This window comes from Galeopterus variegatus, unplaced genomic scaffold (genome assembly GCF_000696425.1).
Source record: "Galeopterus variegatus unplaced genomic scaffold, G_variegatus-3.0.2 Scaffold746, whole genome shotgun sequence".
Taxonomy (NCBI): domain Eukaryota; kingdom Metazoa; phylum Chordata; class Mammalia; order Dermoptera; family Cynocephalidae; genus Galeopterus; species Galeopterus variegatus.
Window position 1 is genome coordinate 363,951 of NW_007726857.1, and position 128,862 is coordinate 492,812.

General features: G+C 34.9%; 1 protein-coding gene across 1 annotated transcript; it reads left to right on the forward strand.

Annotated features, from left to right (window-relative positions):
- Nucleotides 1-24,394: 24,394 nt before the first annotated feature.
- On the forward strand, nucleotides 24,395-107,633 carry LOC103589933 (latrophilin-3-like). Its single transcript, XM_008572018.1, has 3 exons — nucleotides 24,395-24,551; nucleotides 43,478-43,681; nucleotides 107,356-107,633. The coding sequence occupies exons 1-3, from the start codon at nucleotides 24,497-24,499 to the stop codon at nucleotides 107,631-107,633; spliced, it is 537 nt and encodes a 178-aa protein (XP_008570240.1). The 5' UTR covers nucleotides 24,395-24,496.
- The last annotated feature ends 21,229 nt before the right edge of the window (nucleotides 107,634-128,862 follow it).

The following is a 128,862-nucleotide window of genomic DNA, read 5'->3' on the forward strand; positions in this document are numbered from 1 at the left end:
TATTTTGCTCTACCCTAACAATAAAGGAAGGGAGGTCTTCATAGGGCCTCTGGGTTATTCCAGCAATTGGGGGCTCAGTGGGGCCCTCTGCGAGCTTTGCCCAGGAAGCTAAGGCGGCAGCCCTGACTTGGTCTGGGTAAGGAGGCGGGATTGCCGCCTGTTGTATTCTTGTTCTATATTGATCTGCAGTTCCGGACAACATGCCAAAGGTAACTGGGATGACAGGATTGACTGCTTGATTCCTTACCGCTTGGGCATGACACTCCTCCTTATAAAATGCACAGAACTTAATAAACAAATTGGGGGGGAGGACTGCCTTACATAACATCTTCCAGTCCTGAGTGGTGCAGGGCTGATGGGCTAGTCCCTGAAGGATAGGTTCTGCCCATGGAGAATTAGGGCCATCCTCAGAAACAGCCTTTTTTAGTTCTTTTAAATCCTGGGCTTCCCAAGGATACCAAGGGGCTGGTCTGTTGCCCCCTGAATTAACATTAACAGGGTAGGCTTGAAATGAAGGTTTTAGTTGATCTGTGGGATTTCACCATGTATCTTCAAGTGGTTCGGGTTTACTGAAAAGAGGAGCTGAAACCGGGAAAGCTTGGGGTTGTTTGGAAAAAGGCGGGGGTGGGCTTTCAAATTTAGCCCAATTGGTATTTTGGAGCAGAGTCTTATGACCCTGCTTTTCTTCTACCCTATCACCAAAAGGGGAAAGGTCAGGATAGAGCTTTGCACAAGGGGCCCCATCGGCCATTGGTTCGGGCTGTTGATAACCCTTTTCACTAATTGTATTAGTGCTTGCTCCTCAGCAAAAGCTGTCCAAATGCACGCTGTACGCGGGGAGTCTGAGTCGTCTTTAGTGCTAGGCTTAAAACATAGTTTAAGGGCGGATACAGTGGGATAAAAGCCTAAGGGTGGCTGGACTCCGTGGTAGACTTCCCTCTTCTGAGCCAGGGGCTGAGTACGGTCCCAGGTATCATATGAGAACAAATCAGCTGAGAGCGCCCAAGGTGCTATAGATAGAACAGCCGCCCACGTTGTGGCAGCAGTAGCGTCTGAAAGCTCTAACCCTCGACTTTTTAACAAATACTTTAGAGCCTTAAGGGCTGAATCTCTGGGTTTCTCTTGAGAATTCCCCATGGCAAAAAACTAAAAAGGGGAAGACAGAGAAAGAAACGAAAGTAAAAGGAAAGATACGACCTTGAGGCAGTTGGTACTCACCCCAATAGCAGATTTCTCTTGAATGTTGTCCTTCTTTCTGAAGCTCCACACTGTAGGTCAGGGCCTTTTCGTCATTTGTCCTTCAGGATTGTGTGGTGTTTTTGGCTGTCCCTGTGGAAAAGAAAAGGTGAAAGTTCTATGAGGCGCCATCCTCACACGGGGCACCAGCTGTTGGGCATCTCCAGCAGCTGCACGGGACCCCAACAGGTTTTTCCTTTCCCTAGACTGTTGGGGCCAAAGGGATTGCCCTTTTCTGCCCCCCAGGACGCGGGGCAAAAAGAGATTCCAAGAGATGGGTAAGCATGCCACTGCTCTCCCAGATAGGGAAGAAACACACACACACACACACACACACACGCGCAGCAGGGGTTCTGTCAGGCAGTTCCGTTTATTGTAACACAAAAGATCATATTTATATTCTTAGCAGGCGGAGATTTCCAAGCTTAGGCCAATCCTTGAAAAGGTCAAATGTGCACATGCCTTGCCTCTCTATGCTTAGCCCTCCCCCTTAACTTCCCATGGACACCCACCTTTTATCCATTTAGGCCATCTGTTGTTTTTGCTTAGAAAAAGGGTGCAGTCCCATACTGTCTGTCCAGTAGAGGCTTTTGCTCTCTCAGACATTTCAAGTCTTGTTTTATATTAAGACTTGCTTCTATTCCATCCTAGTAACATTTTATTCCTTCTTATAAAATATTTGGATAGAAAAAGAGATAAGAAGATATGGCGATAGCAATCTTTTAAGTTCTAAATGTTATCCATTTTCAAGGCTGTTGCTTTTTTTTTTTCAGACCGGTAAGGGAACCACAACCCTTGGCACGGTGTTGTCTGCACCATGCTCAGCCAGTGAGCACACTGGCCATCCCTATATTGGATCCAAACCCGCAGCCTCGGCGCTACCAGTGCTGCACTCACCTGAGTGATCCACTGGGCCAGCCCAGGGCTGTTGCTTTGCCTCCCACAGATTTGTCACCCCTTTTCTCCTGGGTGATGGAGCCGCCAAAAATTACTCATGACAGAGCTGCTAAAAATTACTGAAAGCCCATCTCTTCTGAGCAGTGAGAAGCCCAGAACAAGGGTTAATCTCGTGGAACCCTCAAGAGTGAGGCATTCCTTCCATTTGGGAAATTAACCACGAATTGGGGTTCTCTTCCCACATTTATTGTCCAGACCAGGAGGTTACAAGAAGAGAACATAGGTGGTATTTTTCTAAGTACAGTTTAACAATAGAAGCTGGTAACATCCAGTAAGAAAAACAAGGTGACATTCTATAAGGTAATTTTTAAGAAGTTATGTTGATCCACCAACAAAAGCTTGATCTTAGCACACCTTCTTTTCTTACAGCAATTTCCCAGTATCTTTACATATCAATCAGTAACCTGTCTGTCTTTGAGCCAGCAACCTTATTGTGTTACAATTTTTTATCTTACAACAGAGACTGTATAGCCTGGGGAAAATTTCCTGTCCTTTGTGAGGTCAATATTTGAAAGTGCTATGCTTTGGAAAACCAGGCCCTGTGAAGTACATTTGTTTTATGCATACTTCACACAAGGCCATTTATTCTTTACAGCCTGAGAATATTATAGAAAATACAAGTGCTAAGGGAATATGTAATAAGGGAATTCATTTAGGGTATAGTCATGGATGATTTATTTGAGAAGTCAAAGAAAATTCCAAGGTCCCTGACTCTGTATGTCTAGGAAGGCAAAGAAGACAGTGTGTTTGTATCATGATTTTATCTCAAAAAGAATTAATTTCATTGTGTCTAGTTTTAAAAACAAAAACACAAATAACACTCTATATACTAGAAAATATGCTTTCTAGTAGCTGGATGGTTTAATTTTCATTATTGATTTTACACACTGAATCAAGTGGGCTAATTTAAATTCAACTTTTCCCTTCTAACATTTTTTTAGATTAGCCAGGTATTTTAAGTTATACTCCTAATAGAGTAAACATTAACATAATTTGTATTACTACATAAAGATTTTTTTAAGTTGTAATGCCATGCATAAAATTCCAAAACCTTCATAATATGTTGCTCAAGACTAGACTGAGCATTCCCAGAAATCAGTTGGAATACTAGCATCTAGGGAAAGGCATTCATTCTTTTAAGCTCTTCCACCCATTCCAGGTAATATGTATTTAACTGCTGCAGGATCTGGAAGTAACCTAATTGTCTGAAGAAGGTCAACTATTTCCCTCAACATGTGTTTTTCTGTCAGGAATGGATAGACACTGTCATTTTTGTTCTTAGTGATATTGAGTAACATGATTAAATCCTTACATCAATTGAAATAATTCATGCGGTTGATTGAAATCTGGGTTTCTATCATGACCAGCATATTTATTTACTTGTTTATGGACATGCACTCCTTATTCTTAAATATTGGATTATGACCTAGAATATACACATGTGCTGCAGGAAATAATTGAACCTCCTAAATTTAAAGGTACTATTCCTCATTGGAGAACTTACCCAATTAAATAAATATTGGTTTAGCAACTATGAGCGTTATGGTATTGCACAATTAAGAAAATATTCATCAGGGCCGACCCCGTGGCTCACTTGGGAGAGTGCGGCGCTGGGAGCGCAGTGGCTCTCCTGCCGCGGGTTCAGATCCTATATAGGGATGGCCAGTGTGCTCACTGGCTGAGCGCAGTGTGGACGACACCAAGCCAAGGGTTATGATCCACTTACTGATCACACAAAGAAAAAAAAAAAAGAAAATGTTCATCAAACATGTTTTTCATTTTAATGAAGTTAAAATGAAGTTGAGAAGAGAGGATATAAATGACTACAAAATTTTCAAAAAATAAAACAGTAGTTTTGGAAGATTTTTTATATACCACCTGAAAGAATTTTGCAAAACTGTGGGAGGTATCTGAGGTATAGCTTTAATATTTTTAAGTAAACATTTAAACATTTGCATTATTAATCTTTAAGAATATGTTTTTAGAAAATTGAAAACTTTGCTGTTCACTCTTTTAAGTTGATTCAGTGGGACTTAAGTATAATATGTATTTGATATTCATTATTATTCATTTTAAAATATACCTGAACAAGTTATTTTTAACAGGCAAGTATCCTACTTGAATATTGTACTTAATGCCAAACACATTCGGCTTGAATTTATGCTTCTTTTTGACTTCTTTCACAGAACTTTCTCTTAAAAAATAATATGCTTCTATGCTTGCAAGTAATTGCTTGGTAACCCTGTCGGGCTTCTCTAGTGTGAATTCAACAATATATATTTTCCATGAAACAATAAGCCTTTTAGTGTTTTTAAAAAAGTCTTCTCTGTATTATTATAGATACTAGCAGTATCTAATTGATCAAAACTACATAAAGTGTATGTATTTTGATAAGTAATTATTAATCATAAAGTATAAGGTTTTATTGGTAATAAATTTTTCAGTGATATAGATGGAGGTGGTATTTATAGTATCCAGATAAAAGAAATTGTCACTTTGCTTTCCACATTTTTATATAGTATATCATAGTAAGATTCTGGAGAGCTGGAAGGAATGTCTTTCTTTCATAAAATGGAAAAAACTTTGATTTTGAAAGGGACTGTAGAGGATAATTTTGATCCTAAAGTGACTTTTGAGGCAAATTCATTTTGAAAATGAGTATATGATAAATTTTAAAATCTGGAAATTATCTTAAAATTATCTGGGGTTTCATACCCTTAAGAGAACATTTCTACATTCTCAGAATCTGCATACCCGAGTTTAAAGACAACACTGTCTTGCAATGCTTAAGTTATTATCAAAACTAACAGTCGAACTAATAAAACAGGACAGTACTTAACTGATTCACAAAAGTGTTTAGATTGCAGGGATATTTTAGAATTGCAGTAGTGGTCAGTGAAGTTATTATTGAGCAGTTTTGCTAATTCTGATCATTTTTGTATGATTTGGGTAACTGTTCTAAGGTCACCAATTGTTATGATCACATATAGTGGAAGGAAGATGAGTGTATTTGAGAAACAGTAAACCAGTTAGCACAAACTGGAACATCTTGGTTTGCTTTGAGTAGTAGATTCAGTACTTCTTACATATATTTGGTCTGCTATTATGTTTAAAACATTTCTATTGATCACTGATTAATAGAAAAACATGGTTCATGTGATGTAGTGGGAAGATTGAAGGGGTAGAATGGTACAAGTTGTTTTTGGTAGATAAATATTGAACTATTACAGTGTTCTCAGGTTAAGATGTTATATTAGTTATCTACTAATATATGAAAAAATACTTCAATAACTAGCACACTAAACATTATCTCATATATTCTGTGGGTTATGAATCTTGATGTTACTTTGCTGGGTGTCTCTGGCTCATTGTCCCTCATGAGGTTACAGTCTTTCTGTTGGACAAGGCTGCAGTGTCATCTGAAGGCACAACTGGTGGAGAATCCACTATGACATGGCAGCTAGCTTCCCCCAGAGCAAAGCAAACAAAACAGAATGTGCCTAAGATGCAAGCCACAGTCTTTTCATGATCTTATCTTAGAGGTAACATCCCATCACTTCTGCCATGTCGTTTGTTAGAAGCCTGTCAATAAATCCTGCACAATCTCAAGGGGGATGCATTGCACAAGGCTGTGGAAACCTGCAGACAGGAATCAGTGAGGTCCATCTTAAAGTGCCTACCACAGATGTTAAGGCCTGAGATATAGATTTTTGAAGAAGTAAAAAGAAAGATCTATTTCAAAGAAAGTCTTCATAGACTTTGGATAGATAGCCCTGTCTTTTAACTATGACTGTGTGACTAACTCAGGATGTGACCTTGAGATAACTGACTGTTTTTTTTTATTGAAACATAATTATTTGTACATATCTGTGGGGTGCAACATTGAATATGATTACCTCTGAGCAGAATGTGATGTGCAAATCAGGATATTTAATATATTCAACATTAAAAAAAGTAATCATTTTTTGTGGCCCTTTTCCAGTTTCTTGCTAACATTCCTCCCCCTTTCCCACCTCTGGTAACCTCAGTTCCGTTCTCTCCTTTTAAGAGGTCAACATATTATTGTGATTGTTGTATCTTTCCTTCTTTCTTTCTTTCATTTTTTTAGCTCCCCCTTATGGGTGAGAACATATGACAGTTCTTTTTCTGTCCTTGGCTTATTTCACTTAACATAATTTTCTCTACGTTCATCCATGTTGATGCAAGTGGCAGAATTTCACGCTTTTATTTTATGGCAGAGTAGTATTCCATTGTTTACGTATATATCCTGCACTGTGCCTGGAGTGAAGGTCTAGAAAAAATGGTGAAGGTCTAGAAAACTGATGAAAGCAGTTTTTTCTTCTATTATTGGAGGCAGCAGATACATGGTTAAGGAAACAGTCTAGATTGAGACTGCCTGGATAGAATCATGTTGTTAGTTTAGTAATGTGTGTTTGAACAACTTCCTTAAAGTTTTTGTAAACTCAGTGTTTTCATCTGCAAAATGGGTATAATTTCAATCTGTACAAGAAATAAATGAAGAGGAGAAAAACAAACCCATGACTTGTATAGTGTTTGTAACAATATGAAACACCCTAAAAGCTTAGTAAATATTTACCCTAATTGTTACCTGTTTTATCTAGGGGGAAAACAAAAGGTTTTGGCCATTTTTCTTCTTTAAATTAGCAAACTCCTAAATTAAATTAGTCTTATTTGTGTGGAACCTGGAATCTTAATGATTGGTGTGATTTATTACAATTTACTGAAGCAGACATTTGTTGACCATCTATTAGATGCCAAGTCTTGTGCTAGTTGATGATGACAAAAAGATGAATAAAACATGAACTTGTCCTTTTGGGCCTTATTGTACAGAAGGGGATATATACCTGTAAACAAATTAGAGTAATAAAGTATTGTGGACCTTGTGATAGAATTATCAATAGATATTTTGAAAGAATGTCAGGAAAACCTTTGCAGAAAAAAAAATCTATGAATATTACAGAAATAGGAATTATTTCGTGATGAAAAGAAAGGTGATTAGGGAATTCATGCTTGAGTCTCTACCTTTACAATAAAGCAAGCTGACAGAACATTCTAGAAGGGTATGTTTTGGTGTGCAATAAAGAATGTCAGACAATGTGAGCAAAATTCCTCTGAAATGTTCAGAATGTAGTCTTGGCATTTATGTGCAAATGTCTTCTTTATATGAATAACTTCTAAATAAGGAAAAGAAAAGAATGTGAAGATACTATTAACTTCTGTGAATTACAGTGAAAAAATCAATTTCAGTGTTTTCTGCAGCAGGCTTTGTTTTGTAAGGTTCTAAAAGTTAAGTATATTCAACAAACCTGTCTCATTGAATGTTATGATAAATACCACTTTTAGGACACTGAGATAATTGATTTTATTCACAGTATTTGTTGAGTGGCAATATTTTATAGAATATTATTAACTGTTAAGTTTATAGAACTGAAGTGATGTCATCCTTACCCTAAAGGGTTATTTATTTTTTTAAAGAACAACATGTTAAAATATTTCGTTGTCTAATAATAAGGAACAGTGAGAATACATAAAATAGCAGGAAAAAAAAAGCAAAATATGAGAGAGACCATCATTGTGTTATCCACAACGTCCCACAAACCCGAATGAATACGCTGACTTCATCAGCACCATAATAGGTTTGGCTAACAGGAAAAGCAAAATCTAAAAGCGTTTTATCTCTCAAAGCTTTAGCACTAACGGATTACCAGTTCTTAATATCTAAAGTATAAAAACATTTCAGTTGAGTACTATTATATTTCACCTATTTATCCAAATGTAGTGTATATCTCCTCCAAAGATAAATCACTTTTCCCCACAAGATGTTGAAGTTCCTGGTTAAATTAATATAAATTACTGTCCTATTCTCATTAAATCACTACTGCCCAATTGAATTGCACAAAGTTACATTTTTAATTAAAAATGATTAATCTCTTACCAAAGAATGTGTGCACCTCAGAACAGTCAATTAAACTATTTTAATCTAACAGTTTTAGAACATGGAGGGAAAATGTGAAATAAACGTCTTCCACTGTGCTCTAATTGATCTTTATGAGCAAAGTTTTCATATGCCAGGAAATGTTCTAATGCTTCTTTGTTCATCATTGATTTGCTCTTTGGTAGTAGTCACTGCATGTCACATGCCAGAGGGTCTTTAATTCTTTGTGTAAAACATAATGGCATTTGTTTGAATCATGAACTTTTAGGCATATTTTATCAGAACTGGAAGGGGATGAAATAAGTTGGAATAGCCTTAACAAAACTACTATGTTAGCTCAGGCAAGAGAGTAGGAAAATATTTCATTCTGGTTGGATTCAGAGCTCATTTCTGAAAGTCTGACAAAGATATATGATTTCTATGCTGTCAGTCCCACTTAGACCCCATGGTACTGTATCTTTCTTGAAGTACATAAGAAATAGATAATGCTAATGGCAAGATATTTTCTATAAAGTGTGCATTTTAAAGGTGGATTTGGGAAATGTTAGCAAATCCACTCTGATTTTTTGAAGCAATGATGAATTATGACTACCAAGTGTAGGTCTTGATTAATGTCCATAAAATATATCTTACATTTTCTTCATTTTGTTAAAATACCTGCCAAGATCTTATGTTAACTACCACGGCTATACAGATGCCTTAGTAGCCCTGGTAATATTTCAAGGATTTAAACCTCAATCAAGAATATTAAATCAGTGATAAATAGAACTTCTAAATTCTATTACCTCAGTAGATTTATAGACTATGTACATTTAGTATTGAAACCTGTAGACATTATCTTATTCATTGTGAAGCAAATCTGTAGATCATGTACTGATGGAAAAATAATGATAGGCTTTAATTTCAAAAAATCCTCGATCAAGCAAGCATTTTAGTTAGGAATGTAGATTTTACTCTAAAAAGATAAACCAGCTTCTCAGAAAATATGAGTAGATTGGGAGCATTACAGTCTGTCTTAGCTCAGGATACTTTTTTGGGCTGTGCTCAGTTTGAGTCATATGACTTCTCATATTTACCATTCTACTTATGAGTCAGATTCGCTGTTGTTCAATAGCCATAGTACTCAATCTTCTGGCTGACTCCTTTCCTCCTTTCTTTTTTTTTTTTGGCGGCTGGCCAGTATGGGGATCCAAACCTGTGATCTTGGTGTTACAAGGCTGTGCTTGATTCCTTTTTAAATTAAGTATTCTTTCTTTTCCTTCTTATCATAATCAATTACTCAATAAATATTCTTGTGCATTAATAGTCTACAAGGGCAATGATTCTTGTTAGAGCTCTTCTGTCCCATTTTCTCTTTTCTTTCTTTCCTTCCTTCCTTCCTTCCTTCCTTCCTTCCTTCCTTCCTTCCTTCCTACCTACCTTCCTACCTACCTACCTACCTACAAAGGACTTGAACTTGGTTCATGTAAAAACAATGAAGAAATGTACAGAAATAGAGAAAAAGATATTGCATCAAATCTTACTCTTTGTAGTTTAAAGATGCATCATACAGAAATATATCTGATACGTAATTTTTAAGAGGATGTCCATAATTGAAAATGTATCTTACGATGTGTTTTGGGGTTGGAATCAGTACATTGGCCATATTCTTATACTACTTTATCTTTACTATTTTAGAAAGCTTTATTTTGTCACAAAATATATATCTTTATACCACAGAATTCATGAAAAAAACGAGTCAATTTTTAATGTTTAATGTATTACATTTCTTCTCTTAAGAAAAGGCTTGGAGTAGATGATTTTAAGAGTTTTTGTTAGTTCTTACACACCATAATTATCCAAATATGGACTTTGGACTTTTTACATGTATTAAACTATTTTAGCCAATTTCTCCAGAAAATGTCTTAAGAGTCACATGTTTGTTTTATTTTTTTTCTCCTCTATAAATTTGCCTGGAGAATAGAACATAAAATAATAATTACATTCATTTGGAACAGACTCTTCCAGAGACAATAAAAGGTTGATGTATGTCAGAGTCATTTTTATGGGCCTCTAGGATAAACTCTATGCTGAGAAGATTAATGCTACATTTCTTTCTTAATAATTTTGGGTCTTCTGTCTAATTTTAGTATACACAAGCTCACACTGAGATAAGAGTATGTATAAAAGTGTCTCCAGGGATGTCAGGGGATTCTGGTAATAGTGTTAGTGAACCCTTGCTTTCTTGGCTGGACCACTGTGAATCAACAAAGCAAAAGAGAAAGAAAAAAAAAAAAGAAAAAACAGAGGGGTCAGGTCTGAGAATAGCTAATGGATGCTCTTGGTTTAATGATCTCTGAAATGTATTTCTTAATGCTTCTTAGAATTCAAAGAAACTTCTTCATTAGATTAACTGTTTTAATCACTGGCAACACTGATGTTCTACAGACTGCCAATCACATTTCTCTTTGGCCTCTGCTGTGCGTTTTCATACTTGAATCTCTAAAAATCTGGGGGATGTAATGTGGCATTACTTGACTCTTTTAATTTGAGTTGAAGAGGATCATTGCTATATGTGTTTCTTGGATCTAGATAATGAAGATGTTTTGCCAACTGATATTTAACAAGTTTGCCCTTAACTATTGATTTGTAATTATATACACCTTTCTGTCTAAAGTTTTTTTTGTTTTGTTTTGTTTTTTTCCTTTTTTTGTGACCGGTAACGGTATCGATCGCAAACCTTGGCTTGGTGTGGCCCGCACCGCGCTCAGCCAGTGAGCACACCATCCATCCCTATATAGGGTCCAAACCCGTGGCAGGAGCGCCACTGTGCTCCCAGCGCCGCACTCTCCCGAGTGAGCCACGGGGTTGGCCCCTCTCTAAAGTTTTTATGGGTGCATGTCTGTGTACGTGTGTGTTTTATTTATATTCATGTGAAAACTTAAAAAAACGGCAAATTTTATTTCAGGTAATGCTATGTTTCCATGGTGAAGAGAAAAAAATATACATATACCCTAAAAAACTGTTGAGTTTTTTTATTTCTATAGGAAATACTTACCCGATTTTTGTTGTTCTATTGGTAGGCATTTCAAGTTCTACTTAAGATGAACTTACTGGTGAACTGTCAAAAATTTTTTTTTCTCTATTTTACTTTTTTAGGTATTAGTTATTAGAAGATCAGCTGTAGGCAAAATTGTCAAGGAGATGCCTCTTTGACATCTTGATTTCCCATTTAAAAAAAATTTTTTTTGACACTAGGCTTCTACCCAGATTCAAATTTTCATTTAAAATTTACACATTTAAAAAAGGACCTTTTAAGGAGATGTTTAGACATACATAAACTTTGCACATACGTAATACACACACACACACACACACACACACACATCCCTGATGCAAAGATGGGTTCTCAAAAAAAAAAAAAACATATATATTGGTTATATTGCCTACCTACCTTCCTGTGGAGAACCTTGGTGAAAAATAGATTTGGGCCATAAGGCATTTCTTATATCTGTAAAAGTATACAATGTAGGTTCTCTGCCTACTGCTAGGAGTGATTCTTGAAAGGGAGTATTGTTTCAAAGCCTTTTAAAAAATCTTTTATATTATAAGTAGATACAAAAATTTAGGAAACTTGAGACAATTTAAATCAGAAACTATTTACTGAACCCTACACTTGAAAAAACACTATGCTGCATAATTCTTGAGGAGGTTAAGGAAGTTGAGGGGTAAAAATACAGTGTATATTTACCAGAAACATTTAGGTTAGTGGTGAAATAAACATAATAATATTTATACGATACTTTTAATATTTGTTATCTATATTAACATTGTTCCTAATCATACAGTCCTCCATTTTTTTTGTGAGCATGCTTGTTGTATTCCAGGAGTGCATTAATATTACTTTTATTTAGAAGTAGGAATTGCGTATCTTTACTGTGTGCAACTTGATGTTTTGATTCATGTATATGTTGTGAAGTGATTACCACAATTAAGCTAATTGACATACCCATCACCTCACAGAGTTACCATTTTCTTACCTTTTTTTTATTTTGAGAATACTTAAGATCTACCCTGTTAGCAAATTTCAAGTATATAATACACTGTTGTTAATTGTAATCAATATGCTGTACCTTAGATCTCCATGACTCATTTATCTTCTGTAACTAAAACTGTGTGCCCTTTGACCAATATCTCCCCATCTCCTGCCTCCTTGCTGTCCTGGCCAACTACCACTCTACTCTCTACTTCTATGAGCTTGACTAATTTAGGTTCCACATATAAGTGAAGCTGTTGAATATTTGAATATTTGTTTTACTCCGTCTAGCTTATTTCACTTAGCGTAATGGCCTCCAGGTTCATCCATGTTGTTCCAAATGGCAAGATTTTCTTCTTTTTTAAGTCTGAATAATATTCTGTTCCATACACACACACACACACACCACATTTTCTTTATCCATTCACTAATATTTTAAATACATAAAGAACTCATACAACTGAAAAACCAAGATAAAAAAAAAAGAAAAAAAGATTAAAAAATGAGCAAAAGACATGAATAGACATTTCTCAAAAGAAGACATACAAACAGACAACAGGTATATGAAAAGGTGTCCAACAATACCTGTCATCAGGGAAATGCAAATAAAATCCAGAATTCTTAATTTTAAATCACAGTGAATAACTATAAAATACATTGGCTTATTAATCAATACTGATTGATAATTACATCTTACATATCATTATAAAATTAAAACATACTTAACACACCTGTAGTAATATACTGGCCATGGTCATGAACACTCTTTGTTTCAGGCAACTAGGATTTGGAATTATATAATTGTCAATGACCTAATTAGTACAGTGACCTGATTAAAGCTCAATAATAGGATTTAATCAAATTAAAGGATTTCCTACATTTCTTCATTATGACTAAAATTACCTAGTGATCACAAAGTTTTATTCAAACAATGAACATATAATAGAACAAAAAGAAAAAGGCAAAGGAAAGAAAAGACAGGCAGGATAATGCTCTGCAAATAGTGTGTGATGATTAAGGGTACCAGTATGTGGGACTTAGTTTTTTCAGCCTCTTCATGTCTGACATGTGGGAGCTGGAAGAAGATGGACTTCAAAATCATTCAACTCTAAAAGGCTTACAAAAGTCACCACAAATGTGCGTGTCCTTCCTGCACACATTTGACATACAAAAACAAAAACAAAAAACACTAATAAGATGATGAAAATTCATTAAATAAAACTAATCCATGGAAACTTTACGTTAGAAAGGAATTGGGATTTTATATATTAATGAAGTTCCTTTGTCAAGACCATGTGGATGTTTCAGAAAAAGTATATTTATCTGTTTTATTTTAATGCCAAATGTAGTATACACATTTTTTAATAATGGCAAAAAATAAGACATATCAGAGAAAAAAAAAGAAGGAACTTTTCAAAACGCCTCTATTTTATTTAGTCAACTAAATAATCTCACTCTTTCACAGAAAAAAAAAAAAATTATCTCCCCTTTATTTTGAAATTTTTAGGGAAAAAAGTAAAAGATGTAAACTTTCTGATTAGACTATCATGCTTCATGTGTAGCATTTATTTATTTTTTTAATTATTGTTGTTGTCCGGCTACTGTGGTGGCCTGGAATCCTCACAGCGTCAATTGTCTAGCTCTTAATCCTGTTTGTGATGCCAATTGTAAAGCTACTGGACCACGCCAGTTGTGGTGCTCTTTTACCTGCTGGTAATCCTACACCAACTGGTCCGATTATCAAGCTAAGGCTGGGTCTGGAGCCCACAGATCTCTCAAGCCTGTTCACAGACTGGGTCACAAACCCTTCACATGCCAGGCTGGGTCCCCAGACTCTTTAAATGCCAGGCTGGGTCACCAGACTCCTTCATGCTGTTCCATGAGCTAGGTAACTGGCCAAAAGGTTCTTGGAAGCCATAGGATGGAGAAAGCATGGCTGTGCAGGCGGATGCCTGAGGCTGACGCCCACCCATCTGCTTCACTGAAACTCCTCTCTCTCTCTCTATCTCTCTCTGTCTCTCCCTCTACCTCTCTCTAAAGAACACAAGAATAGCAACAAAACTAAAAATATACATTACTGTGCATGTTCACTAACTCCACAAACACACACACAGTTTGCTTACAATGGATGTGCTAAAACCACACCCAAGAGGACCGAGGTGAGGGCCCTGACCAAACTATTCAATTGTTATGGTAAATATTTATAAAAGTGAGAATATGTTTTCTTCCTGAATGAAATTGTCTTGAGATATTTCAAGAAACACCTTATTTTAAAATATGACTGAAAAAATAAATGTCTAAAATGAAAGAAGAAAATAATCTTAGGGTTGTTTTCAAAACTATATCTTAAGTTATTGCAGACATACTAGACAAATCAAAACCAGAAAACAGAAAATAATTGATTCTAAAATGGATAAAAGAATGATTTCTAATTATTCTAACAACATTTTTAACTCTAATGAATTAACACAAATGTAGTTATTGAATTAAAAAATATTTGTTTCAACACTTTTCTTGGTAAGAAATTATCTACCTAGGCTCTTTATCTGCTATCAGTGTGAAATAAATTTTGAGAATATTTAAATAAAATGTTAGCTTAAAAGGATCCAGATATTGTATTTCTCATAATCTGCTATCTTGGTTATTTCTGATGGATTTTCCATCACAGTCAACCTGTGTTCCATTATTTTATTTCTAGCTGAAGCCAAAGTTTGAACAATGACACTATATATCTTTCTGTACAATTTGCCAATTTGGGTTACTTTGGAACCTAGATGCTCCTGAATTGTCCTTGTGAATCACCACTCTGCTGAGAAAAGTCTGAACAAAGAAATGATTTATTTACTGAAAAATCAATGTATTTTTTAAAGCTACATAACTCAAAGATACTTTTACCAAAGAGAAAAAAAAGGCCTTTTGCAGGGATCAAAATAGTGGTCTTTAAATAAATAGGAGCTATTAAACCATTTTAAGAGATATTTTAATTATTAAGAAAATAAAATTTTATGAAAAGACTTTCTTACAGTGTTTTATCTTAGTCTATAGCAAAATAATTTTGGACAGCCACGTTTATATTGCTATTTTTTGAATTTTATTTCTGCATTTTAGTTGTATGTTCTCTGTACTCTATAAAAAATGTGTTGCTATTTGGCCTAAATTGATTCAAATGTAACTTGGAGATATATACTAAGCTATATCTCATAACCTAATGGGAAAGAAAAAATAGTCACCTTATAGAATACTATCTGTCTCAAATTAGTGATATGAATTCATTGAAATTTCCAATTTTTTAATACTTTGAAAAGTATAGGTACCCAGAGTATGCAGTGCAAAGACCCTTAGGTGCGATATGTCTGAGGGTACTTCAAAAAGTTTGTGGAAAAATAGAATTCAAGGATATTACATATCTTTCCGTGAACTTTTTGAGTACCCTCATATGTCCACTTTGTGTTTAGCTCTTCTCACACTTTCATATTTAATGAGGCTGTTCTTTTTCAAGTGCTATTCTTCCCATTAACAAAAACCTTTTTTGGGTTTTGCCTGTTGTCTTAATTAAAAGCTACAATATTTGATTGATTTAATTATCTCTTTACATCAGAAAATTTGCAGTATTATTCATATAGACATCTTTAGTAGTCATTCTGTGTAATTTTTTAAATAAGTGCTTGATATTGTTTAATTTGAAGTGCCGTTTAATTTACTATTATATACCAAAGTAAACAGAAGGTATACATAGCAAATGAATAATGATGACATTGAATTATGAATTTATAGACATTTTCTTGTCATGTTAGGATATTAATGAAATCATAAAAACTTTTGAATTTGACTATGTATTGGAAAATATATGAATGAATGGTATAATAAAGGGATATATGCTGTCGTGTGGTTATACATCCATTTATATAAAATGTATATATTATGTATACATGAATGAATAAACAAGTGTATTAATAACTAAGTATAATGAGTTCTGTTATAAAATTCTTTAAATTATAGGTATCTAAACAGGACTCGACCTATGTTCCTTCTCTAAATACATTCTTCTTATATATTTAAATATATTATCCAAACCAGTGTAGCAATTCCTTTCCCACTCTGTTACTACCACTTGATAATTTCCCTTTTCTTTCTTTCCTTTCTTCTTTCTTTCTTTCCTTTTTTTTTTTTTTTTTGACTTATTGTTTCCTCACAGCCTTTTGCTAACTTATCGTTGGATCATGGTACTCTATATTTTGCCCAAATGCTGTTCCAGGTCAAATTCTACACTGATAGAACTAACTAAAGAAAAATAAATGGAACAAAAGGATAGTTTCATTCTGATTTCTTTTTACCCCTCAATTTTTTATTTTGCCTTGCCTATGATTTAAACCCCTAAAAGCTGTGGTGTTTTTGACAGATAAAGCAGACTTCCTTATCTTGGAACCTGGATTGTCAATATCTCTATCTTAGATCTTCCTTGTATTATTATAAAGTGAAATAAAATAATGCATGGAAAATGCTGTCAGTGGGTAATACCTAATAAGGACCTTCAGATTTTATGATGATTATTATTTCTACTAAGTTGTGTATATTTTGTTAAGTACTCTTATAAACAAATAACTCAATAATTATATATAATATTTCAAGAACCTCAAAGATTAAATTTACTTTTGATATTATTTTCTTCCTCATGAAGACTATACTTTGGGATTCAAGCAGCTATCTTAAAAGTTAACTTTTGTAAAATGACCCATTTCATAATTTGATAGACACCTATAAATTGTAATTATGAAGCCATTGCTATAAAAATGTGTTGATGCACTCATATTTTTAAACTGTGTCTTAGTAAACTTGATTGTGTTAGCTCTTGATTTTAAATGCGTAAATATGTATTTAAATTAATTCCCAGTCAGGCTAAAGTTACAGCAGAATTATTGCATCATATACCACAACCTTAGAAACTCTCCCTTGGCAGTAATGATCCCTGACTCCCTCTGGGTGTTTTTAGGCACTGATACTCTATAATGGACCATTAAGGAAGATGTTTAATTTGAGACCTATCCAGGTGCACCATACTGAGAGGAGATAATTTCAAAACATGTCTTTTCTCTCCTGCCTGGTTGCCACTGATACACTAACTACAGAGAATGAAATGTAGGAAAGCTATATTTTGTGAATCACAGAAGATAATACATTTCTTTCACAATCATAACAACAAAATATTTAAAACATATTACACAGATCTTTTTATGTAAGGAGATTCTAAAGGAATTATCATTGGAATTTACTGTACATTTTATTTCACTGTTTTTTACAGTAATCTCTTTATTAGTAATACTTATTTAAACTGCTTTTGAAAAAAAATGGCTTACTGAATTTTTTAAAAAATGTGAATGAACATCAAGGGTTTGAACTCAAATTGTTGACGTGAAAGAGATGTATGAACTGACGACTCTTGGTAACTAAACCACAGTAATACTATGATTTACTAATCTAACTCGGTATAAGATATATTTTCCCTTGCATTTCATTTCTGTTTATTTTGGAAAGTCTTCAAAGAAGATGTAAGTCGATGAGTATTTTTTCCTTATCTGTCTGAAGGAGTTGGAATGGTATGAATTTGACATCACTACCTAAATTTTTGTAGCTTTTTATTCTAGGCTTTATTTTTAAGGCAGTTACTTAGGAAGTGTTATTATTTTCAGAGAAATAGAATTAAGAAATATGTCACTTCCTAGTTTAGTCCCTAAAACCCATGCTGTAACTTAATATGATTCTGATTATCCAATCTGACATTTAAACTTCCTTGTTCCAGATATGGAAATAACTTTTTATTACTTTTGACTGTAATGCCAGTTGCATTGATAATGATATTATTTAGAATTTCACAGGAGAAAGTATGATTATGTTGGTTTTAAATCAAACCCTGGAATTTAATTTATACCACACATTTACACTAAATATAATATATTGTCACAGTTGTCAGTCATGAACTACTTGGGTGACTTCAGTTATAATATTGCCAAAAAGAAAACTTAACATAAGGAAGTAGTAGTCTATTCTAATCAAAAGGGCTCTATAGATAGTAAAAATCTAATAAGTATTAGAAATATTTGAGGTTAACCTGGCCTGTCACTTACCAATTAAAAAAGGTATGAGAAAGTTACAAATAATTCTATATGCTTATTTTCAGTAACATTAAAAATAATATCAGTTCCCTTTCTAGCAAAATTTCTTTCATAATACAATCAAATACTCATGCTGATTTAAATTATATTGGTAGATTTTGAAATCTTTTCAAAACTTTTATTTGGGAGATATCTTTCTATTTTTTTTTTTTTTTTTTTTTCAAGATTGTTTTCAACTTTTCTGTAACTTAAGAAGCACTTGTGTGGCTCCTCATAACCTGCAAGTTCCTAGGTTACTCTACTACTAAAATCTTTGGCTTTGTCCCTCGCTCACCCAAAACAAGCATGAATAAAATGGGTCACTGGTATTTATTCAGATGTGCCAAAGACATATATGATTCCAGGTAGGAATTATTCAGAAGGGAAGACATTGAGGGCTTCCTGTTTATGACATGATTCTCACAAGCTGAAGTTTGTTTGAGGATTTCAGTGTATAGCTATATTCTAGAACTTCATCTTACTCCATCCAATCTATAAGTTAAATGCTTGCCACACCTAGCTAAAATCTTCTTACTTTTATGTAAGGTGTGCTGCAGAATCAGTAGTCAGTACATGTGGTGAGAGACAGTAGCATCCAGTGATTGGAAGCACACACTGGGTCTAGACTGTTCAGGAGCCAATCTGGACTCATTATTTTCAGCTATGTGACCTCAGCAAGTTTTTTTAACCTCTTCATCTCTCAGTTTCCTCATTTGCCAATTAGGAGTAAAATAGTTTCTTCCTCATGGAGTTATTATAGGATTAACAATAATGTTTTTAATTAGAATCAATTAAATTAGTTAGTACATGGGAATCTTTTAGAACAGTGCCAGACATAGTAAGGGCTCAAATGTTAGCTGAGAAGAACTATTATTTTGCTTGATTCTCTGTAGATTTTGGAATACATTCATGCATTCCTCTTTGAAATGAACTTATTTACTTTGAAGTAGATACCCATTATGTTCTAAATGTTTTAACTATAGCTTGCTTGCCCTTCCTAATTTCTATTTCCTTTGGAAACATGAAAATCAATCCTCGATTAGTATCATAAATGACATATTGTAAAGCAGTTGTTAATTTTTGAATATCCTTGTAATAGCTATGTTCATTCAGACTTATTTTTTACAGCTAATTTTGATAATAATTTGAGATTTTATGAATATTTTTTTATGAATATTTTATAAATATTTTTATAAATAAGCAAAGTGAAGGATCTAGTTTACAAATTGCATATACATATGGATAGGACATGAGATATTTTTAGTTTTGATTATCTGATTTTCAAGCAATTGGATTGTTTTCCAAACTAGTTGCATTTATGTAATTATTTATATTTACCTTTAATTTGAAACTCATAGATTTTATTTCTGGTTGGACATATCAACGTAGGCAAATATTATCTTTTTCAAAGCCTGTTGGAAATGAACTCCAAACACTGTGGGATTTCAGGAAAGAGGTTAATTCAAGGACACTTCACAAAAAAGGGTTCCTATGTAAAATATCAATCTATCTCATGGATAAAGTGTGCTGCCCTAAAGCCAAAAATAGCAACGTTGATTGAATCAAAATTTGTTCCTAAACATTAATAGACAATTTATTAGATTATAACATTATCTGAGACAGTTACATGAGACATTTATTCTAGAAAACTTTATTAAAATTACCTCCTTAGATTACTTATTTTCTAAAAGAATCAAATTATAATTATCTAAAATGTAATAATGAGATGTATATTTTACTTAGGGAATAATTATATTGATTTTTAGTTTTTTGGGTGCTGTGTAGAGATTTAGCATTTCATTGCTCAAAGTGTGTTTTAAGTAATTTTGAAATTAACATTAACCTTAAAATTAATTGAATAGAAATAAAATTAAAATTAACCATAAAATTAAATAGAAATAGGTCTTTCTTGCTCAGAACTCTCTGAAATTTATGTAGGTGATAGTAGGGAAGGAGTGAGGGAAATTTGGAGACATGACTGGAAGTTCTAGTGGTAGTGTCCTTTATTTGTGCACTGCTCTCCCATCTCCCCCAATTTAACTTCGTACAGTATCTTCCGTACCCATCCTCTGTTTTTTCCTTCTGTTTTTCTTCCTGATTCATTTTTCCTTCCACCTTGACAAAACATATTAACAGTGATATTTCTACAACTTTAAAAGTTGTTATCTTGACGTTCTCAAGTGACCTATATTTTAAATCATAATGCTGGACTTGTAAGTCACTGTGAACTCCCTCTATACAAACTGGCAGATATTGTCCCTGACCCGGTTTGCCTAAGGTATTTTTTTTCCTCTCCATTTTCTTCTGTACATTATAATGAATTTAATCTTCTAAAAGCATGGTATTTGCAATATACCTTCTGATTCTATCCCTTTTTCCACTCAACCACTCACAAACTGTTGTCAAATATTCTTCTATCCAACTTACAGCCAAATGTAATCTCATTTACCATTTTTAACCACACTTGTGAATGTAAATTCCATCATTAATCGAGAACAAGATTTTTCTCATTTATTGAATGCCTACTATTGCCAGAGATCTTGATATGTTCTTCATATATATATTACCTTTATGTAAACCTAAACCACCTGGTAAAATAAGTATTAAATTCAGATGTGTACATTAGGGAATAGAAAAATTAAGTAATCTGCATGTGGTCATACAGCTCACAACTCGAAGAGAGAGGACTTAAAACTGGCCTTTTCTTACTCCGAAGCTCATGTTCTATCCTCTATTCATGCTTCTTCTCATGGTTTGGACTTTTTGATGTTTTATACTTGATGACAGTAGCTGAGGTTTTTAAAAAAATCTGTGCAGAAATAAAGGACCAAGAAAACATGGCCATATTCAATTCCAGGTCAAGGCAAGTACACACATTCTTACTATAGATGAAATTTCTTCCAGATTATATTTGACTTGAATGTATTATAAAATACACATCTATCCAGGTTAAGTAGTCACTGCCAAATGCCTAACAGTGATGTTGTATCTAAAATTGTTGTAATTCTCTAAAATCAGTATTTGATATCAAATAGCAAAAATGGCTGTTAAGCAGTGTTATGTAATTTGGAACTTTGACAAAAATGTCATATTATAAAAATGCAAAAGCTGCATTTTTTGTGTGGTGTCATGTTAGGTGCTATCTAAACAGTGGTTTATTAATTTAAAAATTCATTTAATACCTCTATTTCAGTTAGTATGAATACCTCAACTAACTCAGGCTCCTTATTTCAAAACAAAGTCTATTTATACAAATTAAATTCAGGACAAAATGTTTAAATTCTTAGGAGTGATATAGAAGACCATACAAATTTTTGGAACCTGCCCACTTTAAATATTTACCCTTGTTCTTAAAAGATTGTACTTGCAGTGATGCATATGTATTGATGTACTTTTGTGAATTTAAAAGTTTCAAATCATGGTTTGAAACCAATCAAATTGAATTCACGTTGTATAGCCTTCAAAACCCTCCTGTTCTGCCCCAGTGAATCCTCTATAGCACTTTCTGCTGCTCCTCACTTACCCCTGACAAACCAGATGACTTGCAGTTCTGCAGTATGTTGTCTTTTACCAACTCTTTACCTTTGCTATAACAACCCTTAATCCAGAATGTTCTTCAATCAACTGCTGTTTGGAGAATTCTTATCCATTTCAAATTCTAGCAAAATTACCACTCTTCTTTTTTACCGGATTTGGATTTATATTTTATCACCTGCATTTCCTGTGTGAGTTTTCCTCCTTCCCCAGCTCTCCTTATTTTCTGTCCCTCCATCAAGTGTTGTATGGTCTAGTATGTGACAGTCTTGACGTCAGGCATTTAATTTATGTTATTCCTAATTCTTATAATTAACCGGAAAGGTAGATATCGTTATTTCTTTTACAAATGAAGAAACTGAGACTCAGAGAGGTACATGAATTTGCCCAGCACCCAAATATTAGGTCAGCATGATTTTAAATCCCCTGCTGTTTCTACCATACATTACACACAAAAGCAAATCTGATGTTTTTTTACTTTGTGCTTCCATAACATCTTGCATAATACATGTCACAATTTTCACAGTACTATAGTTATTGGTAAGTAGCCTTTTAACATTCATATTTCACTGCAGGTTATTTTAAAAGTGTAATTATATTTTAGACTTGTAGCCACACTGCCTTCCCACTTGACCCATAGTCAAAGGTTTTGTACATACAGAAGGCTAAAGAAATTTTATTGGAGATGGTAATATATTTTGAAATTATCTTGTTAAATGCTATACATCATTAGTGTATCTTCTCTTTTATGAGTAATTTCCTTGTCATCTGTGACTTAATGCATTCCTAATGTCTTTTCTTGGTTTTTCTTTTCTGTGCTTTTGAAGTTATGCTTCACAAATGACTTGAGTGAAAATCCCTTTTACATTAAAATGGGTTGGTTCGGTGAAGTTAATAACACATAAATTGGAATAAAATTATCATACAAAACTTTCCTTTTTTAAGATGTCAGTATTCAAAGACTGGTGATGTATCTTTTTGTAGGTTTGAGCAATCTGTTATTAAAATTTATATAATGCAGTTATTATAATTTTATTATATATGTCCCCAAATTAACACATTTTGGGAGGGCTGTGAGTGAGAGGGAGGCAAGTGGTGATGGTGGAGTGTGGGAACTTGTTACCCTCCTCAGATAATAACTACCATTCTTTTTAATTCCATTCCTCACCTCTGTTTACACAATAATCACGAAAACAAGTTCCTATGCCTAAATCAAACGTAAATGCCTGAGTAGACATGGCTCTATGTCCTGCTGCAATACCTTAAAATAAATCATTGTTAACAATTCATACATACTGTTTTATCCTTTCTGTAAAATAACTTTTCCCCATTGTTTCAACAGTGTAAAAATGTATGTCAAATGACATAAACTATTTTGGTTTTAACCAAAACCAAACTTAATAGAAATCCTCATATTTCACTACAGAAATCATTTACTCTGCTCCTCCAAAAGATGCAATGCTATAATTAGGCCGGTTGTCTTTTTCAGCGTGTCTGTCTTCTCTCTTCTCTGTGTTCCCCATCCTATCTTATGCAACCATGCTGTTTCAGGTTCTCCACCCTTCACAGTCAAATGACAGATTTATGTGAGTTCTGAGTCTTCTTTGGAAACTTCCTACTTTGACCCCTTTGTTTGCACAGTTAATGTTCCTAATTACTCATACATTTTGGGGGGTTCATTTCTACCATAGAGAGGAAAGGGCACTAACATGGAAATCAAACATTTGGTTTGAAATTCTAGTGTAAAATGTCTTATTTTTCTCTTCAGAAAATGTGGTACAATAGTGCCTGCTTTATAAATATATATATGGAGAATTAAATTATATTAAATTAGAAAACTTGTGTGATATCATATACCATACATCGTGCTAGATGAGCACTCAAAAAAAACCAGATTAATTAATCTTTACCTTGTGACTTCATTTACTGTTTTTTCTACTACTGTGTAAGTGGTGAGAAACATTGTTCTGCTTCATTTGCTTTACTATACCAGTTTGGTTCAGTAAAATGACTTTTCCGTGCTTAAAGTTTTTAATGTCTTACATACACATTTAACACCTTTCAGCAAGAGTCCTCATCTTAAATTGTACGATCCTGGAGAACAGGTTGCATGTTTTATTCGATATTCTCAGCCATGTTACGAGCCCAGTGCTTTCTATTTCAGCGAGCATTCCAATAAACCTCTGTTAAATTAATTAGTTATGTTTGAGCTGCATTCCAATTTAGTTTGTATCTGTTGTCTTATTATTAAAAAGTAAGATGTTTAGAATAACGTAAAGGAAACATTGTTTTAATTATAAGTAATGTCTTTTAAATTACTTATTTTATATGATGCTTGTATTCATTAAAATGAAGAAGGGAGGATGAATACAGATATTTTAGGCGGGGAATAAACTTTCAAGGAATTAAGAGTACCTGCATTTGATAATTCATTTTTCTTCTTTTGCAGGTTTCAGATTTGGGATATTGTTTTTCTGATTTTGAAGAATTTTTTTTTTCTTTTGAGTTTACTTTTTCTTTCTTTCTTTCTTTCTTTTTTTTTTTTAACCGTTGGTCTTGGAGTACAGAAGAGGAATCAGAAATACGCTTATTTAGTTACACTTTTGAAACACTCATTCTTGAGAAACTCTCAAGCCCGAGTACACAGCCATGTGGCCATCACAACTACTAATCTTCATGATGCTCTTAGCACCAATAATTCATGGTAAGATCTTTAATTACATTTTTGTGTAATGCTTAAAATTGTCTTATTTATACTAGATTTTCTTCAAAGTTTTTGGCCTGAGATTTTTGTAGCTTTTGCTTACCATATATTAATATGCGCAAGTTAAATTAAAAGACCATAATATGTACTTTAAGCTGCAATAATTATGACTTTTGACTTGGGTTTCTTAAAGTGCCTATTGAAATGTGAATATAACCAAAAGGCTTTCTTTTTTAAAAAAAGAACTCTTGCATATTTTATTCTTTGTTTCTAACACATTTATGAAACATCATCTGAATCATTATATTCTTTATTATGACTTTTTTGGCATACATATTTTTATGCTTAAAAAACGTATTTAATGTAGTAAGTATGAACATTTGAAAACAAACTCCAAAAATATTTGCTTTCTCAAACTGTTATATTTTTCTAAGTATTTACTACTCTGTCCAATCTTTAGTACACAGAATATGAACTGTAACCGTTCATTAAAGGGAAATTGTTTCTGCATCTACCTTTCAATGCAAACAAACCAACCAAAAAACAAAACAATGCAACAGCAAAACAATATGAACACAGGCTGTCAGTTTTTAGAAAAAGGTTATTTTGCAGAAACATGCTAGTATACTCATAGTAAAGTTGTATACTCACTTTGTTCATTTAGATTTCGTGGTATTTATAGCACAAATATGATAATTTAGAAATTATGTACCTTTGCAAATTTTATAAAATATGAAGTAATTTAATACATAAGACAGACTGATTTATATTTTGTACAACTTAGTGTAAAATTCACTGAATCTTTCTAAAAACTGGTAAAGTCTCTATGTATGTTCCTCTCTCATGATTTAAAGTTTTCTGCTAATTATCTTTGGCTTTGCACTAAGATGAAAAAGTTATAATATAGTCACTATCTCATGGTGATGGTAATTATACCAGAGAAAAAGGGACACAGCTTTATTTGCCACTACTTAAGTGGTCTCAATATTACAGTGCAGGAAGCAGCTGAAAAGAATTTTTAGGCTCTTTTCACTCACTTTTGGTTTTTATTTGATTACAGAAACCCATTGTAGTTCATCAGTGATGCAATTCCGAATTTGGCCTGTGTTCCTAAGTTTCAACATGAATTGCATTCTGCTGTCATTACAAAAACTGGATAAAATAACTACTGTCACTTTTGAAGTTTTCCTCTAAATTTTTCATGATTGAACATCCTTAATTCTGGGCCGGCCTGGTGGCACACTGCTACAGTGCGCCGCTTGGGAGCATGGCAGCGCTCCCGCCGAGGGTTCGGATCCCACATACAGACCGGCCGCTCACTGGCTGAGCGAGGTGCGGGCACACACCGAGGGTTGCGATCCCGTTGCCGGTCTCGGTCTGGTACGGGCGCGACACTGAGGGTTGTGATCCGTTGCCGGTCATGAAAAAAGACAAAAAGGAAAAAAAAAATGCTTAATTCTAACAAATCACTGTAAGGTAGAGATATTTTTAAAAATGAGTAAAATCCTACTTATACAATCACACTGTTTTAAGCAATTTAAATTTCTCAAAAATTTAAAAATATTTCCTTAATTTATATATTTATGCGGCACGGATGCATTCACATACATGGGCACATACAACATTTTGTGATATGGGACAGTGAAAGAATTATGTGACTTTAAACAAATGCTTTTCTCATTATCTGTATACCCAAAGGTGATTCAAATTAGCTTTTTTTGATGTTATAAAAATACCTCCCATATAAGGTTATTTTGAGGATAAAATAAATAGCATATATAAAGAATTCGGCACAGAGCATGACAAATATTAAGTGCTCAAAAATGTTAATTTCCTTCATCATACAATCTGTTCCTCCAGTTTATTTTCATTCCAGTAAGTTATCACTAGGAATTAGCTCGCCTTGAGTGCTGTTTCATTTAATATTGATAATAAGGAAAAAAATACACACACACACACACACACACACACACACACACACACACACACACACACACACCTAATGCATGTTCAAAATGTCAATCTAAAATTACCTGTATTAGAGGAAGTTAGGTTAGAAATAGCAGAAATAGACATTGTAAGAAAGATTCCCTTTTCAGAGCTGAAATTTCTGGTCTCCCAAGACTGACACCTGCTGTGTATTTCAGTGGGCCCCAAACATGGCTGAGCCACAGATTATGGCTCTTGGTTTGGGGCCTGGTAGTCAGTATTAAATTCACACTCTCACATGCACACACAGAGAATATCCCCAAGTAACTCTCAAAAGTATTTAAAAACTCCTAATACAGTGGTATGGTACGTAGAAAATTGACGTATTGTATAAAACATTTTGGCTAAAAACTAAAGCAGTCCTTTCCTTTTTACCATAGCAGACTAAACAATATAGAAGATTTCAACTTATAAACTTTATCCTTATTATCTTTTGTGGTATTTTAAAACTTTGCACCAGAGAAAATGTAAGTCATTTTGTCTGCCTTCTATAAAAGGCCTTTTTTGCCTTTGTGATACCACTTTTCACTTGTGAATGAAGAGCTTTAGGAACAGTCTTTGGGAGCCTAACTTGCTCATAAATAGAGGAATGTACTTTTGATCAAGTATATAATAGGATAGGAATTTTTAGAGTCCCCATCAATCCTGGCTTAAAAGAATACTGCACAATTCGAAAGCTTAGATGACTGAGTTAGAATGTATGTCACTTATAGAAGTGCTTTTTGTTTCCAAAACATGATCTGATGACATCTTTTTTGCCTGCTGTTGTTGAGATGCCCAACTTTATTTGCCCTCTGACCACTGGGAATGAACTTTTCTGAGTAATGACCTGAATGGCTGTTCCTTTCTCCAGAGCAAATAATGATGATGACTACTGATTTCATACCGTAAACTTCAGTTGTATTGGTTCAGTTAATCCTCACAACAATCACGTAGATTTACTGTTATCGTTACTATTATCATCATCATTATCTTTCTGTGATAAAAACACTGAGGTATCAAGTGGTGAAGTAACTTGACTGAGGTTACACAGCTGTTAAGTGACATAGAATGGTTTTAAAATCCCATTCCTGGCTTCCTGAGTTTTTGGTCTTAGTGCCAGTAGATGTCCAAATCCTATCAAGATCATTCTTCTCTGCACAGAATCTCATCTGATCTGTGTCATATGTGTAGGTGATCTATACTGATTACCCACCTATTCCATGTTCTTGTGATAGACAAACTCGGTTTTGAAGTCTGACAGATGAAAAAATCCAGCCCTGCCACCTACTAGCTCTGTAACTCAGTTTCATGGCTAAACTAGTTAATAAATATTATTTATCAACCACTACAAGCCAGAAAACTGTGCTAGATGTTAAGGATGTGGTAAGAAAACAAAAAATGTTTAGTTTTTCCCTCAAAGAGCTTACAGTAATTGAAAAACTTGTAGGCCTAGTTTTCATTTGTAAGAATGGGCATTTAATCCTTACAGGGTTGTTTTAAGAAATGGATGGCATAATATATGTATATATACCCCTTCCTTACCTTAAGATAGTACTAAACCTTTGAGCACTAAGTAGGGAAAATGCATAATTATTCTTATTTTCATCCTGAGAATTGAAAGAAATCTTTTTCTACTTAAACCTCAGTATTCAAGATTTACCAGAAATTTATAAAGTCTAGCATGTAAACAAAATTATTATCAAGATTATTAATATCTAAACAAAGTTATTGCCAATATGTAGGAATGCTTAAATCACTCTTTCAGTTGGTAGTATATAATTGTCAATGATATATTTTTGAATGAGCTCTACATGGGTGAAATTAAATAATTAATGAAGCTAAATAATTAATTTTGTTAATAATTTTGCTAGTGGAATAATCTCCACATTGCCCTAGAAAGTCTGGTAAATGTTTTATATAGGAAACAAAACTAATCAGTACATCAACATTGCATATATATACAATTTTTAAAATTAGGAAATGTCTTTGGTTCTCTGTTTATGTGTCCATATTCTATGTCTCTGTGTACCTCTGTATTCTCCTTTTTTGTTTTCCATGACTGTGTCCTCTTCCTGTAGAGCCATAAAACCCTTATCTATAATGCAGTGACATCTAGCAAAAGTAGAGAAGCAGCTAAAGCAGATGGCCAGTTCTTTGCTGTGCACTATTGTAGTGTTGCATCAATATAAAGGATTCTTTTTTGTCATTTTGTTGATGTGGTTTGGAACAAGAGAAAAGAAAAAAAACTTGGAGAACAGCAATCCAGTGATAACATGGATTTCTGGGGCTCATTCTGTTTGGCAGTAAAGAAATATTCAGGGCCAATGTGGGACATTGACTAGGAGATCTGTTCTGGCGGGTAACTTCACCTCAAGTCCCAATGGATTTGGAGTTCAAAAGGTGATTGTGGTGCTCAGATATTTTATCTGCATCTTAGCTTAATTAAACTTCACTTATAAACTGAGTCACAGTTGAAAAGGCAACAAAGAGGATCATTGGCACTTACTGTAAGTAATGGGATACAATATTTTTACGAGCGTATTCACAGAAATAACAATAGGATTTTAAAAAGTTTTTCTGGAACCACCTTATGGTGTATTTTTTTTTTCTTTTCTGCAAGTCTATACTGTTATTAAAGTTGAATCTGTATTTGTACATTCATGGACTTTACAAGCTAATCTTTTTTGTTATGTTTAAGAAGTTACTTATAATAAATAGTTCTTAGTAGGGACAAAACAATAATTAGATGCATATATAATTAGTCCTCTTTTTTATAATTTGCACTTTATTATTAATCTATTTTTACAGTTATAATATTATTTAATGTATAAATGATTTAAAATAATACCCGTATATTTTTAAATTTCTAATAGATATGAAGCTGGAAAAACTACAAAATTACATTTTACTACATAACGTTTTACCATATAATTCTTTCTGTGAAGACGTGTTTTATTAGTTGTGAAAGAGTCAGGTTGACTTCCAAGCTCTGCTTAACTTTGTTATTTTTAGAAATTAATTATCCTTGAAATGTTTATAGTGTTTGCCAGCCTAGGTAACTTGTAATATGTGCAGTAATATAATTATTTTTATGGTCAAATATGTTATACAAAAAAATTGGTGTCATGGTAATGATATATGAGGTTAATGCTAACACATCCAATATGACCTGCATTAGCCAGTTGGTACCGAATTTCAAAATATGTATTTTGTAAGTTAACTGCACAATCTCAATATCACAATGTCAACTATAAATATTCCTGGCTGAAAGCTTTACTTTGTAAGAATTTGCTTAAAAACCTTCCCAAATACCCAGTATACAGGGTAGCAATTGGAAAAGAGTTTGCTTTTGCCTTTGTACTTGCAAAACTTCTTATATGTGAATTTTGTTGTAGTGATACTCGATGCAGTGTACATGTTAGGAGTAAAATAGCATTTTATTATGTTCAGATTTTATATACTGTGGCTATTGAGGGGCTTGGAATATATCTTATTTTTATATTTCTTTTCCCGGAGTGGACTATGACTGTAGCAAGCTAGTTGTTCTATGCTTAGTGTTTAATGAATTTCAAAATATTTGAGTATGTCATTGTCTGTTTTCTTCTTTGGATTGCCATTTACTTTCTTTCTCAATATAAGAATGGTGCTTTCACATTTATAATTTGATATAAGTAGCCATAGTACATTGTTCAAGTATTTGTTTCCTTTATTCTTATTAGGAAATGATTCCTTAATAGCCAGTCAAACAATTGAGGTTCTATAGGAAACATGTAAATAAAAGGGTATATAGATTGTATTGTTATATATTTTAACTTGACGGTTTATAATAAGAACCTATTGAAAAATAGTTAATATATTCTCTAATTTTTTCAGTTTTTAATCTTTAACTGAGACTAACTTTAAATTTTTTTAATTACATTTTTGTTTTATTTGAATCTATATTTCCCCTATATTTTGTCATAGTAGGCTAATTCCTTTAAATATTGAAAATTTCTTCCTATCAAAAAAACTTATCAGTATGAAAGATTGATCAAGTAAGTTAGTCTAGTTAAAAGATTTGCAAGAGAAATATGCTAGTTTTACTTACAAAAGTAATAGATATAGGTATTCACACAAAAATAGCTGCCCACAATGGCATTTGATAGGCTTTCTGTGGTTTATTTCATCTACACATATTATAGTTTGTGGTGATTTGGATGTCCTGAAGTCAAGGTTTTAGATTAGTGGAAAAGTACAAGAGCATAGTCTGGTACATTTCTCTGCTAGTCATGACCAGTGTAACCTACTTTATTGTCAAAGTAATTCTCCTCATGCAAATTTAAATTAGAAAGTAAAAACCTCATAATCCCCTAATCCAGTGATAATGTTTGTTAAATTTTTATTGCAGTCGGGCCGTCCCGGTGGCGCACTGTTATAGTGTGCCGCTTGGGAGCGTGGTGGCGCTCCCGCCGAGGGTTCGGATCCCACATGCAGACCGGTTCCCGCTCACTGGCTGAGCGGGGCGTGGGAGCAGCGCTGAGGGTTGCGATCCCGTTGCCGGTCCCGGTCCGGTGTGGGGGCGACGCTGAGGGTTGCGATCCGTTGCCGGACACAGAAAAAGACAAAAAGGAAAAAAAAAAAAATTTATTGCAGTCATGTATATGCTCACATATATTTTTTAAAAATTAGAATATTAGAAATAAAATGTATTTTTTTCATTTTAGCTTAACATTAAATCTTATGCAGTTTTATGCTCTCATTAAAAGTTTTTAAAAAATTATTATGTCATATGAAGGCACCATAATTTATTTAACTGTATTTCGATGGATCAACAATGAAGGATATAGCTCTATTATCTACACAAATAGCACTGTGAAGAAACATGATTGTATATAGATTTTGATATTATCCCTGTATCCCTAGATAAAATTTGTTGAGAAATTATAAAAAAAAGATTCTTTTATCAGGTAATGAATAGCTATCTTAAATATGTGCTAATAAATGATCAATACAACTTTGATTTTTATCACTGCAATTTGTTTAAAACAATTTCACAAGTTTTGTCTACTATAACAATGAACAAATATTTAAATATTAAGATATTCTTATTTGCAGTGATATAATGATTTATTCAGAAAGTTCAAGAAATAAAATTTTTCTCAGAATTAACGAGTTCTTTGAGTTCAGATATATGATTCACACATATACATATGTGATTATAGTCAAAACAGCAAAGGAATGCATGAGTTACTTAGGTAATATCATAACACGAAATGTATGTAACAACCTATGAGAAAACTCTTAAACATTACCAGGAGTCATAAAAGACATGTGACACACCATGTTCCTGCATGAAAAGACTGAATGTGGCAAAATTACCATATATTTCCAAATTAATTTTCATAGATTTTTACACAATTATATTCCAAATACCAATATGAGCTTTTCTCTGTAGAAACTCAACAAAATTATTCTAAAATATAATTTGAATATTAAACAAGGGAAAAAGTTAATAAAAATAAAAGGGGGTAATAGAAAGAAACTTACCCAACTGACATAAAATGTATATTATAAAAACATATATTATAAAAAATGTATATTATAAAAGTATATTATAAAAGTTGATCAATTATAAAAATGAGGTCCCTGACACTGCATTGTAGTTTATGTTTATCTTACAAAGTGATAGAAATGGCTTCTTGGAAAATCAAATATTGAGGACAAGAAGTAGTCAAGTAGAGTTCAAATAAATTGTGTGTGGGGGTGTGTGTTTCAAATGATATATTATAAAACTTCTATAAGAAGATTTATTTTAGTTATCCACCTTTATCTCCATTTTTGAACAATATATTAGGTAGATGAACTAGGCTGTAGCCTTAGTAGACTTCAAATTAATAATGGCTTTAAGAGAATAATTTCTTGCTCACCAAATGTTCCAAGACAGGTAGGTGTTTTTGAGTGTGTGTGTGTGTGTGTGTGTGTGTGTGTGTGAGAGAGAGAGAGAGAGAGAGAGAGGGAGATAACTGTTCATAGTTATTCAGATACCCTGTCTAATGGCAGAAGGCTTCCAAAGTCATTCTGAGGGTCATCGCCAGTGCAATCCACAGGAAGGGGGTTAGGAGCATTATGGAGTTTCTAGTGGAAGGTTTTCATGAATATGCTTTGATGTGGTGCGTGCTAACTTCTACTCCTGTTCCATTAAATAAAACTCAGTCTCATGGCTCCAGCTATAAGACACTCTGAAAAAATGTAGTCTTATCGTGATAAAGGAAGAAGACATTCATGTACAAATGATACCACGTAGTTTACAGAAATGGATTTTAATGCATTAATATCCTTTTTTAAACGTTTCAAAGAGTTTTTTTCCACAGCTTTAAAATAAGATTTCATGTACCATAAAACTCACCCATTTAAAGTGTAAACGTCCATGGATTTTAGTATGTGCACAATTGTGCAACTATCACCATAATCAATTTTAGATCAGTACCCTAAAAAGAAACCCCATACCCGTTAGCAGTCACACTCAGTTTCACCTCCTCACTCCCTCCCCTGGCAACCACTAGTCTATTTTCTGTCTCTGGGGATTTGTTTATGCTGGGCATTTCATATAAATGGAATCATATAATACGTCATTTTTTGTAATTAGCTTCCTTCACTTGATGTAATGTTTTTAAAAGTTATCCATATCCTTTCATGTATCGGTACTTAATTATTTCTTATCACAGAATAATGTTGCAATGTATGAATATACCATGTTGTATTTGTCAGTTGAATGCAATTTACGTTATTTCCACTCTTTGGCTATTATGAATAATGCTGCTATGAAAAGTCATGAACAAGTTTTGAGCGGACTTGTTTTTGTTTCTCTTGGGTATACACCTAGAGAATTGCTGAGTCACTATGTTTAGTATTTTGAGGAACTGCTAAACTTTTCTGAAGTGGCTGCATAGTTTTATGTTACAAATGACAATATGAGGGTTTTTGTTTCTCCACATCCTCACCAACACTTGTTATTGTCTTTTTTATATTAGCCGTCCTAGTGGAGGCAAAGTAATATCTCACTGTGATTTTGATTTACATTTCTCTAATGCATAATGATCTTGAGCTTCTTGTCATGTGTTGAGTTACAAGCATTCTTAATAGAAATATTTTTATAAAAGACCAGAATATATCACTGTTAGATTTAAGAGTTCATTAGACTGCATTTTCTGAGAGGCATTTTGCCTGGCTTTACCCATTTAAATCTCACCTATTTTATTTAGTTTTGACTCATACACCATTTGTCTACCCTCATTACCCCACCTCCACTTTTACTTACATATTTGATTCCTAAATGTAGTTCATTAATTCAGGTTATTATTATGATGACAAAAACTAGTAACTGACAATGATTCAAACTTTATTCTGGTAGGAAGACTATGTACAAGTGAATTACAACAGCAAGGTAGTTCATTGGGTTCTTCTGTTAGTTTCCAATTACTTCTCAAAAAGAAAATTATAAATTGAGTTAAACTTTGGTGGCCAAAAAAGTTTCTATTTTTGGCCCAGTCTGAATTCCTGTTCTTCCAGATTTTGGAAATCCTCTATTTATATATTTTTATATCTTTGCTCAAATTATATTATAAATATTGAGTCTTTCATTTTATTTCCATAGATTGTTTTTCTCTAATATGTTTTGCAAACTGTGGAATGCTTCTTTTCGTTCACCTCAAGAAAGTTATGCAAAATTCTATAGGTATATGTCTTTCTATCAAATCCACATATTATATATTATTGCATATTATCATTCTCTATATTCACTCACATAGCATCTTCAAATAAACAAATATAAAAAGAAGGAAGTCAGTAAAGAACCTGAGGTTTTATATGGCAGGGATCCTAGCAGACTTGTACATTACAGCCCATTGGGCTTATCTGGTATGAAAATATTACTATTTGGGAATAAAGGATTAGGAGAGAGCTAAATAAAGATAATAAACAATTTATAAATGCTGATACTGAACAGATTTTGCAGTTGTCAAGAACCATAGAGAATGATGTCAACATATTTAGAAAGTATTGCTTACACGAATCCCAAAAACAATATTGCCTAATCTAAACTGCTTTAAATCCTAATTTGTATGGGCCTATTGAATGAAGTAGAAAGATCTCAAGTCTTAGAGTCTAATTCCAGTTCCATTACTTCCAAGATATATGACCTTAACCAGTTTAAATCACAGTTTCCTTTTTTGTTAAAGGGGTAATTAGGCAGACTTTGTTATAGTATGAGGATTAGAAAAATAATGTGTAGGAAGACCCTCACACAAAGCTTCACACATTTAATCCTGGGAGAATGGGCTCATTAAAACATACCTTTAGGAATTAGAACTGAAAAACAAATGACCTGGATAGTAAGCAAAATTTAAAATACAACACCATCTTGGGGTCATTTACTTTCTATAGGGTTTTTCAAAGAGTTCATTGTATATTCTTAATCCTCAAATGTGACAGTTTCTCTAATGAATCTACGCATTTGTACACACATTCTATCATTACGTTCAGGACTCACTCACTGGACTGTAACTAAGTCTTTAATGAGTTACTAATGAACATCTTAAGCTTAGATCAGCATTAAAAAAAAATGTTAAAGGATGTTGAAAAGCTATTCAGAGTGCAAATCTGTCTCTTTTAATTAGACCGTAAGCCCAATAAAATTTTCTGTCATCACTATTCTTTCGAAGTTTGACGAAATTGAATAGTGAGTGACAGATATACCCTCCCTTTGATATCATTAGTTTCATGCAAAGTTAAATGGGGTAAATTCAGTGATCTAAATTAGAGAATCATTGTTTTGATTAAATGCAAAGATAAAAATAATATGCAAAATTAAAATAGCATTTTACAATGTTCTATTCTTTTTCTTGGACTCAGATGAATTTAAAACAGATTGATTTTGTTGTTGCATTAGAGAATAACAGATGACAGGAGGAAAAAAGATCCAGATATGATTAGATCATGTAGGTGAAAAAAAAATCTGAATTTATAAAAAGAACAAACAGTCTGCTTTCACACATTACTGATTCTCTCCAAGCTGTTAGAAATACCACAAAGTAGTAATCATAAACACTACCTGAATTAGATTAGGATTATTCATTACTGTAGTTCTCCTTACAAATCAGCAGTGATTCTTGGCAGTGATCCATTTTTTTTCTTCTTTTTTTCATTCTTTTGACAGTGAAGTTGGTGAAACCATGCAAACCTTAAGGGCACATGATTTAATCATGAAGACAAATAATACATAAAATTTAAAGCAACAGGTTGATACCATGGTCTGCTTCCAGGGAACACTACATAATTGCTTAAAAGGAGGCCTTTTAGATTAGTCACAATAGCTGGATAGTTGGAATAGCTGTGATACCTCAGATGTATTATAGGTTACAGTCTGTTGCTGGAAGGCCTTATGTTGTCTCTGCAGACAGATAAAAAACCACCATGTCGATTTTTAAAAGTAGGTGTCCAATAATAATCACACTCTATGTATATACCACCGACATAACATAATCGATCATTTTGACATTTGAGCCTGTTAACGTATCTGCTGTGTTGCTAACCAGCATTTAGGCCTTCATTTTGTGTAGATATTGAGAAAAGGTGATGGTTGGCAAAAATCTCTTACTGTTATTAAAAAAAGAGAGAAAACAAGTTCTCATTCTTCTCAACTTTCTTCAGAGATGCCAGTTCTGATAAACTTAGGATAAGGAGACAGAACTCACTAACAAGACAGAACTCTGTCAAAATATGTATCATTTTTGCTTGTTTTGCCCACACACCAAGTATAATTGGCAGCGTGGTTAAGGAAGAGTACTCCATTGCCATAGTTGTAAAGGTTGTTAAGGAAAGATTTACTTCAAATCTTTCCGAAAGCACTGCTTCCATACCATTAAAAAATTAATATTCTAAAATGCCAGATTTGAAAGCTAATTAAAAAGTAATCTTTAAAAGTTGGTTCTTTTATTTTTTTAACACTATGAATTAAGTTTCCTTTTAGCTTTATTCATAACCAAGTGACTCTTCCACTATTCTCAGCATTTTTTACATACAGACTTTATAACTTGGTTGCTCAATTCTCTGGCAAAAGTTAATTGTGTTTGTTTTATTTTACTGTTGAAGGCTATGTTATGGAGAGAAAGAGGGAGGAACCTAGTCTGAAGGGCAAATTGCTTACCCACATAGGGCATACAAGCTACTTGACCACGCCAGTTGTTGGGCTCTTTTACGTGCCGGTAATCCTATACCGACTGGGCCAATTGCCGAGGTAGGGCTGGGTCTGGAGCTCCCAGACCCCTCAAGCCCATTCACAGACTGGGTCACAAACCCTTCACATGCCAGACTAGGTCCCCAGACCCCTCACATACCAGGCTGGGTCACCAGACCTCTCACATGCAGGTCTGTGATCTAGGTAACTGGTCAAAAGGTCCTTGGAGCCATAGGTTGGAAAGCACGGCTGCCTGCCTGCCTGCTTCACTGAAACTCCTCTCTCTCTCTCTCTCTCTCTGAAGAATGCAAGAATAGCAACAAAACTAAAAAGATACATTGGCGCGCATGCACACTAACTCTACACACACACACACACACACACACACACACACACACACACACACAATTTGCTTACAAAGGATGTGCTAAAATCACAACCAACCGGACCCAAGGCGAGGGCCCTGACCAAACTATTCTATTTTCCCAACACCACTGCTTCATGATACAATTCAGTCTAGAAAAGGATTTTGTTGGGTTAAATTGAATGATATGCAAGTATAATAGGAAAGTAGCTTCATCATACACAGGAGGACAATTTTTTGCAACTGAGCTATTTTCTTATAAGACCCAGAATTGAAACAGATTTTCTCTCTGTGTTAGAACTTCCATACTGTAATTTCTACCTGGTGGCATCCATAGTCAGGTGCTTGAATTGGAACTTTTACGACTATTATTCAAGATTACTACCCAAACTATAAAGAAAGTATTCAGCTATCACATACACCTTTGGGAGAGATCAGAAAAAGCATAATCTTTTATATGGCCAAAATGAAGGTGCTGGGAGAAAGATAGAGCCATTCATGTATGCATAAGAAAACAGGATTGAAAAATGTGTATTTATTTACACAAAAGGAAGTAAAAGCAATAGTCTCTACCCCTTGGCTGCACCTCTTTCTCCTTTTGTCTCTACCTATCTTTTTATATACTCATATATGTTGCCCCGAGGTTGAATTACACACTCAGTATCCATGAACCATTTGCTGTTATAACTATTTCAATATAATTTTTAGCATTTACATAGTACTTTCCAGTTAGCTGAACAATTTTGCACACAATAGCTCAGTGAATACTCTTCATTCAGTGGTTCATATGTATTAGTATTGGTAATTTTAAGATGAAAAAGTAGATTCAGAGCTATCAATCTAATGAGCAATGATACATTTCAAACAGTTGGTAAAAAAGAAACTCAAAAATCTCTTAACCATCTTGTGGAAGCTTCTTCCATAGGAATTTTTATAACCTACTGAGCATTTGCCTTACTTTGCAGATCTGTTATTTAAAAAATAAACCAACCAAAACAGTATATTAAGATTAATCTAAAATATAATAAAAGAAGTAAAATTTTTAAAAATCTTAATTTAGGAAAGAAAGTTATAGTGTGTTTTCTTAAACCTTGGAAATCGAAAGACAGATTTTAAATATATTTTAGTAGAGAATAGAAGGGAAACATTGTGAAATCTGATGATGATTTTATAAATATAATGAACAGTTTGGTAAATTATGGGAAGAGTGATACTAGAAAGTGGTCAGATTTGGAAAGCTTGAGCAGTAAGGGAAAGGATTTCCTACAGGAAGGATAATTTGAACAAAGGATTAGGCAGGTATGCATAGGAAGATAAGTATTTTATATCCAGGAGATGCTAGTGAAAAGCAACGTTGAATAGGTTAGGATCATAGTGATGTTAGTGTACATTTTAAACTCTGTATGGCTCATAATTAACAAACTGTTAACAAAAGAAAACCACCAGAGAGAAAAGGAAGACTTTTTTTTTTTTTAATAATCTGCAGATCAGTCCTTGGCAAGACCAAAGATGAGCACTGTGCTTGGGAAAGGGAAGAGGCTGTATTCATGCCTCTTAGGATCAGGTTTGCATACATATTCAGTGAACTTACAGAAATGCTGTGAATATTTATGAAGAAGGATACACACCTGCACAGTGAGTGGTATTGCTCAGGCTCTATAGACCAGCTATGTCTGGTTTTGATGTGGTCTCTGTTATCAGAGAAGAGGGCAAAGAATGTCCTTGGAGTCTGTTTTCTAATTGGAGACATAGTGGGCCCTCAAGAATGAGGAGGGGGGGTTGGTGGCTGGCACCAGGTGGATGTATTTAAGGTCAGTGTAGAATTCTCAGTTATAGCTGATTTGGCCTTATCATTATGAGCATTGCCTTCGTTTAGTTACAGAAAAGAAAACTTCATAACAGTTAGTAAGATGTATACTTGCAGGCTGAGCAATACCTGTCTGCCCTTTCCCTCCCACTGTGGCCATTTGGTGCTGTTTAACAATTTAAATGTCTCTTTTAACCTTAGTTGAATCCATTTTGTCTGTCCTTTGGGGTACATTTTAACATAGTTAATAAAAAGACATGGTAAAATATTACCCCAAAACACAAAAATAAATGACTTGTGAGAAACCTTCTTAGTTTATGAAAATTAAATCACTGTGACTGATAAATATGCTTAGTGGTGTTTTGTTGGCGTTTCTCTAATCTTAGAAGTATTTCAGTACTGTAGCCCATTGTTTTGTTTGGATTCCAAGCTCACTGTTATGATCAATAGCCGCTTCCAGGAAGAAGCTGAATAATTGACTGAATTACAAAGCTACTCATCTAAGGAGAAAAAGAAAACAGAAGCGTTGAAGTTGGTTAGATACAATGTGTATTTAATATTTTTATTATTTATAAATCATTATTGATCTCTGAAAGTATATACCATTGACTTCTGATATTTTTCATATTTATTTCAATCGTATGTTCCACAGATAATATGAAAACTTTGGTACTACCATCACAAATACTTTACCTCTTAAATACTCATTATTTTTCTTTTTCTTCTTGCCTCGTATCTACCCACAACCAATGTTCTGGAACTTTTATGCTCTGATGGCTGTTGATGTTTGGGAGACTGTACACAAACATAGGATAAATATTTTAATCATTTTGGTAGGCTGTGAAATAATAATTTTCACGTTTACACTTGCTCACTAGCAAAGCAGAATCAAAGTATTTAAAAATGTAAAAATATCTGAATTTGAAGTGATTATGTGGAAGATTTGGATATGGCAATATTCACATTAATTATAATAAGAATTAAATACAATCTACAATTAAAGCAATTCAAACATTAAAAAAAATAGCAAATCCCCTTTATTTTCAAATGAAGTCTTAATCAGATATGCAATTAAAAAAAAAGATAAGAATAAAATTTCTCTTTCTCTGAAGAAGGTTGGAAAGAAAGAACAGAATGCATTGGCCTTGTCATCACTTCCTGTCCCAGAACCAAAACTACCTTTGGGACATCTTAAAATTGCATACAACAGTTTGAAACTGTGGTCTCAAATGGAGATGGGAGGAAGACTCTGGGGTCGGGGTGCCTCACAGTTAATAATGCAACATGCCGGGATATTTTTTATAATTCATTTAAAAGAATCCTTTGTCTTTAAGGGTCTGGAAATGAAAAGAGACATTTAGAATGTGAAAGTTATCTTCAAATATCCGAAGAGAAGTACCTTGGTGGAGTAACTTGATTTGTTTTTGTAGCCCACATGCAGAATTTAGATAAGTGCTGTGATATAGATATTGCCTTGCCTGATATGAGGAAACTTGCTGCATCAAATGCAGTTATGCCCCAAGGACAGAGTGAGTTTCTGATCATGGCCTCTTCACATGAAGCTTAGGAGATTTTTAGAAGGGCTGTTCTAGGGGTTATTATTTAGCATGTGAGCAGAAGGATCCTTTCCAGACTTAAGATTCCATGCTTCTAATGGAATACCAGAATTATAACTGTGATGTTTAACTTGAAGTCTTATTTTTATAATAGTTTCAGGAAGACACACTGGATTTATATTTATAATTCAAATAAATGTTTCCCCAGAAGTCATATATCTTAAGTGTAACATATAAAAGATTTTTAAACAAAAGTTAAGATTTTGGCTCTGTTCCAATAGCCTCTATCCATGCGGACTGTGTAACAGCCCCTCTGTTTAGCCGCCACTGATCAGTGACTCTAGATTCCTTTTACAGAGATAGTGAATTTAAATAAGAGTGTGAACTGTAGAAACATTAAGATGCTTCAGTTTTATAGAATACATCAGAGTCTAATTTCCTCCAACTTAAAGTCAAAGTCTACTTAACCTCCTGGTATTTTGTATTCTTCCCTTTACGAAATCATTTTATTCCCTGACTCAAACCTACTCTTTCTAGATTCCCAAGAGCTTGCTTTCTAGTTCTAGTTGGAGCATGTTCTTATTCCTTGTTTATGCTGAGATTCTTTTATTTAGATACAGGCACTATATTTTTCAGCTGTTGCTTGATTCCACTCTATATGCACTTTAAAATCAATTGTCGTTCTCTGCCGACTCTAGAAATGGACCTTTCCTGGAAATAATTGATCTCTAGTTCAGAGGAGATCACCATTCTCATGTCGTTTCCAATCCTGTCCTACTCTCCCTCCCCAAGAGTTTTATTAACAATCCTAAACAGATATTTGATTGTCCCCAAACTGAACTCTTTATCCTGGTTTACGAAGCTCATGATCTGGCTGTTTCTTACCTCTCCGATCTCATTCCAGACTGTTCTCCTTGACCACTATAATCAGCCAAATTGGCCATCATGTGGTTTCTTGAATAGACCAAGGTGATTCCAGCCAGGAGATTTTTGCAGTAGTCTGGAATGCTCTTTACTCCTGATTTTTGTATGACTAGCAACTTCAGGTCTCAGTGAAAATTCAGTTTAAATTTTATCCTTACAGATATATCTTCCATAAAAACCCAAATAAAGCAGCCTATTTAAATTTACTGTAGATTACTCATATGTACATGATATTTTTTCTTTATTATTTATCTATTTGTATATTCTCTATTTCTCTCACTAGGTGTATAATTTGTTAAAGTAGGTATGTGGGTTTTTTTGTTCTCCAAATTCTCCAGCACCTAAAAGAGAGCCTGACACATAATGAGGACTCAATATTTGTTGAATGAATGAACAAATAAGCACATGCTCTACCACTTGAAATGTGCTTATATGTTAACCTGGTTGAGGGAATAATCTTTCTATTTTATTATAGTTGAAACTTGTAGGATATGTATCTTTATAACCTCTTTTGCTAATTTCCTTCCATATAGTAGTTATAAAGATTTGAGGAAAAGCATGCCTATAAGTATTTATATAAACAATATTCTAACGTTAGTCACATTGTTATTTTGAGCAGTGAGGAGAGGGATGTTTTAGAAGTCAGTCAGAAAAGATACCACTATCGTGAAATATCAAAGAAGGCAATTAATTAGAGATTTTTGGTTATCATGATTTATTTGGTCTTAAAATTCATTTCCTCCTTTGACAGCTTTTTTATTCACACAGGCTATCAAAACAGCATTCAGATTAGCTTCTGCATAGATATTTTAAAAATTACACATTATAATGAGTTAAAGAATATTTTAGAGCAATGTCTCAGATTTATATTTTAAAATTTTCAGTCATAGATTAACAAATTTCTTAATATGATTTTTTTCCTCTGAGGGCTGTAATATTTCATGTGATTTAGAAGGGATATGTTTTTCATTTTTAATTTGCAAATATTTTACATATCAAGATATTATAGCAGCACTGTATAAACTTCCAGTGTTAGAATGATGGTCATAAAATTCTTTTGCAGTATTGATGTTTTTAGCTTCTCTCCTGACTGTTTAATGTTAGCCATATAACATAGTTAATGTATTTTTAAACATGCATGCTATAGTATGTTAATATTTATGTAAAGCAAAATCTTTTTCTTGGTAAAATCTTATTTTTTTAAATGTAAGGTACATTTTTATTATCATTCCTACTTATTAAACTAGTTGCAACTAGTGTAGAAAAATGTGTATCTAATGTATTAATTCACTGGAAAAAAAACTGTACTTAAATAGCTCTGTTTGCATAGCATATAATATATGACTGTTTTGTGAATTATGTTAAAAAAATCATATGTGTACAATTTTATTTTCTCATTATTGTCTTGGTCTTCCATATTTATTCATTTATGTAATATGTACCATTTGTCAGTAAAGTCAATGTGTATATAAATGGCAAAAATGTATGTATATCCTTTTCACCTTAATGTCCATCACAGATCTTTAATAAAGCATCTTTCAAAAATGTTAGTTACATGACCTGAAAACATATAAATTAATATAAAACATTCCATATAGGTGTAACCATATACCAAACCAAACAAATAAAACAAAAACTTTCTGAAACATTCTTAACCCATTACCTTGTCAAGCTTTTTTTGTATGAAAGTTGAGTTCAGTGACCAGTGCTTTTATTAACATGTATATAGACATTAGTGCCCATAATTTACATGAGAATGCTGTGACTCTATAAAAATATAAATAGTATTTATATTTTTTTCAGGTAGCTTATTCTGCTTTTAATAATTTTGTCTAATTTTCTAGTCATTGTTAGGGATTAGGGTGAGATTTTTTGGCTCAATTAAGATAGTGACTAACAAGACAGTATCACATTCTGTGCCAGGACATATGATCTCCCCAGCTCTAGGGTTGTCTGAGTGGGGCCTGGGGTGGCTGGAGTCCTGGGCCCATTGCCTGCAGCAGAGAGCCTTGCGTGTAGCTTCTATCAGGGCTCCTATGAGGCCAGCCTGAGCTAAGCGGGGTCTGATGGTGCGCCCTGCGGTCCCCGCAGGTGGCAAGCACAGTGAGCGACATCCAGCCCTTGCTGCTTCACTGCGACATGCTGAGCGCAGCCCAGGAGGCGCTCCACCACCCAGACATCTCCTTCAGCAGCCAGCTGCAGAGCGTGCCACTGCTCATCGCGGACAAGGGCCTCGCGGAGCTACCAGAGGAGTTCGTGGTCCAGGTGCCCAAGGAGCACAGCTTGCAGCCCAAGGTGCGGCCATCGGTGAGGGGAGAGGGCTGGGAGGTGGCTGGGCAGGGGCTCCTGGGAGGCTTAGCCTCAGGCCGTGCCCCACATGTGTCTTCTCATATATTTACTATCTGTATCCACCCTGTGGCTAATGTTTCCACTTAATGATATTCTAACCAGTTGCTTCAATGGTGCATGCCTGTTCTACGTTAGAGCCTGATCATTATTTTCAAATGTTTGATTACAAATTTTTGATTGGATTTGAAATATTTTTGCATTATCATAAGACATTTAAAATTACTGTTAGTGACAATTTTAACTACTGTAAAGTTTGCATTTTATCGTAAGAGATAAGTTTTAATATTTCTGATCATTGGCTTGTTTGAGGGAAAAAGTAGAAACTATCAAGATATTGAGGAGATTATGGTGAAAACATCTTGGTTAGGAATTGTGTACAGTCATTTAAAGCATTATACCTGGTAGAAAAGTTATGGTTACAGGAGCTACTTAATTTCCTTAGGAAAATGTTGGAAAGTACTTTATAATATTGTCTCTGTAGCTGACAGGTATAGTGACATCCACCCCTTGAAGCTCCAGTAAGGAGCATTATATAATATTTGCACAAAATTCAATATGTACTCTTTTCCCCAATACTTTATATTTTGTTTTATTTTTACATAATGTTTAGGCAATGTAATTTTTTTCTCCTCACAAACTGTATGTGGGCACTCTTATCCCTGTTATTTTTCCCCATGGAATATAATATTATAATTTTCTTTGTGTGACACATGAAAAAGTCTGGGAAGCATTTGGCTGTTGTACCACGAATATCAGGTCTTGTCCCAAAACACAGTCACCCCTCCTACCCAATAATTTCTTGAAAGGGATGTATATAGAAGAAATACTGGCAAAGGAACATGAAACAACACTGTATTAGCTGCGTTTATCTTCTAAACTCCATTACAGAAGTCTCTGGTACAATAAGTTGGAATACTTTGTTTCAGCCAGGGTCTTAAGAGAAGTGCATCCTAAATCCATTTGAGATTTAAGAGACTGATTGGAGTTAAGTTTAACTCTTCAATTACTACAGCCACATAGAAAGAGTATGTGGGTAACTTGGCACTCACAATGGCTCTGTCTCTTCAGTCCAATTGTTCAGTCGGTAGCCTAGAATCTTTCCACTGGAATTAGCATTTCTTCCTTGATGGTGATGGTTGGGGGAGCAGCAGTGTTGGTGACAGGCTCTGTACCCTTCTACAGAAGCATGTGGAATGGACTCCAGTGCGTTCTGAAAATTCAAGGACAATGTAAACATTTTATAAGAACTTCATTTTTCTCCTTTCTGCTTGTTTTTGAATTACTTTTTCTAACACCTGAATTTCTCTAAATTGGGTGCAGATATATTAACCCCAGAATGTGCCTCAACAGTCATAAAGTATTCATCATAATTTTGTCTTTTGAATTATATTGCAAAATAATAAAATTAATATGATTTAATTTACTCCAATGCATATACATTTATCAGAATGTCTAGTACTAATGAAGGAGAAATCCAGAAATGGTAATGAATTTTTTATGAGATTTTATAAACATTTTAATCAGCAACTAACACACACACACACACACACACACACACACACACACACACACACACACACACACCTCCTACTGGCAATTATGTCTTCTGACAATAATTCAGATTATAAATTAGTTAAAATAGTTTTTTCCTATAGAACTCTAAGAACTTGATTGAATTTAAACAATCCCCAATTTCTATAGCTTAATAAGATTTTTCTGTGTGTAAAGCTACACGACTACACCAGTTGTTGAGCTCTTTTACTTGTCCATAATCCTGCCGACTGGGCCAATTGTCGAGCTAGGGCTGGGTCTGGAGCTTACAGACCCCTCAAGCCCGTTCACAGACTAGGTCACAAACCCTTCATATGCAGGTCTATGAGCTAGGTAACCAGCAAAAAGGTCCTGGGAGCCACAGGTTGGAGAGCATGGCTGCATATGGCAGACACCCGAAGCAGGAGATGCCAGCCAAAATGGTGGTGTTGCCATGCATGCGCATTAACTCCACACACACACAACTTATTTAGGAAGAATGCGCTGCACCACCCCAACTGCACTACCCCAACCAGACCTAAGGCAAGGGGGCTGCATTAAATTATCTATTTTCCCAACAATCTACCCCTTTAGGGTCCCTTGCCATACAATCTATGCTTCAGAATCTTCCAGGATGTTCTCTTAGTGAGGATAAATGACCCTTCCATTTACATAACCTATTGTCCGTTCAATATGCCTTAAGGCTTGCAGGTCTGTCCTTTTAACTGTCAGTTGCATATGTCCAGTTAGTAGTCACCATTGGTGTGATCCTCCATGCTAATCCTGCAATCATACTGATGGGAAGTTCAATGCATATTCAGCAGGCTGACACATCAATCACGTGACTCTGGTGCAGTGCCTGCAGCCAGAATACTATGGGCACCCCCCCCCCCCCCCCCCTGGTACCAATAGGAGAAGTTCTTGCCCCTCTGGTAAGATACATGCCAGTTTGCCATCCTGAGAAAGGATGGTTGCAGGAATAGTTATCTTACCCAGCTTATGATACCATACTTTATCTGCTAACACTGTTGGATCTGTAGGTTCTACATGTAACAGTATAGGGGAACTCAGAATTGGCCATAATGATAATACAAATGTGCCCTTTGGAACTGAGTGCTTATCTGTTTCAGGCCATGTTACCTTTACTCGAGAAGGCCAGATACTTGTCACCCAAGGTGAAACTTACAAGTCTTCCTCTAATCCTTTTCCCCAAGGCCCTATTAAACTTACCCAGCATATATTGGGGGGGGCTTTTATTCTCCAAGACCATTCCCATTGTACTGGCTGTCCCTGTTGCAAACAGGTTGGGGCTGGTAAGAGAATATTTCCATTCTTGCCATACCTTGGTTTCAAAAGCTTATCTTTAGTAGTGATTCACAGCTGTATAGGTGCTGCAGCCCTATGCAACAGAGCTTCCACTGGAGAGGGGCCACCCTTGTGGGATCTCTTATTTAGAATTATGACTGTCGGCTATAATCGCCATGTCCACCCCTTCAGGGATGTGGGTTGGGTAGATAGCTTTAGTCCCTTTTTAAAAAGACCATTGTACTGTTCAATCATTCCTACTGCTTGGGGATGATATGGCACATGTAACTTCCACTGAATGGATGACGGGGAGGCCCACCTCTAACCCCCATGTTCAGTAAAGTGGGTTCCATTATCACTTTCTATGACTACAGGCTGACCGTACATAACAGTAAAGCTATTCAGTGCCTTCACAGTGTTTACCTGGTCTGGGGCCTTACAAGGCCATACAAACAGAAGACCAGTAGCTGTATCAATAGTGGTGAAGATGTATCTGAAATTCTCCGACCTTGGCAGTGGTCCGACAAAGTCCACTTACCATTGAGTCAGGGGCACCCTCCTTGAGTTATTTGCCCATCTGTATGGGGCATCAGCCAGGGGTGTGGACTCTCTTGAGCACACACTGGACAAGCATGACAGGCATTCACTACATCTTCCCATTTTATAGGCAGGGCCCATCTTTGAGCCGCCATCCACATGGTTTTACTGCCAGCATGCTGCATTGGTCGATGTAACCATTGGGCTACATCAGTAGCTGGGGCTCTCCTCAGCCATCTTACCTTAGCCAAGGCATTGGCTTCATCATTTCCTGGACTGGCTAAGGGGAAATGTCCTGTGACATGGAAAAGAGTTAACTTCTTTCTCATGTCCCAATTCTCATAACTCTTGCCACATGGCTTGTCCCCACAGGGGTCGGTGGCCTACCATCCACCACTGATATTTCCAAGTAGAGATCCAAAGGGTTAAACCTTTGTACACAGTACAGCTGTCAGTACAGATGGTTAATGGCCCAGGCTCATTTTTTATCACCATCCACACTGCTCTCAATTCAGCCCATTGACTGCTTTGCCCTGTGCTGTTTTCATACCACATCATATCTGTTAAGGGCTGGACATCAACAGCTGTCCACAATGCTGAAGGTCCCAAGCTAGAGCCATCTGTATACCAAGTTTGCTCTGTGATAGGTCCCTGTCCCTCATGGAAAGGTGTGGCCTCCGCCTCCATGTGTAACGGTTGTGTCAAAATGTTCTCCACAACCTCTACTGGGCCTAGCACAGCTTGCAAGTTTTTGGACAGAAGACTCATTGACACAGTGCTCTCTTGTTCTATATATGCTCCCCATTTAGACAAAGTGGGAGTCTGAGCTACACCCGTTTTAGGGCTGGTGGCCCGTGTGTGCAGCCATCCTATTATGGGGTTATGTCGTCCTTACTAGGACTTTGACAATTCCTGTAATAGCTTCAGTGGCCATCAAGGCAGAATACACAGCTGCTAACTGCTTCTCTATTAGGGTATAATGCACTTCAACACACTTCCAGAGCTGAGACCAGAATCCTACAGGTGGTCAGAATCAGTCCTGTCTCTGCCACAAACCCTATCCTAACCCCTCCTGGGTTATATGTACGTCTAACTCAAAAAGACTTAGTGGGGTCGGCCACTTGTAAAGCCTGTACTTGCTGTATTGCCCTTTTTGTACCCTGATAAGCTAGTTCTACTTCATCAGTCCACTCCCAGAGGGCTCCTTTCCTTGTTAATGCATACAGGGGGTGTGCCATTTGGGCCATATAGGGTACAAAAGCTCTCCAATACCCCCAAATTCCCAAATATGTCTGTAGCTGAGCTACAGTTGTGGGTTGAGGGTATGCCTGTATCTTATCTATAATAGCTTCTGGGATGACCTTCATCTTACCCGACCAGACCAATCCCAGGAATTTGATTGACAGCCCAGGTCCTCGAACCTTGGCTGTGTTCACGGCCCACCCACATTGTTCCAAATGACTTAGCAGCGTTGGAGCTGCCTGGATTAAATCTGCAAGAGAATTGGAAGTTAATAACACATCATCAATGTCGTGAAACGTATCTGTGCTGGGCTTAGTCCACTGGCTAGGTCCCCAGCTACCAAACCAGGACAGATGGTTGGGCTATGCCGATAACCTTGGGATAATACTTGAAAGATCAACTGTCTCCCTTCCCAGGTGAAGGTGAACTGATCTTGGCTATCAGCCGAGATTGGAATAGAGAAAAAAGCATTTGCAAGGTCCGATACATAATGATAAGTTCCCAGCTGAGACGTCAGCTGATCCATCAAGTTGTGAACTGAAGGCACAGCTGCATGCAAAGGAGGCACTACTTTGTTCAGTTCTTGATAGTCTACCGTCGTTCTCCAGGTACCATCAGGCCTTTTCACTGGCCATACTGGAGCATTAAATGGGCTATGAGCTGGACGAATAATGCCAACTTTTTCTTATTCCAATATAGTGGCATTTATCTCTGCATGTCCTCCTGGTAGGTGATACTGCTTTACATTAACTACACGTCTTGGCTTGGGTAACTCCTGTGGGTCCTGTTTAGCACATCCTCATAACACAGGCTTTACTGTCCGTATCTGTAGCTGAAACTGTCCAACTGTCATTTGCAGGTGCAAACCATAAAGTACATCCATACCCAAGATGTATTCAGCTATGGGAAATACATATACAGTGTATACTCGAGGGGGTAATCTTCCTATGCCCAATGGCAATGACAAAGCTTTGACCTCAGTAGTATGTCCTCCATAGCCATCTGTATGAACTGTGGCCCCTGGAAACTTATCTGGATTGCCATATATCAGGCTACATTCTGCACTATATCCACCAACACCAAAACATGTTGCACATTTGTCCTCAACCAATATATTGCCAATTCAACACAAGGCCTCCAGTCCTCGCCAGCCCCCCCAAAATGAATGCCTTGGCTTGCTCATTAGTCAAAATGGAACAATTCATCCACCTCCTTGGGAACAACCAAAAGTCCTCTAAATCCACTGAGCGTACCTTGCTACCTGTTTCCGGACGTTTGGTGAAATGTTCAGGGTGCAATTGCTGCCACAAGGCAAACAGGACTGCATTTGGCTGCCAGTCAGTTTTGTTTTTATCAGGCCCTGCTGCAAGTGAGTCAAGCCACATCTGCTTACAGCTTGTCTTGCTTGGTTGCTTTGTGATAAAATCCCGGGCATTTCTTGGGGGTTTGGTCTTAGCCACCTTTCAGACCCCTTTTGCTTCTCTGCTATCCTCTACTTCACCCAAGCTGGCTATCATGGTCATTACTTCATGTATAGGATGACCAATGTATGGGGCCAGTATGGCCATCAGTGACCCAAAGGACGTTGATGGGGCGTTTTGCAGCACTATGTCTCTCATGCTGCCTGTAAAGTTTTATCGTCCGGGCCACGAGTGTTCACATTAAACATGGACTGCCGCATCCCCAGCTCCCAAATGATTTGGACTAACTCAGCATATGTTTGCCATTTACTAACAATCTTGGGCAGTTCTCCAGCATTTGCTCACATGGTTTGGGCAGCTGCATTCACTATCAAGGAGTGATTACCTGACCCTTGTGCATATCTGCAGCTATTCTGCAGCTGCTGCCTCAGGGATGGGTGTATGGTGATGGAGGCCAATTTCTCCATCTCCTCACTAGAGCACTTCACACTATCCACCCCTAGGTCCCATAACCATAACAGCCAAGCAGCCAGGAGCTCCTCCTGTTTCTGCCAGCATTGTCTTCCCAAGTCAACCAGTTCAGCCTGTGTATAGGGGACATAGGTGGTAAACTGGGTCACCTGTGTATCGCCCACCAGTTGTCTGTCTGGTCCCGTAGGCTGCTTGTGCCTCAATTTCCCATGCACAACAGGTTGTGCCTGGAGACGCATGGTCTCCCCGAACTCACCACTGGGTTGGTCATCTTCCCTGTTGTGAGAGGCAGGAGTGACGAGTCGCTGCATGTCATCCTTCAGGATAATCATTTGTGCTTCCAACAACTCTGCTTTCTGCCGCAAATCTCGATCAGTTTGCAGCATAGTTAGCAGTAGCCAGGCTCCAGTCAGCAGAAAAGTGGTCACCAGGCACCACATGCTCAAGGACAGCCACATTTCCTCCCCCTCCCAAGGGGTTTTCTGCCGTAGTGCCTGGTCTATGCTGCCTTGCAGTATAGTGTGCAGCAACCAGATCCTGGTCAACAGGAAGGTGGCCATAGGGCAGAGCATATTCAGTAGCCACATTTCCTCCTTCTTCCAAGGGCTTTTGGCTCCTATACCTGCTCAGAATCCTGTCACAGACTACGCCAATTGTTAAGGTACACAACTATGCCAGTTGTCAAGCTAGGGCTAGGTCTGGAGTTCACAGACTCATCAAGCCTGTTCAGAGTGGGTCACAGACCCTTCACATGCAGGTCTATGAGCTAGGTAACTGGCAAAAGGTCCTTGGAGCCATATGTTGGAGAGCATGGCTGAGACACCTGAGGCAGTAGACACCGATCAAAATGGCAGCACTGCACATGTGCACTAACTCCATCCACATACAACTTATTTAGAAAGAATGTGCTGCACCACCCCCAATGGGACCTAAGGTGAGGGGGCCTGATTATTCTATTTTCCCAACACTATGTCACTAGCTTTTAGTTTTTGCCGTGTATAAGGCAGGTTACAGCGTAGCGATGGATTTTAAGTCGTGTTTTTCTACCAACTTACAAATAGGAAAATTGCATTATATTCTGTTTTGGACAGAATTGAGAATGAGGGTGCAAGCAAATTTCATGTGATCTCATAAATGGAGATTGATTTAACATCATGTGATTTAAAAGGAGCTTATAGAATCATGTTAAACTCTTAAAATGAGAGGATACTTTTTGAAAGTTGCTTTTTTGCAAAAGTAATTTTATCAGTGAGACAGGGAGTGACTGAAGGTCATCTTTGAATGTTCTCTGTAGAAAGAATAAAGAAGAATTAGTAAATATTGCAGGGGCGTAATCTTTTCTAAGAGAGAAGATAGTGCATACAGCTAGAGTGCTTGGGCAGGTATTAAAAATGACATTGAAGGAAGACATGCCACATTATCTTGAGCTCTTTAAATTGAAAAGACATGGAGGAATTCAAACAAGAAAATGTCAGTGAACTCAAGTTCCCTCCCTTCCTCCCCTCCTCCACCTTTATCAAAACAAAAACAACAGTCTGCTATAGAAACAAGAAACTTAAAAAATATAAATCAAAAGTAGATGTAAATAATAAAGGCTGACATTAATACAATCTTTGATTTAAAAATGAAATTGATATTATTTTAAAAAATGTTAACCTCTTTTTGTCTGTACATAGCCAAACAAGCAATTACAAACCTAACAAAAAACAGCCCTAACAACATAACAAAACCCTTTTTTTGGTCTGAAATTAAATTTTGCCTTTTTTCCCCCTTGAATTCACTTGACTCGATAGCTAGTAGCTCTTGAGAGTTAATGAGTGTTTGGATTCATAGAAATTAGCCATAAAATCAGCAAACCTTAAATAATTTTTTTTTTAAGTTCTAAAACAATTTTTTCTCTTCAGCATGTTAAGGCAAAAGGAAGTCTGAGGGCAGATTTCATCAAGTTAATGACTTGATATTAATACATTTCTTAGAAGCTAAAGTAATGGTAATGTTTTTTCAAAAACAAAAAAAAATCAGCATATTCCTTGCTTTATTTGTGATCTTCATGCAGATGCATCAGAAGTTCATTGGAAGGATCTACAGGTAACCAATTCTCCTGCAAGCTACACACATAGTGTGCCAGTTCCTTACAAACTTTCTGTTGGAAAACAGCTAAAGCATTTCAGTCATGACAAGAAGTCTTAAAACTCTGCTTTGGGCTTATTTTAAAGCTCACCTTTTACAAGTGCCAAAACGCTTTTACAAGAAGCAACTGTATTCCATCAGTCCTTTTGGAGAATCACATCGAGCTACAATAACTTTTTTTGTTGTTTTTTTTCTTCATTCTTGGATTTCGATATTTATATATGGGAATGCTTCTACGAATATTATGAGCAAGGAGAAAACTCCATTTAATTTTTTTTGTTGTTTTAAATAAAAGTCAGCCTTTAAAATTAATGAATGTTATTATACTGGAGGTTTCTTCTTGAACTCATTTATTCATTCTTTCATTCATTTATTTTTCAACAACATTGGATTGAGTGCAAATGCATGCTTAGTACTGCACTAAGTGCCAGGAAAAGAAAGATGGATACAGAGCTCATGAACTTTGATTTCTCATTGAATCTACTGGAATAGACAAAAATATTTCAGTGTGGCAAATGCTTGGTAAACGATACTTGCCATCTGCACCCAGACAAGCAAGGAGTCTCGTTTGTAAAAATGGTAATTCACACAAGCTTGTGTGTATATTTGTGTGTTTGGGGGCGGGGTAGGGAGTGTTTGCTAAATGCAGGAGTAATGTTTTAAGAATACACAATTCTTAAGGATATCTAAGGACTCTTGAGTACAAGACCTTAAATATCAGGAAATAATGCCAGGGGATTTTTTTTTTCCTGTGGGATTAGTTGTTCTGTTCTTCTCTATCTTTCCAAAACTTTCTCTGCTCATTGTCGTTGTAAATGGCTGTCAACCCGAATTATACACCATTCCTCTCAGCCACAGCACCAACCACCAAATGGTACTTGCCTTCTTGCCTCCTAGTTCAAATTTCCAAAAACGGGATTTTAATACCCATTGGGTTAGTTAATATCCCTTATCTATTACTTGTATCTCTGACCATTCCAGGCCCCAGGGCCCACATGGTAGCAACTGTGTATTAGAGGCAATGTTAGGAATACCTATTACAGGGGTGTGTACTGTGGAACGTGGAGAGGGATTATGTATCTAGTCTTGATGGATCAGAGAAGGTACTCCTGAGGATAAAGTGTCATCTAAGCTGTGACTTGACAGACAAGTCATAGCCAAGCACTGAGATGGAAGAAAGATACTATAAGCCGAAGAAACAGCAGCAGAAAGGCCTAGTTCAGCACGATGGCAGCATATACATCCAAAGGATAATTTCTCAAAATGTTGTGGATAAGTGATCAAGAATCTGAACAGGAAGAGTGTGGTATAACATTATGAGGAGTTCGGAATAGTCCTGATGGCAGTGAGGGAAAAATTAAGTTGATCTTAGAGGAATCAAGTAAGGAGGCATGCATTTGAAGAATGAATTAGAGACTTCAAGACATGATAGGGAGTTTGATATAGTGATACAGATAAGGAATTTAAGAGTCTTCTCTATCAGTGGTCCTGACTCAAGGAGTGAGTACGGTAGTGTGATGGGGACCAGCTGACAGGGTTTAGATATTCATTCCACATGTGAGTAAGAAGGAGCGAAAACGTAAAGGAGAAAGCCAAGGCTCTGGCTTAAGAGATTGCAAGATGAGTGATTGTACCATTTACTGAGCTAAGAAAAGCAAGAGGAGATGAAGAATATTGATGAAGAATGATGGTATTGTTAACAAAATATTTACGCAATTGAATAGAAATTCAACTTTCTGGCCCCAAATTTAAGAACCCAAAACTTAAGTGTAACATACAAATCTGAAAAAAAGGTAACTAAAAATACTATTTGTTGAGTGTAAGTTATTCTCATTAAAAGGAAAAAAAAAAGGTAGTATTATTCTGCATTAGGCATCTTATTTTGGCCTAGATGTGATAAGATATCCTGAAACATAAGAACATCTGCTAGGATTTTCATTCAATCCTTCCTTTTCCTTCACAGTATTACCTAGCAGGGATAGAGTGGAGCCAAGATTATATCTGAATTTTGAGCCTCCTGTCTTCTCAGGCAGAGATATATTTGGCATTCGTTCAGTTCTTAGTACAATGTTCCATGTCAAAATTTGGAAAGAATCAGGAGGCTCCTCTGTTCATATTTGCTCTCATTAACAATGTAACATAGCACACGCTTCAGTAAAGTAATAACAAAACAGAATCTCCATGTGTCTTTTGAGAATGACTCAAACATGAATCTTGACTAATCTGTTGCCTAATTAAAACTGGTTATTAAAATAGCATATCCCTTGATGACAGTGTAATATTTTATTTTGAGGAAATGGTTAATGTTCTTATCATCTAAGAGTCTTGGGGAAAAAACGCTTAGCTCAAAACAAAAAAAGTGCTTTCAAAATTTTAGGTCCAATACCACAGTCTCAAAAATTGCATAATTTTACATACGCTGGTGTTGTAATAAACTGGTAGAGTCAGGGAAAGGGTGGCAAGAGCTCATTGATTTGGTTACTTATAACACCATGATTTTGGAATGGAGCCAGTTCTTTATACTATGAAATCACTGACTTGATAGGGCAAGTCATGGACACTGGAATAAATGAAGGACAGTGAGAGGTAAATGTAGGATGCTTTAAAACCTATTAGCCAGAACCCCTACATCCAGTAAATAAGATCAATAAGCCATACATTTTTTCTTGTCTCAACTGTGTCCTCACATGTCTTATCCTTTAGCCACATGAGGTTCCATCAATTTACCAGACAAACCAAGCCTGCTTCCCTCCATACCTTTGGCAAATATTACCTTTGCTGGCTGGAATGTTCTTTACCACTTAATTCCTCTTTGGCTCATCTTTAAAGTCCTATGTAGGATCACTTCTTGGCCTTTTGGCTAAGATCAAGAGAAAAATTTGATGTAGTGTTGAATTGCATTGATCTTCCTCCACTTTCACACATCCCTGGCCCCATTCTCGAGAGAACAAATCTTATTCTCCCTCTGAGTCTGAATTAGAGCAGTCTGAAAGCTGTGCATGTGTGCACACATGTGGATTAGAGATTATTTTCTTCTGGCTTTTATATTTTCATTTGATATAACTGATGATCATTGGAAAATCTGAGGCTTTGTTACTCTTAATACGTTTTCATTAGTGTTATTTATATTGACAGTGATGAGGTATCTTTCTGGCATGTTTTCATGTTTTTACTCCCCTTACTCCTAAACTTTTGGAAAAGCTGGTTCTAATTTTGTTAGGACATTATAATCTGAAGTGTGTAGGTGAAGTCTAGGAATTCAAGGGGAGGTAGAGAGATGAAAGACATTGTAACAGAAAAACAACAAGAAGATTAACATTGCTACAGCAATGGAAAACCCTCTGTGTTATAAACTCAGCCTTTTGGATGTAACTCTTACTGCAAGAGAATAATATAATGTGGCCTTTAAAGTGCTGTGTTAGCTTTCTTGTTTTATATATGACACTATAACATTATTTCAGATAAAAGCCCCTGTTCACATTTATTTGTGTCTTTCAGTGAGGCTTGCCAGTATAGACAAGACCTCAGGTCTAATTGATATACAAAATGTATTGTTTGCACATTACTCTTCAGAATTTCTGTGTGCATCTAGGGTTACAGTATACTTTTTTTGTGGGTAGAAGGGTAATAAGTCTCTAGAGAAATTGATCAGATATGGACGTTTAAAAAAAGTACTTTATGGCTCTGAACATAATTTCGAAGAATTTCTTTAGGACTTTGTTTCTTTCCCAAATGGTATTTATAAATGCTGGAATGACGTATCCAATTGAAAATAAATGTGTTAGTGAGTTTGGCCTTCAAGTATTTCCAGGAAAGTGTGATAAACTCTGTCTTTTTTTTCTTTTTCTCTTGGCATAAATTACAATTTATTTTGCCTCTCCGTCTGAGAAGCATGTGAGTAGCTTTTCAAAATGTGTACATAAAGTATACTTTTGACCATTACATTTTCCTGTTACAAAGAATATGAATAATGGAAAATAGATAGTAAACTTTGACATTTAGGCCCCAAAATGTTTTGTTTCTGGAATATAATTAGGTGTGTATTTTAACTTGTTTTATTAATTCATTGAGTATCTCCCAATGATACTCAATTTTTATACTACCAATGACATATGCTTTCCAGAATATGTTAAGTAATTACTAGGGAATTCCTTTCTTTATTTTTTCCCCCTTAATTCAAACAATGTATGGTAGTAAAAGAGATCTGAAGTGTATCCCAGATACAGAAAGGAAGCTTCCATTATATTTATAGAGCCTTAACCCAAAATCAAGATGAAAAGGAAGGCAGGACAAGTGATGTTGTGCATAAAACATCATACATTCATAGATTATGAATACATCATACGTTATGCCTGTGTTTTTAGATGCTGCATTTCCCGCTTATGTATGTCTCCAGTATAGAAATGTGGAAATTTGGCCAGGTGTTCTAGTTTATTCTTTCTTTCGTATATACAGTTAATTAAACTGATGATTTTTTTCCATCTCTTTCTTCTTAAGAAGCTATTTTTTTTTCTTGATTATTAAACATGTCTTTAAATCTTCTTCACCAGTTTTCTTTTACTACTACAGAGAGGTTGGTAGTATGGAATTGCAGTTAGTACATGGGCTTTGGGTTCAGGGAGATTTGTGTTCAATCACAGCTTTACTATTTATTAATTATATTAACTAAGGTCATGAACTTACATTTTAAATATCTTTGTTATCACTCTATATAGTGTGATAATAAAAATACTTATATTTTTGTGGTGATAAAGCATGTTATATGAATATATTTAATATGATAAATCAAATAGTTGCTGAGATCTAGTAAGGGTCCTCTACTACTCTTCACCCCCTTCTTTGGCTTTTTGTTTTATAATAATCATATCAGAGATATATAATGGAAGACCCATGAAGAATTTTTAGTGACTTTATTTACTTACTTGCTAATATTTCTGTTTAAACAGGTTTTGGAAGAAACAAAATAATGTTATAAAATACTGGCTTTATATTTTGGGCAAATTCATGGGTTCATAGCTTGGGTAACTGCACATTGAATATAAATGTTTAGGAGAGAGAATAACTTAATTCACATATTTGTTGTGCCCATAATTTATGCTGTTTCTCTCCTCCTGGACTTTATAGTCTGTTGCTGGTGAGAGAAAATTAGGCAAACCAGGTGTACAATTGACTCTATGATTTGGTGAAATATGGTGTCAATGAAATGCTGTAATATATTAAAGAAGATGGAATGACATTCTTGGTCTGAGATGAGGATAGGAAGAAGGGAGGATGGATAAAGATTTCTTAGGTAAGGTAGTGTTTTAACTAACTTGAAAATTCCCTGGGATGATTTGCAAACATAGGTGGTAGAGGAGTGTGTTCCAGAGAACTGAATTATGTGGACAGTGTTCCAGTTGGAGAAAATGATGACATTTTCATGAAACAGTGAATAGTCTAGTATAACAAACAAGAACATGAGGAAAGAAATAGTGGGAACAGGAAGTTCAAAAGGTAGGTTGTGGCCATCTTGTAGGGGTCTTCAATGTCATGGTGAGACTTTGTATGTAATGTTATTGTAGTGAGGGTTCTTTGGAAGTTCTTAATTAGAGTTGCAGTTTAGAATCTTGTCAGGATTATGTGGGAAACATTAGAATAGAGAGGGACTTGAAAGCAGAGAGATCAGTGAGGTTGTTGCCGTAGGACAGAAGGTACTGAGGGTCTGAACTGGGGAAGTAGCGACGGGGACGGAAGGAAGAGCGACGATGTGCGAGATGCACTTTCAGTCTGCAGTATCTGACTACTCATTGGGTATAAGATGTGAGGTTGAGGAAGAATCACAGATGTCCAGGTGACTAAGTGGTGTCATTCATAGGATTAAGATGTCAAGAGGAAGTTTTGGCTTTTCAGAAAAAAAAAATGGTGAGTTTGGTCATAGAGATATTGAGTGAGAGGTGCAAATGTGACGCAGACTCTGAAAATGTGAATCTCAATATCTAGAGAAGGGTTATTGCTAGTGATAAAAGTTTGGAATTTTTGAAATAGAAGGTAGAAAGCCATTGGAGTTGGTGAGACTGCCAAAGCAGAGAATGGGAAAGGGGAGATCCTGGGGATGCACTTACATTTAGAGAAAGGAAAAATAGAGGCCACTGAAGGTGGTCAAATCATGGGTTGATACAATTGGCAAGCTGAAGTGAAGTCCCAAACTTTTCTTCTGCTTTTTCACTCTGGTAGCCTCTGCTAATGCTAATCCACCAATAGTAATAGGATGATGACAGAGCATGAGCAAAATGGATGAGAAAATGAGGGTGTTTTTGATTCTCACTGATAAATGACAGACTCAGTGACCTTTTTCAAATGCCCTACAAGTAAGTAGAGCAAATAATAGAGGATTAGGTTTGTGAGTATATGTGATAGAATTGAGGAAATATGACTAGGATTAGTGATTTCCTTCCATTTTGGAATTGCAATACCCTGTTCCTTTTTGGTTTTGATCTTGGCTAAGTGTAAATTATCAGACTAAAGTAGTGCTGGAGTGAACACATATTAAAAGAATATAATAAGATTAAAATTTTTTTGTTCTGGGAATGTTGTAATACTCTATGAAATAAGTAGACATACATTGGGAATTCTTTAATCAGACTTGGAAATTAGCAATTAAAACACATGTTATATAATGCAATAAGTTGTAACTAGATGAATATAAATATATTTTTATGTAGTCTATAGCCAAAAAATGAAGACTATTTTCACAATATCATTTTAAAATAAAGAATTATACTATGACAAAAATATTTGTCATTAATGATATATTTATCAAAACTAGCCTTGAAATATGAAAAAATTAAATTAATATTGTTTGCAACATATTATCTTAGACACAAAAATATTTATATCCAGTTTTATTATTATTTTAAAAAGTAAATACATTAATACTTTTATTCTTTAAAAATCTCAGAAATTCAAAAACAGATTGATTTCTTAATTTTAGTTGAAACTTTGGTCTTATAATGTATTCCCACAGTTTCACATCTGAAAAGAAAAATTTACCATTTTGTTCAATTGATACATTTGGTTTTATTTATATTCAGTAATATAAGTATTTGTAATTGGAAGGTATTCTAGCAGAATCATTTGAATGGTCTATGAAGATATGTATTTTTTTGGTTTCTGACCTATATTTTATTTCTCTTGTTACACAAAATTACCATCTTTAAAGAAACATCTATGACAACATAGTATTGCTCAGTAGTTGCTTGTGGGAAACCTATTATTCATTTTTCCCATCTTTAATTGACATATATATACAGAAGTATATATCCATAGGCTTACGTATAATCGTTACATATGTGCAATTTAAGCATATTAGAAATGGTTAGGTTATCCATGGATAGAATTCTACTTTAAATTAAACACAAATTTTGTTTAAGTCTTTATTGTAGTTCAGAGAATTCTGCATGTATAATTTTTATGAGATGTTAATGTAAATAACAAGAATGTTATTATTAATTAAAATTTCAAGGCTTTTTTGGTTTTCATTTTTCATGCCACAAATTGTGTGCCCCTTTTTCCCTGTAAGAGGATTGTGGTGTAGACTTTGAGTTATGGGCCACATGACAAGGGAGAAGCAATAAGGTGTTTGGTAGAAACTTTGTAAATGAAGCATAACTTTAAACACGGTCAGGTGTGGGCTTCCTACTTTGATATCTTCATCTTTTTTGATTCCTCAGACCTATTTTGTATTCAAACTCCGCTTGCCTTGGTTTAGCATTCTCTCATCACCGTGCCCTTTCCTCCCTTTTTTTGCCTTTCTAACTTCCAGTCATCTTTTAGTTCTCGGCACTTGGGATATGAAGCAATGTCATTTACTTTTTAAAAGGATGGTTTCTTGGTCCAGATACCAGGTGTCCAACCATGACTCACTTGTAAGATGTGTAACCTCCCTGTGCTACCTTTCTCTGATTTCTCAAATTCTACAGCATGCAGTAAGCAATAAATGTTAGTGATTCTATTCTTCTGCTCTGTTCTATCCTAGTCTATATTCTCTGTTGTCACATCCTCTGGGAAGGCTTCCCTAATCCCCGAAGGCTGGGATATAATAACACTGTAATACCTTGTCTGTTTACTCTTCTGTTTTCCTCGTTGGACTCTGTTTTAAAAATAGAGGCTGTATCTTTCATCTTTATATCCCAGACATCCAGAATTGAGCATGCTTTGTGAAGTTACTAACATTTTTTGAATGAGTACATTAATGGCATTTTGGAGATATGTGCCACCCCATATGGGAATTTATATTAATGCAATAATAGTCTACACTACTTGGCAAGCTATAAGAAAGGTTATGGAATTGAAAGTCTCACATACCAAAATCATGTGGAATCATCTGGAATCATGTGGTTTCATTTATTCTCTAGTGGGAAGTAAGGACAAAGTTGTTGGGTAGGTTTACACAATTAGGACAGGTTTCCATAAGATGGAAATACTACACTTTATTAATTCTGTTTCATGTAATGATGCAATATCCTGATTCACTTTCTGCTTCATGAGCTATTTCTGCTGATGTTGTGGCTACAAACAGCAGACAAGCAGGAGGTGCCTGGTGGTAACACAGGCTTCCTCTGTTGGAGAGATGCAGGACTCATACACCTGTCCTCAGCTGTATTTCAGTGATTAACGTGCTGAGCTGCTGAGGCTTGTATCATATTTTCAGGCGGAGAACACATTCTGGTCAGAAAGGGGCCATAATGGGTGTCACTAGGGGAGGCAGATTTAGGTTCTATAAGTAACTGTCTATCTGGAGGTGATATGATCTGGACATTATGAATATTTAAGGTTTATAGTCTTTCCATCCCTTTCTAATACTCATTCCATTCTTGTTATTGATGTTCATCAGCCCTGTGTTCTATTTATTCTGTAATATGTCTACAGTTTACTAACTTACTCTCTATTCTTAATGCATCTTATGAATTCTGCCCATGTCTCCCAAGCTACTTGCCTATGCATATTATCTATCCCTTTTGTTTCTTGTCTTCTATAGCAGATTGAATATTCTCAATTAAAACAACAAACATACATTTCATGTATTATAGTTAGGCTAACCATATATCCTAGTTTGCCCAGAAAGACCCAGTTTAACACTTGTTGTCCTGTAGTAATTCTTAATAGTGTCCCCTTTCACTTTCAAAAGTGTCCTGATTTGGGTAGTAATTTGTATAGTCACCTTAGTTATAATCCATCATCTGCTATTTTAAAAACTGTATAAATTGGGGTAAATTATATAATATCTTATTTATAACATTGATGGATTGACTAGATAATTTATAAAGTCCCTACCAAATCTAAAATTATTTGGCATTCATGGGAAAAAAAAAATAAAGGTTTTTACTTCTTTGAGTCTATTTATAAGACTCTCTGACCCTAAAGACAAGTGCATTTTTTCATTAAAAATAGATCTAAACGCAAGTTTAGTATAAATGTATGAGTTAACTGCTTTGAAGTGTAAGAACTTACAGTTTTAATATATACTTGGGACAAAATATTTGTGACATTATGACTATAAACTTTAAGTTGAAAAACTGAAAGCACTTTCATTAATTTCTTTAAAAGTTGAGTATATTACAAGCTTTGAAATCATTATATGTGGTTTTAAAATCTTTTTAAGGCTTTGAATTAAACCTATGCTTATATTCCTTATCTGTATGTTGAATTAAATAGTTGAAAAGGAGTACTAGTTACTGAAGAAATTAATAATTTCAGTTTTCAATATGATACATTTCCAGGTGTTCATGAGCTAGTTCTGTAAAGATTTTGAAAATAATGGGAATTAAATTTAATCTGATCTTTAACCACAGATTTTGATATCATCTATAGGGAGAAAATTGCATAAATGCATGAATTATTCCAAAAGAGTTAGTGTAGATATAGAAGGGTAGTAAAAAATTGTGATAGCATTTCTGACTGTCTCTGCTGGTCAGTTGTTTCCTGGAACTTTGAAGATTCACAACTAGAAAATCTTACCATATAGTAATTGGGTTTGCTCCCCTTGCAAAATAAAATCATCCCAGAGTATATGGATATTTGTTTCTTTTTAATGCAACTTTGCTTATTTCAGCTTTTCTCATGGCTAGAAAGTTTCATGGCTCAGCAGTGAGTTTGGTTAACACAGACTATGAGGGAGACATTTTGTCCTTTGGAATTGTATATTTCTGTTGTTTTTCCAGTTCTTAGTGGAAGGGGGTAATACATTAATTTATTATTCAAATCTCCCTGCACCCCTGCTTAGGTTATCTGATTCTACTGAAAATATAGTACTACCAGCTTTCTGTGGTGCCACATTAAATTTTGAAGATATCAAGATATTTGATAGGTGATTAAATGACCTGGATTTGGTGAAAATTTTCTCATGTTTGTAGGTGTATGGAGAAACAAGAGTGATGGAAACATATTCACCTGTGTATTTTTGGCAGTTTATGGGAATTAGTATGAATGTGGATGGCAACCCTTCACACTTAAATGTACTACTGAATTTATCTCACACTCTCAAATTATGGTTATGTATATATGTGTACTTGATTATAAAATCCTTGAGGTAATGACCTATGCTTTACTTAGGCTCATGGTATTGTTTTAATGGCAGCAACATCTTAGAATGTAAAAGAATAATAATAATAAATTAATTAAAAAATTTTTCAATATTTTAAATTATAATACAAATAGGAAAATTTTTGTGATCTATAATTGCTGATAAAATATTGCTGTAAAAATATTGGCATGTCACTATGAGCCTATTAAGGAAAGAAAAGAAAATGAGTGTGTATATTTGCACGTAATTTTTTTCATAGACCTGAACTTTGGTAAAATAATTGGGTGCTTTGCTCCCACTTGGACCTTACAGGAGACAAGTTTTTCTCCTAGTGTAACTTGCATTATACTAACAGCCTATAGTTCTGATTTCACTTGTTTGCTTCTGGGCTTTGTGGAAGCTGCTCACTAATCCCCTTGGGGTTTGGAGGGGGGAGACGAATGCCTTGCATCATTTGGTAGCAGCCTCAGGGGTTCTTTCCAGAACCTTAGTGGCTTGCTGTGGTGAGATGGATGAACAACCTTCCAGTTAGATAGAAATTATAATTAAAGCATTTCATTTCCTTCATCCAGCAAGCATTTACTATGAACCTACTGTGTGTAAATAAATGAAAGTGTCTACATACATGATAGAAATCTGAAAGATTTAATTCCTACTTGGGAAGAAATTACAAACAAGTAGATAAAATAAAAAAAGAAGCAGAGAGAAGAGCAACACTGATTTGAATTATCCTTAAAGCGTACGGAATGCTTGTTGTAATAGAATTTCCATGTGTGACATGCTCTCTAATTTTGTAGTGGTACACCTCACACTTCCTCATGTCTACATTACTTTGCCCTTTGTAATTCTTGAGAAAAACAGGAAGTTCTATTTATCATTCAGTGTAATTTGTGTTAGCCCATGGAAATATTATTTTCACTTCCCATCACCCAGCTTTAGAGTATGTAATATAGCGTGTGTGTTTCAAATGAGGGTGGTGTTTTCTACTACATGCATATAAAATAAGGAAAAGATCATTCTGGCTGTGTTGGTAAATTACTTATTTGATTTCATTCAGTCTGTTTTATAATACTAAGTAGTTAACAAGCTAAAACAAAATATTTGGCAGAGCTGATGATCTCTTCCCTTAGGAGTGATCTTGGACGCAGAAGGCATACCTCAATTTATATGAAGGTCACCAGTTTATACTGTGTGTGTGAGGAAGGGAGGCAGTTTGATATGCATGACTGCAACTAGACAGGAAAAGTCTTGCATCTATAGCCAGAGCAGCCCTTTGCTTTATCTTCCAAGTAAGAATGAAAACTTGTATGACTTGGAGTGGGAAAAAAAAAACTTTATCAGCAAGATCATTAATAACTTGGGGCTCGGCTTTTCAAGTTGCAATTAGCTGCTCAACAGCTGTGACCTTCAAGAGCTACTCATTATTGTTGGTCCTGATTGTTCACTCCCACTGTAGAGCTCTTTTCAGAAACAGTTTCTCTGACATCATTGACCTCAGGGTTAGAGTGAGAAATGAGTCTTCAAGCACTCATTTGTAAGTCTTGTTTCTGCAGGATATTGTGTGTGTGTGTGTGGATATGCGTGTGTGTTTGTGTGTGTGTGTGTGTGTGTGTGTGTGTGTCTAAGGAATTGAGCTGATGGTTATGCCTCATTGTAAATCCAGCTGTTTGGTCAGATCCCAATTAGGATAATGCCTGTTAGATGAAGGGGCACTCCTGGGAGTAGCAAGGGGATTTAGTGGCCTCAAATACAGAGCAAAACTGAGGGTAACATCGGCTCTGTTTTATTTAGATTTTTTTTAAAAAAAACAAGGTCTCAACACACATGCTTGCCAAACTCTGTCATGCACTGTGTAGCATCTCAATGGATCAGCAGGGATTTTAAACCTGCTGTGTGTTTGGCCTCCACTGCAACCCAAAGAGAAAGTAGGGATTAGAGAAACTGTAGTGAAGTATGAAATGAAAGCTCAGTTGGAAAAGGAGGACTGGATTATGTTCAGCTTCTTTGCCTCAGTTCCTTTAGATATTAAGAACATGGGACTCTTAGGAACAAGGGATTTGCTTTCTCAGGACAAGGTATAGTGTATAATTTCTGTATTCTGAAAGGAGATTTAATTAGAGAAAAGCTGTCTGTCATAAAACAAAAGAATAAGCAAATTGACAGGAAGGTTGGTAGAATTTGTTATTGATAAGGACTTGTTTGGCTACTTAAGACCCAGAATTAAATCTTGTACTCTTTGGAGAGTCTTATCAGCAAATCGTATGCATGATGAAGATTTTGAACGTGCACTCTTGGCAGTTTCAAGCTAAGCTCTCAAACATATGAAGTCAATGTGACATGGCAAATTGAATCTCTGGATAGGAAGAGATGGACTGGCTTCTACTTCTAGCTATTATCCACTTTCAAACAACATGAACCAGGACAGTGCCTGTGGTCCTTATAAGTTCTCATTTATGAAAATGATGGGACTAGGTTAGACTTGGATGATATGTAAAATTCCTGAAAATCTGCCCTGGTTTGTGGTCTCTGTGACAGCATTTATTTTTCTCTATAACCTTCATTATAACTGTCTTCACTAATTTCACTATTACTAGCTTCAATGACTACAAGATGGAACCATTGAATAAAATCTAAATAAATTTCAGAGGTCACTTTTTTCTCATCTCTGACCTTAGTCTCTCTGTCATGACACTCTTCTTTTTCATGTCTAATGTCAAGTGGTTAGGTTATCTTTTTTTTTTATTTTTGGAAAGTTTATATTAATTTTCTAACATTATGATTTCTAAAGCATAGCTTTGCATTCAAATGTCTGATAAGGTTTCCATAAAACAACAACAACAAAAAACATTACTGATGAAATAGAGACTATTGTTTACACTCTTAGGGGATGGAAGATACAGATAAGTATCAATAACAGCAATAGCAATAGCTTACTGAAAATGTGCTATATATTAAATACATTTTTTTTTTCCTTTTTTCGTGCCCGGCAACGGATTGCAACCCTCAGTGTCGCGCCCGTACCGGGCCGGGACCGGCCACGGATCGCAACCCTCGGTGTTGCTCCCGCACCTCGCTCAGCCAGTGAGCGGCCGGTCTGTATGTGGGATCCGAACCCTCGGCGGGAGCGCCACCACGCTTCCCAAGCGGCGCACTGTAGCAGTGCGCCACCGGGCCGGCCCTAAATACATTTTTTAAGCACTTCACGTGTTGTATTAGTCTGTTTCTGTTGCTTATAATAAAATATGTGGAATTGAGTAATTTGTAAAGAAATAAAATTTATTGCTCACAGTTCTTCCCAAGCGGCGCACTGTAGCAGTGCGCCACCGGGCCGGCCCTAAATACATTTTTTAAGCACTTCACATGTTGTATTAGTCTGTTTCTGTTGCTTATAATAAAATATGTGGAATTGAGTAATTTGTAAAGAAATAAAATTTATTGCTCACAGTTTTGGAGGATGAGAAGTCCAAAGTTCAGGGAACATATCTGGTGAGAGCCTTGTTAGTGGGGACAGTGATGCAGAGGTGTCACATGGCAGAGTGGCAGAAGCAGAAAGAGAGCTAACTCCTCATTCCGTCTACTTTTTTGGCCCTCAGAACCACACCATGACCACCATTAAACCATCAACTTATTAATCCATTTCCTAGGGCATGGTCCACAATCTAATCACCTCTTCAAGGCCCCACCTTTCAACTACCACAATAGGATTTCCCACCTCTTAACACTGTCACAGTGCTGGTCAAGCCTCAATGAGTTTGGAGGGACTTGTAATCCACAGCATATGTATTAACTTACATCTTCATAACTTACGTCTTCTATAATGTAGGCACCATTATTATCCCTTCTACAGGTAAAGAAATTGAAGCCTAAAGAAATTAAATGATTTGACCAAATCTGGCCTCCAAGTCTGAAATCTTTACCACTATATCACATTTTTAAACACTAATATTGAGTTAAATACAATGGATTTTCATCAAAAGATCTAAGATTTCCATGTTTTAGACTTTAGAATTATTAAGCACATTCCTAAAACAGGATTAAATGTAGCAAAATTCCAAGGGAGAAGATTTGAGAATACAGCACAGTTCTCAAGTTGTATTCATTATGCTGCAAGATTAACCTGAATTTAATGTCCAGGTTAATATCCTAAAGGAACACTTTAAAAAGATTAAATCTTTGCATATTGGGGATGTACTGATTGTCACAACTGATTAGGTACAGGAGGGGGCATCCTTGGGTGTATAAAAGAAATTAAAACATACAACATCCCCAGAAGAAAAAACAAAACAAAACAAAACAAAACCATAGCTCTACACCTTTAGTCACAATGTAATTATCATCAGCTAGACTGAACTGGGGAGGTAATGACCCAGAGGCTTCGTAAGCAGAAACCATGAGGACGTTGTTGTCAGAGGCAGAGTAAAAGGGCTTTCCTAAGTTCATAGAAAGTGCTGGCAGCCTGGAGAGTTAGAGGAAATGAAAGATCCAGGGCAAGATGGGTAGAAGGATTTCATGGCTGCAGCAGCAAAAAAACAGTATTGAAGCTGCTCGATTGCTCCGTCTTGGCTGTCTTTATTTGTTTCACCTCTGTGAGAGTTCATTCTGAGAGACCCTGGACAGCAGGTGAGAATAACTGAAAACAGCTGGCTGTTTGCGAAAGCAGGGGTGGAGCAGATGCTCTTTTCTGATGTTTTTTTTTTTTTTTTTTTTCCATCTCTACTATGGAAAACTACTGTCAGGGGGAAGGAACACCATGGGCTTCAACATTGAGAATAACTGAAAACAGCTGGCTGTTTGCGAAAGCAGGGGTGGAGCAGATGCTCTTTTCTGATGTTTTTTTTTTTTTTTTTTTTCCTTGACAGCTGGGTAAGTCACATGTAGTTGTTGACTCTTTTAGGCAGACCTTGTAATGGTTCTTCCAATAATCCCATGCCCACAAGGCTGACATTTTTATCTCCTTGCAGGCTAATATGTCTAAGGACATATAAACAGAGAAAGGACTGAAAATGAAGTATTGATATTCTTTAGTAAGGATAATTTGCTTCCTTCTCATAGCTAAACTCCAAAGTCCTTGTGACAGGAAAGCTGCTCCCAAGAGAGCCAGAAGGAATAAATAAGGGCTCTATTCAGCTGGATTACCTGGAGAGCAGTTCCTCTCTACATTTCCAGAGGGAGCTCTCTGCTAAAAGGAGAACTAGTTGATTATCAAAGTTCCCTTGTGGCTCCCACGTGTGGCCTTCCTTTCTCCCTTATCAAGGCAAACAATTTCTAAAGAAAAGCAACCAACCAGGCAAGTGAATATACTGAGCCTTAGATGTATATATACACACTAGTATTTCCAAAGCAGAGCTGGTTGACTTTTTGAAACTACTTTTAATTGTTTTATTGTATCTGTGCCTGTGACCTTAAGTAGTGATGTGGGGTTGTGACAAATTCATCCAAACTTTCACAAAGTCTAATTACTGAGAGTAGTTCAAGAGATTTTCCTTTTTTTCTGATAATTTTGTTTTTTTGGTGGCTGTCTGTTACTGGGATCCAAACCCATGACCTTGGTGTTATAAGGCTGCGCTCTACCCAACTGAGCTAAGCAGCCGGCCCTTGATAATGTTGGATCTAAGTTAATCGTATAGATTTTCATGTAAGTAAAGATGACTATGTGCAAGTAAGAGTGAAAATTGAATCTGGATAATCTCAAAAAATGTTTAAGCTAAAAGGAATATTGGCGATTCTGCCTTCCATCCAGAGGAACTCGTGGCCAGAGGTTTTAAGTAACTTCCTCACAGTTAATGAGTTGAGCCCCATTTAAGGGATTCCAGTTCCATTTTCAAACAAGTTTTTCAGTTTCTGTTTTGTGAACACATATACATGTTTAAATGAAATATTTACATTTTGTTTTTAGTTGTTCACATAAAACCAGTTTTGAGGAATTCCCCACTTTCTGAGAAATAATAATTTGTGTCCATGATAGAAAATTGGGAAAAATGTAGAAAAATTTGAAAGACAAAAATATCACATGTTAACCTGCTAAAAGACAGCCACTATGAAGACTTTCATGTATTTTCGATTATTTTATCTATGCATTTCTTTCTTTTAATGCAGCTGTGATTGTACCATATAAGTAGTTTTTATCTGGCTTTTTTTTCTTCAACTAAGATTTTGAAAACATCAGGCTCCTTGAAAGTGCTTATAAGTTGCATTTCCTTGATACTTCATTAAGGGATGGAACATTTTACTTGAATACTTCTGTGGCATTTTATTTCTACTAGAAGGAGATTTTTGCATAACACAGATACATGTTATGGAAATGACATTGTGTTTTCCCACTATTTCCTCACCTCACATCCTCTCTTCAATCTGCTTTAATCCTGTGTTCTTTGCTATCACTACGCTATGATTGCTTTTATTGAGGTCACCAAGTATTTCCATTTTGCCAAATCCAATGTTTGTTTCCTCTTTCTTTATTGTAATTTACTTAGCATCTTTTGATACCATTGACAACTCCCAATCCCATCGTCCTCCCTTTCCTATTTCTTCTATTTTTGGATCTCAGGCACACAGAATTGAGTTGATTGTATTTCTCATTGGGTAGCACGCTATTTGTTCCTCCCAACTTGTTCAATCTTTGTTTTATTTATTTATTTTTATCTTTCCCTGTGGTGAGCAGAATAATGCCTCCACCTTCCAACCCCCTACCCAAAATATCCACATCTGAATCCCTAGGACCAAAGAATATGTTTTTTCTATGGCAAAAAGGACTTTGCAGTTGTGATTAAGTTATGGAGTTTGCAGTAGAATGATTGTCCGTGATTTTCCAGATGGGTTCAGTTCTTAAAATTGGAGGCAGGAGGCAAAAGAGAGAGTCAGACACGGAAGAAAGGCACAGAGGGATGCAACATTTACTGTCTCTGAAGATGGAGGAATGACACTTCTAGAGCTAGACTTCTCTCCTAGAGGCAGAGAAAGAAACACAGCCTTACTGACGGGTTGATTTTAGCTCAGTGAAAATCATGTCAGAGTTTTTACCTGCAGAAATGTAATATAATAAGATTTGTATTGTTGTAAGCTACTTAGTTTGTGTTAGTTTGTTACTGCAGAAACTAATACATTATCTTCATCCTCCTTTCTCAAGCTCATTTTCCTTCCTCTGTAGAGTATTTAATATATATTCTTCCAATCATACTTACAAAGTTTACTCAGATATACCTGTATCCTTAAAAGAATAGAAAATGTTGTTTTTGCTGTGCGTAAATGCTTAGATGGTATTGTACTATTCATCTTATTTATCACTTTTTTCACTGAATGCTATTTTTGAACACTATGCATGTTGATATAGTTTGTCAGTAATTCTAAGTATCACATATTCCATTATTTGACTATTCTGTTGCTATCTTATTTCATCATATGCATATACAGCATTTTACCCATTCAGTTTTCTAGTGATTATATCTGTTGATCTTAGTCCATCATATGTGTATTTCACATTTTCCTTATCCTATGATGGAGATACTTAGGATGATTCCAGCTCTGTAATCAAAAGCAATGTGTCAAACGTTGTAGATGTCTCTTTGTGGATCGGTATGAGAGTTTATCTTTGGGAATACATTTAGGAGTAATTACACACATAGGTAGCTTCACTAGACATTTACGTATTGCTCTTCAGAATTCACTTGCACCAGCAGGTCAGGAGAGCTTCTGTTTCCTCATAGCTTCACCAAAGCTAGATGCTATCCAGTTTTCTGATTTTTGAACACCGGACAGATATTAAGTAGTATCTCATTGTTTTAATTTGCATCTTTGTTTGATTACTAGTTAGGCATTTCAGAAGTTCCTTTTGTAAGTTGACTTCCTATAGTCTTTATCTACTTATCTCTTTGCTTTTTCCCTGCTAACTTGATAGTAAGCCTTGCCATTTTCAATTGTGCAAATAATATCTTCCTCTCTGTCTCCCTTTAGAAAAGTTTGGACCTAAATTTTTCATTGAGATACAGTCAGAACATTCTATTTTCTTTCTTTTAGTATGTGATTTGTAGGCATAGTTTCAGAAAGTATTTCTCACCCAGTATCAGAAATACCTCAATTTTTAAATTTATAATGACATTGAGGATTTAAATAGATTGACTGGAAGTTTTTGTATGTTATGACTTAGAAATACAACTTTTCTTCCATGTAGTGAGTTAGTTTTTCAGCATACACTATCAAGTAATGCAAGTTCTTTCCAACAGTTAGTGATTTTACCTCTTTAAAACAAATTCCCGTATACTCATAGACTCTTTATTCTCTTTCATTACTTCATTAGCCTACATCTATTCCAGAACCACTATGACTTTGCAGTATGGATTAATACGTACAGGAAAAAGTTTCTTCTTTTTACTCCTTTTTTTCAAAAATCTTAAAATTTTAAAAAGTTTATCAAATTCCTTCTAAAAATTATGATTGGCTTTTGATTGTAAATTTGTTGAATTTAGATTAAATTGTGGGCAGTTGATTAAGTGACAGTCTGTAAGTCATGTTGTATTTCTTTTTTTCCTTTACCTCTCCTTCCCACATTGCCATTAACATGTGTGGGGCCTAGAACAGGAGTTTAAATGGAAGGCTGCATATCATACGTCATAGTTAAAAGTTACAAATCAAGCTATCCCTGTGACCCAGCCCATGTTCCCATTGAGCTTATCCTGAAATCTGGAGGCTAAAGGAGTCCCGCTCCTTGTCGGGACAACCGTGATAAAGCTGAGGTGATACTGATCCTCTTGGCAGGAAAAGGTGGATGCTGGGTTCAGCCCAAGATCCATCTAGAGCCAGGACAGACCTAATCAAAGTATCTAGGGAGATATGGGTGGGAAGGGCCTCTTTTCCATATTTCACTTTTTCAACTCAGGATTTCCAGGTAGTTCAGGCTCTTCCAAGCAAAGAGAAGAGTCAGGGAACTCTGTCAACCTAGACACTAACTTTAGGTGATTTGAGAAAGATCGCTTTAAACAAAAGCAGCCACTCTTCCTCTGATTTTCTATTGCAACAGTCTTTGACTTCCTCCTCTCATTCCCACCTTCCACCCCCACCCTATATCACTAGCTCTCAGATTCATGCCCTCTGCCTTTGGGAGCCAGTTCAGTGCATGCATGCTCTCGCGTGCTTTCTCACTCTCTCACTCTCTCCTTCTCTCTCTCTTTGTAATTCTCCTTGATTATTGAGCTTTCAAAAGCCTTTCTTATGACCTAAAAAAGAATAAAAAAGAGTTTCTGAGTTCTTATGAATGTGATGTGTGGGTCCTCTTATCTGATCTAAGGTTTGTGCTACCCCCACATCTATCCATCAGTAAGCCCTGTCAGTCTTCCTCCAAATCATCATCTCACCAGTACATACTTTTATAAGCCACCATTATCTCTCACCTGGACTATTTACAGTAGCTTATGGCTGATCTCACTGCTTCTGCTCTTACCTTCTTGAAATCAATTCTGGAGCACTGAGAGGGACGTTTTAAAACAAAAATTGAGTCATATCTTCTCCAGATTTCAACCCTCCATTGGTTTTTCCTTACTCTTTGAATGAAATTTATAACTCCCTGCATTGGTTTACAAAGCCATTACCAGACAGGGCCCTGTTTAAGTCTGTAGCTTCATTTTTATCACTTTATGTCTGTACTAAGCCACTGTGCTGGAGCCGAATTGCATTGTCATGGGAGAACCAATTGTTCAATTTTCAGGAATTTTGCAAGCTACTTGTTAAAGCCTACTATTACAAATATTGTATAATCTTACAGTTAAATAAATTGCATTATAAACAAATGCAGTAGCTACTCAAAGCTCATCACTTCCTAATTATTTTACCACATTTTACTATTATTTATGCTTTTTTTTTTATGTTGTATTTGTATGTTGGAAGTACTATGTAATGGTATGTCTCTGCACATCTCTTCCCAACTTCATGTTCACTGATACCTTCATGTTCAGTATGATGTCAGCCCTGGAGGGAGAATTTACACCTTAAAATTGGCAGACATTACAAAACAGGGTTTGATTTAATGTTTTGTCGATTGTCCAGATGAGAAAGTGTTGGAGAAAATTTTAATAATGTTGACTAAACTTAAAAAAGTGTTGTGTCTGTAGCTGTTACATTGTAAATAATACACAAAATTGAGAAAATACTTCAGTATTTGAAAACTCTTGTGCAACACAGCAATGAAGTTACTGATAAATGAGTGAAGTTCCAGCCTGTGTCTTGTTTCCCCTTCGTTTTGCTCATTAAAGTAAACAAAAATATCAATCAGTATTTATTTTAGAACTACACTTGTTTATCAGTTACAACCATAGTTTGGCTACAGGTACAAGAATTCAGCAAAAGTTAATGAAAGCATTCTGAGAATCGATTGGCTATATAAAATTTACAATACAGAGTATTGTATAGTTCATTATCATTTGCAAATTATGTACTATACATATTCCCTATCAGTAAGTTTATAATAAACTTAATGTATGTTTCTATATAGAAACATGTTGTTCGAAAAAGACAATTGTTAAATATTTTGCAGCACACCACTGCTCCCCTCTTACACATTAGACTTTAGCCAGTCTGGTTTTTCTTCTGTTTTCAGCAAACCTGTTTTCAAATTAAGGTCATTGCCTTAGTTATTCTTCCTGCCTACATTGTTCTTCCTCTTTATTTTTGCTTGAGTAGTTCTCTGCAATCCTCAGCTTAATTGCCACCTTTGTGGAGAGATCATTTCCAACAAAAAAAAAGTTTCTCAGTCACTCTTCTGTATCAATTCTCTGTGGAAGACTAGATGTTATTTTTCATGTTTTTTTTAAAAATTGTTTATTATCTGTCTATCAAATTCCACTCCATGTCTCTGAAATATAAATTACGATGAGATTTGGGACCCTGTGTTGTCTGGCATAATCGCTGCTGTATTCACATGGTCTTGAACAATAATCTAGCATTTATTAAGTAGTAACAGATATTTTTAACTAAAACAATATAATTTTCTGATTAAAACGAGATAGTTTCTGAATCTAATGATTAATCAGTAATGTGACTATTCGATTGATACGTTTGTGTTTCTTCCAGCAATATATTGATACAAACTTAAATCCTGAAATACATTTTTATATTTATGTATGATTATTTGTGGGTTTTCTCTCTCTCTCTCTCTTTAATCTTAGGGTTGTCCATTTAGAGATTACAGTTTGATTTTTAAATTGCATTTAAAACACTCAAATATCTCATCAGTGCCAAAACTAATATTATTTTGATTTGAGAGTAATTGTTTATAGAGTATAATTTTAATCATATCACAATGGTATGGGAAGAAAGAAAATTATTTTCCAAAATAAACACCATCATGAAATATACTATTTGAAGGTTTATTCTATCTTGGTTTTCAGGAACTGTCTAGTATATGAGGATACTTCAAAAAGTTTGTGGAACTTTTAATTCTGTTTTTCTACAGACTTTTTCAAGTACCCTGGTATTTGTTGTGGAGGAAATTCACTACTCTAGAGACTGATGCTGTGCTTTAAGTATATCAGATATGTTTGCTTTTTTTTTTTCAAACAGTATATTCATCTTTGCAAAAATATATATATTTTTTTACTGACCGGTAACCGATCACAACCCTTGGTGTCGCGCCTGCACTGGGGACCGGCAACGGGATCACAACCCTCAGTGTTGCGCCGGCACTGCGCTCAACCAGTGATTGGGAACTGGTCTCCACCTGGGATCCGGACCCTTGGCGGGAGCGCCGCTGCGCTCCCAGGCGGCGTACTCTCCAGTGCGCCACTGGGCCGGCCCTGCAAAACTATTTTTAATTAGAATGATTTTACTTTGGGATTTGGTTGAAGTTGAGAAGATAAGTAGACTCATGGAACTGTACTGTTTTTCTTCTTTTGTGTTTTCTAGGATGAGAAGGCTACCTGGAGGGTGTTAAAAAAGACATTACTATTATAATGACAGAGTCAGCATGATAAATTAAAATAATTCCCTTCTTCTCTTAGGACACAGAATGTTGAACTTGTGTACTTTCTCAGAAACCAGTACTCCTGTCTTCTACAGTAATTCAGAAGTGCACACATTCATGCATATGTATTTTAACTGGACATAACAATAAAAAGTTATGGGAATAGAGATTACTTCAGAGGTTTATAATTTTTGTTGATTCATTTTGTGGGGCAACAAAGAAAATTCTTTAGATGTTTTGGTATGGGAAGTGGTGAATCAGTGATATTGGTAGTAGTAGTCGAGGAAAACATATAAATATGATTCCAGAGGTATTTGTACTTGTGAGGCTAATTGATTTTGAAAGGTTGGCTAAGACTTAGTTTCAGAGCCATGATATATTTATTAATTTATGGGTCATTAATCCAGGGAGCTGGCCAACTAAGTAGTTACCCTGGTAAATAATGGCTCTATAAATCCAGGTAACTCCTATATATCTCACTATTTGCATTATAAGTTGAGCTACACAGGGCCTATCAACTTGTGTGTGTCTCTGTGTGTGATTAGACACTTATAGATTTTTTACATTGAAGATATTAATCACATTTTAGCTACATTGTCTTTTCTCATATCAGCTTAATTGTTAGTAGACTGTAAGTAAATACCTGATCAAGGGTGACTATGCATATTCTTTTTAGATTAAATTAAGGTTGTTGAAGCTATTTTTTTCAGTACCAGACCTTGAGACAAATGTAACTATTTGTAATTATCAGTAAGTCCTTAGACTCCTATAACTTATTTATAGTCCTGCTTATCAAGTATTATTATCAAGTACATCATGATTTTTATGTAAATATAAAACCAGTTATGTGGTTAGTGAAAAAGAAATGACATATCTCAAAGGTTATAATGAATCAGAATTTGTAATTTTACCTAGAGTTGGAAATATTTATTTAAAACATCAGGGCACTGTGGATATTTTAATATTAAATGTGTTTTTAATTTTCTTCTTATATCATCAAACATCAAAACTAAGCATTGTAATTCTGGAGAATACTGAATAAACTGTGATAAATAAGGAACACTACAACATTTTATTTATATGAGGTATAGTTGGCATTTATGCAAACTGTGATTACATTTATGTAAAACTTATATAGAGAGTTGGATGTGACTCCTTTTGCTAAGATACACAAGATCTTTTCTCACTCCTTGGGTTGATAAATCCCTAACTGTAGGGTAATAATACACAGATTATATATTGCACAATTTATACTATACATTTTTCTCAAACAAATATAGTCATTCCTGGGTTACTACAAGGAATCACAGAGAGGGACAATATTGAGGAATAAATAAAACCTCAGGACATATATTTGAAAACACTATGTTGGCAGTCACAGAAAGAAAATAGTTTGTAATATTTTGAAAAAGCTGAATTTATAGAGATTTAAAATGGAACTATATATTATATGTTTTATATATTTTACATATATGTTCATGTATGTATGACCTAAAATTAATCTAATTACATTTTGCAGCTTTGCCCAAAATGTGGAGGTTACCACTCCACTAAGGGAAGAGTGAAATCACAACTTTTTGTTAAATGGATTACATTTATTTTAACAATACCAATTTGGGGACTCATTGTTTTAAGTGTGTGAAATACATATTGATTATAGGTATGGAATAAATGATTGTCTAAGGAGTAGACTTAATAAATACAAAAGCATGAGTTTAATAACAGTAACAGATTCATGTATGTTACTGTTTCTTTTGTGTTTGCTAATTCTTTCAACCAACTGTTATTGAGCACCTTAACCTTACTGTAGCATCAGGAACTGTTTCATTATAATCTACTATCTCAGGGTTTATTACCAATTGCTTTCTTTATTTTCTAATCTATAGTTTAGGTAACTGGTTACGGACACTTGATTCAGACTCTTCAATTTAAAAGTATTCCTTCTTTATTTAAAAATAAATAAATAAATAAATAAATAAATATATAAAAATGAAAATCCTCAGAGGATCACCAAACTGCATCACTGTGATAGTATAACCAAACTGAATCATATTTTTCTTTTTATCTGCAGAACATATTATGTCACTTGTCTTTTTTATATCAAGGCGAAGACTACAGGATTAGACCTTGTATGCTAAAAATATCAAAAATTACTTCTCTATCTAGCTTCCTTCCTATTTTTTTGTTTCTTCTTAAAATTCTACATTCAACCCTTTATCCTGTATTATCTACGTATAAATATTTATGAACACACTACAGTGTGTCAGACCATGGCAAGTTCTGGGAAGCAAAGATACATGCTATCGATGTTTACCTAGTAGGGGGAAGCAACACATGTTAACGGGTAATTTCAGTGTATGTTAAAGGTCTTTGGTTTATTGCACCTGAGCCATTTAAATTATAACCTGCCTCCAGTCACTTTTAGAAATGGGCATAGGTCATAGGTGCATATTTCACATTTGGATGTGTTGGATATTTATTGCCTGGCCAGATCTCTCTTAGTCAAATTTTATATAAATGGGCTGTGACACAGGTAAAACAGCTATTTTTCTTTCTATATTTACACTCTCCTTTAATTTGAAATTCCAAGGCCAAAAAAAAGCATGTCTTTGAACATAAGCATCTTTGTACCTGAAACATGTAACTAAGATAAAAAATAATAATATAAACAACTATAAATAAGCATTCAGTGCAGTAGATGAAATGGAAAAGTAGACTATAGGCAGAGGAGAAAGGGAGAAATTTTCTTGAGTCGGATGAAATAATAAAACTATTAAGTGTTCTCCCACAATCACACAGTATTTCCTAGAATGCTAAATAAAGTCGATCTGTGTAAATGATTTAGCATTAAAATAGATTCACAGCATCCTAAATTGATTACACAATGGGTTTGATGTGTAGTTATGACCATTATTTAACTTTACCCTTTCTCATAGAGACTTATTGATTATTGGCTGAGTACACAATAAAATAAGAGGAATAATTAATATTTAGGTATTAACAACAAATGTAGGCATAAAGGGAAATTTTGATAATTCTAATTAATTATGTATCTTTCTTTCAAGTGCTTATCCTGTTCTAAATGTCTTGCCCAGTGCAAGTGTTTGGTTAATCAGTGGTTAGGCAACAGGATGTTTTGTAGACTTGCTCCAAATTCTGTAGACTTCTCAATTAACTCCTACAATTGACATCTTTGGATTTTCAGATTCTCAAGCACAGAGCAGAGTTAACAGCTCCTTTTTAAATTAGCTTATGCAAATGAAGAGTATTTGAGCTGAAGCAATCAGAATTTACATATCAATGTTATGTGGGATTCTCTTTAAATTAGTACTAGAGCAATGTCTCTTCAAGATGGAGGACAGACTAGAAGGTTTTTCAGTGAAAACTGTTAAAAGGAAAAAAAATTCATTGTCTATTCTCTTAAACTTTGTTTTAGGAATATGTTGTAACCCTTATTAGTTCCTAAGATTATTAAGAAATACTTTTATCCTTCTAAAATTTGAAATAATAGCTCTTTGATAAGCATCTCAACATCATATTAGCTACATAAATTTTACTGTAAATTAGACTTTTTTAAAATTAGACTTTAGACTTTTTAAAAAATTTAATTTTTATGTTTTAAATGTTTGATTCTAATTGCTAATAAAATTTTTTCTCCTAACTTAGGTGCAGCATTCTTTTTCATATTTATACATACTTTCTCCCACCTATTATCACCTTCTCCCTGTGTTTGGGGGGGTGGCGGGTGGGTAAGAGAGTGAGAGAGAGTGCAAAGAGAAGAAAAATTGATTTTACATTTAAGTGTTTAGAAAACAATTGCTGAGGAACACAGGTTTTTAAAATTATTGCATTCTTACACATTAATTTCAGTGGCCACACTGAATTAAATTGTATGTCTGTGTAGGTGAAGAAAAACTTTCTTTTTGCCCTCTTAGTTTCTGCAGCTGGGGCCTGTGAATTAAACTGACAGAAGACAGATTAACAGGAGAAAATATTTATTTCACACACAGGGGTCTCAGAGAAAAGAAGTGAAAATCCCAGAGAGGAAGTTAGATCCAGGGGCTTAAATACAAAAAAATGATAAAATATGGAGAAGAGATTAGATAAAGGACAAGGATGCTGAGTGGATGGGTGGGGAAATTGACTAGGAAATATATGACTAACAAATGTTGTTTAGTAAGATTTGCTTCTCCGGTGGTAAGAATTATCTCCTTCTCTTCTTCCTGGCAGGGTAGAGGAGAAGTCAAAAATGTGAATTTTTATGTTGTCTCCTGAGTTTTTGAAATATGGACACTAATTCATATTTAAAACAGTCTTCAGCCCCAAAACGTCTGGGCTAACTAAATATGTCTGAGGGTGGGATTTACCAGAAAAGCCTCAGTTTGTATTTTCTAATATACAGCAAGATAATGCAGATAATTTCAATACTGGTAATAAATAAGAGGTGAGAAAAAAGGTCATGGGAGAGAGGTTAGTCCCTAAATTAGGGTCTTTTCAGGTGAAAGGCTTATCAAAATTTTCTTCTTAAAACTATTTAGTCATAATTCAATAATGATGATAGCCTACATTAAAGCATTGTTTGCTGTGATGATTTTTAATGTGCTATCAGTTTAAAATGATTCTTAACATAGACATGCATTAGAATACTTTATCCTTAAATAGCAGGAACACTCACATATATAATCTAAAACAAATTTCCATTATCAATTCTTAATGGATGCATGGTTCAGTCGTTTTTATTACAAATACGTCATTGATTCACAGACCTTGGGCACCAGGAATTGCTGGAGTCCATAGACTCACAATGTAGTTTTAGTAAAAATAAGGCAGTAAAAGTCGATAACCCATTTATTATCAATGTGTACCCTCTACAGAATTAGGCATTTTAATGATGGCACTGCCTGTTCCAGTGGATAGAGCTGTCAGAGTAGCATTTATAAGTCATTACTAATGTAAAATTATCCAGCAGGCTGACTGCCTGTCTTTCAGTCTTTAATGCTAAAGTGCTTCAGGTCTCCAGAGTTGCGACTAATAAGAGCACTCAAAAACTAACCTTAGCAATCTCTCGCAGGGTGTGGTTTCTTTAGTATGAAAGTATAATATACTTGGCTATTTTGCTCTAAATCTTTGATCAGGGTTTCTTTTTTTACAAAACTTATTAGAGAACTGTGATTGGCTCCAGAAATTTTCTTAAAACAAGAGAGATAAAATGGATCTTTTACCTTTAAAACCAGTATGGAACTTCTGGATAAAACAGCAACTTAAGTTTTGGGGATGTCAGTATAATGTCTTGTGTTTTAGTAGCTCTTCTGAGTTAGTTCAAAATTTGAGATGCTTCTCTGTGCAATCCCTATATATTTACACTCTGTCCCATCACAATATCCTGAATTTCCTAGCTACAAAATCTGATGATAGTCTGCTTGAATGGAGGTTTTGACAGAATTGTACTTTTAAATCGTTTCCTGTCTCCTCTCCTCTCTGGACTTTTCCAGTCTGCATTTGATGCCCATTTTAGGAACTGAGTAAAAAAGATGGCACTTTGAAAGTGATATTTAACTATTTGGTAAAACTCTAATCCATCATATTGCTTTTGGTTCCATCGTCTTTTACTGATACCAGAGATAAGATAAATCTCTCTTTCTCTTTTTAGGTATGTACCAGTCTATCTTCTTATCTATCTATCTATCATCTATCTGTCTGTCTGTCTCTCTATCACTAGATATGTCAATCTATAACCGGATTCACTGCCTGTAAAATCGCTTCAAGAACATGGCTATTATCCTCCCCCCCCCCCCCCCCCCTAATAAAGTATCTTTTATGCACCCAGAGATCACTTGCAATATAATATCACTTCCCCTACCTTTCAAAATGGAAATTGTAAAATCAAATGATTATCTGACTATATTTGACTTTTAAATTATCAGGAGAATCTCAATTCCCAGAGGAGAAATGAATGTGTCCTGAAATTGTTATGATGATTGGGTTTGTCTTTTGGAAAATGGTGGGGTAATCTGAGCACCTGTAGTAAATATAGTGAATACCTGCCTGCTGTACGGGGATCTTATTAAGCTTCTGGAAGAAATGGGTACTATTTTCTAGGCCACGAACATGTCTGACATATCCAAATCCCTTTTAAAGTTTCAAAGTACCATTGAACATTGAACAGTTGACTTGAACTTTTAACATTTTGCTCATTGGTAAATGGGCGTTTATAATACTCCTTCAGTTACCATAAGAATTAAAAGAGAACACTCTGTGTAAAATAATGATTTTAATGAGGATTAATGAGAAAAATGCTTAGTTATATTGGGGATTATGATTATCATCATATATGGTTCTATGGAAAGAATAAATGAGGCTGTTTATAAATACACTTAGCACTGTGTTTGGCCCAGAGTTGGCACTCTGCAATGGTAGCAGCTTAATTGTCATGGTCATTACCACCACCATCACCATTCCTAATGCTGACACCTTCTTATTACGTAATACTTCAACTTTTATTCTCTGAATAATAAATGAAAGAATCTCTTCGTAGAGTGGTTATGAAATGTTTTTCAATTCCATTTAATTTTTGCAGGTGACTTAAATATCTTTTGTCAGTTGCCATTCCTTTGCCAATATAAGCTGCTTTTGCATGGCCTGGCTAGATAGTTAAAAAATAGAAAATTAAAAAAATTAAAAATTGAATCTTGGATTGCATCCGCCATGGCATTTAGTATGATTAGACTGAATTTGGCTCTTACTTGTACACTAATAGTGTGGCTGACACATTGGCAGTGGGTTTTTCCAGCACAAATGTTCATGCTTTGTAATATTTTGTACTTAGTGTGCGGACATATTTGTTATGTATTACTTTTTCTCTGGCAGTGCCGTAAGGGGATGAAAGTGTGACTCAAAATGTAGGAAACAAGAAAAGCATGAGTAAAATATTTGTGTCTTTCTTTTCTATTTGCTTATGTCCATATTAGTGTCTATAGTTCACTTGCCCAAAGAGGAAATAATAAGGTACTTATGGATAGTCATAATTACGTTATTTTTTAGACTAGTGTTACATATGTTTTATAAAACAAAAAATTAACTTTGGAGAGATAGAATATGACACTCTGTGCACTTGTTGCCCCCTGAACATGCCACATTTATTCATACCTGTTCCTTCTATATGGCATTCTTTTCTTTCTTTTTAATCTTTAACAATCCTCCACCCATTCACTTGACAAATTCTTAATAATCCTTTAAGATTCAGCTTCATGACTCATTCCTTCTTGAAAAAGCCTACGCTATGCTGTCACTCTTTTCCTGGCCAGGAAGCATTAGAGAGACTATACTCTGCTTCCGTGGCCTACCCTGCACAGTTTTATTAAGGCACTTAACCTATTATATTGTCATTAATTATTTGCCTGGAAGTAGAATAGGAATAGAAACTGGGGAGGACTACTGGATGTGTCTGTTTTTTGAAAACCAAGGTGACTAGTTTGTGGTAAGCAATAAATAATTGTTTTATGAGATCATGAATGTTGACTATAATAGCTAATAAAGTATCTTTTATGCACCCAGAGATCACTTGCAATATAATATCACTTCCCCTACCTTTCAAAATGGAAATTGTAAAATCAAATGATTATCTGACTATATTTGACTTTTAAATTATCAGGAGAATCTCAATTCCCAGAGGAGAAATGAATGTGTCCTGAAATTGTTATGATGATTGGGTTTGTCTTTTGGAAAATGGTGGGGTAATCTGAGCACCTGTAGTAAATATAGTGAATACCTGCCTGTGGAGGTTGTTAAACGTGTAGGGAAGGAGAAACCTAGTCCTACCAAATCTGCCTAATATTTCAAATCTCATTGAGTTTGCTTATTGTTTTTTTTTTTTCACTTACTTTAAAGAAATGGAGGATAATCTACCCTTTTATAATGAAGAGGTTTATTATCTCCATCTGACTGAGTTGATATGGCCTCCCACACTGCTTAGAACTATATGTGGATCTCCCTTTCTTTGGCAGTAAACCAGTGAGAAAGAGATAACTGTTCTCCAGTCATAGATTTGTTTTCATTTCACTAAAATACGGATTCTCTGATTTAATTAAGGTTGTAACTATTTCTTTTTAGATGACAGGCCATGGTAACTTGGGCTGTTGGTAACCTGAAACAAGGTATATCAATTTTAAAGAAAGATATAATATTGTATAGATAAATAAACATGGTACCTTTTACTTTAGCTTTGTCTCAAGGTGCTTAAGGAATATGAGTGTGCTTTGTCAATAATAATGTTGATCAGTAGTTACACTGCAGGCTCTTATATAAAATTTGTTTGCCATCAAAGAAAATTAATTTCTGCCATTTACGACTCATTTCTATTAGGATACAATGGTCCATGTTGAGTACCTTATTTGGTACTGTACTAGATAGAAGAGGAGGTAATTCTGCTTATCTTGCATTATTTAACAATACCATCTTAAAAGAATGGATTCTGTCCCCAGTCCTCTGGTTTAGGAAAATTATTGAGAAAGTAATCCATGTCTTGGAAGAAAGTAGACCTTTTATTTATCAAGATTTAATTATTTCAAACTGCATCTCATTTATAATCTACATTAACTTTAGGTACATTAGAAATAATAGGTTTCCTGACACATCTTCTCTTGTCCAGGAAGAAAAGTAAGTAATTTACTGCTTTTTAAAAAACAGATGATTCAGGGAGCTGGGGAAGGAAGAGAGACAAAAGTCTCGTTAAGGTATTTGACCTACTTTAGTCAAAATTGTAGAATACCTGAAATTTCTATAGTCCTATGGTAAATAAATTGGTAAAGGCTTTGTAGAGAAAATAAATATTCTCTGCATGTGTTTCTCTCTATTATGAAACACATTAACAGTTGTCCCATTTCTACCTCATAGAAATTTATAAATTACAACCTATACGTCACCTACAAAATTTATCATATGAATATGAATTATTAATTAAATGCTCACTGAGATTGATTTTAAAAATTATTTTTATTTATTTATTTTTTTCCTTTTTGTCTTTTTTTTTTTTTTACTGACCGGTAACAGAATCGCAACCCTCGGTGTTGCGCCCGCACCACGCTCAACTACTGAGCGGGAACCGGTCTCCACATGGGATCCGAACCCTCAGCGGGAGCGTCGCCGCGCTCCCAAGCGGCGCACTCTCCAATGCACCACCGGGCCGGCCCTAAAAATTATTTTTAATTGGAAGATCCTCTTTAGTGATATACAAGGGTACTTCAAAAAATTTGTAGAAAAATATAATTGAAAGATAATATGAATCTTTCCATGAACTTTTTTTTTTTTTTCCTTTTTGTCTTTTTTACTGACCAGTAATGGGATCGCAACCCTTGGTGTCACGCCCGTACCGGGGACTGGCAACGGGATTGCAACCCTCGGTGTGTTGCGCCCGCACCGCGCTCAGCCAGTGAGCGGGAACCGGTCTCCACATGGGATCCGAACCCTTGGCGGGAGCGCCGCCACACTCCCAAGCGGCGCACTCTCCAGTGCGCCACCGGGCCAGCCCTCCATGAACTTTTTGAAGTACCCTCGTATATATGGACACAGACACTGATATAATGTTTGTTCTTGTCATATGATCTATCCTATTGTTTGCTAATTTAAAAAATCTCAGGCTTGCCATTTTGAGGATTTATATATTACTAAGATAGCCCTAACTCTGTATTAGTACTCACCTTTCATTTTTTAATTTTAAAGTATATTTAAAATTTATATTTAATGGCACATTATTTTGGCATTTTGGTGATGATATAGAATAATTAATCTCTTTAAGTGACAAAAAGTTGGAACTTAAATAGACGGCCAAATCAGTGGGACTTGAATCTATCAGTTTATGCACATGGTCTCTTTAATGTACTTTGATTTTGGGATCTATTAATATAAAGTAGCTCTATTACTGCTAAAATGATCCTTTCCCCCCCTAGCTTGCTGGAGTATGCATAGCTTACTAAACTGTTTTTCTTGGGATTTATGCTTTTCAATTCACAATTGTGAAAAGTCTAAAAGTATATTGATTCTACAGAAGGGAGATGAGGGGATTTGCACAAGAAAGATAAACTATAGGAGTTTATTAGTTTGCTAGGTCTGCCATGACAAGGAACCACAAACTGGGAAGCTTAAACTCAGAAATTTATTTTCTTAGTGTTGCGGAGGCTAAAAGTCTGAGATCAAAGTGTCTTCGTTGTTGGTTCCTGCTCAGGGCGTGAGGAAAAGATCCAGGACTCTCTTCTTGGCTTGTAGATGGCAGTCTACTTCTGTGTGTCTATGTTCAAATTTCCCCTTATTATAAAGATTGGATTCATATTGGATTAGGGCCTGCCCTAATGAACTCATTTTAACTTGATTACCTTGTAAAGGCCCTGTCTCCCGGTACGGTCTCATTGTGAGGTATTGGAAATTAGGACTTCAACATAGAAATTTTGAGGGAGACACAATTCAAGACATAACATGAAGAAAAGGGTAAATTTAAAATAAAGATCTGGATTCTTCCACCCCAACCCCAGCAGGGTTGTATCTGCTATTTTAAGTAATTTTTAAAATATAAACCTTTTCTTAGTGTCTATGGTATATATTAGAGGAAACTAACAAAATAAGTTTTGGCATAGACTCAGTAGTTTTAGTGTATCTAGTGAAGATAAAACCTATATGATTAATAAATGAAATTGAGTTAAATATAATGCAATTTTGGTAGTTTATGCAAGGAAGTTTGTCTTTAAAGAATATTTTTGAATAATAGATTTAGTATAAAATTTGTACCTCTTTAACTATTATTAGCAATATATGTGTGCCCATTTTATTGTTCCGTTTGACTCATTATTTTATAAAAGTTTTTTTTTTTTTAATTTTTGAAGAAAGCTGATCTATTTGCTCAACAAAAATGTAATATCTTATACAACATGAAATTGCCTGTATTGTATCATTATCAATCTCCCATTCGGCTTGGATTCTGAGCTTTAACAACATTATTAATCATTTACTTCACTTCCTAAGTTTTACAAGAAGGAAATAGATGTCTGAAGCAGGGAAGGGTCTTGCCAAATGCTATGCAATTAGTAGAAAATGCAGGGCAAGTACCCAAATGCTATAGAATAAAAATTCAACAAATTTAACAACTTTAAAGGACCTTTGAGTTTATCAGCTTTGTAATTTTTCAAATGAGGGAATTAAGGGTTAGAGAAGTTAAATAATTTGTCAAAGTTGTTGGGCTGCAACCGCTCCACTTGCTATAGCAATTGCTAGGGTGAAAGGAAGCCACACCAAATGGTGGCTGTTTAAGTTCCCCACCTGCATGGTCCACACAAGATGGCACCTAGAGGAAGCAAAGGAGGAGTGTCACTTTTAGTTCCGCAAAAATTTTTATTGGTAGTTGCACTTTTCTGCACTCGTGATAAGTGCATGATCAGTAGGCTAAGCATAGGAAAGTAAGGCACATGCACATGTGACCTTTCCAGTGATTGGCTCTCAGTGTGGAAATCTCTGCTTGCTTAGATATAAATACAAGTGCTTAAAAGACAATAAATGGAACTGCTTGATGGAACCCTCACCGCCTCTGAGTCTTCCTATGCGGGCTGAATAGGCGGGTGGTGCACTCACCCACCTTCAGGGATCCTTCTTCTGCTTACACCACAGAGGGCAACTTATCTGGTCCTGCCTCGGGGGGACAGGGAGTCTGCTTGGGATCGCTTAGTGGCCACAGCCAGGGAAATCCGGAGCCCGGGCCTGGCTGACTGAGAGAGCACCCCGACAAAAGTAATACAGTTAGTTCAGTAGTAGAGTGATGATCAAAATGCAAGTTTAACTGATATATTCACTCCTGAATCAGTTCAATCAAGATCATTTACAGGGGATGTTTTAAGTACTGCTATGGTCTGAATGATTGTGTCCCCCAAATTTCATATGTTAAAACCTAATCTCTGTTGGGTCCGCCACCGGGCAACCCGAACAGCCCTAGCCTCATTATCAGTCTCTCCCTAGGTGTCCCTTCCGGTGGGCGAGCAGATGGCCCGGATTCCTCTTTCCCTCCGGTCCCCGTTGGGAGGAGATGGGGGAAGAGAGTCGCGAAGAGAGGTGAGCACAGCCGCTGGCCCCAACCAGCCCGTTAAAGGACACTCAGACGCGGCGGGGGTTCTGTCTAGCAGTTCCGTTTATTATCACACAAGCACTTGCTTTTAAAGGCAAATGGGGAAGGGAGGTTTTTACATCCTCCAATCAGCTTAAAGGTTATGAGAGCATGCATCCTGTCTCAATGCCTAGCTACTGCAATCACGCAGTGTTCACGAGCGTGGAAGCGCGTATTTGGCCAATAAGGGCTAAGGCAAGGTTCCCGCAGACACTCCCACCCTACTTCCTCCTGGCACCATCTTAGGCTGCCACGTTAATATGCGCTTGTGGGCGCATAATGGCACCGCTTGTAATGTCACTTAAGGTGGCGTTAGTTTTTAAGGCTTGACAAATCACCATTGTTATATGATTAGGGGGTGGGGTCCCTGGGAAGTGATTAGATCATGAGGGCAGCAATTTCATGATGAGGATTAGTGCCCTTATAAATGAGACCCCAGAGAGCGGCTTTATCCCTTTTACTGTGAGAAGCCACAGCTAGAAGGGGCTGTCTATGTGGAGGGTCCCTCCCTAGGCACCAAATCTGTCCAATGCCTTCATCTTGGACTTTCCAGCCTCCAGACCTGTGAGAAATAAATATTTGTTGTTTATGAACCACCCAGTTTATGATATTTTGTTACAGCAGCCCAAACAAAGACAGGGGCCTTATATAACCTATTTTATCCTCCACCACTTCCCCCAAAGAACTCCAAATATAACTACTAAAAGTGTTTAGCAAGTACTTATGTAAGTAGGGAAAATAGAGTATGTATTTGCAATCTTCAGACCTACTGAAGTCACAACTCAATTTGTACTGCTATCAGAGTAAGTATCTAATGGTTTGGAGGGGAAAAAAAATAGTAAAGCTTAAACATGGTCCTTTCTCTTCTCCACCATCTAAATATCCTGTCAGATTGCTATTCTTTAGTCTCTTAATCTCTTCTTAGCCTCCACTGAATTCACTGATATCTTCTTATACCATTCTTGTCAGGGCAGGAAGTAAATTGAGTCTATTTATTAATTCATTTTGTTGTGATCTTTCCACTTATTATAGTACCTTATATTTTTCCTCATTCCATTTTCATTTATCTTTTAATCTACCAATTATGCGATTATCACAGTATTTAGCTTCATCTGAAATCTTCCTTCATTATCAGTATATAATCTTATCACCTTTCATTTTTAATCTTTTTTGCACAGCCTCATATCAAATATCTGTAAACCTTTTTAAATGTGTCTCCAGCAAGACATGCTCAAACAAACAAGCAAACAGGCAAATAAAATAATAATGCAAGCTGTAGAAGAAAGGCATTGTCAGGTAGGTAATTGCTTACATTCATAGTTGAGGCCCTGTGAAGTTGAGATATTTCCAGTGGCTATTCTCTTAAAAGGTGGTAAAGTCAGGAGTCCATAACAAAGAATTTCTTCATAGTCTATGTTAGTGCCACTATAATGTATTAAAACAAAGGCATTAGCTAAAGTTAATGGTCTTCTTTAGTTTTCATACTCATCGAAAATTCTTCATTATCTGATACTAATTGCTATTTTTTCATGATCACAGTTCTTCAATTTGCTTCTATAAAGCCACAAGTATGGTTCTTTCCTTGTTTCCTTAATTCCTTCTTTTTCCATCACAAGTTCTTCTTCTCTTTCTACCACTTCCCCAAAATTCAGTTTAATCATTGGGATGAACCTCGCCTTTCTTGCTTTTTCTACAGTGGTCGTTTTCAGGTGTTGGGGGTATAAAAAGTGATTTTTAGCTAAGGCCCTTTGTTCACGTAACCTTGCAGCTGGAATGTGCTTATTTGCAGAAAGCCCCTAAGAGTTGGTTTAGTGGTTAATCAGTTGTTTGCATCTTCAGCTTCTGTAACCTTGTGGCCTGCCTGTTTTGGAGAAGCTACCTGCTCAAGACCCTAGTCTGTGAAAATGGGTCACTTCCTGCCTCTGTACAGCTGCCTGCTCAAGTCCCCAGTCTATGTGTTGCCTAGATACAGACAGGACCAATAAGAAAGCCTGCATGCCTGTCTAAGAAAAGTATAAAACTGCAACCTTGCCTGCATTCAGGGTCCCAGGATTTTGGAACGTGAATTCACCTGGGTCTGGCTAACATAATAAACTTCATAGTTCTCCAACATTCTGAGTGTCTGCAGTTTTCCTTGCCAAGTTTGTTCCTCAACAAGTCTATGGATCATGACTAATGGATGATTTATGAAATTGTATTGAGGCTAGAATTTTTTTAAAAGAAAACAAAATAGAGCAGACCGAATGTCATATGGCAGGCATTGGTATTGTTTGCAGAGACTTTTGTTTCCATTGTGTATGATTTGCAGGTGGTTAAGATAAAAATGTTTTTCTCAACCATGGGCTAATGGCCAAAAGAGTTTCAAAAACACCTCTCTGTCTACATTGTCTTTCTTGGCAATCTTTTTTTTTTTTTTTTCCCCACATTAGCTTTATTTAGATAGAATTCACATGCATAAAATTCATCTTCTTAAAGCAGATGTACAATTCATTGGTTTCTATTGTATTTACAGAGTTGTGCAACCATCAACACAATCTAGAATTTAGAATATTTTTACCATCCCCAAAAGAAAAACTGTACTTATTAGCAGTCACTCACCATTTTCTTCAAACTCTCATGCCCTAAATGACTATTGTTCTGCTTTCTGTCTCTGTTGATGTGCCACTATACATAAATAGCATAATACAATATGTTGTGTTTTGTGACTGGCTTCTTTTACTTGGCACAGTGTTTTCAAGATTTAAACAAGTTATTGCATATATTTGTACTTCAATCCTTTTTTTTTTCTTTTAATTTTTCTCCTGAACTGAAAGTCTCATAGCATAAAATTAACCAGTTTAAAGTGTACACTTATGTGGCATTTTGTACATTCACAATTATGTTCAACAACTACATATATCAAGTTCCAGAATATTTTTATAACTGAATTCATTCCTTTGTATTGCTGAAGCACATTCCATTGTATATTCATATACATATATTCATATACCACATATTATTTATCCATTCATCAGCTGATAGACATTTGAGTCGTTTCTACTTTTAACTATTAGGAATAATGCTTCTATGAACATTTTGTGTAGAGATTTTTGTTGGTAATCTTTTTTCACTGATGGATGTTATATATCTGTAGTGGATTGAATTATATCTCCCCAAAACTCATTGGAGCTTGAATTGTGTTCCCCAAGTTTTATGTATTAGAAGCTTGGCCCCCACTGAAACTGTTAAGAAGGTGGAAATCCTATTCTGGTAATTGAAAGGTGGACCCTTGAAGAGATAATTGGATTGTAGGACCCTGCAGTAGTGAATGGATTAAAAATGGGGGTCAGGGGTTAAAGAGGAGAGTCTGTCTCTCTTGCTCTCTCTGCCTCCATCATCTTACAATGTGAGACCCCTTGGCCACTGTTGCCACCACTAGATGGACTTTGGACTTCCCAGCCTTAGAAACTGTAAGGAAGAAATTTTGTTTTCTTTATCAATCACCCAGTTTTAAGTATTTTCTTATACAGAACGGGAATGGACTAATACAATATTATTTTAAATTCAGGTGACCATCATTTGTATTTTCCTGTTACTGACATTTTGATATATGAGCTGTAGCTGTAAGGGCTAAGTAGTTACTGAGCCTTTTTATATATAAAAGCTTGCCTTAAAGTGAACTTATCTTGTCTCTCTCCCCATCAACTTGAATACCCCAGACTTTCCCTTTTTCTGCTAGTAATATAGCCATCTCTGTCAACTTTGATACCTTTCTTTCTCTTCTTTCCACATCCTAATAGTGAACAAAATTCAGACTAATTTCCTCAAGTTCTTTAGAGCTGCACTGTATATTTTTATTACTAACATCATATAACCCCAACTTTCGTTTCCTCTTATCTGGGTGATTACAATTATGATCTTGTTAGTCTTTCTACCATTGTCTCTAAAGTCTCTCAAATTCATCTTGATTGTCTCAGGCATATTATTCTTCCTAATTTGCAATTATAACCAAATCAAGAACTCTACTCAAAGATATCAATGGCTCTTCTCTGAAACAACTCCATATCCCTTATAGTCTCATATTTTTCACAGTAACACTTAACCACTAATGGACACGATATGAATTGATGGTTTATTTTCTGTCTCCCCAATCAGAAATTAGGGTAGAGATTTTTTTTCTGTTAGGTCCCAGCTCTTTGGACTATGTCTAAGAGCTCAATTATTATTTGTTGAATGAGGTGAGAACCAATATAACCTGACACATATTTTCACCGTTCATGTGTATTATTTCTTGTTTTGTACCTGTAGTTAGATAGCAAAACTAGACTTCTTGCCACTTCCTGAATGAACCCATGTTTTCCTACTTCTGTGTTTATTTCTGTTTAAGCCAAATGGAGAAATGGGTAAGCACAGAAATGACTGAGGCTGGAGTTCTATGGCTCAGGATTAAGGGGAGAGTTGTCAAAATGGTTCTTTAACTCAGGACCTGAAATTGTGGTGATCTCAAAAGACAGCTTCAAGTAGTGAAGATAGTGTTTGGGTCATGAGGGATACTCTGGGAGGAAAAAAGCATAAAATCTAAAGGAAATTTATGTTGAAATGGAGACCGCAAACACAAGATACATTTATAGACATCAAGTCTGTCAGAGGACTCAGATGTGAGGAACCTGGAGAGCCTAGGCATCCTGAAGTCAGACAGGTATTTTATAGGATGCCTGTGTGTACTTAGGGCCCCCACAGGTCTCTCTGTGCTTTTGTTCATGTAATTCCTTCCATCAGGGGTGATTCTGTATATATATATCTTACTTAAAATCTTAGAAGTATCCTAGCAGTTAAGATCAGAGTAGTATCAAACATACAAGATATGTAACACTGACTGAGCACTTACTGCATACCTGGCACTGTACTTGACAATTTGTTTAATTTCTATCAGGGAAGTTCAAATTATTATTCTCATTTAGTACAGGAGAAAACTACCACTTAAAAAGTTGAGAAAGTTCCTCATGAACAAATAGCTTTTGGACAGGAATCATGGCATTCATATTCATTGCATTCATATTCATCTCCCAGAGAATAAAGCTCATTTCTTGGCATATAATAAAATTCAACAGCTGTTTGTTGAATGAGTGGTTGAGTAGATAGATAAATAAATTGTATTAACTTACAAATAGTAAGAGATTCACATCAGATGATTTTTCCCAAATGAACTGTTTGTGTTTTTGAAGATTTTAATAATATTTGTTAGATAGATTTTGAAAATTCTGTTGGCTCCTTTTAAATCCTTTTTCTTGGCAAGACTTGCTTTAATAGATTTAGTGTTATGGTAAACACACTCATAAACCATACAAAACACTATAATCATGCAATTCATCACTTCTTTAAAAATGCAAATATTATTCCAGTGGGTTTATAGTTCCTCTACAGACACTGATCAGGGGGCAACCCCAGGTAGTGAAGAAACTTTAACTTTTAGTAAATACTATCTGTGCAGTTATTATTTCTTGTGTTGTTTTTGTGCTTCAGTGAAAACCAGAATTCACTCAGCTACTCATGGTTTTCTATTTTGTTCTGAGAATTAATTTATAGCACAGTCTGTTATTAGACTTAGAAGTTAACATTCTCAGTTTACCCAGATGTTATAATGTGAGCAAAGAAGTACAATATTAAATGCATATAAATTTTTTAAAAAACTAATTTCTAAAACTGTGCATTATCTAACAGACTACAGATTAACCTACTTTTTAGTATATAAATATTGAAAAATACATTTCCCAATCCTTAGAAAATTTAAACCGCGTCTTCTGTGACTGGTGGTATTTATGGCAGTATAGTATCTCAAAATACTATAAATTAAATAATATACCAGCAATGTGTAATTAATAAAATCTTCTCTTAGTTATGTCACAATTTGTTTTCCCCATAAATAATACTGCATTAATTTGTGTCATGTGAAATTAACTACTGCAGAGATTTATAATTATTTCAGATGTAAAAATTTCATGTGTTTTCAAGGCTGCGTTCTGTGATCTGACCTCATCTTTCAGACCACCCAAATAAAGAACTGCTTTTGGCATTTTAAATCCCCCAGGATCTTTATATACGTGATCATCTTTTGCCAAAAATCAGATTTTTTTACATGCCAAATTCTTAGGGCACTTCTGAAATAAGATTTATGGGTCATCTGAGCCAAATCTTAGGATCAAAATAATTGATTATTAGTGCAGAAAACTAGAGGTGTAAAGGCATTCATTCAATAAAAAATCAGCACCAACAGACTGCAAAACATAGTGTAAAGTACTGAGATCCCATGAAATTTGTTCTGTCATATTCAAAAGAATAATCCCGTAAAATAAATATAATATGTATATTACTTGTATTGGCCCTAACATTTTATAATCTTAGATATTCTGGAAAGATTCATATTTTATCTCACTAACTTTTTTTCCAAATAAGAGCTATGAAGTAGTCAAATTGTATGTAACTGTTATTGTCACAGTACACAGATTGTAAATATGAGAGTACTTCAAAAAGTTCATGGAAAGATTTGTATTATCTTTTAATTAATTTTTTCCATGAACTTCTTGAAGTACCTTTATTATTTGCATTTATCTCAGCCGTGACTCCCTAAAGAGAAATGTTTTATTTTCATTTTCAGTCTTTCAAGTGCCTAAACATGTTTCATACATGGTAAATAAACATTTAATGTACATTGTATGAATGAATGATGAGTGAACACATATCTGGTTCCTACTTCTTATCTCCCCACTCTTCCCTTCAGGAAAACCCCGTATATTTCTAATTTGGTGGAACAGCTTTTTTTTTCTAAATTGATATTCACGTAAAATTAAATTATTTTTCTGTGAAATAGAAATCTATTAATTCATATGTCCCATCAATTTGTGAACTAGAATCTCTTTGGAGAGTCTTTGGATAAGAAGGCTATTTAATTGGAATTGGTAAATATAGAGAATGAAAGAAAAATACTTTTGCTGACCTACATTCAACAAATATCTATAGAAAATCCTCTAAATTGTATTCAGAATGCTACAGTCTTGGACAGACGTAAAACGTAACCACAGAAGCATATTAATTTTGAAACACGAGATATTATTCACATTTAATTATGGAATGATATTTGATATCACCAAATATCTCGAAAGCTCAGGTAAGCGGAAAAACAATGCAAAACTTTGGGCGAAAAAGTATACAAACAAAAATGAAGAACATCGAACAATTGATTAATAATCATTTTTAAAAATTGTTTTTTTTAAATGAAATACTTTCATTCTCAAACCAAGTGGCTTCTGACACTCTGTTATGCTTAGGGCATTTACACCTACCCAGTCACCTTGAAAGTAAGCTTCAAATCAAACTAGGAGAAAGAATGACTCCATCAGACCTAAGCTAAACCATCAGTAGTGCTGGAAAAATAACTAAAAATGTGTATTTTATATAAAGCAATCACATGTGCATCTGTGTGTGTGTATGTATATATACACATGCATATATAATATATGTGCTTTTATATATATGATTTTGATATCTTGTACATATTGAAAAAAACAGCATAAATAAATGGAATAATTGCAATAAGGTATATATATGTAATCATCGTGCATAAATATTTATCAGTATATCACTTTAGACCTTTAATAATTAAGTTCTAAATAATAATAAAATAGTGGTAAAATGATAAAATAGTGGTAAAATGCCTTCTTAAGTTAGCATTTAAATTCAGTGAGCAATTTAATTGAAAAAAAATCTTCTATTTCAAATATTAAGAACAGAATCCTATTTGGAGTGTACGGAAATATACCAACAATAATTGACGTCAAATAAGGATCTTGGAAATATTAGAGGATAGCCAAGTGGTCAATAAATATGAAAATATATGATCAGAAGTATATAATTAAAGTTCACTTTAATGAATCCAGTATGGCTTGACAGGAAGTGTGTCAACTCACAAAATAATTTTGAATTCATGTATTTCTAATGATGGATATATTTCTTGGGGTTGGGGTACATTTTTAGGCATTAAAAGGATTATTTCATAAAAAGTAACTTTTATTTCACTTGAAATAATCCTAAGGGCCAGCGTGTGGCTCACTTGGGAGAGTGTGGTGCTGATGGCACCAAGGCCACGGGTTCGGATCCCTATATAGGGGTGACCAGTTAGCTCACTTGGGAGAGTGTGGTGCTGACGACACCATGTCAGGGGTTAGGATCCCCTTATCGGTCATCTTTTTAAAAAAAAAAAAGAATCCTAAAATGATAATTTACAAGACATCTTTGCTCATATAAACTTTTAGAAATAGAGTTATTGACAAATTCATATTAGAATACCTCAGTATATTATTTATTATTAGTATTAAAGGACCCCACATATTATTATAAAAGGTCGCAAGCATCTTTTTACAGCTGCCTTTTTTTTAAGGAATATTTATTACATTTTACACCAATTAAATCCAAGATCTGAAAATCTTCTCTTACCACCTGTGTTTTAATATTCTTGCAACATGATTTGTTTTGATTGAAGTGAAAAAAGAAATCTAGTTTATCCCTTCCATTATCCTGTCTTGGTGTGAATCACAGAAAGCCATTTGTGAATTTAATCATCCTTTCTGCTCTCCCCTTCAACAACTTATTGATTCAGTTAAATGTCTATTTTTAATAATATGTTTTCAACTTCCTCCACTAAGAGTTTTAGCAAGACTTAATGAGACAAATCATTTTTAATAACATAGAGAAAAGACACTTTATGAGATTTTACACTTGTGTTTTAGTAACTTTTAAATACTCTTGTTCTAAAATCATGTTGGAAACTCCCACTTTCTTGGGAAAACCAGAGACAGACATGGTGTTCAAGTTAGCTGTTGATGAAACTGTGCTATTTTATCTCATGGTGTCTGATTTTGTTTCTCCATCATAGTTCTCATGGATATTTTGGCATTATTTAATTACTTGTGTATTTAATTGTTGTTAATATTCATCCCCTGTTCGCATCTATATTGTAAATTCCATATGGTCATGAATCAATGTTTTGTTGACCACTGAGTACCCACCACCTCAAACAGTGTACAGCACTTAACTAGTGCTCATTTTTTTTTGTTGAATGAATAAATGAAGTTAACCACTGAAGTGAAGGGTTGATGTTTATCATTCAGGAATGTCAGAATATGTATTTCTTGACTAGCACTTTGAAAATTAGTTTTTCTTTCACGACTTATTTTTATGTTTAATTATTTGCTTAGTGAATTGAGGAAACATTGGTATAGATGTGTGGAAGTTTTGTTTTAATCCATTTGTAGAAACTTGCTGTGTGGCCCTGAGAATGTATTATGTAAAGACTTTCTATTACTTTTTTCATAGGCAGAAAAATGTGTTTTAATAACCTCAATGGTATATTTTGTGGTTGAGCTGAACACACATGAGTGCTTTCTGTACCCTGTGTCATTTCATGACAATTTACCCCATTATACAAATGATCCTTGGTATAGTCTTTATCACCTGTTTTCTGTGATTTTTTTTATGTGGTTTTTGAAGTTGGTTCATAAGGCTTCAGAAACTTATGTGTGTGAGCTGTTTTTCTTACTTTCGGAATGTTTTTGTTTTCCTTCTGTTAGAGAGAAGATAAAAAATCTATTCAATCAGACTCTTTCCTATGGTTTTGTGGCAAAGCTTGGGAGAACTGAGAGTTTCTTCTCCAACTAGCCAGACAGATTTTATGTTCACTCAGAAGATCTTCAGTAGTGTCCAGAATAATTTAATGTGTGCTGTGTGGTTATTTTGTCTTGTTTTGTTTTGTTTGGGGTTTTATATTTGCCTGGGATTGATGGTTTTATTTTGGCTAGTGTCTTTCTCATTCTGAATTGTTTTCCTGTTTTAGATAGAAAATTGTCATCACTGTTTATGAAAAAAAAAAAAATCTAGCTGGCCACTCTTCCTGTTCCACATTTCTAGCATTTGGCAAAGATCTGGGCTTTCAAAGGTTGAAAGATTTGGTTGGTTAATGGAGTCATTATTTACCGATATCACTAAAAAGATATTCATTGGGATTTACATTTAGCAGTTAGTGTCTAGTCAGCTTCTTAATGAAAATTTATTTGTTTGAAAACATTGCTAATAAAAACTTTCACTGGGAAAAAAGAAAGAATAAGCATTTGATTTGCAAGCAGCATAGTCCATTTACAGATTTATCTCTAACAAATATATTCTAATGGAAAGAATGTCAACTTCTAGCTACTATAAACAGGCGACAGAAAACTTTAGTGAGAAAACATAACAATATGAAAATACATATTTGGTCAGACTCTGCATGGTTAGGCTTATTGTCCTAATCTCAGGTGGATTACATAGACTGTAACAGTTCCACCCTGACTGGGTGAGTAAAGGGGCATGTTTTCTATGATAAAGACATTGTGAAGCTTGTGGATAAAGGATTTATAAACACTTTCATATATGTTTTTCGATGTTGAAGGTTATACAGAAAGAGGTTATAACAACGTCTGTACTGTGGATGATTTATCCTGCTGAATTAGAAAGAAATGCCTAACCATTACTTCCCTTAAGGACAAAACAAAACAAAACAAGAAGTTAGATGCCCCTGAAAGCTCTTCATCCTTTCCAATGAATATTGTATGAGAGAGAGAGAGAGAGAGAGTGTGTTTTGGAAAAAGAGAGAAGGGGAAGGGAGGAGAGAGGGAAAAAGAAGAGGGAGGCAGGGGAGAATGTGAGATGTTTCTTGTGTATTCCTGAATAGCATGTGCAATGCGATAGAGCTTTTATTTGCTATTTAGTAACTCTTTTCCTTTCCTTCAAAATTAAAATTCTGTATAGTTTTACCTGTGAACTGCTTTTTCAAAACTGTTTGTTCAAAACTTATGTTTATCCTTTACTACATTTCCTATACATGGATACCTCATTTTATTGTGGTTCACAGATACCTTGTTTTTTACAAATTAGAGGTTTGTGGCAACCCTGTATGCAGGAAGTCTGTTGCTGCGATTTCCCAGAAGCATATGCTCACTTGTGTCTCTGTGTCATGCTTTAGTAATTCTCACAGTATCTCAAACTGTTTCATTATTATTATATCTGCTATGGTGATCTGTGATCAGTGACCTTTGATGTTACTATTGTGATTGTTTTGGGGCACCATGAACTGTATCCATTTAAGATGGTGAAGCTAATCAGAAAACGTATATGTTCAGACTACTCCACTGACCGGCTGCTCTTCCTCTCCTCAGGCTGCCCTATTCCCTGGGATACAACAATACTGAAATCAGGATAGTTAATAACCCTGCAATTGCCCCTAAGCGTTCACATGAAAAGAAGATCACACATCTCTGGCTTTAAATCAAAAGACAGAAATGATTAAGCTTAGTGAGGAAGGTGTGTTGAAAGCCGAGATACATCGAAAGCTAAGCCTCTTGTGCCAGTTAGCCAAGTTGTGAGTGCAAAGGAAAAGTTCTTGTAGGAAGTTAAGAGTGCTATTCCAGTGAACACATGAATGATAAGAAAGCTAAACAACCTTATTGCTGATATGGAGAAAGTTTTAGTGGTCTGGATTAAAGATCAAACTGGCCACAGCATTCCCTAAAGACAAAGTCTAATGCAGAGCAAGGCTCTAACTGTCTTCAATTCTGTGAAGGCTGAGAGAGGTGAGGAAGCTGCAGAAGAGAATTTTGAAGCTACCAGAGATTGTTGGTTCATGAGGTTTAGGAAAGTGCAAGGTGAAGCAGCAAGTGCTGATGCAGAAGCTTCAGCAAGTTATCCAGAAGATCTAGCTAGGATAATTGATGAAGGTGCCTACAGTAAACAGATTTTCAGTGTATACAAAACAGCCTTCTATTGGAAGAAGATGCCATCTAGTGCTTTCATAGCTAGAGAAGAGAAGTCAATACTTGGCTACAAAGCTTCAAAGCACAGACAGACTCTCTTATTACGAGCTAGTACAGTTGGTGACTTGAATTAGAAGCCAATGCTCATTTACCATTTTGAAAATCCTAGGGCCCTTAAGAATTATCCTAAGTATACTCTGCCTGTGCTCTATCAGTGGAACAACAAAGCCTGGATGACAGTGTATTTGTTTACAGCATGGTTTACTGAATATTTTAAGCCAACTGTTGAGACCTAGTTCAGAAAAATGATTTCTTTCAAAAATTATTGCTTATTGACAATGTGTCTGGTCACCCAAGGACTCTGATAGAGAGGGAAATTATTCATGTCTGCTAACACAACATCCATTCTGCAGCCTAGGGATCAAGGAGTAATTTTGACTTTCAGGTCTTATTATTTAAGAAATATATTTGGTAAGCCTATAGCTGCCATAGATAGTGATTCCCCTGATGACTCTGGGTGAATAAATAACAAAGGATTTAGAACATTATGTCAACTTAATAAAGCAGTAGCAGGATTTGAAATGATCAGCTTCAGTTTTGAAAGAAGTTCTACTTTGGGTAACATGTTATCAAACAAAATTGCATTCTACAGGAAAATTTTTTGTAAAAGAAAGTGTCAGTGGATGCAGCAAACTTTATTACTGTTGTCTTATTTTAAGAAACTGCCACAGCCACCCCAACCTTTACCATTATGATCAGTCAGCAGCCACTGACATCAAGGCAAGACCCTCCATCAGCAAAACAATTATGACTCACTGAAGGCTCAGATGATCATTAGCAATTTTTGGTAATAAATATTTTTTCAATTGAGCTATGTATATGGTTTTAGATTTTTTTTTTTTTTTTGTCTTTTTTTTTTTTTCCGTGTCCGGCAACGGATCGCAACCCTCAGTGTTGCCCCCGTACCGGACCGGGGACCGGCAACGGGATCGCAACCCTCAGTGTTGCTCCCGCGCCTCGCTCAGCCAGTGAGCGGGAACCGGTCTGCATGCAGGATCCGAACCCTCGGGCGGGAGCGCTGCCGCGCTTCCCAAGCGGCGCACTATCCAGTGTGCCACCGGGCCGGCCCTATGTATATGGTTTTAGATATAGTGCTGTTGCACACTATAGACTACAATGTGGTATAAACATAACTTTAATATGCACTGTGAAACCAAAAAAATTGTTTGATTCCCTTTATTGCTATATTTGCTTTTTTTGTGGTGGTCTGGAACAAAACCCACAATATCTCTGAGGTATATGCCTGTGTGCTTCTTATGTTAAAATCTGCATGATTACAGATTTTTTAAGCTTCACCATAAGAATTACATAAACCAAACTGGTTGATTTGCAGTGAACATTATGTATCTATATGCTGCTATAAAAGTATGACTACATTTGAGAATGAATGTCACATTTTAAAATTAAAGTAGTGATTTTCTATCTTACCACAGTATATTTTTACACAAAGAAAACTGTCATATTAATTTTTATGGTATAATATCGAAATGTTAGGACATACTTAAAGTTCTGAAAATAGTAATAGTATACTCCATTATGTTTGGTTCTGTTAAGAAGAAGAAGAAAAAAAAGCCTTTGCCTAACTTACATTTTATATTCAGGAATTAGACTTCATTTCACTAAAGGAATGGAAATCCATAAGCTTTATTGGTGTGATATTCTCATATTGCCTTATGTATTTCCCGAGAGAAGTCCCCTTCTGCTGTTTTCTCTGAGTGTCTGTGTGACACTCAGGGAGAATCATTGCATCTCACCTCTGTGTCTTACCTCTATAACTTTCTAGTTCATGCCTCCTATTCTTCTTTTTTTTTTGTCCTTTTTTTTGAGACCGGCTGCACCGCTCTCAGCCAGTGAGTGCTGTGAGTGCACCGGTCATCCCTATATAGGATCCGAACCCGCGGCTGGAGCGCTGCTGCACTCCCAGTGCCGCACTCTCCTGAGTGCGCCACGGGCTTGGCCCCATTCCTCCTATTCTTACCATCTCTGTCTAAGCCACAGTTTCCTGGTGAGGTAAGTGGGGATGACAATATTGCCAAACTCTTTTATTGTTGGGAGTTTGAAATTAAGTGATATTTTTAAAGTACCAGCACCCAAAAAACACTCAATTCTACCAATTATCATTGTTATATCACCGTAAATAGCTCATTGCAGTATCTTTCTCATTAATTCATAGACTCTCTTATCTTTCACTCTAATCTGTTTAGATAATCTATTGGCTAATGATTTTTAAGATTAATTTTATTAGTAGTATTATTATTGTGCCAGTGTATTATACAGTAATCTTGTAGGGCCTGAAATAATTTGGACTATATTCTGAATCCGACTTTAAGGCTGTCTCCAGTTTTGACTACTGTTTTTTTCTGCTCCTGATTTGCTTGTGAATATATCTTTTTTTTGCTCAGACTTTCTACCTGGAATATTTTACTATCTCCTCTCCTCCACATATTGTTTTATCTTTAAGGGCCAACTCAAGTCTGCTTCCTTCAAAAAATCTTTTTTAAGCACACTAACACATGTTGATTACTTCATTTCCTTGAAATCCTTAAAGCACTTTTGTCTGTTCCACATAATTCATTGTGCTTTATAATGTTATAAGCCTTGCTTAGGCATGTATGCATTGTTCCTTTAACTATAAGCTTCTGAAGTCTCAGTACTTTTGTTCTGAGTCATCTTCCTGTCTCTTCTCCCCTGCTCTAAACTTTTCTCCATCTGATCTTGTTATTATCCTGTAACCTTTTGGTTTTAATGATCATAAATACCATGTCTTGCCTTTTGGAACCTTGCCACACTCACATGAATTTTTATCATTTTCTTAGTTTCATGTTCTAAGTCTGAAGCTCCCTCTGCCAGACTCTAGGAACTCCATTCTGTATAGGCCACTCCTAGGCCTCTAATGTGGAGACCTAATGTGGACAGAGACATTAGACAACACCTGTGTCTTATGTTTAATAACTCCCAGTGCTCTATTTGCAGTTAGAATTAAATTGGTGACCAATATGCATTTAGAATTAAATTGACATACCTTTTTTATTTCATTTGAATAGTATGATTCTTCTTACTGGATTCTTGTTTATCTTGAATTAATAGTTCTTACTTTTAAGAACATGTTGAGTTTTTGACATTTAGAAGAAGACTGGGAAAATTGTGATATGACACAGTTTTAGAGAGTTTATTCCCCTTGAATATAATTGGAAGATAATGTGGAATATAATTTTATTAAATGTTGAAAAGTTATTGCAACTACATATGAATTATTTTATTCAAACACTTGCTACATTTTTAGGCAATCTCTGCATGGGCAATTTCATTTGAAGGCACTGCTACATGCTGAAGCTTCATAAGTCAAAAGAATAGTTGAACATTAATTGTTTTATGATGCTCCACTCATTAGAACATTTTTTTCTGTAATTTCCAAAATTTTATATTAAACCATCTAAATTTCATGCTTTTCTTTTTGACCTCAGAACATGATTGCTTTCGGTTATTCTTCGGGGTGTCAGTTTTAATCGTTGCTAAGTTACACTTAATTAAATGGTAAAATATAATTTAAATTATATACATTCTTTGTTGAAGCAGAGTTTTTGAAACTCAATGTATTAGAAACTTACTGGTAACAGATGTACTTTTAAAGACCATGGATGATGGGATGATAATTCATTGGGTTTCCTATATTATTTTCACTGCCAAGTATTTTGGACTAGATTTTCAGAGCACATTTTAAAAAATTTAGATAATGTGTTGGCATGTAAAATGGCAAAGAGAAAATGTATGTATTTAAGAAAATTATGTCAAAGGCTCTGCTGAAACTTAAAATTGGTAATACTTGCTTTTTGGCAGCATTTAAGTAATGAAGTATTTTTCAAAGGCATTGCCAATAACTAGAAACATGTCCACTTCCAGATATATAAGTGTCTTTATCTATAATTAAGAAACTCTTTTAGAATCATTAGCCTTGATTTACAAATATTTTAATTAACTTCTTTCTCAAAAGGAAGCATATCTGTTTCATTTTCATTTTTTAAAAATTTTCCAAAGAGGCTTTTTTTCTTATAATTATTGGTGGTGCAGGGTACAGGGATCTGAACCCTTGACCTTGGTGTTATCAACACTGCACTCTCACCAACTGAGCTCACCAGTCAGGCTTGTGTTTAGTATTTTACTTGTTCCTGTTGATATTCTTTGTCCTGTAATCCTGTGTTTCAAGTAGCACTCTGTTCTTTGAAAGCCTCTCTCTAATGCCCTAGAGTTATCCTGGCAAATCTCTGACCTTGGGGTCCAGGAGGAATCATCTGACTCTTGTTTGGTCACCAGCTTCTAGCTTCCTGACTCCCATCCCTATACGGGTATCTTTAGTTATCATCATGTATCATTTCACCAAGAACTTGTAGCATATTGAGTCAAACATCACTCAGCAGGCTTAACAGTGAGAAAAGATCCTAAAGAAAGGGGAAACAGAAAAAGAAAGGGGTCCCAACAATAGTGGCTGAAACCTTAGTTAAGGAGGAAAGAATGAGTGATTTCCGGTGAAACGAGTTCTTATTATTTAGCATTTTTGTTTTTCTTGCTTTCCTCAGTTTTCTGTGGTCAGGAGCACTTTTTGTTAGATGTATGTTTGACATGGAATTTAAGGATTTCCTGAGGTTCTGGCCGTCTTTAGCAGAGAAGTTTAGATTAGTTCATGTTCCTTTAGTCAGTCCCACGGTCACTGGGTCATTCCAAAGTGTACCATCCTACCAGAGCTTACCAGATTTCACATCCAAAGCTTTACCAATTTATTCAGCAGATATCTATTACACAACTAATGGGTGACACTGTGTTCCTTGTTTTTACATTAACTCATGGGATAAAAAAGGAAGGAAGCTCAAGAAGGTATGTATATGCCTTCTTTGCCCCAAATTATTTTCCCATAAGCAACTTTACAATGCCCAATGCAATATTACCCTGTCACAACATTCAGTATAATATTTGACTGGCAACCTTGAATTTGAATTGTTGGCATTTTCCTTATCTAAGCCTTTTTCTCTTGTAACCAGAATCTTCCCACGGGTAGTGTGATAACTGAATGGTAAAAAGGTTTACTTTTAACTTAACCCCTCCCCCCCCCCGCCCTTTGGACTGTGGTTGCTGATTAAAACATTTAGCAGTATAATTAAAAGTAATTTAAATAGCAAATTAGATAATGTTATAGAGCAGTTTCTGGTAATACATTCTTTTAAACAAAGCATCCATCATTTTCAGAGTGCAGTTTGTACTAGATTACTGATACAAATGCAATTATATGTTAAATGGAAGACAGTATCCCCAAATCTACCCTGGTTCTCTGTAAAAATTGCCATGTCCATACTTTTGGACCATTTTTACGGGCCCAAAAGATAAACATGGAAAATTAAATCCTCCATTTTAGTTGTCTTTGAAACTGTCTAGTTTCTGGTTCTAAATCATATTTTTGACGGTGAAGACCCAGATTAAAGCTATGTCAGTGTTTTGACAAGATTGACTGATGAGTTTAATCAACCAAATTGTCCATTTAGTCAAACAAATGCTTTGACAGTATGATTTGCTTATTTGTTGTTTCCTTGTTAAATTAACTTGTTTTTTTTTTAACTTAATTGACTGGTTAAGTCACTATAATATAGCCAGATGAATTTGATGTCTGGAAGCAGTTTCAATGTAATTTTTTAAAAATGGTTATACCAAAGTTGAGAAACAACTTGTCTCCTAACAAATGTGAAAAATTTTACTGTAAAATTTTCTGGAAATTCTGATATTTAAGGACGTTTTATGGAAGTAAAAACACCTCTATGATTCTATTTAAACTGACCAAAATCATGAAACTGTATTCATGAATTGGGACATATTTATTATTCAATTATTCCATTATTTAAAAATTTAAATGCATTAATGAAAATATATTTATCCATAAAAATAGAATATTAGTATTAAAAAGGACTTCATGTTTAAACAACCATCCAATTTCTGATGACAAAGATATTTTAGGAACAGTAGAAATGTATGTTTCAAAAATTCAGTGTCTCTCTGTTATGAGAATCCCCTGCCAAAATGTTGACTCAAGAACATACTTTAAAAATAATGTTACAGTCAACCTTTAATTATGTTAACACTCTTTGATTAATGCTGTTAATATTCTAGATACTTCTGTGAATGTGTGTGCATGTATGTGTGTGCAAGAGAGAATGCCAATCAAAATGGAATTAACCATGCAGTGCAGCTTGACGAACTCCAAGTGACCTGCTCAGAAGCTATGCATGGGGTCTGTGGTACAGTTAAACTTTTTCTGAAATATCATAGAAATGAGTTAAAAACTCATGTCACTCTCAATTTTAAAATAATAGGTATGTTTGAAAAACCAACTCAATATTTTCTCCTAAGGTTCATGTGAACATATTTACAGTTATAAAATTTCTTTGTTCCCTTCTTACTCCCTTTTTTGATTCCCTGCTTCTCTCCTCCTTTCTTTTTCTTTCATACTCCATGCTTAGTAAAAAAGCCACAAGAAAAGTTGTATGCATTTATTTAAACACATGTTTTTATGTATGTGCATATTAGTGAGTTAATCAAATGTCAATGAAAATTTAAGCTATCACATATGTTTTTGTATAAGTGATTCTCTTATGTGGAAGTCAAGTTATTTGACAGTTGGTAACACTTGATTTAGAATTTCAACTATGTGCTTTTAAAGACTTGTGGAGTTTTTACAGTTAAACTTTTGACTTTCGTCCAATACTCATTGTATTCGCAATCTTGGCATGGGAAAGTGTTAGACTTGACATCAAATGATAGATACGTTTCTGTATAAAAATTAAATATGCACAGCAAATGTCTAAAATGAAACAACAAACTAGAAAAACTTATTTTCCACAAGTATAAAGGACAAATGTTTTGTCCTTGCTATACAAAAATCTTTTACATCAGCAGACTTTGCATAAATGTGAGCAAACAACTCACAGATAAAAGAAATGCAAAGGGTCGCTAAATATATGATAATATATTCCATTGTACAAATAAAGTAGTGCACATTAAAACAAAGATATTATAACGTTCTTCATCTATCAAATTGGCAAAATTTATTTATTTATTTATTTATTTTTTCCTTTTTGTCTCTTTTCGTGTCTGGCAACGGATCGCAACCCTCAGTGTCGCGCCCGTACCGGACCAGGACCGGCAACGGGATCGCAATCCTCGGTGTGGCGTCCACACCTCGCTCAGCCAGTGAGCGGGAACCAGTCTGTATGTGGGATCCGAACCCTCGGCGGGAGCGCCGTCGCACTCCCAAGCGGCGCACTGTAGCAGTGCACCACCAGGCCGGCCCCAAATTGGCAAAATTTAAAAGAATTATTAATATTTAGTTTTGAACAGTAACTTCCACCAAAGTTACTGTTGGTGTAAGTGTACATTTTTATTAATTTTTTAAAAAATCTATTGATGTTGAATTGGAAATGTGTTTCCCCCTTGACACATCAGTTTCATTTTTAGAAATATGCCATAAAATATATTTGGATAGGGTCGAGCCCGTGGCGCACTCGGGAGAGTGCGGCGCTGGGAGCGCAGCAGTGCTCCCGCCGCAGGTTCGGATCCTATATAGGGATGACCAGTGCACTCACAATGCTCACTGGCTGAGCACGGTGCGGCCGGTCTCAAAAAGGACAAAAAATATATATATATATATATTTTAAATTAATATAATAATTTATTATTAAATTAATAAAATAATACAAGATATCAAACAACATGTAAAATATGATACTACTTGAGTATCATATTTATTGTTAGTGGTTTACTACTTGAGTAAAATTTACCTAAATAAAGTAAAAAGAGGGGTAGGGGGACACACACAATGTCAGCCTTTGTGTAGAAACTTGCAATAGGAAGGTCTGGTTACCTCTTTACAGTGGGGGTAGGATATGGGGAGGGAGCTAAAGGAAAATACAGTTTTCTCCTTACAAATCTCCAGTTCTTAAAACAATGAGCATTCATTATTTCTATAATTAACTCATAAAGTATACTGATTATATTAATTATTACCTAAAACAATGAACCTATATTTTCAAAGCAAAATAGATTACTTTACTTAAATAAGTATATTTAAAATGAACAGCAGTACAAATATTGGTTGATGATTTCCTGGATGATATTTCTAGTTAGTCTTAACTTCACATATCATGCTTTAATAGAAAAACCACAGTGCTTTTTCCATTGATAAGAAAAAAAAATTGAAAGATAATGTTTTTAAGAAATATTTGTTATTGTTAGATTTAAACAAAAACAAAAACCAAAAAAACTTTGTAAAGTTACCGAGGTGAAAAATATTCTATTTTACTTAAAAGTATGAATCTTGATTCCTTGGTATTAATTTACCCTAAACACTGAGAAAGCAAACACACGTGATTTCCCTTTGTATGTAATAATTATGACTTCTTTTTCTCCCTCCTCCTTTCCGTAGCTTTCAGCCGTGCCCCAATTCCGATGGCCGTGGTCCGCAGAGAGCTCTCCTGTGAGAGTTACCCTATAGAGCTCCGCTGTCCAGGAACAGACGTTATCATGATTGAAAGTGCCAACTATGGGAGGACTGATGACAAAATTTGTGACTCTGACCCTGCTCAGATGGAGAATATCCGTTGTTATCTGCCAGATGCCTATAAGATTATGTCTCAAAGGTATGACACTTCTAATACTTTTCTTTGCGCATATAATATAAACCTTCAGTATGTGCTTGTGTGACAAATTGAGCATCGGTATTACCATAAATTATGTTGCATATTTTAGGATAATTTGAAATATTTTTTGAATATTTGGCTATTCCCAATATTAGAAAAATGCCAGTGTTAGAAATTGCAAATAGCATTTGGAAAGTATTAAAATTTATTAGATATTTATAAAGTTTCATGGTTTAATCTGTTATTTTGATAGTATTCTCCAGAACTAGGTTTATTGCATGAGAGACTAAATGTATTTTTCACAATTTTAAAAACAAAATTTTCTTCAAAAGTTACAGAAAAAAATATTTTACTGCTATCGTGTATTTTAACAGTGTAGTAAAGCAAAAAAGAAATAAAAATTAAGTTAATAGGTAAGTTTTATAATCATTAATTAAAATACAGTAAAAGAGTATTGATTAAAGATTATTTGGCCTTGGAAAACAATGAATAAAATATTCCTTTGCTATCTGGTCAGTGCATTAATTAGTTAATTAAATCAGATAGTTTAATTTAATTTAAACTATCTAAATTGCCATATTAAAATAATATAAGTTAAGGTGTCATGTAATATCACTAGATAAGAAAAATATCTTTGATTCTAAAAAGACTGTTCGATAGAAATCCATTCTATAGAATATTTAAATTATATTAAAATTTCTTAATTAAAATACCTAAATTACCTAAATATTAAATTTCTCTTAAATATTTGTTCACTATTATCATGCTTTCTCAGAAATTAGTGAAGTCATTTATTTACTACAAGCCTTCATACTTTCAACTACTCTTCATACTTTCAAGTACTCACCCACAGATATTTAAATAATAAGTGATTTGTTTAGTGAATTTATTTTACTTAATTAAATAAGCCAGCTTTTTCATAAGCATTTCTATTTAGGCCTTTCTTTTCCTTCTATTAATTAAGGAGTTCTTAAAATATATGGAAAACTATAGCATATGTAAAACTAAACAAATTAAAGTCTAAAAATAATAGGTTTCAAGGATTAATTTTCTTGTACTTCAAAAAGCCTTGTTTATTTCTAACCTTTTGTTTTCTTGATACTTAAAATTCTGAAATGTATTTTTGTGATTGATTAATATATTGAGAGAGTCAGTATTTTATTTTTATAAATTACCATTGTATAAATTATTAATACCAATTATAACATGCCAAGTTTTTGATGATCAAAGCATTTGAGGTATACTTGAAGGATAATGGACTCTAGGCAGACCTTGAGAACTGTTGTTTGTCTATTACCAAAACAATAGCTGATGCTAAGACGAGTGTTAATGAAAAATAATATTTTAAAATGAGGAATTCCACTTGATAAAAGTTTGGTTGCATTTTGTTGTCGTTGTGTGTCTCTCTCATTGTTATATATTTGAGATACCTCCAACTGTGCCTAAGTACTATGTTATTCCTAAAAGAATTCTAATTGTTTTATTCCATATAGATGTTGTAATGGTATTTCAGAAGTGGCTTTCTATGGGTAGTATGGAATGGGCACTATGACTCAATTGTTATTTTTTATTGTTTCAGTCAGACAACCAAACATAGGATTCTTTAGAATCTATTTGGGGTGTGGGTTTGATGCCAGAGGAAGGGTCTGGGGAGGCCTGATAGCCGGCCTCAGCCCACCCCATCCTCTTACCAAGTTCTTGACTCTGCCACAGGAAAGAATTCAAGAGCAGAGTCACAGTAGAAGATGAAAACAGGTTTAATATAACAGATAAGAAATACAGAGACTGAGCAAGGCCCACACCAAGTTGAATATAAAAATAAGAAATACATGAAGTTTAGTACAGAGTGCAGGCTGGCTCGAGAGTGAGCAGCCACTTGCTGAAAGTAAGTTTGATAGGAAAAGAAAGCATACACACCCCAGCCAGTAAAGTGAGGGTTGGCTCCGGGAAAGTGAGCAAGAACTCCAGTTTCACTATCTAATACATATTCATGATATCTAATAAATATTCAACTAAGGGGTGAGTCCCAGTTATGTAACATAGTCTTGCACATGCTCAGTTGGTCTCCTTTTAGGGCATGTTCATTGGTCAAATTCTATCACATGCACTAGAAATATTCAAGAGTATTCTGTGCTCTTTAGCATCACTTTACTGAGCATGCTCAGCTATTAGGGTTACATAACCCCTTTCTACTGAGCATATCCAGCCCCTGGATTTGTATAAGTCAGCCCTTGAGGTCTCAATTTCCCTATGTTGGTGCTAAAAATAGGTCCGACAAGCAACAGTATTTCTCTTCTAGGGAGGGCTTAGAGGAAGGGCCTGAGACCTTGGAGAGTGGCATGAAACCTAGCCATATGTCCTGAAACCCAAATCCATAGAAACAGTACCTCCTATTTGAGGTTGAGGAGTAGATTCTGCTTTTCTGTGATTAGGTTTTCATTTAAAATATAGCAGAAGCATTAACATCACTAGGTTTTTGATCTCTATATGATTTTCATTGAATTATTTTAATCCTTTCAGTGATATTATTAATGGCTCCCAAAATAAGCCCTTAATCTTATAATATTGCAAAAAAATAGTTATAATGGATACTCTGGGGACACTGAATCATATGGATGTGTACATGGAGTGACAAATCTGCAGAGTGAAAATGCTTTAAACACCCTTAGTAATCATTTGTGTAAGCCTCCTGATGGTTTCTCAAGTAAGAGTTGTCAGCTGAAATAACTATGGTTAATTCTTCATGGAAGCAAGTTCCTTGTTTGCATTTGGACTATGACATGTACTACATTTACACTTGTACAAAGTATGTGTTTTTGACTCTTGGAGAGAAGGAACTGGGTTCCATTTTATAAGCTCTCAAGAGATAGGATAGCCATGGCCACATAAGCTGCTTTATAATGAACTTGATTACACTGTCGAGCCAACCACAGCATGTTAAATAGTGCTAATAGTTGTTAATTATGACATGGACAGTTTAAATAGATGAATGCATTTAAACTGAATTTATGATGGAAAGCAACTTTTTAAAAAGATATCTTAGATTAACGTTTTCTTTCATTTAAATTTCTAAAATGATAATGATACTATATCAGGTTCTAAACATTTTTAAGCATGTCTTATGGGAGAGTTATTACTAAGTAAAAAAAGATTATTATGATTTCTGTATCCTTGCATAACCTTGTTTTTTAAAAAAAGGCTTCATAACTTGCTTCAGCCTCATACGTTAGACAGATATCACAGGCAGGGAGAAACATGAAGTGTCATTCATGCAGATTTTTGAGTACACCTTGAACAAGTGCATAAATTAAACTGTATACTAACATGTAATTTAAGTGAAAAAATTTGAAGCTTCAGTTAAAAACGATACAACTCTTGATTTTCATTTTTTCTCCTGTAGAACTAGCCAATCTGCTGTCTGCTCTAGAGAAGTCACTTTTCCTCACTGCCTTCTAGATTGCACCGACTGTTCTCAAATCCAAGTTTGTCCTCATGCCATTCTACCCAACCCCCGCTCCCCCAAATATTCCATGCTTTACATCTCTTTCATTATCTTATTACAGGTCTTGTTAAAATGTCAAATCACATTTATTTATCCTTTTCAGAACTTCTAATTTTACTTATTATCATCTATATACTTGTTTATTGCATCTAAACAATAACAAGTCTATGTTATCACACAGTTCCCTTGTCTAAAGTAAATCGTAGGCTTCTAGAGGACAGATTTTCTGTTGATTTTACCTAAAATCAAGTTTTGATGCATAAATGAATAAATAAATTTACTCTCTAATTTTGCCATGCCACTTAAAAGCTTTATTAACTCTTTTATCTGAGTGGTATCTGTTTCCTTCCTTTTGTTTTATATTTATACATTTCAGAGAATTTTTTTGTTTAATATTACACATAACTTTGGAATCTAAATGTGAAAACGATTGTTAGCAACTGGATAACTTCAGAAATTTTACATTTGGAATTCAGCTTACGTTTCATGTTCAGCTATTAATGGAAATATTTAAATTGTTAACCAACACTTGAAAGCCTACAATGTGTAATTCACTATGACAGTTACTCTGGGGTTAGATGGATAAATTAGTCAGGTGTGGTTCCTGCCCACAAAACTATGTTTTCCACAGATAAAAAACAACTAGCTATATCATTTGCTCAACATTTTATTTTTTATCGCATTTACATTTAGTAAGGAGATTAAAGGAAGAAACATTTAGATGTTATTAGAGAGTATTTCATTGGAAAGGAAGTATTAGAACTGGTCATTGAAAGATGGCAGCATTAGTGGAGCCAGAAGAGACCAAAATGTTAATAGATATGTAAGTGGAGGGACACCAAAAAGGAACTTCACCCATCCTTTATTGTCATGGCTTCACAAGTTTATTTGTGTTCTGCTGTGGATGTAGTACCATTTCGTGTCCCTGAGTCCAAGCTCCCTCATCCCTTCAAAATCCTCCCCATAGGTCAGGTACACATGCTCTTAAGCAACCTTGATATTGCTGGATGATACATTAGATAGTGAGTGCTTTTTTTTTGCAAAAAAAAAAAACCCTTCCATTGAAGTCCTTCCTATAAATTGGACATAAATTCACATAAAAGTGGGAAATTTGAACATTACATATAATAACATCCTCATGCCACCTTTTTATGATGGATATTTTAAAATATATGGTATAAAGCCTTACATATATGCCTGTTTTCAAATTGAAAAAGCATTTGTCAGCCAGTATGTGTATACATATATATGTATATGTAACTTTTTATTGAGGTATAGTATATAAACAGAAACCTGCACATATCATACATGTGTAGCTCAATGAATTTTCATACATGAAGCTCATCTGTGTAACTAGCAACTGTCCCCTTGTGCTCCGCACCAGCCATACCCCTCCCTTCAATGATTGCCACATCTTGACTTCTAACACCCTAAATTAGTTTTGTCCATTTCATAATTTAAATAAATGATTTCATATACTATATACTTTTTGTGTGTCTGGTGCCTCTCGTTCAGTGCATTCATTTTTATATAACTATTGAAGCATTTTTATACACTGTATAATTCACTCATTTCAAGTGTGCAATGATTTTTTTTCAGTGAATTTACCAAATGATGGAAACATCATGATAAATCAGTTTTAGAATATTTCCATTACCGCAATAAGATTCTGCATGCCAATTACTATTAATCCCCACTTCCTTCTCCACCCCATTCAATGACTAATCTACTTTTTGTCTATATGTTTATCCTCAATGCAATATTTCTTAAGCTAAAAAGATGAATATTTGAAATCAAGTTAAATTTAGTGAGCTTTTCAGTAGGGACAGTATAAAAGAAATATTGATAGTTATTTCTGGAGGCATGGACATAAATATGTTGCTTGCATTTTGAATTCTCAGAATCAAAGACTATAAATCTAGACATTTAAAAAAAATTCTCTCTTTAGAGTTTTCTGTCAAGTAGAGATGTTAAATGTATAAAGTATGAGTACATTTTTTTCCCATTTAAATGATCTAAGTTTTTTCTTTTTTTTTAGTCTTTTAGCAGTATTTTAGCAATATTACATTCTCACATATTATAGTCACATCAGGAACATGCAAAAGATAAAAGAGGGAGAGAGAGAATTGTTTCTCACCTTTCTGAAAAGTTATATTTCAGTTTATATCAGTAGCACTGCAGGGGATTTTACAGTTTACAGAAAAAGGTCTTGGTTGCCGTTGTATTCATTCCTGGTGAAGTTAAGAACTTTTTCAATAGCAGTAGAAGAAGAAATGCCAGTGGCAGTTTTTATGTACATAGCCTGATAAGTTTCTGTAATAACTGTGTGTATGTACATGAGTTTTTCTATTCAAGTATTCTTCTTTGTTCCTCTGACAGACCCATTACATTGTCGTGCATTTCTCTTATGAACAAATCAGAAACAATTTCTCATATCAGGGACTTTTCCATTGAATCCATGTTCTATGCAGTAAAAAGAAGAGATAGACATAGAACACATAATATATAATGCATTGCTTAAGGATTGCTGTTTGTGTCCATGTTTGTTTTAAAAGAAAAAGGAAAAAAAAAGGGAAAAGGAAGGAAGATTACTTCCATTCCCAAAGCTCAAGTGTAGAGAATATGGAGAAATAGGAAAGGTCCTATCCAGAGGGCATCTATCTATTTCTTCTCTCTTCTTTGGCCCCTTTCAATTTTGAGACTACATTTTTTTAATGTCTACTAAATTGCTCTAAGTACTCCTTGCTATTAAGTTAATTTTGAAGAAATTGTATGTTACATATGTATAGTTCTAAGTTAAAAATTTTCAGTGATTCAAATATTTCATAACAGCTTATGATGAAAACTAAAGTGAATTGTGTGGCTCTCCTTTGGTCATGGGGAATATTAACCATATATTACAGGCATACTCAAAGCACACTTCATGGAAATTTGGAATTCCCTTCAGAGGTCCACAAGGTCAAAACTATTTTCATAGTAACACTGACATATTATTTGCCTTTTTCATTTTATCAACATAGGGACTGGTGGTGCAAAAGCAGTGCTAGGTGAAACTGCTTGCCCCTTAGGAGGGATCAAGGCAGTAACAACATTGTGTTTCTAAAGATTTCTCAAATTTAATTTCTAATATGGTAAATATTAATAGATCTAACTCACATAAACTGATGATCTTTGGGATTCTTAATAATTATAAGAGTTAAAGAGGTCATGTGATGAAAAACTAAGATCCAATGCTTTCACAAATATTAATGTTTTTCATTTCTACTTATTGGGTGAAAAATAGTCATTTATTTTTGTTTTTATTACTTTTACATTGCATGGTGCTCATTCTATATGATTTGAAATCATCCGAACTTTTTTCTATAAGTGAATTATTTTTGGAGAGAAGAATATCTATCTGTTATATAGTACTCCTGATAATACAGACCCAAATCACAATTAGACCCATTGTAATTTGAAAATGACTGAAGTAATTTTCTGACATTCATGCATTTTAATCTTTTATAAAATTATACAGTCTGTTTAAAGTTAAAAATAAAATAATCAAAACAACAGAAACTCAGATCAGCTTTTTGAAAATGATTGATAACATTTTGGGGGTGGTGGTGAGGGAGGGACAGTCCTGTGATGTTATTATTCTAAACACAAAAATGTTGGAGGAAGTTAAGCATGTGTACTGGAAAAAATAGTTTTCATTTTAATGTATCACTGATTTCAATTTCCTTTTTAAATGAGCCTATCATGTAAAGACAGAGTTTGAGAGCTTTTGAGCAGCTGTTTCCTGACAGTATTAAATTTTCTGTGATTCTTTTCATTTGGCAGTGTTAATGATAACTCCAGTGCATTTAGCCATTAATAAATGCATTGCTAAACAAACTCAACAAAATAAAGAGGGCTTAAATAGAAGAGAGTTAGTATGATAGATTCACCCTGAAGTTTGTCATGTTTCACATTTGATTTATAAAACCTAAGAATCATTTTCTCCATTTACAGTAAATGATAACCTTAGTTGTTTCCCCACCTCCAGCTTTTTAGATAATTTTAAACCCTCTAGTCAGTCTGTAGAACTTGGGATATTATGAAAAATATTTAGACAAAATTACCAAGAGGCAAAAAGGAAATAAAGAAGTTTCTGAATGTTAGAGGATATCTGATAAAAATACTGAAGTAATTTTATTGGGAATAACTTAAATCCAAGTAGAAAATAACAAAGCAGATTATGAACATAAATTTTGTTACTGATTAATTGGATAGCACTAGACTGGAGGAAAAGGAGTTACAGTGATATTTAACAGACTTGCAAAATAAATAACTTGCCTTTTGCCTCAGTTTCTCTCTCATTACAATGATTTCAAAGATTGCTGGGGCTATTTGAGGATTACATGTCAGAATTTTGACTGGCTTTCATTTTCAGGCACAATATTTGTTACTTTATGTATATTAAATCATTTAATCCTCACAGAAACCAATTCACTGATGGGGAAACTGAGTTATATGGAGTTTAAGGAAATTTCCTGAGATTACTTACTATACATGGCACAAACATTCATAGCCTATTCTCTTTGGGTACAAAGCCCTCTTTATTATTTTTTTAAACTATGTTTTTTTTAAAAAAAATTCTCCTTCTAAGTCACTAAGAATGGTTTTGTTGCAAGGAAAAGTCTTTGTTCACTTTTTGAACATATGGATATAATGTGTTTGACTAAACAGGAAATGTATTTAATTATTATTGATGATAATAACAGTACTTGTTAGCATTTATTATGTGCTTACTATTTGCCACATAACTCTGGTAAAGAATTTACTTCGCATTATTTCGTTTTATTTCTCCCAGTATACTGTGAAATACATATTATCACCACCGTTGTACTAAATGAGATAATTAAAGCTCTTAGGAATTTACTTGCTGAAGAATTTAAGCCAACACACTGCCTTAATGAGTGACTTTGGAGCTTCACTTATTGTAACAAAGGTGCTGAAAATGGTAAAGTTTTATGAATACTTAAGATAATCTGTGCTTCTGATCCTGATGGTGAGAAGAGAAACTCATTTCCTCTCATGCAAAAACTCAACAAATGTTGGATTGGTAAATCTGAAACTTTTCCACCTCTAAGCCTTTCTTTTGTTATTTGAATGTTTTGGATAATGTAATGCTTGGAAAAACAAGCATTGGTAGGACATCCAGCTTTAACTATATATGAGCAGTATATACTGAGAGTTTCCTATGAGTCAGACAATGTTTTAAGGACTTTATATAAATTTAACACATTCAATTCTTTCCTCAGTCCTGTGAAATGGATACTATTGTTATTCTTACTTCACTAGTAAGGAAAAGAAAGCACATAGAGTTTAAGTAACATCCCAAAGCTACACAATAAATGGTAAATTTACAGTTTTAACCTTGGCAGTCCAGCTCAAAACTCCATGCTAACTACTACAATCTATTGACTTGTGAACTCTGTCTAAATCGTGTGTTATTTTTAATAAAAGTGACTAAATCAAGAAGTATGAACTAGTTACTATTACTGAAAAGAAAACATGCACATGTACACTATTAGTAGTTGGTCGTCATTTTTATATCCAATGATGAGAGCAGTTCGTGAAGCTTATTAATTTCCGTAACATTTATTTTTTGCTATAAGGTAAGTTTCCTTAAGAAACAGTTAAGTACTTGTGATGATTTTTTTTTAATTAAAAAATATCTATGAAATAAGATTTTGTTATTGTTTGTAACTTTGGAATTTCATGTGGACTCAATTATCTATAGGAACAGTTCAGTAAAAGTGAATTTACTGATGATAATGGGAATTAGTTTGAAATGCGAATGTAAATAAAGAAAACATACTTATTGTGCAAACTTAGGAACAGTGAGGGTTCATGAATTAGAAATTATATCACTAAATACTTTTAAATAATTGGATATAAGATATCGTGCCAGCCTTTCTAAATCAAACTTGAATGTAAGAATGCTGCATAATTTCTAATGTTTTACATAATGATATTTCAGACAATGCAACTCTTCACAATTAAAGCTTTTGCTAATAAGCTATAAAAATGAAAGTGGATCTTTATTTGTACCATCCTATAGTAACTTTGTTTTATTATACAGTTTATTCTTATTTAGCATTTTGATTTTATTTTTACTTTCCTCCCAGAGCTCAGATTATGCTGAAAACACATTGTTAAATTTGCTTCCCTGAATACAATTTTTCCCAACCAACCACAAGCTTTAATTGACTCATTGTTTCTTTATTATTAAGAATATTACTAAATTAAATGTTGCTAATAACTCATTCTGTGTAATATATATTTTGAATCTTCTCAACATTTGTTGATGTGATTAGTTTAAGTCTAAAAGAAATGTTACTTCCCAAGTTATTGGGAAATGACTGTTACACTAATATTTGTTAATATGAAAAAAATGCATTAATTGATAATACCTTTTGGGAAGTTAGATATTTACTTTATCAGTTAGGTAGCAGGTAGTTATGTAAATCATATTTATTTGTAATTAGGATTACCAAATGGTAAAAGCAAAATGTTTTTTTTCAAGCATATGGGCTGATTTTGACATATAAATATGTTTGTGTTTGTGTTTTGGCTCAAAGACTTGAGGTCTTTCCAAAAACGCTAGCACCCATAACTATTAGTACTATCAATCTCTGAAGATAAACATTTGGAGCTGTTTCTTGGATTTGTTAGTGTACTGAGGAAGTAATGCTTGGCAGAAAATACAAGTCTACAAGAATATTACCATACAAAAAGAAGAAAGTATACTTCAAAAGTAATAAAAAGACAAGGAGAGATTGTTTTTACAGAGACTAGATGGCTATGGGCTAGAAGGTGAGAACATAGTAATTGAACTGAACAGATCCTTTTCACCTAAGATTATTGATGTTGTTGAATTATTTAGAGCCACTTTGATCCCAATCCTTCACCACTGATCATCTAAACAACTCTGTATATTTTACTATTACATATTAATGTGCTCCTGGAGACTTGAATTTGCTTAGCGAATTTAGTTTATCAATACTCTATGAAAGATTTATGACAGCTCTGTACCAATACAAACATCTTATTAAATATAATATTCTAACATGATTTTCTGATTTAATAACATTGACTTTTGTAGTTCTTTCATAGTAATAGGGTTTTTTTTTTTTAAGTTTTAGAATTATACCCATGAAGTCCACCAACACCTGTGTATATGCTGCTACATCCTTGAGTGTTTATTGTATATGTGATACATGTTAGATGTGTGTTTCTGATATATGTTATAGTTACATATTTCTATGCTATATCTATACATTTCTAACTGTACTTAGGTACTCATTTTTATCTTTTTTTCTCTCCAAACCACAAATATTTGTCTTTTTAACAGAATACAGTATAAAAATACCTGTAACCAGATTTAAAGTTAAAACCTTCCAGATGGTGATAATTATTTCTTTGTAGGTATTTTAGAAATTACAGTCACACAAAAAAATGTACTTCTTTTTCACAAATTAATCTCTGCAATATCTGTCATAATAAAAGGCCTTTCACCTTTCCATGGAATTTAAGTAGATTGTCCTTACCTGAGGAGATAGAATTCCGAATTACTTTACAAGTTTGATTCTAAAGAAAAGATAGAGTGACTGACTTCAAATGACTTATAGCCAATTATTTCCTTCAATAGCATTTCACTGCTGTGACATTAAAAAACAAACAAAAACAAACAAAACAAACAAACAAACAAAAAACACTACAACTCTAACAGCAAGCATTCTATGTAGCGTAAATTTTCAATGAAAGTCATAGAAGTGGAAAAGCATAAATTAACATGAACAGCCCAAGCCCACATGGATATTGGAATGGAATATGAGCCTCCTTCTACAAACTAAGAGAAAAGTGTGTCTCAGTGTAGTTTGTGAAGTACATAACATATATCTAAAATGTTAAACATTAATACATATAAAGAAAATAATTCTGATGTGATGTCATCAGATACATATGTGAAACATATTTGATATTTTAATTTATTACAAAATGATGGCAACAACAAATGACAGAAAAAAGATACAACCTGTCATCTCCTAGATTCTTTTAGTCTATTGTATTACAATTTTTGTGAGAAATAATTGAAAAATATGTTATTTTGAAGGTTATAGCATGAACTCCAATTATCCTGAGAGTGGCTAGTATTTGTTGTTATGAAAGAAAAGTATATCTTCTATTTATTTATTGGCAAGATTAAAAAAGAAAAACTTAGTTTAAACTTAGTCTGGGGCTGTCTTGTTAGCTCACTTGATGAGAACTTGTGCTGATAACTTCAAGGTCAAGGGTTTAGATCCCCTTACCAGCCAGCCACCAAAAACAAAACAAAAAATGAGTAAAAAATAAAAATAAATTTAAAAAGTAAACTTAGTCTGTCAGCATTTGACTGTGGCCATTCAGCAAGGAAAAGTAAAAGAATTATTTTCGGAAAACTTTTCAAAGGTGCATGGAGAAATAAAAATTAATTGTATCTTTCTTAGTAGGTGAGCGGAACCCCCTATCATTTCAAAGTCCTACAAACTCCCATACCTAGGGATTTTATCATGCTTGTGTTTTAAAGTGATTTATGTTTTTTAAAACAAGTCTAATATTCATCCCTCTACATGATTGTGAATATAAGTTGTTACATCATATATCTGTTAAAAAAAATCAGTTTTAAGTTTAAATCCAGCTAACTAAAAATAAGTAAATAAATAACTAAATTGAAGTATACTGGTTCAGCTGATTAATGAAGTTAGCCTTGTGAGATGCCTAATCAATCTAAAGTGATCTTCCTCTCTCCTATCTGCCAGCTCTGAATTGGCTTCTGCCTGAGGCTTCCTTCAACCCCCAGTAACCCTAGCCTCTCCCCTTCAAAGATAGAGCAATTCCAAAACTCAGTAAGCCCAAATATAAGAGTCTTTATCACTGCATTTCCAGCAAAATCCATTTATCCTCATTGGATCAGCTTGCTGTCATATCTCTAAAGCAATCACCTTGTCAGAGGTTAGGATGCACAGATTGCCTTAAGACAATAGTTCTCATCTTGGGTTGATTTTGTGCCCCTTTGGGGCATTTGGCAGTGTCTGGAGACATTCTTGGTGGTCACAACTGAAAGCGTGCTAATGACACCTAGTGTGAAGAGGCCAGATGTGCTGCAAAACATGCTGCAATGCACGTGACAGCCCCTAACAGCAAAACATTTTCAAGCCCAAAATGTTTATAGTACCAATGTTGAGAAACCCTGCCTTAACCTAGTCAGCACCCACCCCAGAGCTACGAATGCTTTTAACCATAGGTGAAGCACATATGAAAAAATGAAGGAACAATGGTCACAAAAGGTTAATCTGTATGTCCTTGACAGAAAGTGAGAGAAGTAAATGCTGGGGAAACAATCAAAACTATCCCCTACTCTGAAGGCAATTCAGCATTTTATGAAAAATAATTACAAAAGAGTTTATCCTTCACTAGAAATAATGCCAGGTGTAATACTATATAATATATTGTAGATATAACCAGGAATATTATTATTTCTCCAAAGCTTTACACTTAGGAGTTTATCTGTACACTTAAAAGAGGCTATATTTTGAGGAAAATTTCACTATATTGATGAGAAATGTAGCTAGTTACATCTCCACAATTCATCCTTTTAGTCTTGGTACTGAAAAATCAAATTTTGTAGGTTTTCTCTATTCTATTTAAGTACGATATCTCAAGCAGTATTTTTGTAGGTTTTTAGAGGTGTCCTTATCCCTGTGAATTTTGTCTTACCAGTATAATTTAATTCTGCCAATGTTGTTGAAAACATCTTGATAGACCACATAAGCGATGTCACTCACACACTGTTTACATTAGTAATTAACAGAAACAATTTTAGGAGGGATCGTAGGCAATGACATCACTCCAGCAATTTCCACTTAATGAAATAACCACAGTGGGGGGGGGGGTTGCATTTTTAAACACAGCAGGCTAATTGTGGAATAGGGACTATCAAACACCTATGGAAGGGTTTAGATATAATGTTTGCTACTAATGAAAATGATAAGAGCTATTCTTGTAAGAAAATGCCTCTTGGACAATCCAGCCTGGGAGTTCAGAAAACTTCAGGGATCTCTCCAGATATATATTGCTACTAATTTTCTATCCAGCCGGTCACTTCATAGGCTAAAAGGTCACAAAGTGTAAATGCGATCAGAATTCTCCTTTGCTCATGAACACCTTCCTCCATAAGACTAGAACCAGAATTATTTAAGAAGGCTCTTTTACTTTTACTCAAAGATTTGGGAATAAAACACTTATCTTTCAACACTTAGAATATTATTAGAAAATAAAAAAATGAAAAAGGAGCAGCAATCTTTTGAAAAAGTAGACTTACCAATTCCCATTCCTCTTTTTTTTTTTTTTTTTTTTTTTTTTTTTTGTGGCCGGTAAGGGGATCAGCACTCTTGGCTTGGTGTAGCCCGCACCGCACTCAACCAGTGAGCGCACCGGCCATCAACCCGCGGCGGGAGCGCCACTGCGCTCCCAGCACCGCACTCTCCCGAGTGCACCTCGGGGCCGGCCCTCCCATTCCTCTTTTTTCCCCCCTCTTTTCTGACATGCAGGATTCAATTTAATGGCACCATTCACCCCAATCACAGCGACTCAGAATCTCAAAATTCTTGCAGTCCCTACAGCAGCATCACCTCTATGCACAAAAACCAAAGCAATCAAAGAAGGCAAACATTGCACATGGTGGTCCTTCAATGCAGAAAGAAAACAAACAAACAAACAAAACACAGTGCCTCAGTATTAATCTCAAATCACTTAGAGCACTGGATGCTCTAGGAGCTGATTGGAGTTCCTGCATGAAAGAGACATTCGGCACTAATTAAATTTGAATTCAAATTAAGTTTTGTTACAAGTTTTATATGTAAGGTCTTTCTGAATTTTCTCTCTCAACATCACTGTGGAGACTAACTCTGAAGTCCTGGGCTGGCTGCCTCCCCTGAAGGGATGTTAGTGATTTTGAGCTGAGACCTGGATACCACTTTCCTGTCAGTGCATGATCTCCACTCCAGGTTGTTGAGAAGAATGATTATGTTTTGCAATGATGAATATGCTAATTATCCTGACTTGATCATCACTTATTGAACACAAATACCAAGTCAACTCTATACCCAATAAATATGTATAATCAATTATGTTTCAGTAATAATAATAATAATAATAATAATATATTAAAATAACTGAATATATGAGCACAGGCCAGTTTTAGTTACTAACCACAACTTTTAAATTATTTTAAAAACTTTTTTTTAATCAGTGATATAATTCCTCTGAAATAAAATGTCCATGAAAGGTAGAAAGAAATGCCATCACATTTTTTTTTTCTTTTGGTATTAAATAATAATGAATTGCAGGTTAAAATTGTTTAAATGTTTAAAATTATATGACTAAGCAAAAATAAATAAATAAATAAATAAAAAATCTTGAAAAATATAAAAACTCAATCTTTTCTTCCCCTTTCCGTAGATCAAATTATACTTTAAAACTCAGTAAAGCAATTCCTTGTGTTCTACTATAAAAGTAATTGCTGCAATTTTTAGAGTCCAAATTTCTCGTTTGTTAACACGTATACTAAATGAGTCATTGTTAGATATCACATAGTAAATGGTGTGATTCATTTGTAACCAAAAAAAAAAACATTGTTTTTAGCGGTAAACAAACACTTCAAAATTATTTTCTGTCTCTGTCTGAATAGAACATAAAAAGTATATTATGAACACACAAAATCTATTAATCTTCTAAAAATTCAAAAAGTTTGATTATAAGAAACTACCTTACAATAAAATGGAAATCGGAAGTAGACTGTTCCGATATCTTGGAAGCCTTTAAACTCATCTTACTATGACTTTCACTTCCACAAAAAACAAGGATGTAATTTTCACAGAATTTGGATCTTCAGGGAGTAATTAATCTTTTTACTTTGTGTATATGCATGGAGTAGATTGTGAATTCTGTTTTGTGGGACAGAACTTATATTTCATATGAAATGTCAATAGCAAATGTGTGTCAACAACAGTACTAAATAGATAATATGATGTTACTTCTTAAAAGCATCTTGGATCTCTATTTAAGTCAGAATAAATGCAAGAACATACATTCTCATTCATCGTTCTGTATTCTATGTAAACATTGTGATGTGCAAGTAGTTCTACTTACAGTCTAGGGATCTGAATAAATAATGCATAGTTCAGGATCATTGATTTCAATCTAAAGGCTTAAGAAAAACCAAAAGGCTGTTTTGTTTTGTTTGTTTTGGCAATAAAATTACTTTGATGCTAAAAGTACAAGTTTTACTTTTCAAACATTGGACACGTGTCCAGGGTTTCTGTATTTCAGTAGACCTTTATTAAAAGCTATGTGTGTGAAATGAGTATTGAAAGCTGATGCCGAAAGCAAGTCCAGGCTTGATAGCATCAAAGCAACCATAGAAATATCCTGTTATCTGGGACATACACTGCACTGCCAGAAATTATATGAAGTGCTGGGAAGTTAAACATGCCTAAAGTCGTTCCTAACTACAACGAAGTTTAATGGAAGAGATGGCAAATACATTATATAAAATAAGATAGGTTCAAAGAGTGTGATACAGGTAATTAAAGTACTACCTGAAAGGGCTAATGTAGTAAAAGGTGGGCTGGGAAGTATCCTAGAGAGGGGAAAATCTTAGCTAGCTAAATCTTAAAGTGTACATAAGAAAGGGTTTAGAAGGGCATTCTAAGCTAAGGGTTTAGAATGGACTAAGGAAAAAGTATGTGATTACACAGATGTGAAGGTGACTGATGCAATTTGGTGACACTGGAAATTAAAGTGTAAAAAAAAAGGTAGTAAAAGAAGAGATATATAAAGGCAAAATAATAACTTGCCTATGATGACAGTATTGGGTTTTATCATGATTGTATTAATTTGCTAAGGCTGCCATAACAAAATGCCAGAGATTAGGTGGTTTAAACAACATAAATTTATCTTCTCACAGTTCTGGAGGGTAGAATTTCAAGATTAAGGTGTGGGTAGAGTTGGTTTTTCCTGAGGCCTCTCTCCTTGGCTTGTAGATGGCCACCTACATGGTCTTTTCTCTGTGCTCTTACATCCCTTATGTCTCTTTCTCTTATAAGGACTTCAGTAATATTGGATTAGGGTCTGTATTAGTCCATTTCTGTTGCTTATAACAAAATACCTGGAACTGGATGATTTATAAGGAAAACAAAATTATTGCTTATAGTTTCTGAGGCTGGGAAGTCCAAAGCCCAGGGAACACATCTGGTGGTGGCAACAATGACCCAGGGGTCTCATATTGCAAGATGGTGGAAGCAGAGAGAGAGATAGTTCTTCATGCACTCCCCGTTTAGAGCCCCCAAACCAAGCCCTGAACACCATTATTAATCCATTCACTATGGCATGATTGCACAATCTAAACACCTCTTCAAGGTCCCACCTTTTAATTACCGTAACAGAATTTGCCACCTTCTTAACAGTCACAGTGGGGATCAAGGTACTAATACGTAAAAGTTGAGAATAAAGTAAAATTCCACCTTTATGATTTCAATTAATCATAATTACCTCTTTAAAGGTCCTTTCTCCATACACAGTCACATGGGAGGTTATGGCTTCCACATATGAATTTGGCAGTGGGGGGTACAATTCAGTTCATAACAATGACTATGAGGAAGTCCCAATAAACAGTTTTAAGTGAGGAAGTAAAATAAATTCCTGCATTAGGAAAATTCCTGTTTGGATGTAAAATAAAGATAGATAGGAAGAAGAAAAGAATGGAGGTCTGAGGACCAGTTAGAAACATGTAATAAGTCTGGATACAAGAAGCTTGATCTAGGGCAGCTGTGGAATCAATGGAGAAGGTGAAACTGAGTTGAGAGAAAAACATCAGAACCTGGAGGTAATCAGATGCAGTGGGTGAGGGAAATAAAAAAGTATGAGATAAATCCCAAGCTTCTGTCTCAGAAAATAGGTGGTGGCGCTACCATAGGAAGAGAGCAGGCAAAAATAGTAAGTGAATAGATATCTGTAAAGCCCACAAAGCTGGACCAATCTGCCTCCCTTGCCCGTCTCCCATGGGCCTCCCACATGGTACACACAGCTTTGCCCTTGATCTAACCTCTTTGTACTCCAAATCTTGTACCTCTTGATCCAGACACTATGGTGTCCTTGAACATGCCAAACTCAAAGCACTTACCAGTGCTATTAGCTCTTTTATTGCCCAAGTTAACAGCATTATTCCCATTAACTTACTGTGAAATATTGAAGACTATTTCAAAAATATATACAGAAAAATAGACAAATCTCTAAATAAATACAGTTGGTATTATAAATAACCTGAGAGAAAACAAAATGAAATTCTAAAACAATCAAACAAAAATGGAGGCAGATATTAGAAATGCAAAAGGAAAAAAAAATAACATTTTGCAAACTTAATTCAACTTATGTGTGTTTATTTATGTATTGAGGTGTAAAGATAAACTCCAGGGACTTTAGGGTGATGAAGAACTGTGTTAAATGGAAGAGTGTGTGCAGTCTCTAGAAGGTTTGCTGTGTTAAAGTGCTAGCCATGTGTAGTTAGATCTTTTGATTATTTAAGAGAAGCCAGAAATTGGATTTTTATGAAAATCTCCTAAATTTTAAATTTTGGATCACTAAAAAAATATGCAGTGCGGATTAAACAAATTACATCTGAAGAAGAGATTTAACTTGTATTTTGTTGGTGTCAACTAGAATGTGGGGTACAAATAAGAATTATCAAGAATGATGATTACTTTAAGAAGTCAATATATGGGGCTGTATTTCATCTTTTACTTAAGATGTATTTTTAGGGAATAGGTCCATTTCAATCATCCAGGGATCTTAATAAGTAGTCTCTGAAGTTCACAATAAACAATGATGAAAATATCAATGTAGTTCAGTTCACTTTCAAAATCATAGCATCTACTGTGTTCTAAGGATATTATGGGTGATGGAAGGGTAATGAGGAACTAAAGACCATCAGGGTACAACTTTTTAACACATATTGAAGTTATGTCAAATGTAGATCTTAATAATTAAATTTGATCAGAGCCAGATCGTAAAATATGAAATTATTATAGACCTAATAGAAAGTGTTTTCTTTCAGACATGATGTCATTAGAAATGGTATGCCTTCACTTATTTGGAATTTGAGCTGATGCTGCCTAAGTAAATTAGATGTAGTGGGGCAAGTTATCTTTGATTTTCATATTTGAAAAATATAGAAATATAATTATTTGTAAATTTCTAAATATAAATTATTCAGGGGCCAAACATCTCAGGTTTGTTATTTAGTTGCGCTGTCATTCACTTGACTGCTTTACTGGCTTTTATGGCATCTTTTACTGTATGTGTACAAGGAGATAATAAGAGTGAGGAGGTGAAATTTTCATCGATGAATTTTATTGTCTAAATGTGTCTCTTTTATGAGGAGAAGTATTTTATGAGGTCATAGGTATATGGAATTTATTATAACTCTTATTTATCTATACTATTAATTGAGAATAGTCTACCATTGATACATGCAACAGCATAAAGATATGACTTAGATTAGAAATTTAGCCAACATGGTGAAAGATCTCTACAAAGAACACCACAAATCACTACTGAAAGAAATTAAAGACCCAAAAAGATGGAAAGATATTCAGTGCTCTTGGATTGGAAGAATCAACATAGCAATAATGTCCATACTACCCAAAGTAATCTACAGATTCAATGCAATGCCCATCACAATACCAATAACAGTATTCACAGAAATAGAAAAATGATCCTAACTATCTTATGGAACAACAAAAGACCCCAAAGCAATAGGAGTCTTTTTATTTTTATTTTTTTGCTCAAGATAGCCAAAGCACTACCTGACTTCAAATTTTACTACAAAGCTATAGTAACCAAAACAGCATGGTGCTGGCATAAAAATAGACACATGGACCAGTGGAACAGAATAGAGAACCAAGAAAATAACCCACAGACTTACAGCCAACGGATATTTGGCAAAGGCAACAAAAACATACATTGGGGGAAAAGACTGCCTCTTCAATAAATGGTGCTGGGAAAATTGGATATCCATATTCAGAAGAATGAAACTAGACGTGCACCTCTCACCATATACCAAAATCAAATCAAAATGGATTAAAGACCTAAATATAAGACCTGAAATTGTAAAACTACTAAGGGAAATTATAGGGGAAGTACTTCAGGAAGTAGAATGGGGCAAAGACGTTATGAAGAAGAGCCCCAACACACAAGCAACAAAAGAATAAATGGATTATATCAAACGAAAAAGCTTCTGCACAGCAAAGAGAACAATCAACAGAGTGAAACAACAACCTACAGAATGGGAGAAAATATTTGCAAACCATACATATGACAAGGGATTAATATCCAGAATACACAAGAAACTCAAGCAACTAAGCAACTACACAGTAAAAACAAACAAACAAAAAAAAATAATCCAATTAAAAAATGTGCAAAGGAGCTGAATAGACATCTTTCAAAGGAAGACATACAACATACAGTGACCTACAGGCACTTACAAAAATACTAAATATCACTAATCATAAGGGAAATGCAAATTAAAGCTACATTGAGATACCATCTCACCCAAGTTAGACTGTCTGTAATCAAAAAGACAGAGAATAACAAATGCTGGTGAGGATGTGGAGAGAGGGGAATGCTCCTACACTGTTGGTGGGACTGTAAATTAGTACAACCAGTATGGAAAACAGTATAGAGGTTTCTCAGACAACTGCACATAGAACTACCATACTATCCAGCAATCCCACTTCTGGGTTTATAACCAAAGGAATGGAAATCATCATGTTGAAAGGATACCTGTACTCCCATGTTCATCGCAGCTCTATTTACAATAGTCAAGATATGTCCATCAAGATATGTCCACCCTAAATGTCCATCAACAGATGACTGGATAAGGAAAATGTGGTATACATACATTATGGAATACTACTCTTCCATAAAAAACAATGAAATTCTCCCATTTGCAACAACATAGATGAGTCTGGAGAAACTTATGTTGAGTGAAAAAAGCAAAGCACAGAGGAATAGATACTGCATGTACTAACTCATCTATGGGAGCTAAGAAAGAAAGAAGGAGGGAAAGAAAGACCACAGTGGTGCCTTGGACTTACAGAAGGAGAGAACATACCTAGGGTTGCAGGGGTAGGGGAATGGGAAGAGAAGGAAGGTCGTGATTAAGTGGGTGATGGACACGGGGAACAATCGCGATTAGTGGTAATGGGCATGCTGATAGTATTGATCTGACCGTCACATCTTGGGCACAGGTGGTGAAGTACCCATGAATATGCCTAACCAATTAAAAAAAAAAAAAGAAAGAAAGAAAGAAAAGCAATATAACTGGGGGTATTTATTGCTAGTGGCATCCAGTCAGCTCAGTCATGTGGCAGTGTTCTTGAAACAAGGTTATTATTCTTTTGTGTGGAAAATTAATATTTCACTACCTGTGAACCTATTCAACACTGCTTGCTTAAAATTGTCATGTTATTCTTTTTCTTGTTAAAATTCTCTCTCTCTTTTTTTTAAACAGTTTTAACATTCTGTTAGAATAGGCAATAGTGCTTATTTGTTAGTGTTTATGTAGATAAGCCTTATCTACTGGGAAACTATTAACTATTAAAAAAAAAAGTAACAGCAGGGATGAGGCAGGAAAATCATTGCCAACTATATATATATATATATA

Excerpts from the sequence above, each read along its gene's own strand:
- LOC103589933 (XM_008572018.1), top strand. The coding sequence starts at position 24,497 with ATGTGGCCATCACAACTACTAATCTTCATGATGCTCTTAGCACCAATA. Across the intron at positions 24,552-43,477 it reads CTTAGCACCAATAATTCATG|GTGGCAAGCACAGTGAGCGA; the intron begins GTAAGATCTTTA and ends CGGTCCCCGCAG. Across the intron at positions 43,682-107,355 it reads AGCACAGCTTGCAGCCCAAG|CTTTCAGCCGTGCCCCAATT; the intron begins GTGCGGCCATCG and ends TCCTTTCCGTAG.